This window comes from Hippopotamus amphibius, chromosome 6 (assembly GCF_030028045.1).
Source record: "Hippopotamus amphibius kiboko isolate mHipAmp2 chromosome 6, mHipAmp2.hap2, whole genome shotgun sequence".
NCBI lineage: Eukaryota > Metazoa > Chordata > Mammalia > Artiodactyla > Hippopotamidae > Hippopotamus > Hippopotamus amphibius.
In genome coordinates this window covers 11104587-11248765 of record NC_080191.1, presented here as the reverse complement: position 1 = coordinate 11248765, position 144179 = coordinate 11104587, and the positions used below count along the sequence as shown (strand labels likewise).

Below are 144179 nucleotides of genomic sequence, written 5' to 3'. Positions count from 1 at the left end.
TTTGGTAATTAAAAAGAAGCCCCCCAAACCTGCAGAAAATAAAGATGAAGACAGCTAGGCAGGATGAGCACAATACTGCTAGAGCGGTGCTGGGCTAGTTGAGTCCCCAGGTGTGAGTCTGCACCCAGAGCACGTTACTCACACGCTGATACTAAATGTTACATTGACAGCGTCTGAAAGGCGTCCTACGATGGCTGAGCCTGTGCAGCCTGGACGTCCCACATCCTCCAGCCCCCACAGGTCACCCTCTCCTGAGTAACCCATGACAGAAAGTCCCGCCATGTCCCCAACCCCCCTCTCTCCTGCTGGGGACTCCCTAGGAGTATGTCCTTGTCCCCAAAGTCATCCTGGTTATTTCTTACTGTCTCTCACTCCTGCTCCTCCTGGTCAGCGCCAGCTGCCTCTGTTTCCCTCAAGGACCCTCCTTGTTTCTCCAAAGCACAGTGGAAACAGCAACAGTGTAACAGGATCTATTGAGGACACGAGCCTAACATGAGGAAATTACAGAGCAGAAAGAGACACTTCAAGGAGATATCAGCTGCCCCACATGCCGCTGGCCTGCCTCATCACCACTACCTTTCCCCAGCCCCCTCTCACTAAAGCACTGCTCCCACACACGTGACCAGCATAGATCATCTCTCCTGCAAGGCTGTCCCATAACATCTAGCCTTACACCGGATGACTTCAAAAGAAAACCCTCATCAAAGTGTTTCTTCCAGAACAAAAGGACAAATTGACTCCAAGAGCTAATTTCCTTCTTCCCTAGAGTGAAAAAAATCAGTCACAAATCCAAAATGGAAATTTCTTGGTTTCAACCATGTCAGGATCTAGACTCAACCTTCAGTAACAGGACAAAACTGTCAAATTTGAAAACAAAATTTTTGGCCCCTGCCATATGGGAATAAAGTGCAAGAAAGCATTCGTGTCAAATCTGTAGAGAGCCAAGCATGGGAAGGACACCCTCTGTTCTGATGGACACAACAAGGATCTTAACAGATCATCATGAACCAAGTCAAAGAGGACACACTATGTCTCCAGGCTGAAGAGATCAATGGCTCAAGTAGAGACTGGGAGAGACTGGCTTAACTTCAGTTTGGAAGGGAACAAAGAACCATGGGGTGTAGCTGATCACAGGGTTGGTATATGCCGACTGTGTGATCTATTACTAATAAGTGACACTAGTAGAAGGCTGATGTTGTAGCAGAGGGAACAGGTGTGGTCAGATCAGACCACATCTGAGGGGGCACTGGTCCTTGTCCAAAGGAGGGTGCTCAACAGATGAGAGTACATAGCTCCCGTCACACAAGACCTCAGGGTACTTAACCTGGAGCAGAGAACTTGAGTTGCGGGGTAGAGATGACACATGGGAGTTGTCTTCAAATATTTAAAGGACTTAAAACTTGCTCTGTGTTGGTCCAGTTGAGTGGAATGAGGAGCAGCTGGTGAAAGTTACAGGGATGCAGGTTTTCGCTCAAGAGCTCAGTATCAGGAACTTACTTACACTTAGAGGGGCTGCTTGGATCCCATGCCTAGAGGCAGAGACTGTGTGATCCCACCTGGGGGATGCCTTCGTGGGATTCCTGCCTGCATAGGAGGGGGCACAGATGACTTCAAAGTCCCTTCCTACCCCAGAAGAATCAGCCTTAGAGGAGGAAAGAAGGTGTGCCCCAGGCCCTTGCAGGTCACACACAGGAGGCACAGGGCTAGGGCAGAGATACTTGTGGGGGCCTAGGAGACTTTACATTTTTTTCCCACATTCAAAAAAATGAAATTTTTAGGGACCACAGAAATCAATTAAATTTTGTCTAAGAAGAAACAATATTGAAGTATTTAAAGTTCTATTTAAACTACTTCAGTATTGATGTTCTTATGATGGGGGGGCTCACGAAGGCCTCAGCGCCCAGGGCCCTTGGGGGTCAGGACGTGGCCTGGGCCCCTGTGTGAGGCCCCGGCTCCCGCCCCAGGGGTCGCCTTGCTGCACAGGCCCCCGCAGCTGCACGTGAGTGTTTACAGCCCAACGGCTGAGCCATCCCCCGTGCTGTGGGTCTGGGAGGATCTTTGCCCTTTAAACAAAGAAGGACATTCTCCGTATCAGAGGCGACCCCTTGATCCCAGCAAACGAAAAGAAAACGGAAGATGGGCTTAACCGCACGCATCTTGCCTTCTTCTCGTCCTCTGAAACACGGAACAACAACCAGCCGGCAAACGCAGCGTTGCCTAGCTGTAAACGCAGAGCTGTGTTCAGGCCTCCGACGCAGGCTGCACCCCGGGGCCTCCCACCCCGTCTCCCCAGCCCACCTCTACCATCTGGCAGGAGGCAGTCGGGGGCTTAGCCCTGGACAAATGGACGCGTTTCCCCCACAGAGGGGACCCCACAATATCACACTTCTGAGGCACACATATGTTCTCATTTCGCTGCACTGAGAATATTGCTGGAAAGGATGGTCCCAGGCTGCAGGACTGGGCTGCAAATAAAATGACGTTTAGATACTCTGTGGAGAACGAGCAAGGATAACTTAGCAAAGAATCTCCAAAGGGAAAAAGGATGTTGTGCACTTATCTACCCTTCCCCCCCGTATCATTTTCCTCCATCCAGATGTATGTTTGTCCCCGTGCTCCATAACTGTGGTTTTTAAAAACTGCAATAAAATACACATAATATTTATCGCCTAACCATTTGTAAGTATACAATTCAGTGGTATTATAAATATTCATAATGTTGTGTAACCACCATGCTATCTACATCCAAACTTTTTCATCATCCTCAACAAAAACTCTGTACCCACTGAATAATAACTCCATCTTCCCCCTCCTCCTAGCCCTTGGTAACCATCATTCTATTTTCTGTCCCTATGAGTTTGCCTATGCCAGGTATCTTGTATAAGTGGCATCATACAATATTTATCCTTCTGTGTCTGACATTTCACTAAACAAAATGTTTTCAGGGTTCATCCATGTGTAGCATGAGTCAGAACTTCGTTCCTTTTCATGGCTGAATAATATTCCATTGCACCATATCTCTTTATCCATTCATCTGTTCATGGACACTTGTGTTCTTTCCACCTTTTGGCTATTGTGAATAATGGTGCTGTGAATGTGGGTGTGCAAGTATCTGTTCAAGTCCCTGCTTTCAATTCTGTTGGATATATACCAGGAGGAGAACTGCTGGGCCATATGGTAGTTCCATGTCTAACCTTTTAAGAAACTGCCAGTTTGTAATTGTATTCTGATGGGAATGCTCAAAGGTAGGTAGCTTCCTTGGGTAGAGATGGTTGGGACATTTGAGCTGGAGTAGAGATGAATAATTGCTTTGACATCAGGACAGAGGACCCGAGAAAAGCCTGGCTATACCTCAGGCACTCACCAGGCTGCAGTGCTGACAGGCCACCCCAGACACGTTCCTTGTCAGGGTGGTTGTCACATGGATAGAAACCAGAAAACCATTTGACAAACTGAATTATTCACCATGGTCCCATGATCAGGCAAGCACAATACTGCTGGCCATCACCCAGGACAGGGAAAGAGCTTCCTTAGAATTCTTGCATAAGGGCATTTATTTACATACATTTTTTAATCACAAAATATATCATAAGAACAAAAAGAGTACATAAGTAATGTATAGATTAAATCATAATAAAATTAATGCTATCACACCTACCACTCAGCCTAAGAAACAGAACATTATGAACCCATCTGAAGCTCTATATTTATCTGTTCCTGAGCACATTGTCACTTTCACCTCACAGGTGAACACCATCCTGAATTTAATCTATCATTCTATCTTTTTTTCTCTATAGCTTACCCCCCACACACATAAGACTACATTATAATAGAGTGTCCAATTTTGCATGTTTCTGAACTTCCCCTAAGTAAAAACATTGGGATGTATTTTTTGTGACTTGCTTTTTCACGCATTCGCGCCTCATCCACACTGAGATGTGTAGCTGCAGCGCATCCATTTTCACTGCTGTGCTGTGGGTTCCATTTTATGCCCATCCTTACTGCGTTTATCTCTTCAACTCAAGATGGGCCGTTTTGGTTATTTCCTAAGAGCTCATTCTAATCAGGGTTTTTATCCTCACAGTAAGTAGCTCTAAATGACTTTATTGTCTGTTTTTCTACATGTGTAGGTTTTTCTCCAGACTGTGAGTATGAAGGGAACAGGTACTGTGGCCCTTTTCTTTTCTTGGATTAATAAACGTTGAATGGTCCTACCCATCACCCACACATTTTCCAAACACTGGCTCTCTCTGACCCAGCAGTTGTATTTATATCTATGATCCCACCCTCCCATCAGAGCTGATTGGGCCAGAGGTGGATACTTCCCTCAAGCTGGGCCAATCAAATGCTCTTTCTTGAGAATTTTAAACTAGTACCGGGCTTCCCTGGTGGCACAGTGGTTAAGAATCTGCCTGCCAATGCAGGGAACATGGGTTTGATCCCTGGGCCAGCAAGATCCCACATGCCACGGAGCAACTAAGTCCATGTGCCACAACTACTGAGCCTGTGCTCTAGAGCCTGGGAGCCACAACTACTGAACATGCCACAACTACTGAAGCCCGTGCACTTAGAGCCCGTGCTCTGCAACAAGAGAAGCCATAGCAATGAGAAGCCCACGCACCACAACGAAGAGCAGCCCCCCACTCACCGCAACTAGAGAAAGCCCGTGCATAGAAATGAAGACCCAACGCAGCCAATAAATAAATTAATTAATTTAAAAAAATAAACAAGTACCAAAAGAGCGTTGTCTTCGGGGACTTCCCTGGCAGTCCAGTGGTTAAGTCTCCGTGCTTCCAATGCAGAGGGTGTGGTATGATCCCTGGTCAGAGAACTAAGATCCCACATGCTGTGGGGCCAAAAAAAGAAGTGGTCTTCATTTCTTTGCTGGTTGGCCCTGTGAAAGTGGAAATTTGGGAACCTGGGTCAGCTCTGCTTTCTTTACCCTGTGTATGGAGGGGAAGAGGGAAGGTTAAGGTATAAATGAGAGGACTGAAGAAGATGGATGGTTTATTTTTAATGGGGGGGTGGTGAGAGCTGGACCAAGAGCCCTAAAGCCTTTCAGGCCTCAGCATCAGCCCTTTGCAGGGGCCTGCCCTTGGGTCCCGTGAGATCCCCTGCTGAAGTATAATAAATTGACCTTTTTGGCTTAAATTAGTTTCAGTTGTTTTCTATTATGTGTAATCAAAGACCCTAACTTATCTATTCAATTTGCTTCTTCCCAGCCATTCAAAAGAACTGCAGGGCTGTCAGGGACCCCTATTAACGCGAGAATGAGTTCAATTCTTTCCCCACCTAACAAGAGATAGGAAATTCTCCACTTCCAGAGTCAGTCGACTTCAGAGAGCTAAACAATGGCGTGGATATTTAGTTGCTTGCTAGTTTTATGTCAAGAAGGTATAACGTAGCTACGCTAGTTTTATCTCGAGTTATTTTGACCAGCTCTTAGAAATGACTGAAGAATTTTGCTCTTAACTTCCTAAAAACAGGTGCTTGATAAAGATACCTCACCCACCCCCATTATCCTCAGGTGATCGGGAGGGTAACCTCGAATAAGTGAATTTTACAGATAATCGCCAAGCCTTATCTAAACTCTTATCTTGGCCAATAGCTTCCCCTTCTGCCTTTTAGCAGAGCTGTTGACAAGAAGCAAAAGGACTGTGACAAGCTGGAGTTTTTATCTCCTTTTATTTCCCTCGCACACCTCCAGTGGAAATGCTGAGGAACAATGACAAGGATGAAAAGACAGGTGGCAGGAGGGCAAAGAGGAGAAACAAAGTCTGGATGGTTTGAGCACTGGCAAGACCGCTCCCGGGAGCTGGGGGCTCCGGGAACATAGATCATCGAGCATGGGGAAGAGAAGCGGCAGGAAGGAGAGCACAGTCACGTGGGGTGCGGGGGGCGTCCTCGCCCCACGTTTCACAAAACACCTTTCCCAAGTTGGCACTGTTGCATTTACAAGACAACACACTCCTTGCAGGCGTCTGAGATTCTGAAGATGCGGCCCTCACTAAATGGAAGGGAAGCCCACTCGTCTCCTAAGTTTGGTTTTGCTTAAAATCTATCTGTCGGTACAGCCCCTAAAAAGGCATCGGGGTTTTTACTCGAGCCTCTGCCAAGTGGTGAAGCCAGGGCGCACCCCGTCTCACTCTAGAGGTAGCCATTCGGCTTTGATGTGTAATTTGAGGCAAGCTATCTTCTGCCGCCCCTTTCTTTTTTCACTGAAAACCACTGTATAGCCACAAAGCTCACGTTCAGAGGGGAGGATGGCTCCCCAGCAGCGCCATCTTAGAACAGGGGAAAAAGACTCTGTCGCTTAAACCTCAGCCCACTGAATCAGATCATCCTTTGCTGTGATGTTTCAACTGTAATGTTTCAAACTTGCTCTCAGAAGCTGTTAGGTAGTCCTTGCCGAGACCTTGCATTTGGAGGGCACCACCAGCACATAAGATCGCCAGCAGAGGAGGACAATGATGTTCCATTATTCATGGAAACATGCTGCTCATGTGCTTCGGTTTGAGCTTTTGATGAACAGAAAATGTGCTCTGAACTTATTTTCCTTTTTGTGAAATCCTGACACAGCATTTCTGGTTTCAAAGGAAGCTGTATAAAAAAGACCAACAGAAAACCCCACAAAATGAGACCACCTTAAAATCAAGTCTACTGGCTAAATGGGATTAAGCTAGAGTTGTGTTTTAAAAAGAATAAACCAGAAAAAAACAAATCTTTGCTGCATGGTGCCCACTTCTATCTAAACAGCTCTGAAGTCCAGATGCACGCTGTCATTGGAGCATCTCTGGAGAGAGCGTGGGAAGTTAAAAGTCAGTGTTTTTGATTAATTAATAATCATCTTCAGCTGTGCTGGCAAATGATAAAAACAAATTGTCTGCCTTTAAAGTAAGGGTGGAAGATGTGTGCTTACCCAGAACCGAGGGGGAAGGAGGAAGCGCCGTGCAGGCCTAGTCGGCCCTTGGCTGGTCTGGCGGTGGCTGAACAAAAAACGACGTTGTGTGTCTCTTACCCTGTATAGTCATGATGACCACCACAGCTCAGGCAGATAGGGGGTGGGTGGAGGAAGCCAGCATCTAAGGAGTGGCCCAAAGGCCTACCCAGTGGTCTTCTAGAACATCCCAACCGAGCACTTGCAGGAATCACTGTTTCTCCATGTTTCTCACCATGAGGCATGTGTCAGCAAGCTCCAGCTGAGTGTGTGTATGCGTGTGTGTGTGCATGCGTGCATGCGTGTGTGTGTGTGTGTGTGTGTGTGTGTGTGTGTACCAGGATGGGGTGAAGTCTCATTGGTAGTTTAGAGGAGAGATGCAAAGGCCCCTCTCCTTTTAAATTTGCCACCAAGTTAAACAGTGACTCTGCATCATTCTTTCTTGAAGACTCTGTGGCTGCAGCTGGAAGCCAGCTCCCTCCCTCCTGAGCCTGTAGTTCTTGAGCCACGCTTCTCTTACAAGACTTACCATTCGTCTCTTGGTAACACAGTCAGTCCTACTTCCTCAAATGTAGTGATGTGTGCTTTTGGGGCAGCACCTGGGACAGATTACTGGGTAGAGGAGACACACAACACACCTTAAACAGTGGAATGAGGGGAGGAAGGTGGGACTGATGGATGGACCTGTGCTGGATGTTATGTTCATTCCATGGCTCCGTTAGTGGAATTTCAATCCTCCCCAGTGACTGGGACATTCTCTCCTTCCTTCTGTCCCTGCTGCCAGGGCCATGATGCAGGCTCTAACTAACGTTTGCCTCTTCTCCTCTCATGGTCTGCAAATAATCCCCATCTCCTACCTGCCTCTACTTTAATCCATCCTACATACTCAGTCCGCCTTGATTCTATCCCTCCCCAGCCTTCAAACTTTCCATGGCCCCTGATTCCTCACCAAATCACCCACACTACTCCCAGTGATTCAAGAGCCTTCACACACTGTGGACCCAGAATACTGTTTCCATCCTAACTCACACCACCCCTGACGTGTCAAGTGTCCAACACACTATTTCTCTAAAAATTCACTCCATTTCCTATTTCCATCCCTAAAGTAAAACACTACTCAGCCTTCAGGGCTCAGGTCCAACGTCACTTCCTCTAAGAAGTTTTTGATTTCACATACTGGATGTGATTTCTCTGGCCTTTGAGCTTCTTTGTATTAGACTCTTTACGTGATTGTCCAGTTACTAGATTTGAAGCCCCCGCGGGCAGGAAGGCCAAGTTCATCTTTGCCTCGGAGCTGGCAGCAGAGTGCTGAGAATCAAGCATCCCCCTTGTGGCTGAGTTATATTCGGAGGGAACCAGGTGGCCAGGCTCTCCCGCTGGGGATCTAAGGCTGACAGTCAACACAAGTGTGTCTGCAGCCACTGACCTGAGACGCTGGTGCCAGGGTAAAGGTGGAGAAACCGCAACTCCAACACAAGTAAATATGCACCTATATTAGCTTTCTACGGCTCCACAGCAAAGTACCAGCAATTTACCAGCTGAAAACAATACCCATTAATTAGTTCACAGTTAAACTGTATAAATCAGAAGGCTCGCACAGCACGGCTGGGCGTCTGCGCAGGGTAACACGATGCCGAAATCAAGGTGCTGGCTCAGCTGAGCTCTTGTCCGGAGGCTCTGGGGAAATAGCGCCTTTTTAGTACTTTCTTTTCGGTGGTAGAGTTCAGTTCCTTGCGGTCATGGGCTTGAGGTCCCTGTCATGATTAGGTCAGGGCCCCTGGGATAATCTCCCTCAAGGTCCACTGTGCCATAAACATAACCTAATCTCGCGGGCAAAATCCACCACCTTCACAGGGCGTGCGCACAAGAGGGGAGACAGGAAGTCGGGTCACTTTAGAGTTCTGCCTGTCACGTCACCTTGCGTGTAAATCTGAGATACTGGTGGGATAGCGAAGGCCAGATCACATCTGGGGGCAAATGGCGGCTGGAGAGACCACCATGTTTCTGCAGGGAGCACAGGAAGACACTGCAGAGAAGGGAAAACAGGAGTTCTTGAAGAGTTGGGAGGGGCATAGGATTCCTGCAAAAGGCTTGATGGTACAGGAAGCAGAGGGCTTTCCAGGCAGAGAAGGAGATGAGGAAGAGGATGCAGGGAGGGGCTGAGGGAACCAGAGAGACCAGTGCGGGCAGCAGAAGCAGCTGAGGGAAGGAAACAAGCCCGAGGAGATGCACCTCCAAGTCTGGTGTAGATCAGATGGCAAATGTTGTTCAGGAGACTCGCTTTAAGCTATATTATCATCTCCTGTTAGATTCGTTTCTAGAGGAACTCTCATTCTAGAGATCCCAGGGCAGAGAATTCTGTATGTCTCATTTAAATCACCATTCACTTTCAAACCGTGTCGTTCACTTTGTCAGGTGAAGCCCAAATGTCACTGTTGAAAACTCTGTTGAACTGTGAGGCTACCGAAAAGTCTTTGAAACAAGAGCCAAGCATTAGCCTCCATCCTCTATACCCCACAGATGTACTTGGGGTGGTAGGAGAGGCAGTAGGAAACCTCTGTGGGCAGAAGTCCATTCCTATGATGGGCCCAGATCAAGTCTTAAGACACTCAAGACAATAGCAGGCAGTCATTGACATGTGCTAGAATTTTCCAGCCCTAAAAAAGTGCTTTGAAAGAGCTGGGCTGCCTTTCCAAGGACTTTGAGGAGCAGATAGCAATTTGAACTGAAGAGACACCCAAAGGGAAAGGGTTTGTCCACAGCTGCCACTTCCCAGGAGAACCCAGGACAAACCATGGCAGAGAAGCAAGGCTGCTAGGACTGCCTGACGACACACCCGCTGCAGAGAGTGGGCAAACCCGCTGGGTTGGGGAGGGGGGAGGCCCCAGTCAGGCCAAAAGTTGGGCAGTAGGGTCCCAACATGAGACGGCTCGCTGTGGGCCCACCTGCCCTGGGCCCACCCCACCCACCCTCCACTCCCAGGACAGACCTAGGGCCTGCGGGCTATCCTAGGAAGGGTTGGTTGGCCTGGATCAGGTCTACAAAGCCCAAAGTCTCCTGTAGAGTCTTGAGGAATCTCTGGTGACAACCAGAGCTTATGTTAGTAATGATCCTCCTCTGACCTTTCTGCCCAACCTGGACGTCTCCTCCAGGCTTTATCTAGAATTGAGCAATGTCTGGCTGTATCTTCAATTCCAAGTGGGCTTGTCTGCAATAATTCTTGGTGCCTGCTTTTGTTTCTGAAGACACTCCTTTAACACCTCGAACTCCGTCCTGCTCCTGCTCTGTGAGTGGCAGGAATTAAGCCCTTTAAGAAAAGTCCTTCTGCAGCTTGGAGCTCTGGTTTATCGACTTGCTTGACTCAAGGATTGGTTTACAGGAAAGAATATTCCCAGTGACTCCACCACTAGGGGCTGAGGAACTTTGGAGAAGTCACTGTGCAGCTCTGGGCCTCAATTTCCTCATCTAGACAACAGGGAAACTAGACTAGATCAGTGCTAAGGTGCAAGGGCCCTAACGCGCCGTCGTCTGTGATCTTACCATCTTAGGATTCTCTGGGGAGCTTCAGTTATTCAACTCCTGTTCATTAAGCAACTATCATGTGATAACTTCCATGCTAGATCCTATTTTTTTGTGGGGGCTGTTTCAGACGGGAGGGTAAATTTGGTCTCTATTATTCCATATTGGTCAGAAGCAACAGTCCCAGCAAGCATTTTTGATCATACAAGCCAGTCCTCCCACCCCCAAAGTTAGAACCTGTATCCCCATCAGATTTATGTCTATTTGTAGATGTTAGACACATATACTTGAGAATATGTATAGCAAATGTTAGACATATTATTATTACTAGTAGTAATAGTAAAGCTTAATTCCTTTTTTTATTTTTACATTAAAACACAGATGTAAACAGAAGTTAAAATATTTTCCTTTTGCACCTCAGTGGATCATCTTTGTACTCCACAGGTCTACAGTAGCTCTCAGAAGTTCAGATCGAAGTTTCAAGATCGATTGAAAAAGACATCCAGGATACTTGGTATGGGTAACATTATAAATTTAGTTCTAAAATAAGACAGAAATAGGAGACTGGCACACTTTGGCTGATACCAACTACACCTAAGGTTCTATAAAAATAGTTCTTTAAAAATAGAGTTATATGATCCAGCAATCCTACTCCCGGGCATATGTCCAGAGAAAACCATAATTTGAAAAGACACATGCACCCCAATGTTCATAGCAGCATTATTTACAACAGCCAAGACAAGGAAGGAGCCTAAATGTCCATCGACAGGTGAATGGATAAAGAAGATGTGGTATGTGTATGATGGAATATTACTCAGCCATAAAAAAGAATGAAATTTTGCCATTTGCAGCAACATGGATATAACTAGAGGTTATTATACTAAGGGAAGTCAGAAAGAGAAAGACAAATACCATATGATATCACTTATTTGTGCAATCTAAAATGTGACGAACTTATTTATGAAGCAGAAACAGAGTCACAGACATAGAAAACAAACTTATGGTTACCAAACAGGAAAGGGGGTGGAGGAGAGATGAATTAGGAGTTTGGGATTAGCAGATACAAATTATTATATATAAAACAGATAAACAACAAGGTCCTATTGTATAGCACAGGAAACTACATTCCATATTCTATAATAAACCATCATGGAAGAGAAAATAATAATAAAACAGGGTTTAAAAAATTGCATCCTTTGGTCCTGTGTGGCAAAATTCCTATTACCTTTTCCCTTTATCTTGGTCAGGCCTTATTTCAATGTTGAAAGGGCCCATAAATATTAAATGCATTCTCAGCCCCATACCAGGTAATATGGGTGAATGTAAATGATCTTTGAATACAAACGCCCATCTTGAGTTTAGGTGTATGTGCTTTCCTGCCTGTGCCACAGGTGAGATGCACCAGGATTCCATCTGCATTGCCTTTCTGGGACTGAAGACCTGGCTCACTCCTTTCTTCAACCAGCCCGTTGAGCCCGGCTTTGGACCTTGGCTCACACAGCAGCAGCAGAAAGGAAGCAAGGGGAGGTCAGGCTGGAGAAAGGTGCTGCACAGGCCGAGGCGGCTGTGGAGCTGGGGGTGTTATCACTTTCACTCGGGCGCTGCTTCTCCGGCTGCTGCAGGCACCCCCCATGCTGCCGGCAGAGGGTCCACGCAGCAAACCAGCAGGAAGTAGAATGGTCAGCAGAGAGCGTAAGAAAGAAACCTATCCTTTCTCAGACAGGAGCTTTTATTTCCACCCTGGTCCACAGCTTCAAAGGGCAGCTACCTCACAGGGAGAGTGTCTGACCAAATTCGGTTTGCATGTTTGAAATAAGGAGACCGTTTCTTGATCTCTGAAACCGCGTCCTAGAAGGCCCCGTTCCCAGCAGCCTCGCCGTCCCCCTCTCCACCCCCACCCCCCCACGGTCCAGCTTGCTCCAGCTGTGCTGGCTGACCCTCCAGGCAGGGAGGTGTAGCCAAGAAACTACAGACTTGTCCTCCACTTGGACAATGTTGCAAACCTTTGTATAAGGACAGAATGCACAAGGCGGCATGGGTGAGGTGAGGGAAGAAAAGGGAAGAGCATTTCTGCTTATGAAGGGGACCCTGTTATTCACTGGCCTGGGTGTTTCAGCTGAGCTTTGTGGATTAGGAGGCCAAGTCATGTCAGCACTAGAAACCTCCCGGGTCTCAGTCATATGTGCTACCCCACCTCTTCCCCGCAGCCCAGGCCATTCCTTTCAGAGAACCCTCCCTGTTTCACGCTTTCACAGAGCGAAGCTGTTCTGAGTCTTGGGGTCACACCCAGCTCACACGTCCCAACAGAAGCTGAGGAGAGGTCTGGGGTCCTTCTCTGCGGCCTCCATCTTCAGCCCGGCCCCTGCTTCCGGAGGTGGGCAGGAAGCAGGGCCCACGGTGAGAGCTGGCGCTGGCGCCTGGCCGCGGCAGACCGTCCGTCCTGCCGGGTTGGCCCAGGGCAGGGATGCTGGGCATGTGGGAGCCGGGGCGGCTGTGTGACGTGGGAGACGGTGAGGGCCATGTTCCCATCGTCTAAGTCATGATGACACTGTTAAAAAGGGCTGGTGGGCGGGGGAAAGTGAAAGAAAAAGAACAGGGGGAACAGAAACCAAAGTGGGGCACACAGAAGGATCGAGCAAGAGTAACGGCCAAAGCACGAGCAGAGGCCGGGGCAGGAGACAGGCCTGGAAGAGAACCAGGGAAAGGCAGGATGAGACTGTGGGTAGCAGGAGAGAGATTAGATCAAGGAAAACACAAGGAGACACGAAGGGAAGACATGATCATTTGTTGGAGGAAATGGCATGTAATCTGCCAACACATACACCAACAGAGGGTGTTGGAGGCCTCGTCCACGGACGAGGGTGTATCACCTTCAAAGCCCCAAACACAGGACAGATCGGCCCTGACAAAGAAATGTACGTCTCTGCTTGCTCAAGGCCCCGTGAGACACTTAGGAGGAAAGAAAGAGGCTGTAAGCAGAGGGAAAGGACCAGGGAGATCCACAGATGCCATCACAGCCCTTCCATGAGTTAATCCCCAGGCTGACCTGCCCACGGTCTTGCAGGTGATGCAAAGAAACAGAAGCAATGGCTTTCGGCCTCAAGAAATTCACAATCTGAGAGGAGGGACAAGATGGACATATGCAAAGCAATAAACACGAGCAGTATTACGGGGACTGCTCAGATGAAGACAGTAAAGGATATTGTTTGAAAGAAACAAAGAATGAATAAGATACAGAAATGAACTACAGAAGGGCTTTCCTGACAATGTTTCCATGTGGAAAGTTTTTTGCATGCAGGAATTAAGTGACATGATGTTGGCTGAACTGGATGAAACATTTTAAACTGGGCCAAGAAGGTGACCTGGGCTTGATTACAGCAAAGCACAGGCTCTGAATCAAAAACAAAGAACAGGAGGCATAACTGCCCAATCCGGTCTCCCAGGTGAGTTGGATCTACCTGACATGATATTCAATTCAATATTCAACCTTTAAAAAAACATTGGTGCCCTAGGAGTCACGTTTAGCTTTAAAAGGCAACAAGAAAAGACTGGTGAGATGTCCCTAGAGGAGGCCAGCTTTCTAGCATGGAAGCAAGACGTGCCCTAGTCTGAGACACAAATTGAGATCAAGATCAAATGAAGAGCTGAGGCTGAGGGGAGACCCAGCAGGTGGTTCTATATGCATGTCAAGGAGGCAAGGGCATTTAACTTACGACTGAGAAAAAAGGACAGTGAAGGGAATGACAATTACAACAAACACTGATGAGTGCCTTCCAGGCATCAGTTTACATGATCCGCACTGCCACCCGTGAGGGATTTTATTATTATTATCAGTTATTTTCATTTTACACGTGAGGAAACTCAGACACAGAGATGAAGCAGTGACACAGCAGAGGTTAGCCCAGGACTCGAATTAAATTCCCCGACTCTCTCTGAAGCCATGGAAAATCCAATGTCTCTGTTTCTTCATCTGTAAACATTTGTTACCTAACCTGCTTATAGAGACCTTGTAGCTGATAAAGCCTCTGGGAGGAGACTCGCCGTGGTATCATTATGAGAGTATTAGCATTAATAGGAAGGCCACGCTTTTTCCAGGAATGCTAAATATATGCTCACTTTCTCGTGTTAATACCACAAGGCCTTGCAGAAGTTTACAGAGACTCCTCAAATAAAAACCCCTCCTCTGTGTTCAGGATAGACAATAAGGCCAAGAGAGCCTTCTCTCAAGAGGCGAAAGGTCTCTTTCAGACACCCCCTTACAATTCGTATAATGTTTGGGGGCTGGGACTCTTGTTTCTTATGAAAAGGTTCCCCACTGAGAAGAATGGCCAGGTTTTTGTCTTCGCAAGAGCCTCTCCCACAAGGCCCAATCAGAGGACCACGCCATCTTAGAAATCGGGTTTTGAGTCTCAGAGGCAGCAGATAGAGAAACAGATAGCAAATACATCTGTTTTTACAAGAGCCTGTTGTTCTCTGTACTAACTGCTATAAAAATGACATGAAACTAGCCACACATTAGTTTTGGTTCTCGTGACTAAATCAAGGAATGGCATGATGGTGCTGTGTCATTAGAAATGAAACCAGTTCTTAAACAAGAGAATAGGGCCGACATTTTAATAACCTGAACGATTTCATAGAAAAATCAAAGCTGAAACTTCAACACCCCATCCCTGAACACCTGCTGCTGAAGTTTGGTTCTGAACCAGTGAAACTTCTCTCGCGCGATGAAGACACGAGATGGGCCCTGACTTGTCCAACGCTTGGCGGCCAGGGAAGCCTTCCTTCCACCTGCTGTCCTGCTAGGCTGAAACGTGGGCTCAGTCTTGGCTTCTACAGGACTGACGGTATTTGGCACTTTGAGAAAATACAAGTACCTCATATTTTATTTTTATTTTTTAAAATATGTAACCTTATGTATTTTGAGATATATATATATGACATATTTAGATACATGAATTTTACCCTCCCTGAGGTATTTTCATTCACAACTTTTCAGATGAAGAAACTGAGACCTGAAAGAGGTTAAGTCACTCACCTAGAAGCAGGCAGAACTGGGGTTCTGAACAAAGGTTTCCTTATCTATATCTGCATTGTCTCCAATTTGGCCTTTATCACAACAATAATAATGATGATGTAGTAAACTTACACAGGTTGCCTCCCTAGTGTCCCTCTCCCCCCTTGTCCTGCCGCAGCACCCACACTTTGCCGTGAGGGAAGCACCCCCCTCACAGTCTCCCCTTTCTCTAACAGCGGGATACATCCAGCCCCCAGGGGTAGCCCCGATGCGCTTACGCGGGAGCATCCATCCCCTGGCCGTGGTGATTGGCTCCGGGGTGGGCATACAGCCAGATTCTGGCCAATGGGCTTTGAGGAAATGTTTCCTGGGGCTTCTGGGAAAACGCTTCCTCAGCCCTCTGTGGGTTTACCAGAGGGGACAATCCCCCTTCTCCTGGATGGCGTAGTGAAGAATATACGGTTCAAAACTCCCTCAGCCATCTGTGCCACCAAGAGAAGTGCCAGCCTGAGGACGAACCTGACACACAGCAGAGGCAGTGCTATAAACAAAATGGACACGGAGCTGCACGTCCTGGACTGTGTGCTGGAGTTTTCAGGCCACAAGCGAACGCAATCCCTTTGTTTGCTTAAGCAAGTTTGAGTTTGTTATTCTGTCATGTGAAAAGTCTGAGCCAATGCACACACCACTGGCATCGCTCCCAGTAACATCTGACGGTTGCTTTGGTTTCTCAGTCAAGAGCATGAAACCCATTTGACCAAAAGGACCAACCCTTCAAAATTAATCGGAATTTCTGGAGCACGCCTGTCTCTGGTGCCCGACTTTCCAGAGAGGACTCACATTTTTCTGTTCCTGGGGTTTGGCTCCTTCCTCTTCTGCTCCATGCTGGCTCAGTCTAGGCCCGTCCTGGTCCTCTTTCTGGTCCCTCCACAGGAACAGGAGGTGGCTGCCCTCTGCTGAGGAAGCCGGCAGCCAAGCGGGCAGCCAGCTGCAGACCTCATGCATCAGCGCTGTCAAGAAAACGAGTGTCAAGAAAGGACTTTGCCAAATATATTTTAATATAACATAAAGTCAGGGAGGAGCAGGGTCTTTGGCACATAGTTATATACACGATAACCGCCCCCCACCCCAACTCCCGTTCAGAATGTTAAAACCCAGTGAATTTTGGCTCCCTTCTGAGGATCTTTATTTGCTAGTGATTGGTGCTCACGGGGTTTCAGAGATCTGGCATCCAAGGTGATGAAGTCCCGTGGGTCTGAAAATCTGTGATAAGAACTGGTGTTTGTGATTCTCCTCAATCTCGGTTTCTCTTGAAAAATTCTGTTCTTTCCACTTTTGACCACTATGACTAAGCAGAGGTAGAAACACAGTCTAAACAGTTAAAGAATCCCGTAACTACCTGATACAGTCCAACAGCAGGGAAAGAAGCATACGTGTGCATGGGCGGGGTGTGATGTACAACGGAGGGCTCTCACTGTCCCCACCCACGCCCCCCAGACCCACTCTAGCAGCAAGACTTGCCATCTTCCAAACATGTCTTGACTCAACCATTTCTCTCCATCTTTACGACAAGCATGCAATTTATTCATTCAACACATACACGTTGAAGGTCTGCTGTGTTCCAGGCATTGTTCTAGCGGCTGGGAGGACGAGACTGAAAATGGAACGTGAGCACCTGTCCTTGTGATTCTTCCTGCATGGGCCTCTCTCTGCACGCCCCTTCTCACTGACTGGCCTCGGCTTCCTCGTTTGCCCTCTCCCTCCATTCTCCACACAGGAGCCGGAAAGATCTTCTTTAATATCAACACTTCCCTGTTTGAAACCCTCCAATGACTTCCCATTGCTCCTCGGCCCTGGCCCTGTTCGTGGGCTGCACACCTCCTTACATTTTCAGCCTCTTCTCACATTCTAGGTTCATTCCCTACAGACACCCTGGCCTCCTTTCTGACCCTCAAGTATGTTATGGGTTTTTCATTTTTCAGAGCTTTCAATCTGCCTTTATTTCCTTCTAAAACAGTGACTTTCAAACTTTTATTTTTTTGACAGTAATTCCCAGTAGGAAATATTTTATATCATGAACCAGTAAATACATCAACCTATACACATAAAGGCAACATTAGTTTTACATGATAATACTACTGGCATGTTCTATTCCTTTTTTAAAAAGCTGGTCATGACCCACTAACCTGCAGTCTAAAAACACTCCTCCCTCTGCTCTTTGAATGGCTGAATTGTTCTCATCCTTTGACCTTCTATCTAAATGTTAGCTACTCATGGGGGCCGTCTCCGGCCATCTGATTTAACCCAGGTCCCTGACTTAGGTTATTTTTCATCTGAGGGCCTTGTCCCTTGGCTTTGAAGCATGTATCAAAGTTATAATTATATATTTATCCTTTGAGACTTGCTCTTTGTCTGTCTCGCAGGCCACATCTCCAGCTTTTGAAGGTAGGCACTTGTGTGCTCTGTTCTCCACTGTATATCCCACGTCTGGTTCAATGGTTGACTGAGCGGGTGGGTAAGTGATGCTGAAATCTGGATTGAAAAACAGGCCGAACAGATTCCCCAATAAAAGGAACCAGGGATCCCTGGAGAAATGGCTGATTCTAGGGCTGGGGCAGGAAATGTACAGCAGTGCCAGAAAGCAAAGAAATACTCAAAAACAAAAGGATGGGGCATGTCAAAGGGACACAGGAGCCAAGAACTCCCAACAGCCAGAATGGGAACAATTTGAGCAGCAAAATAAATAGCCTAATATCAGATTATAACCCAAGTCTTTAAATAAATATGCATGAGAGTCTATACTGATATAAGTGATTGACTAAATAAATAAATGGAGGGGGACAGATCCATCTTTCTTACAGAAGAATTTGAATGATTTATATACATACTACTCTCCAGGAGGTGGAGCTGAATTCTCCCCACCCCCATCCCTTTGAAGGGAGGAAGTACTGTACTTAGTGACTTGCTTCCAAACAACAGAGCAGGTAAAAGGGAAACGGTCACTTTCAGTGGGGAAACCTGGCAAACAGTACCTTGGCCAGGTGTTCAAGATCGATTTCACCATCCCGTCGTGTGGATGGCGTGTACCCCCACTATGATGTGAGAAGGGCACTTCACCTCTGCTGGCTTCCTCATATAGTCCACAACCCCAGTGTAACCATGAAAAAAGCATCCGAGAAACCCAACTCGAGGGGCCTTCTACAAAGAACTTTCAACTCTGTCAAAACTTCATGAGAAACAAGACTCAAAACTATCACAGACCGGAGGGATCAAGGAGACTGGACAACCACTTGTGGTGTGGCATCCTACATGAGACCCTGGACCAGAAAAAGGAAATCAGTGGAAAAGCTGAGGAAATCTGAATAAGATATGGACTTTAGTTAATAATAATGTATCAATATTGGTTCATTAATTGTGACAAATATACCACTGTAATGTCAGATGCTAACGACAGGAAGAGCTGGCTGAGGGGTATATGGGAACTCTGTACATGATCTTTGCAACTACTCTGTGAATAAAAAACTGTTCTCAAATTAAAAACTTACTTTAAAAAAAAAGTTCAGCCTTAATGTGAAGAGCCAGGCCTTCATTCAGTTGCTTTTATGGAAGTGCCCACAAAGTACTTCCAACTCTGCTGGGCACAAAGAAGACACTTAGACACATGGGAGATGAACAGATGCATATACACAAGGCAAGGCATCCAGGGTGGTGAAGCACGCAGGTCTGCAGGTTGACTAAAGAGGGGAGGGTGTGTGTGTGTGTTGGGGGGGGGAGTGGGGGGGTGGGGGGAGGCTGGTAATGAGAGAAAGCAATGGCCAGAATGAGGAAGGAAGGAAGGACGGGCTGGCTTCGGTGAGGTGGAGCCAGCCATTCCCCAGTGGAATGTAAGCTTCCTGAAGGCAGGAACCTTGTCTGTCTTCTCATACCTCTAGGAGCAGAACTGTGCCTGGAACACAGTGAATGTTCAAAAATGTGTATTGAATAGAGGAGAGACTAGACAAACAAAGTCCTGCTGGAACTCCACTTGAACTCCAGAACCACTACTGCCACGAGTCTCCCAAATGCCCACTGGATTTGCATTTTTGTACGTGGTGATGCTTGTGTTTGCATCATCAAAGGTCTTCTGGAAAGCATGCAGATGTTACTAGCATTGGTTCTAATTAATTAGCAACGGCTCTATTGTTCACCCACAGGCATGGAAGTGCCTTGGAGCATTTCTTGATGGTATTAACTGGTAGGTCTGCTGATACCCAGGAGTGAATGGCATCTCCTCTTTGCTCTGTTCTAGCATCCTGTTAAACCCAGCAGGGGCTCCTAAAATTCTAAGAATGGAGAGTTAGCAGGGGCTTCAAGCTTTGATACGGTCTCTACAAATATAAGGAAATAGATTAGGGGAATGCTGAATTTCCCTGTAGGCATCTACTGACATTCCTCCTTAATGGTCCTAAATGCTCAATATATTCACTTGCATATTACTTTCTGAAGAAAAATTCAAATTTGGGGAAAATTATGGAAAAATCATGCCTAATTATGTAGCTATTAAGAATAGGGCAGACTATATGTATTAACGTGAACTAGTCTCCAGAACACACAAAGTAAAGCTGCTCTCTCAAGTAGACACCAGACACCGGGTAACAGAGGGCAGTTCTGTGAGACGGCACGGGAGGGCGGAGACTTTCACTGTACACTCTTGGAACCTTTTGAATTTAGCACGCGTGCAAAGCATCACAAATGGAAAAAACTTTAAAAAATGATTCCAGAGGAAGAACATTTTGAATTCTGCCTGCAAGTTATGATAATCTCCTTTTCCGATCTATGCTTGATCATCTTTGAGTCTCTGCTTTCTGCAGGATCTGACCCCTCTCAGGTGACAGGCAGGCTACTGCACCTGTCTAGTCCTGGCTTTTAACAACATCTCGAATAAGCTTTTACGTGAAGTGACAGAAGTACGCTGATGGGATTGAAAGAGGAAGACATGCATCCTAGTTTACGCATTCAAAACTAGGAATTAATTTTTAAAAAATAAGTCCTATGGTCTTCTTGTAAACAGCATGCTGACATTATATTGCAGTTTTCTGCTAAAAGCATTACTTTGGCTTTTTGGCTCTCGGAACAGCACCACGGTGGTCGCCAAGAACAAGCATCTTATGAATAAGTGGCAAAAAGGGAGCTAAGAAGAAAGTGGCTGACTCATCTTCTAAGAAAGATTGGTATTATGTGAAAGCACTAGCTATGTGTCAATATAAGAAATATTGGGAAAACACTAGTCACAAGAACTCAAGGAACCAAAATCACACCTGATGACCTTACAGCTTTGTGTTTCTGAAGTGAGCCTTGCTGATCTGCAGAATGAGGAGGTTGCATTTGGAAAATGCACGCTAATTACTGAAGGTGTTCAGGGCAAAAACTTCCTGACTAATTTCCATGGCATGGATCTTACCTGTGAGAAAATGTGCTCCATGGTCAGAAAATGGCAAACCATGGTTGAAGCTCACATGGGTGTCAAGACTACTCATGGTTATTTGCTTTGTCTATTCTGTGTGAGTTTTACTAAAAAAATGTAACAATCAGATTCAAAAAACCTCTTATGCTCAGCAAAAAACAAGTCTGCCAAATCCAGAAGAAGATGATGGAAACCATAACCCAAGAGGTGAAGACAAATGACTTGAAAGAAGTGGTCAATAAATTGATTCCAGACAGCATGGGAAAAGGCTTGCCAGTCTACTTATCTGCTCTATGATGTCTTTGCTAGAAAAGTAAAAATGCTTGAAGAAGCCCAAGTTTGAACTGGGGGAGTTCATGGAGCGTCATGGAGAACGAAGTTCTGGAAAAGCTGCAGGGGATGAGACAGGTGCGGAAGTCGAATGGGCTGATGGATACGAGCCAGCAGTCCAAGAATCTGTTTAAAATTTAGACTATTAATGATGACAAACAAAAGCTCTTATTCGTGAAAAAAGGCATTACTTTGTTAAATGTAAACATTTAGAAAAGCATCTCTAGACCATTAATAATGAATCACACTAATACCCTAACAACATTTGTAGAAAAGACCTGAGATGTCCCTTTGAATCGACAAACAATAGATCCCTCAAGAAGATAACTGATCAATAATTGACTTACATCACTTTCATCAAGATCACATTCTCCTTTTAAGCAATTTTCTGTTTTCTCACATTCCAAAACAACATGGTTTCAAATTCTGAAGACAACTCTTTTCTTAGTACTGAGAAAATTAATGTTTGAGATACACATGAGCATTTTGAGTTCTTTAAAATTAGAACACATTTGTGATAAGATGTATTTCAATCTTATTTTAGCTAACTTCAGAAGAAAGGGTGTTCAGTATTTCTTGCATAAATTTCATTACAAGGTTAAGCCAATGTAAAATATTTACATTCAGCTACCACTACAAAAAAAAAAAGCTTCCTGGAAGCAAAGATGGAAGGTCTAAGACAGCAGCAGCCGCACCCCTGGGGTGTGTGTTGGAAATGCAGACCCTCAGGCCCTATCCCACCTCCTCTTCATAATCCGCATTCAAACAGGCAGTGATTCCCACGCTAGTTGCAGTTTGAGAAGCTGCTGGGCTAAGAAATTTTAATTATCTTCAAACTCAGGCTATACTCTTTTTTTTTTTATAAATTTTATTTTATTTATTTTTATTGGCTGTGTTGGGTCTTCGTTGCTGCACGTGGGCTTTCTCTAGTTGCGGCAAGCAGGGGCTACTCTTTGTTGTGGTGCACGGGCTCCTCATTGCCATGGCTTCTCTTGTTGCGGAGCATGGGCTTTGGGCTTCAGTAGTTGCGGCACATGGGCTCAATAATTGTGGCACATGGGCTTAGTTGCTCCACGGCATGTGGGATCTTCCTGGAGCAGGGATCAAACCTGTGTCCCCTGCATTGGCAGGCGGATTCTTAACCACTGTGCCACCTAGGAAGCCCTCAGGTTATACTCTTTAGTGAACACTGGATATAACTTTTAGTAATAAGGACAATGTGACTTTTTTATTTTTATTTTTTAGACCAGAGAGTCACACTTATCAGAAATGACTGCAATTAATAATCACTGTTCCCACCCTCCTCCTCTTACTTGTGAAACATCCTTCCTCTTTTCTGAGTTCATCCCCTCCACCTGCTCCAAGACCATCTATCATTCCTTCCTCCAGGATGACTACCCTCTTTTCCCACTGATTCCCACCCTTTCACCTATGAACACACTGATGTCTCCTTTATGCATCACACACACACACACACACACACACACATTCTCTCTTTCTCTCCACCATGCTAACAGCTCAGCTACAATCTTTTCTTCCCCATCACTAAATTTCTCAAGAGTCGCCTGCATGCAACGTGACAGCCATCAGACCCGAATTAGCTCTGTTGAAGGTCCCAAGTATTTAACTGCCAAATCCCAAGGCCTGGTGCCTGTTACTTCCTTAGACCTCTCTGTCATTTTTATTAATTCTTTCTCTGGCACTATTGTCTCTGGCATCTGCCCTTCTTCCTCTTTTTGCCACTCAAGCATGGGCATTCCCCTCAGCTTAGCCCAAGGTCTTCTCTTCTCTTCCCACTCTATACCTCTGCTGTGTTCTTCCCTCCCTTCACCTGCTTCTGCTCCAAAAGTCACCTCTACACAGAAAACTTCCCTGATGGTATCTTCAGCCCTGGCCTCTCTCTAGAACTCCAATAGCCTCCTCTTATTTTCATTCATTTAATATTTATTGAGAGCCTATGATATGCTACTGCACTGTGCTAGGCACTGGTGAACAAAAAAGATTCATCCCTGCCCTCGTGGCACTTATAGCCTATCAGGTGCCACAGATGTGGGGCAATGAATACAAGTGAGATAAATACTAAGGAAAAGTAAAGAGTGAGCTAGGGGAGAGAATAACTAAACCCAGTTGGGAAGCAGGGTTTCCAGTTAAAATACAAGATGTCCAGTTACAGTTGAATTTCAGATAACTAAATTTTTTTTTCAATATAAGTAAGCCCCAAATATTGCAAGGGACATACTTATACTAAAAAATTGTTTATTTTAATAAACAAGGTGCCTTGTATTTAAAACATCTTGTATTTTAATCTGCTACATCTAGCAACCCTACCAGGAAGGGACTGCGCAGTTGAAGGAAGTCCTGAGGAACTGAGAGAAAGGATACATAGGAATTAGCACACTAAAGGGAGGACATCCCAGGGATAAGGAATAGTCGAGGCAAGAGTTTGTAATAATAGAAAGCTTCATGATTTTGAGAATCTGAAAGAGGTAGAGCATGGTTGGATCATGAAGAAGAGGAAGAGTATTGGGGAAGAAATTGAGCGGGGAGAAGCCCGGTCTTGCAAAGCCTGGGTGCGGTAAGAATTCTGGAGCCCCCTAAAGACAACAGGAAGCCATTTCAAGATTTCAAGCGGAAGAGAAAACGAACCTAAAATGGTTCTGTACCAATGTCAACATTGCGGGGGGGGGGGGGGGGGGGGGGCGGGGGATGGGGGTGTTCCCCGCACCACCCATAAGCAATTTTCTGGATACCAGCAGAGTATAATTCAACTCAATTCTAACACCATCTGCCCAGAAACAGCATCCCTTTCCACAGCTTAAGGGTTAGGTCCCACAAGATTGCCTCCCTCCCCCTGCCACACTTCAGACACCAGCTGCAAGCCCAGGTTGCCGCCTGGCTTCTGACCGACCCGCTGTAGATCAGGGGTTCTCACGACTCTTCTTTTCATGTAATTCGCTAGAACAGCTCACAAAACTCAGAGTGACATTTTGTTTTCTAGATTACCAGTTTATTGTAAAAGGATATAACCAGGGAACAGCCAGATAAGAAAAATGCATAGGGCAAGGTACGTGGGAAGCGGTGCCGTTCTCTCCGAATGTCCATGAATTCACCCACCAGGAAGCTCTCAGAAGCTTTCGGGTTTTTACGGCGGCATCATTGACCAATGGTGATTGAGTCCATCTCCAGCCTCTCTTCTCCTCCCTGGAGGTCAAGGTGGAGTAGGACTGAAAGTTCCAAACCTCTAATCACATGACTGGTTCTCCCAGCAACCAGCCCCACCCTTAGATGTGGTTCAACAGTCATCAATAAGAGAACAAAGAAAGACATCTTGCTTGTTCTCATCACTAGGAAATTCCCAGTTTTAGGAGCTCTAGGCTGGAAAGGGGAAAAAGATACATATATATTTCTTAGTATAAATCACAATGTCACAGGACCTGAGCTGAAGCTTTAAATGATCTTTCTGGCTGCCAGATGGAGAAAGGAATTGAAGGGCCAGGAGTGGATACAGGAACTCCATTTCTGAGGTTACTCTGATAGTCAAGAGGTGTTAGTGACTTGATCTTGGCAGCCTTTCTCTCATTGGTCTCCCAGATTCAACCTGTAGTGAACCTCTCTACAGGATGCTACCAGAACTCGAGGATGGAAGATGCCTTAGAGGACTGGGGCGGGGAGGGTGGGGGGGGACTCGAGGCGGGGGGAGTCAAGGAAGGGAGGGAATACGGGGATATGTGTATAAAAACAGATGATTGAACTTGGTGTACCCCCCAAAAAATAATAAATAAATAAATAAAATTAAAAAAAAAAAGATTAGGCAATGGTGTGATAGACTTGGTTTGTGAGAGCAACTGTTAAATTTTCAGAAATTTTGCAGCTACTTGTTAAGCAGCCATTATTAAAAATTAAACTACATAAATTTATAATTGAATGAATTACAACAAAGGTAATAAATACTCAAAAAAAAAAAAAAAGATGCTACCAGAGTCATCATCTCAAAAGGTTGCTCTAAACATATGGTCTAACTACTAAAAATATTCAGTGGCTCTTGTTGCAAAGAAAATCTCATTTCCTTAGCCTGGTACTCAAGGCTTTCTATAGTCTTGTCAAAATAGATCTTTCCTGTCTTATCTTTTGTTCTCTCCTGCAAGTGACTCAGCCCAACTGGACAGTCTTTTCTCTAAGCTTTTATTCATACGGCTCTATCTGGCTGTTGCTCACTCTCCTTCCCTCTTTCCTCACTTTCTTGAAGAAAGAATTTCTCTTTCTTCAAGCTCCGTCTCAAAAGCCTTCTTCAAGAAGGCTTTTCCTAACCTACTCAGATAGAAGTTGTAGAAACTTACACGATCAACAAATATTTAATGAGGCCCTGTGATGTGTCAAGCATCATCAGACGTGTGGGGATGAAGAGAAGAATGTCCCTGCCCCCTCGGAGTTTACATTCTGTGTGAGACCAAAAGTAAGCTAAGGCAACCGCAGGAAGTGGGTGAGGGAGTGGACTCAGCCCGTTTTGCCTGGGTTTAAACCCTAGATCTATTACCCACCTCGCGATGCTGGTATAGTAACTTAATTGTCCTGTGCCTCAGTTTCCCCAAGGGGATAAAACCAGTAACTATCTCATAAAGCTCTGAAACTAAATGAGTTAATACTGGAAAAGCATTTACAACAGTGCCTGGGACATTGTAGTACACACTAAATAACTGTTAGCCATGCATCGTGCGGAGTCCCTGGAGGGAGAACCATCTTGGCATATTTAAAGGACAAGATGCAGAAGGAGGTGTGTAGACATGATAAAGTAGTGGAGGCAGAGACTGATGAGGTCTATTTTGGTGGGCTGGAAAGACACTGGAACGTTTTGATCAAAGAACTGCCATGATGTCACATATTTTAAGGAAAGACCAGATGAGAGGCTACTAAGTAGTCCAGGTAAGACAATGGTTGCGTAGACTTAGATGGAAACAGTGGAAGTGGTAAAAAATATATTCAGGGTATATTTTAAGGTAGACTCACTAGGACTTGTTGATGGACTAGACATGGATGTGAAGAGAGAAATTAAAGATGACTAGGTTAGGAATAAAAGATACTAGGCTTTGGGGCTGGTTTGCATTTATTAAGATGGGAGAGAGCTACAGGTATGAGCAGAAAATCAAGAGTTCTGCTTTGACTCAATAAAATTTGAATTATTAGACATCTAAGATGGTTGTCAAGTAAGAGGTTGGGTAGAAGCCTGGAACTCAGGAGAAGTTAATATTGTAGAAAACATACGGTATTAAAAGTCGTAAGATGAGTTCACACACTGAGGGTAGCTAGAGAAGAGGACCAAAGCCTGAGCCCTAGAGCACTGCAACATTTAGGAGTGAAGAAACGAAAGAATCATCAAAGATGTCCTGTGCCTCAAAACCGAGAAAGGCGCTGAGGCAGGAGGAAAACCAGGAGGGTGTGGTGTCCAGTGAAGAAAGTGTTTCAAGAATGAAGCTGTGATCAACTGTCAAATGCTTCTGAGAGGTCAAGCAAGATACCATCTAGTTCGCTCAAAGTAAATCATTCTCTCAGCTCCATTTTCTCATAGTGGTTTATTTGTACTGTCTCATTGCAATATCCAACTATTATGTGGTAATTACTTTTGTCTTCTCTCCCCTTACAGAGGTCCCTTAAGGTCTGAAACTATGTCTTCTTTCTCTCAAAACATCCACTACCCTATTTGCTCAACAAATGTTTGAATAGATGAATCATGTAGAATTCTATACGATCTGGGAGAATATGCCAAACACAGAATTAGCAATTAGAGTTGGTTTTTACTAAGATAGCCTAAATGCTCTAAGACTAATGCCCGGTCTTTGTTCTGCCTAAAATGAAAGACGTCCACCATGCATCTGAATTTGAGTTGAACTATATAGCTAATCACAACTTATCTGGCATTTCTACTTTTTTTTATTTGTATGTTTCATACATGGTAAAACCCCAAAGTAACTTTTAACGTTTACCTGATTTGTTCATATACATACATTCCTCCCCAACTCCTGCCTCAACCTGGCTAGCCCTCATCGAAAGTTGGCTCCAGTTGATACCTTCACACATCAGCAGTATCATCAGTAACTTTCTCTGTCACACATGAATGTTAGCATCATTATGGTACATCAGAGACATGAGGATAAGCTGACATTTCATATTACATGATAATTAATTTCAAAACCATGACGAAAGGAACTATTGAAATACGGGCACTAGGAATGACCAAATTCTCAAGGGAGGCATGGTTGAGATGGCCTACCTAGAAAACGGCATGAAATTTTCCCCTAGGCCTGCACACAATAGATCAGATATAGGTAACAGGTCACCGAGTTACCGTTTCTGTAAAAGAAAGCTAAAACCCAATATATCAACATCCAAGTTATGGATTTAAGCTTTCAGCAACATAACCTATTTGGAAAATGTGCACTAGACAACACAAAGATACAGCCACCACTTCCCAAACAAGTACAGTATCCCCCTCGAGATCAGCAATGCCTGCCACATGTGCCAATGTCACAGAAACTCTCCCATCTATGAAGCCAGCCTCTCTGCACGGCCTCCCCACCTGGTGCTCTAGTATTATTTTCTGAAACGCCACACTTCGGCTCCATGGCTCTTCCGCCTGCCTTTATGGTGGCTCCCTGAGAGCAATTATTCATCCCTGATTCCTGTTTAATTTCATACCTAAGGACTGACCACTTGCCTAGTTTTTATACTTGGATGGAAATTTTGTAAAGAGATCTTGTTGTTCCCAGCCCTTTTACTAAATCTTACTCTGAATGTGCTGTCACATTACAGCACTGCTGTGCAGCCAGACTCGCCACCATCACCATGACAAATTCTAACCTTTTGTATTTCTTGCACATAGCTTGGCATATATTACTCATTATATACAGGGTGAATGAATTTCAAGAATGATACTAACAAAAATGGAACATATCTAGAGGATGGCATCAACAGGCTCGAGATTTTTTTTTTTTTTTGGAGTCGGAAGCTTAAGAGCTACTTTCAAATAGAGCTGTCAGAAAAGCAGCGATAAGCCTTGCTCTCTAAACTCTAGGTCATTAGGATATAACAATTTAATGTAGCATTTTCCAAACTAGAGTTCAGTATGATGTGGTACTAGGGGGAAAAAAATCCAATAATTAAGAAAATTTGAGAAATGCTGGATCAAATAGGTCTCTTAACCTTAGAACTTCCCAAAGTCTTTACTATATCAATATGCTTTGGACTCTAAAATGGAGGTATACTACATAGCCTTTCCCCACCTTTACTCAACAAGTATGTAGTATAGTCCACTGTGTTGTGGGCACAGTGCTAGGTCCTGGAAATACAATCCTACACCAGACAGACCTGGTCCCTGCTCCTGTGCAGTTGATGCTCAGTGTGAGAAACAAATGCCATGCAAATGTTTATTATAAACCACAGGAAACATTAGGAAGGAAAAGTTCACCAGTGTTCTCTAAGTAATATGTGAAGCAAATACCTCTTCCACTCAATATAAAAGACTGAAAGCCAAATATTTCTCTCAAAGCTTTTCAGAAACATGGCTCTAAGAGTCTACCTCAGTTTGAAGAACCCTGCTCACTGGGCTAACACGTTTCCCTTGCTAAAAATGTATTACATTTTCAGAAGTAAGGTCTAGAGGCAAAAGCAAGACACTAACCACTCATTTATGAAAAGGCCAGAATTAATAAATACCTCCAGATGCTTGATGAGAATAGCTCCAACTTTAGGGGCTGCTTAAATTAGAGTGATGTTGAAACAGAAGATCCGTGCTGTGGTCTACGCTACAACTAAAATGAATGTGGACTGACGCAAGGATCTGATCCACAGTGGTTCCTACTGAAAGTAGCCAATTTGAGTAAGCACATCTTCACCAGTCCTGCAAACCTGCACCCACTGCACTTTGTATATTGATTTCTAAACAACAAGGTCCTTCCTATTTTTAAAGCTGGTATTTTTACCAGGAAAATTTAACACTGATTTTAAAGTGTCATTAAATAATCCTGTTAATTTTCTTCTTTTTTATACATAGTTGCAAAGCACCAACTATGTGCAAGACACTCTACTAAGAACCGAGGAAAACAAAGAGGAAAAAGCCTGGTTGTGCTTTATTTATCCTTGTGATGTAGGGGTGGGGAAGCTATGGAGGGAAAGCCAAATTTCTCAGTTTCAGAAGAACTGACTGGTATGTTGAAACACGTTGATGTTTCTAAACCTTCAGATTGGTCTTCACCTCACTGGTGATCGTTCCAACATACTGTCAGTTGACAAGAGTAGTTAAATATTTAAAAACTTAAATACTTAAGGAACCACTTAAAGGATCTAAAAATAGGGTCCTATGGTTCCTATATTGTGACTACGAGATTCCCCAGCAGTATTACCTGTGCCAGTAAGTGTGGAGAATCAAATCTGTGATTCATGTTTGAGAGACTTTAAAGGATTCTTTCGCCAAATAAATCTATGTAGTAAATCAATTTTTATTACAAAGTATCATTTAATCTCAAAAATCACTTGAAAAGAGGCATGACTCCCTTCTCTCCAACACCCATGTCAGTAATTTTTAATACTTTCAGACCAAGAGATGATTATATTTAGAAAACACTTAACTGGATGACAGAACTAAAGAGTCAGGTAAGTGTCTTGCCTGATTCCACACCAGTGATTGAGCATGAATGGAATGGACTAGAAATACTGTCATACTTGATTTCTTCCTATTGTACCTCAAGATCCTACACTTCTATTTCAATGGTGTTGTCACATCTAAAAGGAAACCCAACTTACCTCAGATCTAAATATCGACAGTATGATAAATAAAACATGAGGCTGTCATTCTTTGGTATGACCCACGTAAAACAAATTTCTGAAAATTGAAAGAAAAGATATTACCTCACATAATCTACAAAATTTAAACATATCCTAGGAAGATAACCATTAAAAGTAAATGTCACTCAGTAACAGATCTTGTATATTGTTTTCTTAGCAAGCCATCAATCCCCACCTGGCTTCCAGTGAAGGAGGGGTATGAGCCTAACAGGAGTGGCCCACCCTGGCTTCACATCAGACTGACTGTAACATGTTCTAAACATCCCCATGCTTTAAAGACTAGGAGGTCAACTTAAACTATGAGCAAGCTACTTTGGGTCTCTAGATACAAAAAGTCCTTATCAGTTCACTTTATCCATGAACTTAAGTCATCCAAGTAAAAAACATTAAGAAGGACAAGCAATGATTTACTTTATTTAGCTGAATTTATTCCTTCCTAGTTAAACAACGCCAATAACTGAAGAGCATATTTCCACTTTCTTAGGATGCTCACTACTGAGGATGAGCTACACAAGCACACTGAGGTCTGTGGCCCGCTCCAGTCTCCTTTCACATGTTCTCCTTTATCCCTCCTATCTTTTATCTCTTTGAGAAACTTTTATGACAGGTATAAGAATGAGGAAATTTTTAATGATTTCCCCAATAGGTAACTTGATTTATAACAAATTTCATTTCCAACTTCCAGAAATAAAGACAGACACAAAATAAATTTAATTTTTTAATAAACCATAAAATTTAAATATTCAAATAAAAAGAAACAAAAATAGATATTTAGGCCAGCACTAATTTCTGTTTTTATTCTTTCTCTGGGTGTCAGAGGCTTGACTTACCTGGGACAAGAATAGAGTAATACAGTTATGATGCTGGTGTAATAATGAACAAGTAAGTAAAAATGGGAAATGGCTTGATAAAATTTACTTTGAAATCTGGGAGTAATGGTCAGTAGCTCGCTTGAGCCCACTGCAGAGACCTGACGTGGGTCTTACCTGTGGAGAACAACTATGGCTTACTGTTCTTACCACACGTGCCTTCTTCACAGCTTAGCACGCCTGGCATTTTGATCCTTTCGCTCACTGACGCTCACATCAGTCTGTCAAAACATCAAGGGGGAAAATCCCCGAACTGAACAGATGAATAAACACTTTTAATGTGAACAATCATATTCAGATCAACCTCTTTTGAAAAAATACAAGTCAGTGGGTTTTTTAATCCTTAAGTAACTCAAATATTACTATTTTTCTGCCTTATTAAAATGGCACTTTTCATTTTATTGACATTAGCCAAGTATTTGCTACTTGCTTCTGTGTTTTTCTGATCACATTGGTACCCTATGTTTTCCTTTTGACTGAGGCTTATACTTTCCATTCCAGAATAGCTGATCATTGCCTAACTTTATCTCATTCTGTGAATAAGTCTGCTACTGATTAGTGAAAATCACAAAAGCAAAAAGGAAGCTGTGAGCACTAGCAGGATCTCACTTCAACATTCGTACAATTTTTTTAATGAGAAAAACATTCATCTTTATTTTGGAATCTAAAACCACTATTGTTTGATACTGTCTTTTAGCATACTCAAACGGGTCGACATTCAATATGAACAGCAAGCTAGCTCACAAGAAACAAAGTGTGATGCACAAGTACGTCCAGCTGGTAGAATCCCAGCAGCAAGGTAATAAAGTGCAGCAAAAATTTCCTTATTTGAATAAGAACTCCAGTAACCTCTGAATATTTTTGGTAAAGTTAAGGAAAAGCTACTGCAGTCTGGAGATCGGTAATCTTTAGACTTCAAAGACTGGCTACCAGGGACCACAGTGAAACATTAGACCTGAGGTCAATGAAAAACACTAGCTTAAGAAGGAATGGGTTTTTCAAAAAAAAACAAAAAACAAACCCAAAAAAGCAACATTATACAGATGCTTGATACTACGATTTGACAGATTTACAGTGATAAAACAGCAACAATAAATGATAACATTATTTATACTTTTAGTGTATAACACTAAATAACACAGATTTAAAAATTGGCAGCAAGAAATTCTATGACAGCTCCTGAGACAAGGTATCCTATGCCCTACAGCCATTCCATGCCAACGATGACCAGTCTGAAGGGTAACACAGAGTAAAAACAGTCATCTACTGTATGTGAATCAGAAAGTACTGGAAAAGTGACAAAATTGTATGTTATTAAATGACAAAACATATTTAGAGGCTTTATTTAAAAATCTCTCACTGTTCATTATCAAAGTTACAAGATTGCATACCAATAGACAGACTGTAAACATAGGAAATTTTCATTAAGGAAAGATGGGTTTACTGTAATTTGATCTTTTACAAAAAATTACTGAAAGTTATTGATAACAGAATTTCTCTTTTACTTTCTTAAGTCTAATTCTCTTGAAAATTAAACCAATGTTTCCACTCCCTCGAGCTAAAGTTCAACCATGGTCACCTTAGGAAATACCCCTGTTTATTTGTTAATCAGAAATACAAATTGAGTGGCACATATTTCCATTTTCTTCTTAGGCCAAAGGTTTCGGCTTCATTATATTTTACAAGAAAACAGAAGACCTGCAGTGGTCCTGTAAAGTCTTTCATGTTGCAGCTGAGGTTTAATGACGGCAGTGGAGGAAAGCAGTGGTGATGCAAAGTAAGACCAGCCCGAGTGCCCTTATCTGACATGGAATCTTTTTCCTGTTTGGCTTGCAGCAGTGTTTCTGGTCAGGCTGCCTCCACCAAACCTGACTGAAGCAGAAGGGTGACATGCTCTGGTAAATCCTGTTTAAGGATGATTCCACGCAAGCAAATGATTGCTCCTTCAATCTGCTGGTTGCGGGATGACACTAATATGAAGAAAATTATCCGGATAGCTCAGATGTTCACTCAGCCACTGCAAAGGTGTTTCCAACATTGGCTCAATTCCATGAATCATCACTTGATTCTTTTTTTCCCCATCTATTCCAAGAAAGAAATCCGACAACAATCGGTAAGAGTCAAAACAGTTGAAGAGAAAATAATCTGCTGCCTTTGAGAATCCTCAGTGAATTAAATGGATTTTACTGCTTTAACAGGTTAAACCTGGTCTGTTTCCTGAGCAGGAAATGTGGACATGGAGAAAGTTCAAATGTTGCAATATGTATCACCCAAAACAGAAACCTGAGGGTTACAATGAATTCTGATAAAAATTCTGTTGCTATATGTGAAAGTATTCATTCTTTCTTAATTACTGTGCTTACCTAGATTGACGTTAATGAAACCATAGTGGAGAAAACAGCCCATTGCACCCACTGACCAAAATTTATTTTAGCTACACATTAAAAACTGTACTATACGGCTATTAAAAAATGACAGGTGTATGATGTAGGTCAATACATATTTAAAACATACAAAACAGAAATGTGTCTAGAAGTCAACAAGAATAAGATCAGTGTTTAGGAAGATGTTTAATAAAAGAGATGGGAGCTGTAAGTTAATTTTCAATAAAACTGTTCAAATATGTATGAGAAAATTTTAGAGACACTATTAGAGGAAGAATTGGTTTTAATGAGAAGGAACTAGGAGTCTGACTCAGGGATTTCTGTTTCAGAATTCTGAAACCTGACTGATTTGTGTTAATGCCCATTTGCTAATCAAAAGGTTGTTGCAATTCACGCTTTTCTTAAGTTCAAATTTTATTACAAATTAAACTTAAGATTAGTTTTGTGTCTTTTATGATTTTGGTATGATACACTGACAATCTTTAAAGAAAATGGAAGCATGCTTGGTTGCTGCAGAAAAGCAAAGAAAGTAAAACCAAACTCTTTTTTTCAAAAAACAAAAAACAAAATAAAACAAACATTGAACCTTCAAGAAACTTTGTATCACTCCTTAAGCACAATTCTTGGTTTGTCTCTTTCAATCTGCAACATCTAAATCTCTCAGCTTCCTGGACACAGAAGACAACAAGGAAACAGGGAATTCCTGGAACTGTATGAGAGGGAAATACCCTATTTTTCCCTTTCTGCTCTGTTTGAAATGACTTTTGCATCCCTAGTGCTCTAATGTCGAGGCAAAATGGGCTGATGATGTATGGTGATAATGGTTTGGCTGGCACCTGAAACAAGAGACCCTTTTAAAGAAATACTGAAACTTCCTAATAGAGGCAGCACAGTCCCGGGAGGTGACAGTCAACAGACTGGCAATGAGAGGACACAAAAACACTAGAGAATTGCTAAAAGAATGCCCAAAATAAAGACCTAACAAACATACTATCAACCCCAAAGATAGCCAAATAAATGTCTCCAAAAAAACCTGAATCAGTGTCATAGCTTAAAACAATTTTGGAAAAAGATATCACCTTTTAATACTAACTTAAAAAAATTCTCATTGTTTTGATTTGTCCACCAATCTCTGTTGCATCTATACATACTTTTTACACAGTTGTGATCACAGTATTAATATAATGACTGGTCTTCATAATGATGTAAATCATTTATAACTAAAAGGTTAAGCTATATACAGAATACTATAGAAAGCACAGTATTAGTACTTTGAGAAATTTTAAAATGTTGATATTCAAATAGATAAACCCTCAGCTATCTGGAATGATTCATTCTTTCTAAGTTCTAGATTGCCAAGGTTTTACTGTATTAAATCGTTCTTAGAATATTTAAAAACATTTCCGGTGTAGTTCTCTTTATATTCTTATTATATATTTCTTTGAAATATCTTAATATTCTCAGAATCTTCCTCCTACTTAGCACTGAGTCAAAAAAATGAAAGAGCAGTGGTGTAAGAGTAAAAGTTCTTTATCTGTAAAGTTCTTCCTTAAGCAGCGTCACCTTTGGACACTATGAAATAGGGCTGAATATTCAAAATATTCTGCCTGAAGCAGTATGTAAATGTGGGAGTGAATACAACGTGGCACAGTGATGCAGAGGGTGTCTGAAAGGCAAAAGACTAACCCTGTTACAGTAGAGGACAGTTGAAGAACAGTACAGCAGAAGCTGGAGAACATAAGCACAATTCAAACACTCTGTAAAACAAACCCAACAAATCACATTATCAGACACTTGAATAGGCAGCACTGATTCTCTGGTTTAAATTGGGGCCACTTTTAATCGGGAACATAAAAGTGTCCCTAAACATAGACAACTAATGAGGTGATCTACGACTGTCATATCCCTCAACACAACAGTTTAAGATGTTAAATATGTAATTTTGTCACTGCCAACATTTGTCCAAATATTTCACCTGTGTGTATTTAGCTTTTTGGTTTTCTGACTTTCTCTGATAATATAACTCTCCCCAGAAGGATTCTTAGAATGGGACAGCAGTTTCCTTGGAACTATTACCTAAAGCTTCTCTCTTATTTATCACTGTATCCTCAGTGCCTAGCATGGTGCCTGACAATAAATGTTTTCAGAGCTTGGATCATTTTGCTGGTGGTAAAACACACCATCAAAATTAACATGTTGAAAAGAAGAGCTCTGCTGATAAAGGCTGTTTTGGTTATTAACAACAAAAAGTCAAAATGTTTCCAAATAAGCCAAGAAGTATATATACGCCATCACCAAAATTCATGCTACTGTAAATAACAACAAAGCATGACTGGACATTTTGGCAATATCAGAACTAACAAAATGAAATAGTGAAAAATTAGCAGATTTTTTTCCCCTTAACAGAAAGGAAATATTTCATGATACTGCTACTAAAGTAAATCATGTTTTTGGTAAATATATCTTTATGTTTCAAAATGGGAATCTAGAATTTAATACTTGGGAATAAGAAATATGTCACTACAAAGTAAATGACTCAGGAGAAAAATGTTACTCCACATCCCACCCACTCAGATTTTTAAAAACGTTAGTCTGATGCTTTAAAGTAGGCAAACGTTTGAGACAGTAAGCAAGTGAACTTTTTCTATATGAAATTCTCTCACACAGGGCACTTTTGGGGGTAACTTTTGATTTGGATATAATTTCAAACTTAGAGAAAAGTTGCAAGAATAGCACAAGGAATTCCTCTTCACCCAGAGTCATCAACTGTTTACATAATTGCCTCATTTGCTTTATCATTCTGTGTACATATATAACTAATTTCTGAATCATTTGACAGTAAATTAGAAAGTCCTTTACCTTTAAATATTTCAGTATATACTTTCTAATAAAAATATTCTTTTATATAACCACAGTACAGTTATCAAAATAAAAACAAAAACATTGATATTATACTACTGTGTAATCATTTCAAATGTTATTAACTATCCTAATTATTTTTTTCTCCAGTCTAAGATCCAGTCCAGGAATCACACATGGCATTTAATGTTTAAGTCTCTATACTCTCCTTTACCTTGGACAGTTTTAAGCCTTTCTTTGCATTTCTTCCTTTTCTTTTTAAAAATATTTATTTTTTTATTTTTTTATTTACTTGGTTGCACTGGGTCTTTAGTTGTGGCTCACTGGCTCCTTAGTTGTAGCACATGGGCTCCTCAGTTGTGGCATGTGAATTCTTAGTTGTGGCATGCATGTGGGATATAGTTCCCTGACCAGAGTTTGAACTCGGGCCCCCTGCATTGGGAACATGGAGTCTTAACCCCTGTGCCACCAGGGAAGTCCCTCTTTGCATTTCTTAACCTTGACAATTTTGAAGAACATATGTCATTATTTTGTACAATGTCCACACAGCAATTAAAAAAACAACTCTTTTAATTCATCTTGTAAATATAAGGAGAGCCGTTCATAAATACTTTGAGTTTGTGAATTAAGGAAAAGGACAGCAACAAATGTCAGAGACAAGCATTTTCTCTAGGGATACAGAGAACATCACAATAAAATTTCATTTCTTATATTCATCTTACTTACAAGCCCAAGTACTATGAAAGAAGATAAAAATGTAAATGTATCATATAATGTTTTATTGTCACCAACAGCCTAATAAAAACAAACTTAATGCTAGCATCTATTCTAAAGTGAGCATTTCAGAGCTGTGTGACATTTTAAGAAAAATATATTTGGACAGATTTTGGTTGTATGATTAAAACTGTAAGAATTATATATAGAAACAAAAAGAAAAGAAAGAAAATCCACATTTGCTATCAAGTCATTCATGAAAATTATGAACTTAAAAAAAAAAGACATGAATTGGGAAGTAGGCAACTTGAATTCCAATTCTGGTAATGAAGGACTCTGGGCAGACTGTGTATCTCTTTTAGAGTGTTTCCTTGTATATAAAATGAAGGTGTCTGTCTAGATCTATGATTTGCAAATCTGGCTGACCATCAGAATCGTTTGGAAGATTTTTAAAATATATAACCTCTCCAGACCTGAATCAGTCTCTGAGCTAAAGTCTTTTTTAAAATGTTTCCTTAAATAAATTGTATAATAATATGGGTATAGAATTTTTCTTCAAACAAAATCTTATGCAGAAATACAATGTATAACACGGGTGAATGTGGGAGCAGCTTTGGTTGATGTGGGATTGAGCCTATCACCCAAGTTCTGCTGCTTGCTCACTAATAACCCATGGTAGTTTCTGATTCAACTCCATGGCTCAGTTTATAAAGTACTGGTCTAAAACAGAGGACTGGTTTACATGTCTCCCAGTTCTAGTACATGAGTCTTTCATGCCTAAAAAGCAAAATATGTCTTTTTGAATTTAAACCAGCATAATACACTAGTTTTTAATTCTTAGGCAAATCACCTAACCTTTTGAGTCCCAGTTTCCTCCTCCTACAGTGTATATAAAGAATTCTAACCTCCAGGGTTGCACAGAGGATCAAATGGGATATCCAAATAAAGCACTCAGCACAGAGCCCAGCACAGGGCTTGGACATACTAGGTATTCAGTAAAGTGAATGATATACCAAAAGGTATATAAAAACTGTGGGATTTAATTAAGTGACTGGCATGCAAAGGGCTGTGAGAATTTGGCCTCATGTTAATATACACTCTGCATTACTCAGTCCCATTATTATGCAGTGTGGCACACTGATTTTATGAATGTTAAGGAAAAAAAAAAGAGAGCGTGATGACAAAACAAAAACCCAAAGACTCAGTCATTATGCAGACAACAAAATGAACGACATTTTAAAAAATTCCTTAAGCACTGTAAACCCTCTGGATTAAACTAGTACTGCTCTCAATATATATTTTCACAGAGGGCATCCTGGATAAGTCAAATGAGCCCTATCATACTATGGTGATGTTACTTAATAAACTTTAGATATGGTTCTTATTTTATTTTAAAGATGAAAAATTCAAGTGGGGGGGAAAAAGCTTTCCAAAATCTTTGTTACACATTTTAAAGTATATCATTATTTGAGAACTTAAGAGTATGTGATGAACCTGTCTTTTAGAGATTTCTATTAGCAATGGTTCACAGCCTTCCCCATCCCAATCTGCATTTTAGCCATTATTTTTAAGCCAATTATCAACAAGGAATATGGCCTAAAAGTCTTTAAAAACAGGTTACTTGAGATTCTAGAGCGATGCATGAGTTTCATTCTTACTATTAATACGTGTAACTAAATCTGTGAAACTTCGAATTTAAAGGAAGCTAGAGAAATGGATGATATGTCTTTAAGGGAAAGTGCTTTTAATCAGAAAATTTCAGATTAGTAACTTGCTTTTTAGTTCACACTTGTGAATATGGACTAATAGAAATCTAAAGCCAAAGGTTGTAACCATTGTGTTTAGATTCGTGGCTTCACATTTACATTTTATAGTTCAGCAGAAAATGCCTTGACTTGCTATCTTGGAATGTGTGGTGCTGAAGGCAAAACTTCTGAAAAATATTTGATACTTCTGAAAAACAAAGAGATGAGCTTTTTTACTGCCACTATTCTGAACAATTTTGTTCTGTCTGACAAATTCTTTAACCTCTTGATATGTTCATTAGTAAAACGCCAACTAATTGAATCCATCGACATGAAAAACCACAGGCTGAAATCTAAAGTGCATACATCATGCTGAAGGATTTTGACTCAGCCTCAGCGATAATAGTCAGTGAGGTCAGGTCAAAGAGGGTTAAACCAAGCCAGGATATAGCCAAAGGAATACATCAAACGCTGATTTTAAAAGGGCAATTAATCTTAGACAGAAATGCTTCCTGGGGAATGAGATCTCAATCTTAAGAGCACACTACATGATGTAGCAGTAAAAATGAACATATACAAGCTTACAGAGCTTTTATCCTATGATCACAAACAGAAGGAGAGTGCTGTTTATCAGAGAAATACAAACCCATTTAAAAATACTTACATTAACTTCTTCCGGATCTATACTCACTCAGTAGTATAGGTTTTAATGAACACAGAATATCACAGTTAATATATACCACATATCTTTTTCTATGCATAAATTTTATATTTATGTATTTTTTATTATTTCTGTCCAAATATTACCAGAGCCTTGACTCTTAACATTTTGTATAAGATTTTTCAAAACATGTCTATGTTAATTCTTTCATTGACTTGCTTATAACCTCTATATTTCTTAATATAGAGGTAATAAACCAAAATTTAAACTTAACCCCCCTAAATTAGCTATAATTTTAAAAAGAACATTGTTTAAATGATTGAGAACATTTACATAAGCTGATTAAATGCCTCCTGATAAATGTGGTCCAAGTTAGAAATTCAAACGTGTTCAAGAAAACCCCCTAAAAACAAAATAAAACTTTGAAAATATAGGTTCAAATGTTTTTGATCTGTTTCATAAAATGACCCAGTAATTCTAGTTCAGTGTAATAGGGCCCATTAATATTTGTCGAATATGAATTACATAATAGTTCAGAACTAATTGTTTTATTTAAAACACAGCCAATAATTACACTGTTTATATATGGTCAAATTAAGGTCTCACAGGACTTGTTTTAATGAAGAGATGACTTGCTTTTAATTCCCTGCATGTGTTATTATTTTGTCAAGGGAATTCTGTTTTCTAGTGCTAAAGGTGAAATATTAATTGGGCAAGTATCTGTTCCCACTTTTGAAAAAGTCAAATTAATTCATTTAACTTCTTGGGATCTAGATAAAGGAAATCAGAGGTATCTCCTGACGGGCCCAGTAATCACATCTTCACTAATGGAGAATAATGAAAATAATCAGTTTATTATTTCCTTGATTTTAGAAAAGACATATGTCAAATGGATTAAGTCACTAACAGATTCTGTACCACCAAAATTAGTCCATGCTACCCATGTGTTGGGACAAAGCACAGAGATGGAGGGAGAATGAAATAATCAAGGCAGAAAGTTTGATTCAGTTTAGAATCTGATGGCATAATGATAAATTTAAGAAAAATATAATTACTAAGTTTAAAATAAGCCTCATCAGTTGCTTCTGTCCGAACTTGAGTATAGCAGATCTTTGTTAACGAGGGCTACATTTGGAGAACTCCTTGTATTCCACTGTGGACGACACTGTATCATTTCTTTTATATCCAGGGAGAGAAAACAAGGAAGAGTGGAGAGTGCTAGGATGAGACTGCAGTCCAGGGACCTCGGCCCACGTGGCAGGCTCATGGTACCTCAGTGAGCTTACAAATGGGCCTTCCAGGGTTACTTGTGAATAGCTGAAACTTCAAATAAATACATGACTCCTTGCTTGTAGTCTTCAATGAAAAACTTTCACTAGCAGCAAGACTTCCGGACCTCTTAAGATTTTTCCTTTTAATCTATTTTAACAAGTATATGATAATCCAGCTGGCTGCAGTGACAGTGGAGATAAGCTTACTTATGTCTTACCAGAGCATTCCTAATCACATCCAGAAGGTAATTTCTAAAGTTAGAAACTCACTAGCATGGAACTCTTGCCATAACCTGAGGTATAAGCAATTCCAACATCAGTTTACACTTAGAGCTCATCCTACATCGATATCTTCTGTGCAGAGGCTGAGTATCAACACGTACTTGTCTCTGCAGAGTGAGATTATCAACAAATGACAACAAGAAAAAACAAAACTGTTTCTTGCTAACTCTACTTGGTAAATCTCTTATGAGTACAGTTATCTGTGAAAAAGTACTAACAAAACCATAAAAAAATGAAAAAAATGTTAATTGTAAAACCGTGAAAAATATGACATTACGAAATCTCACTGAAACAAATCTTTTGTTCATTTAAACTCTCCAACCATCCTATCAGGTGGGTAGCAGGTAACATCCTTATTTTATAGAGTAAGAATCATTAAAAAAAAAAAAAGCAACTACTAAATGATCTAAATCAAACAACATGAAGGTACAAAAGGGTACTAGAATGAAAATAAATTTTAAATGAGTGAAAAAAGAATTACTGAAACTGTAAAACGAGTATTATTCTTACTCCTAAACCCTAATTCTGATGAAGTTTGGGGTTTGAAGGCTTTGTTTCTGTGGCGTGAACTGGCAAATTGAAAAGCCACCTCTTTTGGGGTCAGTGTCATCACGCTGACAAAAGTACCAATTTGAAGTTCAAACTTCAAATTGAATGGGCCTCGGATGAATAATGTGAAATTTAGATGTTTCTTTTCTCTAATTGCTTTATGTCTGAAAAAAAGTTGTTACAACAAACAGTTTGTTCACTTTATAAAACAATCTAGTCATATGCTATAGAGCTAAGGAGAAAAAGATGTGAATACATCATCTTTCCTTACTTTTTGTAGAAACTATTCTGTGGTTTCTCATAAAGCATGTCAAAAATAAAGCAGTATAATTTTCAAGTGAGACTACCTAAATGGGATATTATGAGTCCCTAGCCTCAGTTGTTAAAATTATATTCTAAAGTAACTAACCAAGCAAATAAAAGATCAATCTTAGTCACTTAGTTCCTCAATGCTTTTCCCCACATCTCTGACCTCACTGAAAATCATCTGCACATTTATGGGAGAAAAGCAAAAAAAATAAGGCTAGTCTTTCAGCAGAGTAGGAACATTTTAGATCAGCATTTCAGACCAGACATTACCCTTCAGCAACCAGCTCCTGGGTAGCTAGTGAAGGATTCTACTACAGTGGTTGTGTGGTGTGTGTGACCTGGTCCCTCCTTTGCAACTAACTTCTGCTCATCTTTTAAGACTTAGCTCAGTCTTTATTACCTACTCGGGAATGGATAAGACAATAATTCTTCCTAATATCCTTTGCATATCTCCATTCCTACACATATCACATCTGTGCATCTTTCTGTCCACTCCCATTGGACTAAAGTTTCTTAAAAGCTGATAATGTATCTTACATATCTTAGTAACCCCAGTGTCAGAAGACAGTATGATGTGAAGAAACTGACGAATAATGAAATCTACAACATCAAATGGAACCTGAGAGTTAAATGGTAGTTGGGAGATGGCTTCAAAGAGTAACTAAAATGGAAATGGAAATGGAAATGGACAAGGGGAAGCAGCAAGAAAACTGTACTTGCTGGTAAGAGTGATGCAGGGAACCCTGACTAACTTGCCACTGAGTGTAAGCCTTTCCCTATATACACACTCCATTTGTACAATATCAAATATAAATTCAGCATTACAACAGCCCAACTATTACAGTGGACTGATCAACCAGAACTTCGAATTAAACTTACAGAAGTGAGAATGGAAATTGTTATTTTTATAATCCTAACTTACTAGGTTTTTATACATTATATTAGAAAACTGGGCAATGAAATACGATTGGGCAAAAACTTGTAAGTTTCTTGTATTCTCCAAAGTAAAAGAATAAAAGCTATGATTTTTAGTTTTAGACTTTTAAAAAATTTTGTATGTTGTTTCTAATGGACAAAAGAAAGAAATTTCACTTCAAGCCTGCTACAGAAGCTTAGCTCTCTGAGTCATTTTAACTATTGCTGACACCACAGAAAAAATTTACCTGAGTTCACCTTTGGTTACTTCCTGTTACCTTGGCTAACTTCTCTAGCCACTTACAAAACAACAAAAAAAGAAACACATAAAGCAGCTCATCATTAGTTACAAGAATAATGACCCAAAGCACGTCTTCATGAATAGTAGTATATTCTACCGTCATATGATGAAACAGGGCAAAATTCCTTCATGCATGAATCACTTGTTGTAAGGACTAGCAGACAATGGTGCCACATAACTTTTATGAAGCACTTTCTCTTTTAATCATGTGATGACAGCCAGTTCTGATCCATACACACCCAATCTTAGTCTTTCGCTTTCAACTTAAGTTGGGTGCAGGTGTTTCAAAATGCTTCAGGACTGACAATATCACAGGTGTGCTGAACCAGAAAGTAAAGTTTTTTACTGAAAGAGTGACTTGATGTTTTGAATACTCCCCACAGTTCCTGAAATGACAGTTATTTTCCAATGAGGTGACAAAAGGAAGAGGCAAATAAAAGTTTTTCCAGAGATAAGATGATGGTGTTAGAAATGTGGCCTCTTCCTGGTGTGAAAGGTACCAACAAGAGCACCTCAAAAGTACAGGTACTATTTGTATCATTTCAATGAAGTGTATGTATGGTATGTGTATGTTCCCTGATCCATACAAGCATGTGACAGTTTGGATGGGAAGAAGTGTGTCACACAAAGATATCCGCCTAAGAGGCAGGTCTGTGGGTTGAAGTTGTGAGTGGCTTACCTCACTGCCCTCTCTTTAAAACAAAAACAAAAACAACAAAGGGAGTCACCTTGTGTATTCTTTAGGAATGGATGGGCAGGTAGGGCAGGTTAAAAATTTAGGAGAGAATAGAGAGTCTTTAAAATAGAAAAGCCGCATGAATTTGTGTGCCATTCTTGTGCAGGACCATAGTAACCTTGTATGTACTGTGATCTGGGTATAGGAAAGGCAAAAAAGCACAAAGGTGTGTTCTGACATAATGTGTCAGCTCAAACCATGTAACTGCTTTTCATTTACACGCCAGAATGTCACAGACAGCATTTTCATAAATTCAGGAAGAAGAGTAGCCAGAATTATACCCAGGAACACTACCACTAAGTTTTCTCTCATCATTCTGTGAATTTGTTGCTATCTGTGCTGCTGGTCGGGGGGCTAGCGCCTTAAGTAGAACAGTTTTATTAAGGTTTTGAGACTCTTTGTGATGTTCTCACTCAACAGTTAAGAATCTTATAAAGAAGTACATTTTAGATGACAATGTTTTGGGGAGCAGATGGTCAAAAAACATCTAAGAAAAGTGCAATAAGGTAGCCATTTCAATATTAAGTTTTAGCTTAAATTTCAATTTACTCTTAATTGATCACAGTATTTTTTGATGCTCTTTAAAACTGTACAATGTGCTCAAAAAGAGAGAAAAATACAGTGCAGAGAAATGAATAACTGAAGGCCAATGCCTGCAGTGGGGGCAGCCTATGGGTCCCATCTCTGTCAGCAATAAAAATGATTAATCTCCTAATTACACTTCAAGTGGAAAAACCAGTTTATATTCCCAAATCTTTAAGAATGTAGCAAAACAGACATTAAATAGATTTAAAAACACACACAAAACCCTTACAGCATGGAGGAAATGAACTGGAACAATAAGTTTCTTCCTAAAGTTACTGGGAATATCTAAATCCAAATTTCTATAACTTGAGTTCAAAAATAAAAAGTTTACCTTAACTATCTCTGTGAGGATTTACAGGAAAATGGCAACATTGGTCGTCTCTGGAGAGGAGAACTGAGTCAGGATTTTATGTACAGGAATTGAGATAGAGACTTTTCACTAAATTCCTTTATATACTTTTGGATTTTAGAACGATACAAATATACTGTCTACTAGAAAAAAAATTTGATTATTTAACTGAACACAATATATAAAAAACCCTGATAAACAGGACTTCATCAAAATAAAATATTTTTTACTCTTCAAAAGAAAATGAAAAGATAAGTTCCAGACTAGAAGAAAATAATTACAAATCATGTCTGGTAAAGGACTTGTGTGTAGAATTTATCAATGACTCTCAAAACGCAGTAATAAGACACATAATCCATGAAAGAAATGAGAAAAGGATTTACTTAAGACATTTCATCAAATGTATCCATGAATAACACTAAGTACATGAAAACACTCAGCATCATTAGTCATTAAGGAAATTAAAAAAAAAAAACCAACATGCGATACCACTAAACAACACTAAGATGGCTATGATAAGACAAAAATGTATACATTGGTTAAAACGTAGAAATGTAAAATGATGCAGCCACTCTGGAAAAGTTTAGCAGTTTCTTAAAAAAATTAAATATAAACTTACCATACAACCCAGCTATTCCACTCCTAGGAATCTACCCAAGAAAAATGAAAACATATGTCCTGTATGTGGATGTTCAGAGCAGAATTATTCATAAAAGTGAAAAGATGGAAACAACCCAAATGCCCATCAATTGGTGAACAAACAAAATGTGACACAGGTCATGGGATACCATTTGGTAATAAAAAGGAACAAACTACTAAATTATACTACAGTATGAATGAAACCCAAAAACATTATGCTAAGTGAAAAAAATCAGCTGCAATTTTGTATAATTCCCTTTATGTGAAATATCCAAAAGAGGTAAATTACAGAGACAGAAAGCAGACCGGTAGTTTTCTATAATTGGCAGCAGGAGCAGAAATTAGCTGCAAACAAGCACATGGGAACTTCTGAGGTGATGGAAATATTCCAAAACCAGATTGTGGTGATGGCTGCACAACTCTATAAATTTAATAAAAATAAAAATCAATGAATGGCAAAAAAATTAATGCAAATTCTTACTGAAAATGAAAACTACGTAGCAATAAAGATAGATTAGGATTCTAAGAGAGTATTATCCTAGCCTTAGAGATATGAGGATGTGTGTGACAGCATCAAAAACCTTGCCTAGTATAGTACAGTGGTGACAAATGACACAGTAAGAGCTTATAAACTATATTTATAACCTCTTAAACCAATGAAACTTGTGCAATTTTCAAAATTTTGAGTAATGGTCAATGATCTTTTTCATCAATCCCTTCTGGAACTGGTTCTGATGGTATTTTAGATGCCCCTCTTCACTCCTCCTTTTGAGCCTTTATGTATTTTCAAAGTGCTAGATACACATAGGAATGCCAGGAAAAGCAAGCATATATGACTGAATAAAATAATTACATTCATAGACCAAATGGCACACATTTTGAGCTCCATATTCTTTGTTTTAGTCTTTTAGGCTGGAATATCAACATTTCTCTCAACCCTACTATTTCTAATTCTACTTAACAGGCAAACCATTTCCATAGATACTAAATGCTTGAACTGTGTGATACAGATACAAGTCATGTAAATAATACTGCCATCACCCCAGCTTAGGATATGTTAATAAGAAACACAGCATTATCTACTGAAGTATTCTCTTTGTATTTAGCTTTACCTCTTCCTATAAAGGATTTAAACTGGCAAGTTTTAAATGTTTTTCTCTATAATAAGCACAAGTCTAGGCAATATATTAACAAACACAGCAATACGCCACTGACATTTCCCCTACAGCTTAGTAAACAATAATAAGACAAGTCATTCAGTAATAGGGTGATGATCAAATTATGGTACATGGATAGAAAGGACCCTAGCGTTGGTATTTTAAAAATTAGTTTTAAAGAATTTTTAATGACTATGATGTTATGTTAGGTGAAAAAAGCATCAGGACATATAATTTTATACACACACACCCCTCTCAAATATTCACGTGTGTATCTGCATGTGTTTGTGTCAATGGTGGCCTCTGTGAGTTAGGGGTCTATAGCATTTTTCTGCTAGTTTTCTGCATCTTCCTAGTGTTTCCTATGTTGCAATTAAGAAAAGAGAATTAAGTGATTTTTTAAAATATTTGTCCTCTGCTTACAGGAAAACAATTTTAACCTAAGCTACTAAATGAGGACTATGAAACAGGACAAGCTCTTGACTGGACTTGTGAAACGTTAAAGCCTCAGAGAACAATGTTGAGTAAAACATTAAAGAGCAGCAAAAAAATTCAAATAAAACACGCATCCATTATTCAACATTCTCAACTTTAAAATCGTCAACAAAAGGCAAGACCTTTTTTTTTTTAAATTATCTCTTATTCCTTTAGAATGAAGAAACACAATGCATGATTAAAAATACTGTTTACCAGAACTGAATTCACAAATGAAAGACACACGGCCCCAGAAACATAAGAGAGTAATTTTAAAAGTATATTCTAGTTTGCTAAAGAGAGTAAATTCCTTATTCTTTTCGTGTAAATAATTTCTAAAATAATAAGTTAAAATTAAGGGCTTCTGTTTCAAAAGATTTTTCCTTACAAGATAATGAAAATATCTTCCTGAAGTAACTAATAAATGTTATTTATAAATACAGAATGCTTATGTTACTGCAGTAATGAAGAGAAGTGAAAGAAATATTTTAATGTTGCTGATTATATTACCTTCAGGAGTGACAGCAGAAGGACAGACTTCTTTGAGGAGATCTCCTAGTGTATGCAATTGTCCATCTGTAGCCACAGGACGAAAAAGCTTCTGAATGAAAGGCCGTTCAGTTGTTGTCTATTTGAAAAATGCAAAAAGATTTCAAACAATTAAGTCTCTGTTGCTGTGAATTATGAATTCATAGATCAGAAGTTTAAAGCTGGCATCAGATGCCTTCTGATATAGTGTAATCAGAAGCATATAACATCACAAATGTGTTATTACGGCCAAAAATGCTTACCACAAACTCAAGTAAATCTAATCACAGGAAGCAATAAGACAAATTCAGAATGTGCAGCATTCTAAACACAGCTGGCCTGGACACTTCAAAAAAGTCAAAGGCATTAAAAAAATAAATAAAAACAATACAAAAAGATTAAAAGAGATTGACAAGATACAACAACTAAATACAAAACAAACTCTGAATACTGGATTGGAGAAAGAAATTTAAAAGATCAGTTATAAAAGACATTTTTGGAATAACTGGCAAAATATGAAATGAACATTAGATAATATTATTAAATTAATGTCAAATTTCTTAGGTGTGATAATGTTTATAAGGACAATATCCTTATTGTTAAGAAATGCAGGCATTTAGGAATAAGGTACCATAATGTCTGAAACTTACAGTCAAATGGTTGGGGGAGGGGAGAGAGTGTGTGTATAGAAAAAGAGACGACAAATGTGAAAAAACGTTAATTACTTGTGAATCCAGATGAAGCGTATTATATGGTCTTGGTCGTTTTATTATTGTAACTTTTCTACAGGTTCAAAAAATTTCAAAATAGTAGATGCATTTCCTCTGACAATTGTTATTAGCACTATGTCATAATTTATTGCTAAAAATTTCAATGTTTTACCCATTCAAAAAATTAGGTTTAATTTTCTCAAACTCCCTCTCTAGACGCACGACAACGATGATGGGAGCCTCCCTGAGACAGAGCGCAGAAGCTCTGGGGTCAGCCAATCTATGAATAACAGCACTGCCGTCTATGAGTTCTATGATCTCGTACCCAGTTTCTTTGGAAATTTGGGACATCCCATATCTCTTGAGTTTGTTCTGGGAATAACTGGAGAACTGTGCCAAGCACAGAATAATAATAAGTAAATGATAAAGAGAATAACACCCACCACAACTCTTAACTGTTGTTTCCTTTTAAGATGCTAAGTTTTTGTTTTAAGCCTCCTGGGATGAAAAATCATAAAAACCTACAGGAACAGAGTAACACCTTAAATTTTATAAGAAAATGATTTCAAATACCTAGCCATTAAAGACAAGTTTTCTGTCTGTTTATTTTTAAATCACAGAGTATACCTCAACTTCTTCAAGATAACTTTTACCAGATTTGGTAAAAAATCATCTGATTTTAAGTGCAGAGGTAAACTAAAATGCAAGCAAAGCTAGATGTGGTGCAAGCATGTGAGTACCTCTCCTGGCTTTATACTGTGTTCAGTGAATACATCATCAATGTTAAAAATGGTACTACAATAATACAGTTGAGCATATATGGAAAGCATCAAAGAAACTAAAATTTTAATAAGTATGCATTGAATATAATGCAATTCACTTCACTAACTGAACTTCATTTTTTAAAAGTACAATTGAACAGGGAACTCTACTCAATACTGTATAATGGCCTATATGGGAAAAGAATCTAAAAAAAGAGTGGGTATATGTATTTGTGTAACAGATTCACTTTGCTGTACACCTGAAACTAACACAACACTGTAAATCAATTATACTTCAATAAAATTTCTTTAAAAAAAAGTGTGACTGATATCCTTCAATTTAGGAAGCGCATACTTTTTCCACAGGTGAAACTGAGAACAATATCATGCACAATCAAGGATTAACTACATGAAGATAATAAAGGTTAGAGCAGTTCAGAGAAGAAAGAAATGGAACAGGGGACTGCAGTAATAATTTAAAATAGCCACCACCCACTTAGGGCTTTCTATCTTCCAGGTAATGAAGAGGCTTTTAAGACTTTTTAAGCAAAGGAAGTGACGTGATGAAAGAGGCTTTTTCGGATGGCTAATGGAAAGCAGCTCTGTGTACAATGACTTGGTGAAGAGGTAACATCAGGATGGCCAGTGAGAGGCTGTCTGAATAATGCAAGCCTATGTGATGACAACTGGGACCCGGTCAGTAGAAAAGGAGGGGCAGGACTATACCCTCAATTTTAAAAAAGTTAAAATGTATCATCCATACTCTGATCTGAAAATACTAAGGTTTTCAGCAAAGTCAAATAACTCTTTTCAAGATTCATTCTCACCCTACTTAGTGACAGAATTATGAGGTGGCTTAGCTACAATAATATATACAATAATTTGAAAAAAATATGCTAAACAGGAAAGGCCAAGTAGTCTTAACTCTCACCCAAAGTGGAGCAGTTATAATAAAGGTATAACTTCAACAACCTTTATAATGTTATTTGCTTGGGGGGAAGGGGAAAGCCCCAGTACTATTAACACATATTCGAAGTAAATTCTGTAGAATGGTAACCAAGAAAACTCTCATCAAAGTAACATATAAAAGTTATGTTATTTTATGTTAAGATGTTATGTTAACATCAAAGTTTCTCATATAACGAAAACCTTTATTAAAAGACAAAGACCCAAAACACCCCAATCAAAAAATCTAATAAACAGTTTCTGTTTAACATTTACTCAAGAGTCTTTAAAAACTTATATTCTCATTCTTAAAAATGTAGTACATTAGAAAAGAGCCACTGGGACTTTCCTGGTGGCTCAGTGGTTAAGAATCTGCCTGCCAATGCAGGGGACATGGGTTTGATCCCTGGTCCGGAAAGATCCCACATGCCACGGAGCAACTGAGCCCATGTGCCACAACTATTGAGCCTGCGCTCTAGAGCCTACGAGCCGCAACTATTGAGCCTGCGTGCTGTAATTATGGAAGCCTGTGTGCCTAAAGCCCGTGCTCCACAACAAAAGAAGCCACCATACTGAGATACCGTGCACCACAATGAAGAGTAGCCCCCGCTCACCACTAGAGAAAGCTCGCGTGCAGCAACAAAGACCCAACACAGCCAATTAATTAATTAAAAAAAAGAGCCTATGTTACACCAAAGATTATGAAAAACACTCAATTTTGAGAGTTACTTATCCTTAAAACAAAAGCCCTCCACAGAAAGATCATGAATTCAAGTATTGTACAGAGGTTCTGAAGGGCAATGGGAATGGAGGATAAATTCACGCAAATTTCTTAACAGATCTCATTAAATCTAAGTTGGAGTTTAGCAGAGAAAACTAAATTATGCTAGGAAGTATTTAAAAGCTATCTTCCTTTCGAATATAGCAAGAATTTAAAAAATACAAAAACTCCACAAACATGAATTCTTTAGTATAAATGAAACCAGATAACCCTAACAATATCCATGGTAATCTGAATCTTAGCCTGATAGATAAGAAAGGCACTATAATATAACCACCACAACACTTAATCTAGCCATATATTTGTAAATATGCAAATTATTTCAGGGACTTTCAAGAAATAGGATTACTTTCTCATGAGAAATAATATGACTTGGTAAAGTCATATTTGAAATTGCCCTTGTTAGTTTTTAAACTACGTTAGTCATTTCTTAAACACATCAAATGTAATACAAAATTGGGGTGCTACTGGCTGGCTGTGCCCCATCCTTTCTCTACTCAGGCACCCTCATCACTGTAATAATAACTTTTTCCTAGATGAAAAAGTTATGCTGTTGATTTACCTTGGAGATATACTGAACAAAAGCAGAGGAACCAAATTCATAAAAATTTTAAGTTAAATTTGTAAAATTTTAGTGAACCAAGTTTGTGCACATATGCATGAATATAAATAGATGTAATATCTACACTGCAGAGTTTCTGGGATAATAAAATACATACACAATACAATCATGGTACATACAACCACCTAAATACATGCTAAAACACACTACCACCACACCACCACCACCAGCACCATGATCAACAGTTTTAGAGTACTGTAACGAATATTTTAACTTAATACTACCCCAATTTAGCAGATTTAAATTTTATTTCTTTTTAGTTTTAATCTACTTTCTCTAAGTTTACTTGTCTAGATGCTAAAATGTCCAGAATTATGAAATTCAGCTTACGCTGTTGTTTTTATGTGGCAGGGTAAAAAAAAGCAAAGTCACTTTAGGGCTAATTTCAAAACTAGTCTAGAACTTAATACCAAAAGCAAGATCCATAAAGGGAAATATTGAAAAACTGGACTCTCATGAAAATAAAAAAAACTTTTGCTCTGGAAAAAGATTCTGTGAAGAAGATGAAAAGACAAGACCAAAGGAGAATATCTGCAAGACTACATACCCAACAAAGGTCTTGTATCCAGAATATACAAAGAACTCTAAAAATCCAACAGTAAAAAACACAAAGAATTCAACTAGAAAATAAGCAAAGGCACCAACAGACATTTCACCAAAGAGGATATACAGATGGCAAACAAGCACATGAAAAGATATTTGACATGTTATTAGCCATTAAAGAAATGCAAATTCAAACCACAATACAACACCGCTACACACGTACCAGAATGCCTAAAATAAAAAATAGTAATAATACCAAATGCTGGTGAGCATGTGGAGAAACTAGATCTTTCACACCATTGCTAGAACAAATGTAAAATGGTTCAGCTCTTCTGGAAAAGGGTAAGGTAGTTTCTTAACAAAGCTAAACATACATTTACCATATGACCCAGCAATTGTACTTGAGTGCTCCCAGAGAAATGCAAACTTATGTTCTCAAAAAAACTGTACACAAATGTTCATAGCAAAAAAAATTCCAATGTCTTTCAACAGGTGAATGGTTAAATTATCTGTGGTATATCTATACCACAGAACACAACTTAGTAATAATAATGTAAAAGCCTATTAATATATGCAACAAACTGTATGGAGCTCAAGGGAATTACATTACATGAAAAAAAATCCAATCTCAAAAGGTTATGGGGACTTCCCTGGTGGTGCAGTGGCTAAGAATCTGCCTGCCAACGCAGGCGACATGGGTTCAATCCCTGGGCTGGGAAGATCCCACATGCCACAGAGCAACTAAGCGTGTGCTCCACAACTACTGAGGCCTCAAGCTGCAACTACTGAGCCCTCAAGCTGCAACTACTGAAGCCTGCATGCCTATAGCCTGTATACCACAACAAAGAGTAGCCCCTGCTCGCCACAAGTAGAAAAAGCCAGAAGACCCAACACAGAAAAAAAAAAACAAACCCCAAACAAAGAAAACACTTGTATTTGTATATATTAACCAACATCTGGAGACTGAAATTAAAAACACAATAAAAAATTCATCACATTGTATACCTTAAACTGACACAATGTTATATGTCAATAATATCTCAATAAAGCTGGAAAAAAAAACAAGAAAATAAAGATTCAGAGAGTCTCTGATAAAGTTATTTATAATTACCAGCCTGAGGTTATATAAAAGCAAACAAAATGCCTCACAGCATTGTTTCCTAAATAAGTAGACTCTGGAGACTATTAGTTCCATCGTGTTCTTGGAAGAAATAGAAAAGAGGGGTGGAGCAGTAAGGAATTTCATGGCCAAATAAGTTTGAGACATGCCTTTACTCCAAGTATTCCCAAAGTCTTCAATAAAAAAAATTTTTTTTAAAGTTATGTACTGTATGATTTCACTTACATAACATTAGTAAAATGATAAAATTTTAGAAATGGAGAACATCTAGTAGTTGCCAGAGGTAAGGGAAAGGAGAAAGTGCGGTAGGAGGCTGAGCTATAAAAGGGTAGCCTTTGTGTTGGAACAAAACTAATTAAATACGAATATGGTTTGTGGATTGTATCAATGTCACTTTTCCTGGTTATGATACTGTACTATAGTTATACAAGATGTCACCAATGGGGGGAACTGGGTGAAGAGTATAGAGATCTTTCTGTATTATTTATTAAAACTTCATATTTATTACAATGTGACAATTATACATGTTACTTCATGTAGAAGAATGCCTAGTGCATAGTAATTGCTCAATAAGTGCTGTTACTGATCTTATTAAACATGACTTCACAGTCAACAGAAATTTATTGAACACTAATATGTATTTTATATTGAGTTGTAGTATAAAATATGGATGATAATAAGAAGATATACTAATCTTGTTATCACCCTGTTACTACACAGCATTAGGGCTGATTTTGTTGCTTTGGTACTATATACTGCATCAATACAATATGAGTTAGAAATGCTGGTTTGTTAAAAATGACAAATTACAGCTGGAAGGATACACATCTGGTTCACTGACCATGGAGTCGGTGACCTTAAAAAGGAGGAAGAACCATATCCAATAGTAAAAGGAGATTCTATTCACTGAAACAAAGCGATTAAAAGTTATGAAAAAGAAAAAACATAAAAAAAAGGATACAACCTAAAAGATGGCCAGTAGATGCATGATGATTCACTTGTTTGCAAGACTTATAAATGCCCTTAATTAAAAGGCTGGGGGTGGGTGGGTATCCTACTGATATATCAGGTAGTACCTGACGATGACAAGGGACCCTGTTTGTTAAAACTGCTTGGACAGAATCATCCCAGTAGTAGTACCCAGGTTCAGGATCTCTGATCTGACTTGCCGTAAACTGAATCCATAATATTTGGTCCAGTGAGCCTTAGACTGGCATTCTATTCTCCTTGGTTGGGCTGAAGAAACAAATATTACATTGATACTTTATATATGTTATATTTCTCCAGGTACAGCAACAAGTTTTGCTATCATCAGCTACTTTGTGTGTATGCTTTGCTTTTAAGTCCTATGAAAAAGTCAGGATAATTGGTTTACTATATTTGTAAATAAAATTTGATTTACAAGAGTTGCTTAACTATATCAAAGGAGTTCACTTGTTAGGTTTTTGGATTTTTTTTTTTAATCAGCTATACTGAACTATAACTGGAATTAGCAATGCCAACTTATTAATAGAGAATAATTAAATCTGGAAAAGGGATAAATTATAAAAATATCAAGAAGTGAAAAAAATTGCTCTCATTTTTATGGAAACCTACTATATTTATAACTAGCATAAACTGAACTGAAAGGCATTAGAAACACTAGATTTTATAAGACAGAACTCCAATAAAACACAAATAACTGTAAAGTTACTTCCAATATTAAAAACTCCACCAACTAGGCCCATCAAAATCAGTGTAGTTTTTACTTGACACAATTTGAAAGTAACTAAATTTACCATATTTTAAAAGCTTTACATAATGAGCGGTGAAGCCTTCATTATCACCAAAATGGTGACACGATGAACACCGATAAAACTTTCCTCATATCCTTAGTAAAAAACCCGCTATGTAATACTTTACTTTTGAGAATCATGTGGCCACTGATATTCCATTAATCTTTGTAATATGACAGGCATTGCAAGGATATAAAGATAAATGAATTGCAATGAAGAATATTACATTTATTTCCTACCTATGTTTAAAAAAAAGATTTGAGATTGCTTATAGCAAAAGCATGCATATAATAACAAGAGAAACTATTAACGCATCTGTGTCTTGGCTAGAATGACCCCATCTCTTATACGTGGAGTCCAAAAAATAAAAAGTAAAAACAAACAAACCAAGCTCACTGATACAGAGAACAGACCAGTGGTTGCCAGAGGCGGGACGTATGGGGGAGGGAGAAATGGGTGAACTGTTTTTGATTTTAGTTTACATCAATTGAATGGGGGAAAAAGGACTATCCTGCTATGCTCTGCAATATAAATTAAAATAGGAAGAGACTGGAGAATTGGGGAGTCCCTTTGGATTGCTTGAGAAACAATGAGGATATGAACTCGCATGGTGGCAAAGAAAATGGAGGGAGTGGATATAAGGGATGTGGATAAACTGCATGATCTGAAAATAGATTTGTTTCATTAATTCATCCGTTTGTTTATTCTTACTTTAATTCACCTCTTTTACAGTATCAGGCAGTTGTTAAATGTATTCAGCAGAAAATGAGCAGAGCTTCTGCCTTCACAAAGCTCTCTGATGAGCTGTGAGGAGCTCCTTTAGTCCAGTAACGCAAACATTAGTCCCATATCCGGAGAGTGCTCACAGCCTCCATCCAGAACCATCTCTCCCACATCCCTTCAAATTCTGCTTCCTAGCCTGTTCCCACATCTCTCAGTTTCTGATCACATCTTCTTTTCCTGACTAGGATTCCCCTTGACCCCCACTGGCAGCTCTCATCTCTGGCTTCACTTCTTAGATTCACTTCCTACTTCCTACTTTGAGAGTTAGGTTGACTTCGTGTGCTTTGGGTAAATTCTTGCCTAGTCCAGCCAAGCCCTGTGCTCTTGGCAACTGGACACAGTCCTCATGGCTGCCTATCCCCCCCCCTCACCCCAAACAGCCCAGACCCAGACGGTCAAGAGTCCAGCCACAACAAAACAAAACAAAACACAAATTATCCCAATAGTAGTACCCAGGTCCAGGATCTCTAACAACCAGAGGACAGGGGTAAATATATCAGAAATCTTCATTCATTAAACATTTATTGAGCACTTAGGAATGTATCACTTGTGCTGGTAGATACCAAGATGAACAATGCACACATAAACAAATAACCGTAACACAGTGTTAAGTGATAACAGAAATTTTAAAAGCCCAAGCATAAACTTTAACTTTGGACTTTCTGGCAGCTAGAGCAAAACAAAAGTAAAAATAAATAAATAAATATATAAACAAACAAACAAACAAACTGGTTATGTAATTTCATTTTATAAGTTTGGAAGATATACCAGTAGGTATGAAGTATGATAGAATGCTAAGTGTGGTAGAATGTAACATATTAAAATAAAATTGTAGGGAGTTTCCAAAGAAAATGAAAGCAAAGGAGAGAATAAAGGTCTTCAAGCTTCCAACTTGAAATGCAGAATATATTTTTTTAAAACAGAGAAAGAGAAAGACCATTTCAAGCAGAGTACAGCACCAATCCTTCCCTTTTATATGCCTCTCCCCACTAAGATATTCAGAGGCAAATGGAATATAACAGTACCTGTGAGAAATTAGTGGATAGGGGGAGAAAAGTGGCCTACAAATTTAGCATATAAAGTGTGGAATGTCAAATGCAGTGAATCAGCAAGGGCTTGGCTGGAATCCCAACTCACAACACAACTGACTGGGTACCTATGGCAACTTACATCAATCTTTGGGAGTCTGTTTCTAAATCTGAAAATGGGAAAAATATATATTTTTGAATGACAGTAACAAATAAGATAAGATACACAAAACACCTAGGTTTGCCACAGGTGTTTAACAATGATTACTTCCTTTCTTTCCTCCCTTTAAAACCACGGTTAAATGATTAAATGTGAACCAAAGAAAGGTAACACTATTTAGTCTTTACAGAACCAAAAACAGAGAGAATAAAAAATAACTGGTATTCAACCATCAGTTGTTCCTTTTGAAGTCTTGTTAATTAGAATAAATATGTGGCACAAAGAAAAAGAAAATAGGGGTTTACACAGGATATGCTGCCAGGCTTTACCAACAATGACACATGATACGTGCTTCAAACTGTCACATGCATATCTGGCCTAAGATATATTCATGCATGTCAAATTTTGCATCACATGCTTTTCAAAAGAAGTCGCATGTTAAAATTAGCTTAAGAATATACACAATTACAATACCTCATTAAGTAAAAAGAACAGGCCATTTTCAAATGAATGCTTTTAGACCTTTACAGTAAACAGTCCTTTTGGTGGTGGGAAGTAGGGGGACAGGGAGGACAGCGGGAGGGGGGAGTCTGTGCCACTGAAGCAGACTCCTTTTATCCTTTATGTAAGGAAACAGGAGACTTGTAAATAAGCACTTTCTGTAGTTATGCCATCAGAGTCTGAAGTCCACTTTTAATATTCCCGACAACTCTAAAAAATAATAATTAACATTTGAAAAGCTGTCATTATTATAGTCAGGGACACTTAATCCTCAAAGCAGCAGTGTCTTAATCGAGACTATGATTAAATGAAAGCATCCATCAGAATTATATCCACACATCTGGTCTGAAGTTTATGTTTTTGTCTGATTTAAATTGTTACATTTATTATAATTCTGTCTAGACAATGCCAAATATATTCTGCCGCATAAATAATTAAGGTAAATTTTCTTCTAATACAGGCAACAGTTTGTGTCTTCCTCACATCCTTTCACTGAATAAAAATGTGTTACAGGGAAGTACTAAACCCTCTTACTCAAGATTGAGATTGATTTGATGCTGTTTGTGAGCTAATTTATAAAACAAGTTATATTGCTTTAAAGTTTTTTTATTTGAAATTATTAGTAGAGTGGCCAAATGAGAAGCTTCCCATAAAAGCATTAGAATTGATGTGTTTGGTAATAATTATCTTATTTCTTCTAAGGTTTCTCTGGAAAGATTTCAAAACCATACCTAGGGAATCATAGCTTAAATTTCATTATCCATAAGAGTTTTAAAATATCTTTTCTAATTTTATCTAAAAGCCATACTAAAAAGGTAGGCTACTCCAAGAGTAATGTAAGTAATAAAACTGGTTTTGACTGAAGAATCAAAGGACACTTTTATATACAGATTATTTCTATCTTTATGGTATAATTACATAAAATAACTACGCAGCACTTTTAATTTGTACAAATATAGAAATTGAAGTAACAAGAAGAAACATCTGGGTAAAAGAGGTTGTGCTGACCTCAGAACTGAAATTCTGTTCTCTTGATGTCCAGTCAAGTGTCTTATCCACTAGAAAAGTGTTTCTAAACTTGGGCCAGGAGCTAGTGAAGCTCTACAAGGTCCTCAGCCCATTGAGCAAGGTCTGTAGGTTTCACAGTGAATGCTAAACAAAGTTTATAACATGGGAATGTTGATATTTTCATTTCTGATACAAATAATTTAAAAAAATCCCACTGAAGTATCATCAAAAGCAGATTTCATAAATCCTTGTGAATTTTTTAGACGTAGCAAATAAAAATTAGTGATAAATATTTTACAGATCTCACTGTTGAAGTAATCTGCTGATTAAGAAATTCAAAAAACATAGCCCTTGACTACTCTAAAAAACATACGAAGAAAAACAATGTAGTAAAACTATGAAACTCTTAGAAGAAAACAGAAGGAAATCTTTATGGCCTCAGATCTGGCAAGACAACCTGAAAGCACAAGCAACCAAAGAAAAAATAAGCTGAATTTAATCAAAATTAAAAATCTCTGTATTTCAAAGGACACTATTAAGAAAATGAAAATAAAACCTACAGTATGGGAGAAAATATAGGCAAATCATATATCTGACAAGGAATCAGCGTCCAGAAGATAAAAAGAGCTCTTATAACTCAATAATAAAAAGACAACTCAACTAAAAAAGAACAAAGGCTTTGAAGATACTTCACCTAGGATGATACACAAATGGCCAGTAAACATGAAAAGATGTTCAACATCATTAGTAATCAGGGAAGTGCAAAATGAAACCAAATGATATACCCCTTCATACCCACTAAGATGGCTATAATTACAATGATAGAAATTAACAAGTGTTGGCAAGGATGTAGACAAGCTGGAATTCTCATACTCAGCTAGTGAAATGTAAAATGGTGCATGTGCTTTGGAAAACAGTCTGGCAGTTCCTCAAAAAATTAAAGACAGAATTACCACATAACCCAGCAATTCCACTCCTAAGTATCTACCCAATAGAAGTAAAAGTGTACGTCCACACAAAAACTTGTACATCACTGTCCAAATCAGCATTTATCCATAATAGCCAAAAGGTAGAAACAATCCAAATAACCATCAATTGGTTATTTCAACGATAAACAAAGTGTGATAGCTCCAAATGGTGGAACATAACTTGGCCATAAAAAGGAATGTAATGAAACATGCTACAACATTGATGAACCATGAAAATATAATGAAAGTGAGAGAAGCCAGACACAAAAGGCCATATGCTTTAAGATTTCACTTACACAAAATGTTCAGATTAGGTAAATCCATAGAGAGACAGAGAGAGAAAGCAGATGAGCGGTTGCCAAGAACTGAAGGGGAGGGGGGATTTGTCATGGGCTGGAAGGAAGGAGGAGTCAGGAGCGACTGCTAATCGGGTATGAGGTCTTTTGGGGGTGATAAGAATGTTCTGAAATTACATAATAGTGATGGTTGCACCAACTTTGTGAATATTCTTAAAAAATCAATGAATAGTACACTTTAACTTAGGACTAAAGTGAACTTTAGGACTTCCCTGGCAGTCCAGTGGTTAAGACTGCACTTCCACTGCAGGGGGCACAGATTTGAGCCCTGGTTGGGGAACTAAGATCCCACATGTCATGTGGTGCAGCCCCGAAGAAAAAAAGCCAACTTTATGATATCAAAGTTATACTTCAATAAAGCTGTTATTAAAAAAGAAAACAATGTTAAAAAGTCCTCAAATGGGTGGGCAGTGCGGGGAGTCCGTCTGGGGTGACAGCTCAGATTCATCACAGTTTGATTGATAACTACTCATCATACCACGTTTGTCTCAAGAGTTCTTAAAAAACAATAATTAAATTGCCCCACAAATTTAAAAAATCTTAAAGCAAGTCAAGAGCTTCCAAACAATAAAAATCAAAGAAATATCCCTGTCCTCATCAATTCAGAAGAATTACAGATTTTTCTTTAATAAGTTGTATAGCATCATGCCAATTTTAAAGTTGTCTGTGGGAATTTAAATAACTTTGCCTTAGTTTGTTTAACTCATTTAAAATTCATGTTCTGATACTTAAAATGAAGCCCAAAAGTTTTGAAATTATAAAACCTAGTTTAAAGTGGGGGTGGGGGGCTTACTAAAATGAATTCAGAATGAATAATAAGGGGTTATATAAAATAGAATTAATCTACGTTACCAAATACAGTGTTTGGATCACAAAAAACATCCTTATTGATCAACTGTTGCCCAGCTTGTAGATTCATTATGTCTATTATTTCTGAGCTTTCCCAGAACCCTCTCCACCAACCAAGGCAGCAGAAGAACTCCTCATCTACCTACTTCCTTCCTACTAGCTTGGAACCTCTGATTCCAAACCACACTACTGAGACCTGAATGGAGTGGAGGGACTCTGCAATAAGAAGGACTCCTCTCGCAGATTCCTGACTTAAGAGTCTAGAATGATAAAGGAACGATACTCTAAATGCAAGTTAGAGTTTACAGTACTAATATCATTATTCAATTTCATTACTAATTACGTGGCCTATCCTAGGAATTTTTTTTTTAATTTATAATACAAGTCCTATCTCCTTTACAGATTCAAATTTTTGGAACAGAATATATGTAGAGATCACTGTCTATAGAATCCAAAGTAGGCTAATATATCCCAGCAGAATTTTAGTTCAAGATAATTTTCCAATTCCACCAATTCAACAAGTCAAAAATAGCATAAACATTTTATTATTTAGTACACTTAAGTGGTGATTCTTAAAATAAGGTTCTAAAAGGACCACAGACAGCAAAGATCAATTCTTGTGTAACTTAAGTGACAGTTTATCCATCTGAGAAATGGAAGACTCTGGTGAGGCAAAAGAGGATACACTGTGGCTAAAAGCTATTATCACTACACTTTTTAATAGTTATCAGCTGAACTATGAAATGAGCGAAAGAGTTTGTATTTCAACTTAAAATATAGTTCTTTATTTAAGGAATTTTATTTATTGTTCCAAAAGCAGATCATTATCCCCCAGAATTAATTACAATTAAAGGAAGCTTTCTTTACACAGAACATAAATTATAATAATATTTAATGTAGACATTGTTAAAGCATTCCAAAGCAATAAAACTATTCAATTATATGTGATATGGCTTAGGAAGGCATGGAAGTAAAGAGTTTTTAAAATGATAACGTGTTAGAGGGAAGAGCAAATTTGTTAGTTCTGCTCCATTAAGGATTCCTTAAGCAACGTAAATACCAGAGTTCAAGTTACACTTTGATGTGTAGATCCTTTTGAAAGCTACTCCACCCTGTTTTATATGAAGCATCTGTAGCTAAAATGAACACCTAGTGAAGAGTACGAATGCTGCATTACATAAGAGGACGTCACAACTGTCCCAAGCTGATTCTGAGTTACTTTAAACATGTATGCAGAGTCAGAAATTAGCTATGGCTTACTTCTTAGAAGTAACAGATAATTACCCTCATCATGATGAAAAGGATTTTAAATGTAAGCTAACAGAGGTATTTTTCCTTTAGTAAAGCTCTGCTTTTAAAAGTAAACTTCAAAACTTTAATTAAAATAGGAAACGTTTTATTACACAGTAAAAACTTTTCAGATTAGTGAGGCAGAGAAAAAGAAGGGCTCTGTAAAAGAAGAAGGTGGGACAAAAAGATGAAGAAAAAGAAAAATGAAAGAGGAAAAGAAAAAAGAGAAAGGAAGGAAAGACTAAAAGGACAGACGTGCCTACTGAAATACATTATTTCTTCCAAATCTGAAACTAGCAGGAGAAATTCTTTCCTTTCATACACATGAAATAACCAATATTTCTCTTATGTATGCTTTCAAAACTCTAGACAAAATGTTAAGAATACAACTACCTTGGATTTCTGAGTCTTTAGTTTTGAAGATGTTATTTTCTAGCATGTTAATCTTCTACATTTTAAAATGTAATATCCATTTACAAGAATGTTTTGAAGACAGATTTAATATGGTGTAAAACATGGTTAATGAAGTACAATAATAAGTAACATATTAGTTTGACTTCTCAAAGTTTCATGCACATTAACTCAGCCACACATCTAACACATAAATCACTCATCAGTGAATTCAATAATCGTTTGAAATCCTCACCTTACTATTCACACAATTTCAAAATTGTATGAATTTTACAATTCATAGTTTTAATTAATTTATATCATGTACTAAACTGTGTCACAACATAGCAGATAGGTGACTTCCATGAAAAGATCACACTCAAGGTAGACATATGGTTTCCAAATGCAGATCCAATTCTGTTGAACTTAATTGTGATCAAGACTCATCATTCTATTGTTAGAAAGCTCTCCCTATCCACTACCCACTCTAAGCAAAAAACTCAAACTTTGGCTCTTTGAACCAGCACTGACATTCCTTTACATTTATAGGGTTTTTTGAAACAGACCTTTGAGAGATACATCCTGTTTGAGACAAGATATATTCTGTAAAATGCTCCCAAAGCATCAACAGATAACACAACTGACTGTTCAGTATAATTTAGACTATATGTCTTAACTGAGAACTAACATTTTAATATATCACAATCAATCTGCAAAAGAAGCAACTTGCCTAGCTAACAATTTAGAAGTTTCAAATATGTATCTATCAAGATCTGCATCTATATGTAATAGCAATACAACTGATGCACACATCAATATATCTACACATGTATCTCTGTATTTTTATTATCTCTTTAGTACTTATTATTATAAACAACCTGCATGGATAATAAAGCAAAAATATATAAACCCCAACAAAACTTTGAAAATTGAAAACAAATTTTTTTTTAAAAAAATGGGTATGACCCAACAACTAAGACACAAACTTCATCAAACAGTAAGAAACCAGGATATAAAATGCCAAACAAAATTCTCCAGGCGTAGGCCAGAAATAAAGAATATTATTAAATAAAGATATTAGCCTTTGTATTTTTAAACTCTTTTCTTCTAATATTCCTAAATAATCACACATACATTACTTACTTATTAGAAATTACTAGTAAGTAGTTATTTTAAAAGTATGAGTAATTAGACCAAAAGCAATTCTCATATTTACCCAAAAGAAGGAACCACTACTAAGAATCAAAGCCTAGTAATTCTGTTCTTAACAGACAGGTGTTGTGTGTTCTGGCCTGTTATATGAAAATCATTTATGAGAAGAACAGAAAAAAAAAAATCAGAAGGTAGTTTTCACTATTGGAATAGATAAGTGATTAAGCAAATTTTCTTACACCATGAAATTGTCAATAGATTAAATGCTCACCCTATAGGGCATCATTTCTGGATGTTGGCATTCTCTGAGATGGAAAGGGACTGAAAGAAAAATGTGATAATGACACAAACACACAGATGATATGGGTCTTTGAAATCTTTTTGAATAGTAAGGCTGAAGGAATAAACATTCTTCAGACAGGGAATGAGCTTATTATTAGCACCTGCCAAGACCTCAGGCCAGCAATAAGTCAGGAAACTAAAACCCATGTCAGTTAGAAAAAGATGGGAAGGCTGTAAATCAACCCATTAAAGCAGCAGCTGATCACCCTAAGGTGTAGGTTACCCATGGCATACAGCTGACAATTCCTCCAAGAAATTCAAATATTAACTGTAATCTGAGGTGCCTTAATAAATGAATAATAATAATAAACGAAGGACTAAATTTGAAAATATTTTCTTAAAAGAGTTATACACTAAGATCTTATTTTGTGATACAAATACTATTAAATACTTAGGTATGAAACAGCTCTTTCATTTTAGCCAAATTATAATTTTTTATGTCATCTCACAGTTAACCTAAGCTTTTTTCAAATTTCAAACTAACTGGAGTTCACCTTATTTTTACCATATCTACTCATATTCTCAAAGTGTGTTTAAGGAGAGCTGAAATTATCAAAAGGAGAGAGTGAGAAAGAAAATACACACCAATAACTAACAGTAAGGTTAACTTTCACATATACTAGAACACCATAATAAAATATAAGCATGTTACTACAACTAAGAATTTTTTTTTTGTGGAGGGATTTAAAATATTTTTAGTGAAATAATTAGGACCATCTTATCACAATTTGTCTTTTTAAAATGAGGTATTTAATATTTCAGTTCTTAAAATTACCCTATTGTACTACATGCTTAAGCAGGGGAGCAAAGTTCCTTCTATTCCCAAATTTAAGAGTTCATGCTTTAATGTGATCACTAAAAATTGCTTAATTGGTAATTGGAAAAAGAACATTCTGTAAATAAAAGAGAAAGAAAACCGCACAGCTTTAGCTATCTGTTTCAATCTCTTCACACTAAAGGGAGGATGTCATGTTTTTACTTTCTGTCCACGCATTTTCTCTATAAGAAGAAAAAAAAAAAAAAAACGGACTGAAGGCAGGAAGCAACAGAAAGGGTGGAGTAATAAGAAGCCTGAGTGAGGTGTGTAAAAACTGGAAAACAGTATCAATGGAAAGTCGTGATAGAAAGGAATAAGAAAATAAAAGTAATGAACTTAACAATGTATCAAAGGAATAGTGATTAAGAGTGAGAGCTCTGGAGCCAGACTGCCTGGGTTCAAATCCCAGCTCTTCCACTTACTGAGTGACCCTAGGCAATTTTCAATAACCAATCAGTTACTTCGTCCATACAATGGGGACAGTATTAGCATATGTCCCAGAGGACTCTAGTGAGGAGTAAATGAATTAATACACGTAAAATAGTATTTCAAATAGTACCTGGCACACAAAGTACTCAATAAATGTTAGCTATTATTGTTATTTGTCTATAGCTTACTTTAATTACCATTAATGTTTTTTATTCTTGAAAATATTAAATGAAACAATGACCTTGCTTAGTGTAACAAATTAGTGATACGAAAACGTTGACTTCATTTAATAATAACTTTAGTAGTTCGGGGTAATGCTATTAATTTGCATGTTTTAACTTCTCTAACAATAAATTAGGAACAATATTTGCCATTATATTTACCTGTGTTGTTATTTTGTAATTAATAAACAAAGCAAATTTTTAAGAAGTTCTAATATATGTGATCTGCGCTCATCCAATGTCTTAAAAACAAAACAAATATCATCTGCATCAAAAAGTTCCCATTCTTATACAAGACAATTTTTAAAAAATATATCCACCAAATAAGCTTATAATTTATAGTTGCTTTCATTTTTCAAAAATCCACATAGGCAGCAATTTAAGTCTAAAACAATCTAAGAGAGTAGTAGCTAGCTTATTTGGCAAAGGCAATCAAAACCTGCTGTGTTGGGCTGCCCCCTACAGGCCTCAATTTACCAATTCCTTTTTAAAGGTGTCCAAGGGAATATCATTAGAATCTTACATTAAGAATATTAATTAATTCTAAAGCAAAGTATTATTCATTCATTCATTCTAGCAGGAAATAGTCTCTGAGAAACATCTATAAAGATACAGAGAGAAATGAGACAATTCCTTGACCTCCAGTAATTCATAGGTTACTTACAGAGAAATTACATAGACTGCAACAGATCCATGGTGAAATACTGCAAAACAGCTTAAAAAATGTCTATACTACAATGCTGCATGTAGAAAAAGAGCCAGGCTGGAAATCCAAAACTCAACTTCTACACCCTGTCTCTGCCATTAAGTATTCAGTTGAACATTTGGGCAAGAGTTTTGTGCAAGCTGTCATATTTCTAAAACTTCGGGGGCAAATAGATGATTACTAAGGTTTTCTCCTAATGTATAATTACATTTGCCATAATAAAAGGCAGAAGGGAATGTTTTAGTTTAAACAAAATTCAGAAAAAGAAGAAATAATTTCTACATGGTATGAAGAATTGGGGCACATACGGAGAAATCAAGAAAGACTTCCTGGGGGAAGTGACATTTGAGGTGCGTTAAGAAGCATTCTGGGAATAGGGGCTATTCCTAGGAGGAGTGAACAAGGTAAGAAAATAAAAATATCAAGCATGTTTTAGGGAACAAAATGATGTTATCTGGTAGGAGTCTAGCTTTGTTTCATGAAAATCAAATTAACAGCAACTGAAATGAGTGCAGAAAGCAAGAAAGTGATAAATGCAAACAGTTCTGGTACTGTACAATTCTAAGAAACTAATCAAAAGAGATTCCAAGGTATTTGGTCTAGAAAATTGAAAGAAAGTGGTAAAGAAATAGGGAACTGAAACAGAGCGAGTAGGTTATGTGAGTATTTGGCAGTAATGAGTAATAGATTTTGGGGACCAGACACAGCCTCACAGAGAAGACTATACTAAGACCAGAAATGTATAGATAAATGGAGTGAACTATTTGTCACATATGTTACAGTAGTCATAAAGTAAAAAAAATATAGGGAAAATAAAAGAATATAGGGAGTATGGCAATCTACCATCATCACTGATAATTCACAGTACAAATGTAATGATTTAAGTCAATAAAATCTAATAATAATTACAGCAAATAATTTGCAAATTATTTCCTATGTGCCAGGCATAATATCAAAAGTATTACATTTAATTTTCACAACAACCCTATGAAATACTATTATCCCTATCCTACAAATGATAAAATTGAGGTCCAGAGATGTGAGATGAATGCCCCCACATCACAGCTAATTGGAATATAATCGCCTAAATGAAACTTCTCCATTTTAACCACTTGCTATATTAATGAATGTTACAGATTCAATTCTTACAAATTTTTCAAAGTTCTTTATTAGAGAACCTACGTAGGAAAAAAATTCCAAAATAATCAAGGATACACAACTTTTAGAAAAAGTAATCATCTATCATTTATACCAATATTCATGTTCTCAAGCAATATACTATGTTAAAATTTTTATATTTAGAAATAGACAGAACACATTAAAAAAAAAAACCTTCGAAAACTCCTCAGTCTTCACTCTCTTCCCCAAATTTCTACAAAATCCACCTATCTAAATTTGGAGGTTAAGAATCATTAGAAGTGGTGATGTCATCAGTGATGGTGGAGTAAGGACTTCAAATATCCCATCTTCCATAAAAGCAATGAGAACACTGGCAAAAACTGCAAGAGAATGAATTAGTAATTTTTAAAACTTCCCACAAGGAAATATCTACAACCAGATGGCTTCCCAGCTGAATTCTACCAATTATTTCAAGATTTAACACTAATCCTTCACAAACTCTTCCAAAAACTAGAAGAGGAAACACTACCCAACTCATTCTATGAGGCCAGTATTACCCTAATATCAAAACCAGACAAAGACATCACCAGGTACAAATACTAGTGACCAACAATCCTTATGAATACAGACACAAAATTCTCAACAAGAAACCAGCAAACCAAACCCAGCTACATATGTTATATACTCTGACTGACTGATATCTATTTCAGGAATATGAGGCTGGTACTGACAAGCTAACCCTAGAATTCACATGGAAATGCAAAAGATCCAGAATAGCCAAAATAATCTTGAAAAAATGAACAAAGATGGAGGACTCATACCTCTTTATTTCAAAACTTACTACACAAAGCTACAGAGTTCAAGAATAGACACATAATCAGTGGAACAGAATTGAGACTAGATATAAATCCACACATTGTGGACAACTGATTTTCAACAAGAGTGCTAAGATAATCCAATGGGAGAAAGAGAAATCTTTTCAACAAATCATGCTGGGAGAACTGGAATATCCACATACAAAAGAATGAAGTTGGATCCCCTTACCTTGCACCATATACAAAAAATTATCTCAAAATGGACCAAAGACCTAAATGAAAGAACCAAAACTATAAAAGTTTAGGAGAAAACACAGGAAGAACTCTTCATCACTTTGTATTAGGCAAGGTTTTCTTAGATATGACAACATAAAAGCATAAGCAACAACAACAAAAAGAACTGGGCTTTGCCAGAACTAAAAACTTTTGTGTTTCAAAAGACATGACCAAGAAAAGTAAAAAGACAGCCCACAAGATGGAAGTAACTATTTATAAAGCAAATATCCAATAAAGGTCTAGTATCCAGAATAAAGAACTTTTACAACTCAACAATGAAAAGACAACCCAACTTAAAAATAAGCAAAGAAGAGACATTTTTCCTAAGAAGATGTACAAATGGTCAGTAAGCACATAAAAAGATGCTCAGCATCATTAGTCACTAGGGAAATGCAAATCAAAATCATAATGAAATACCCCTTCATATCCACGTAGGATGACTAATCAAAAAAACGTACAATAACGAGTGTTGGCAGGAACATGGAGAAACTGAAACCCTCATTCATTACTGGTGGGAATGTAAAATGGTGCAACCAATTTGGAAAACAGTATGGCAGTTCCTCAAAAGGCTCAATACGCAGTTATCATTACCCACCAATTCCACTCATAGGTATACACTCAGAAAAACTAAAAACATATGCCCACCCCCAAATTTGTACATGAATGTTCACAGGAGCATTATTCATAACAGCCCTAAAGTGGAAACCACCCAAATATTCATCAACCAATGAATGGATAAACAAAACGTGGTGTATCCATACAATGGAATGTCACTTAGTCATAAAAAAGAATGAGGTACTACGTGCTACAATACAGATGAACCTTGAAAATATTATGCCACATGAAAGAAGGCAAACACAAAAAGACACATATGATATGATTCCATTTATAGGTCCATATAGCACATCCATAGAAACAGAAAGTAAATTAGTAGTTGCCAGGGGCCAGGGGGAGGAGGGAAGAGAAGTGACTGCTAATGAGTATGGGGTTTCTTTTTGAAGTGAAGAAAATGCTTTGAAATTAGATAGTGGTGATGGCGGCACAACTGTGAAATATTAAAACTGTACACTTCAAAGGGGTGAATTTTTATGGCATGTGAATCATATCTCAAAAAAATAACCCATTAGCATACTTGATCCTAAAATTTTGTGATATGAAACCACAACAGACCCTGCATACTCAAAGCAATCTTAAGAAGAACAAAGCTGGAGGCATCACACTCTCTGACTTCAAACTGTATTACAAAGGTATGGTAATCAAAACAATATGGTACTGGCAAAAAAAGACACATAGAAGAATGGAACAGAATAGAGAGCCCAGAAATAGACCCAAAGATATGTATATGGTCAATTAATTTATGACAAAGGTGTCAATAATATACAATGGGAAAAGGACAGTCTCTTCAATAAATGGTGCTGGGAAATCTGAATAATCACATGCAAAAGAATGAAATTGGACCACGATCTTATACCACTCACAAAAGTTAACTCAAATGGATTAAAGACTTGAATGTAAGACCTGCAACCATAAAACTTTCAGAAGAAAACAGTAAGCCTGTAGAGAGCAGTGAACAGTAAGAAAAGTGGTAAGCTCCTTGACATGGTCTTGCAAATAATTTTTTGGATCTGACTCTAAAAGCAAAGGCAACAAATGCAAAAAGAAAAGGATATTGGACTCTCTTTCTTTAATCCTTTAAAACTCAAATTGATGCTCCAAATTAATTCTTCATGAATTGAACCAATCTACGCCTGTAAAACATTAATCTCATATCCAACTGCTGAAGTTTCAATAAACATTCATCTTCTTGCAAAAAAGATATTCTTTTACAATATGTGCACATGTATATACTACATAGAGAGAGATTTGCACTGTAGTTCCTGCTCCACTGCTTTGTGTCCTTTGTCTGGTCATTAACTACCACCTTAAAAAAGACAATAATATTTGTTCTGTCCACACAGAAGTGTTATGAAGATCAAATGCAGTAGCATGAAGGTATTTTACAAAATATAAAGTGCTACACAAATAGGAATTTTTATTATTACATATCTTATATAACTCTGTTCTACTTTAGAGCAATAGTAGAGAATGATAGTTTACTCAACAGAAAATCCAGCCCAGAATTCTACAGTAAAAATATATGGTATGAATGTTACAGTCTAATTCATTATGAGACCAGAATGACCACCACTTTCATAGATAATGAGAACTTCCTCAGTCTGTTATATAGTTTGTGTATTTAATGAGCACCTATTATGTGCATGGCATTGTGAGGAGCACAAAGATATAAGCACAGTACTCATCTTCTTCCCTGTGTTTACTAAAGAAGGAAAGAAGGAATTCTCTTTAGCTGTTTAATAAATGTTTAAAATACTCTGGAAAGAAATTAACTTCATAAGCTGACCTTAAATTAATATCTATACAGAAAGGTGAACATGAATGATATGCCTTCAACTTGCAAGTTATTTACCATTTTATAACTGCTGTCTTCACTTGGAACAGAAGCAAAGTTATTTTGAGAACTGAACATCCATTCTATATTTTCTTATCTTTACATATGAGATACAAATCCTATTTTTAAGCACAGATGTCTCAATATTCATTGTAGCATGCTACCACATGCTAAGTTGTGACTTAAGTATTAGACACCTTGCCCCCAGGATTACTGCTATATAATTCTTTACATGAAAAAACTGCATAATAATAGCTATACATGGAGAGGATTCTGAGATCATGAAAGCTTAATGCTTCCCCCTTTCCCCTCTACTCTCAAATCTATCTCCTACCCAACACAGTGGCTCTCCTGAGCTAAAGCATCTACTGGTGTCAGTAGGCAAGCAGGACCTACATGGAGGAGCTACAAACCTCGGCAATATTCTCCCCTCTGGGTGGACATGAGCCTAAGGCCCAATGAGACTATGGATCCCTAAAGGCTAAGGAAAAAGCTGGAAAAAAAGGCTGAATCCTGGTAGTAACATTTATTATTCAATACTGTCTTGGCAATGCAATACAAGCAATGCGATAAAGCAAGAACAAGAGATGGTTGATAAAAATGATGGCAAGATGTGTTTTTGTTTTTTTGGTTGATGCCATAAATAATCTAGAAATGGAAATGAAATAAAGAAAAACAAAATCTGAAAAACACCTAGAAATAAATTAAAAAGAAAGGCACAGGGCCTGTTTGAGAACATAAAATCTGAATAAGAAAGATGTACCATATTCTTATGTGGAAAGATTTAATGATATAAAAAGGCTCTACCTTTGAATTCTACCAAAATTAAAACGGAAATGTATTTCCACTTAACCATGAAAAGACTGAAAAAAAAAGGTAAGGGGTGAATCGCTCCAGCACATATCAGAAGACTAAAATCAAATAAAAATAATACTGCTATAAGAATAAACAAATAGGGCCTCCCTGGTAGCAAAGTGATTAAGAATCCGCCTGCCAATGCAGGGGACACAGGTTCAAGCCCTGGTCCAGGAAGATCCCACGTGCCGCAGAGCAACTAAGCCCGTGTGCCACAACTACTGAGCCTGTACTCTACAGCCCACGAGCCACAACTAATGAGCCCATGCCCTGCAACTACTGAAGCCTGCGTGCCTAGAGCCCATGCTCTGCAATAAGAGAAGCCACTGCAATGAGAAGTCTGCGCACCTCAATGAACAGTAGCCCCAGCTCTCCACAACTACAGAAAGCCCGTGAGTAGCAACGAAGACCCAACGCAGCCAATAAATAAAAATAATTTATTTTAAAAAAAAGAATAAACAAATAAACCAATGGACTACAATGGAAATTCAAAAACAGAATCTAGTAGTCAAACTATTTTAACGTAAAGCAGAAGTGGTATTTTAATCCAATAGGAAAAGGACAGTTTATATCAGGAGTCAATAAACTATGGCCTGCAAACCAAACTGTGCCTTCTTTCCTGACACTGGAGATAAGAGTTTTATTGGAACACAGCCATGCTCATCAACTGCAGATTGTCTATGGCTGCTTCCAACCTGCAGAGCTGTACACTGCAACAGAGACCATCTGCCCTGCAAAGCTGAAAATATTTACTATCTGGCTCTTTAAAGAAAAAAGTTTGCCACCCCTTAGTTTGTATAACAGATAATCCCACTACAACTAGCTCTCACCTGGAAGAAAATAAATCTGTATGCCTGTCTCTGATACAGTTCATACAAATAAATTCCAGGTGAATCAAAGACATTAAAAACCAATCTTATAAGAAAAGCTAGGTAAGAAAACTACATATAACCTTGCAGATGGTGTATGGGGAGGCGCCTTCTTAACAAAGAAATACATATATGACTAAGAAAAAGATATAGAGTTAAAAACATTTTTTTACAGAAAGATACCATAAAAAATCAAGACAAATTTTATAGTTGTGATTATTTTTTATAAAGTATTTGATAGAAAAATGGTTAATACATATAAAAATAATCTTTTGTAAAATAAGACAAATAACCCAAAAGAAAAATAAGCAAAATATTTACTTCGCTCCCAATTCTGTGCTCAAGACCAGCAGGCTGTCCTCATACTTACAATGTCCCCTCTGCCTTCAAAGGTCCTCTCATCGCTCTTCGCCTACCTTAATTCCATCATTTGTCAGACCTCAAAAGACATGACACTTCATCAAAGAAGCTTTCTCTGCCCTACTAAACGAGATCAAATTCCCTTTAGAGGAATTAGGCTTTATTGCACTATATACCTCTCCTTCACAGCACCAATCACAGCTGTGATTTAAAATTTGTTTGTATAGTTATTTGATTAATTTCTTTCCACCTCTAGATTATAAACTCCTAAAGGATGATGTACCATATTAATCACTACTTGTATCGCCTATGCATAGTACAAGGCATGGCATGCACATATTTGTGAACAAATGAACTTGTTGAATGAACGAATGAATGAGAAACCCTTTTCTTACATGTAGCATATTGGCAGGATAACACTTAGGAATCCATTGCTTCTTGAAAAACAGAAATTAGGTGCCTAATTTTCACTCTACAACCGAAAATACCAATGCCTGATGACTTCACAGTCGCTTTACAAGTCTTTTTAACAGATATCCTCATTAATCACATCTGTTTACATGTGCTATTCTAAATAACATTTTAGTTACATTTTTGAAGCACTTCCTGCCATTAACCTCATCTCTAGAATACTGGCTAATATGAAGCACCTGGATTTCAGGAACACTGACCCGAAACACACATACCAAACTAAACTGTTATGTAAATGACAGAAATGACACATTTTGGTCTGTAATGGATCTCTAAACTACTTTTGGACTTATTTTACTTTTACCACTAAAATTCTGTCATTGGATTATAGTCATTTTGAGCCCATGGTAATCAAATTACAGATGAAAAAGAACTATAAAGTTTTCCAACAATCTGTACAAAAGTCAACCGTTAATGAATATATCACCAGTTGGAGATTTTCTAGGTATGGTCAAAGTGGACTTCACTTTATGTGATATTTATGCCTTGAAAATTCTGTAAGCTTAATTTTTATAAATAAAATTATATTTTGTTTGTAAGTCTCACCTACATCTGGATTCTAGGTCTTCCATTTTTCACATGTGTGCCCCTGAGCAAGTGATTTAAAATTCCTCAGCTTCAGTTTCCTCACGTGTAAAATCAGATAATGATCCCTACATTCTAAGCTGGTTTTGAGGCTTCCAAAGATAAAATGGGCCTCACTCAAGCATGCTCACTGTCCTTTCCTTTTTACCCCCTGCTATACAGGAATTCTATTAGAATTCTGCAAAGAAAAAGTTTAGCAAAATTATGCCCTTTGTCTTATTAATAAAGCTGGATTTTCATTTAAATTTACTTACTAATTTAAGGTCTCAAATAGTACATAGATCTGTATCTGGTATATTAAAGAAATGAAAGGTGCAGAGTAATCAAAATGCCACATAAATAAAAGCTACACTTCATCAATGGACTATCCCAACCATAACAAACTAATCAGCTGTAAAGGAGTCAACAGCAGAAACCTGGTATTATCTTTAGATCATATAATTAAGGAAAACAGAAAGCAGAGTCCATCTTCCTTTGGTCAAGGGATGAATGAATATTCAAAAATACAAAAGAGGGAAATGGAAAAAGCCAGCAAATGGGAAAACTAAGACAATGGGCAAAAACTAAGACTTCTAAATTCTTATATTCACTTATGCATCTCACATCTAAAATTTTAATCAAGTTCAAGTAAGAACCAAACCAGACGGGGCTAAAGCCAACAAGCAAAGTCAATAGAGAGAACCAACAAAACCCTGAGGCTCTGTCTCCCCCTGTTTGAGGAAAAACTGCCAGTCCTGACTGAGGAAAGATCAGGGAGCAAGCTCTGCCCTAAGAGTCCCCACCTGGCAGCCTGGTTTTGTCAAGCAAATTTTGAGAATTCTCTAGCTTCCCACTTTCTATCTAATTATAGAACTTCATGAAAACCATTCTCTCTCACACATACACATTCTCTTTCTCTTTCCCTCTCTCACACATTCTCTCTCTCTAAATCCTTTTCTGTTATGATACGGCAGTAAGAGGTATGGATACATCTGACAATTTTTCCCCAGAAAAGAATGGTAAATACTGCCATAGAAGGAAGAATTGTGCTTACTGTAAAAATAACAGATCTGCTCTGAAATCAGGAGTATAAAATGTTTTAAAAAGAATATCACTGATATAATTAGATAAACCTGTAATATGGCTTCTTTAAAGAACAATTCCAACCAGATGTGTAAGTTTACTCACATGCCCTTTTCATTGTGTGGATAAGGAAAGGAAGGCCCAGCGAGTAAGCGCCTGTGGGCACACAGCTAGTCAGTGTCACGCCTCCCACAGGTCCTTAGAGGCTTCCCTTCTAGTGCAGTGATCGTTGTAGGAAACCTAACTTTTTTTCAAGGAAACTGCTTTGGACTTTATGTCTCAAATATCTGACAACTCTGTGAGCTCAGAGAGGTTAACCTGAAGTCACAAATTCTCAGACTAGGTGAATAAGGCAAAATTGTGAATTTGATCTACCAGGCACTGTTTTTTTCCTGCAATCCTTCCAACAGCTCTTTTCCTCTTGCTCCTACTATCCTCCCACCATTTGAATTAATTTTAAAAGTGTTTTTTCTTCAACTATTACAGCAGCACTATCCTTGTTAAAGCCGGCTAGCTCTTTCAGTTCTGGATTATTTGAAATATAAAGTCTTTCCAGTTTCAAATTATGTGACCGTTGGTGCTTTTAATATTCTAAGTACTTGTGAAGCTATTACAGTGTACCTAACACTGTGCTAAATCCTACTTCACAGATTAAAAAAAACAAAAACAAAAACACCAAAACTAACCTTGCCTTCACAGATGTCACTAGCATGTTGAGTGTAGTAGTGCATCCAGAGTGCCCACCAGATCAATAATTATCTAACTTGGGCAAATCACTGAAACTTTCCCGGCCTCGATAAAGAGGAGGTTTTCAAACTGAGCTTCAGAATTTCCATAAATGTTATACTATAACCACTGGCCCCAGGAGGACAGTCAAGCCACCTGAATCAATGTCACTTGTCCCCATCCACCCACCCCTTCAAAGTTCAACCCCAAAGTGGGCTGCCGAAAGGAAGGAAGGAAGGAAGGAAGGAAGGAAGGAAGGAAGGAAGGAAGGAAGGAAGGAAGAAAGAAAGAAAGAAAGAAAGAAAGAAAGAAAGAAAGAAAGAAAGAAAGAAAGAAAGAAAGAAAGAAAGATAGATAGATCTCAGAAAACTTAAGGATCACTCTAAAATTCTGTAATAACCTGTTACTGTTTTTAATCACCAATATCTATGTGAGTGATGGTGAAGATGTAGCCTCTCCCTATGAGATTTAGAGACCACATAAAGCATCCTACCCACTATAAGCACTATACTTAGTCCATAAAATCTGACTCAATTTTGGCTTTTCTCTGTGCAATAACTAAAGCATATCACTCACTACTGAATCTAGTTCTATAAAATCACTCCTGAAGTTTCTCTTAGGGAATACCTAGGCGGTCAGTACCGATTCATGTCATGTGAGACACTTCTTCTCTCAATACAAACAACTAGGCTTCCTGCTGCCTTTCTCACATTATTTTATGCAAATATAGGAACTGTCCTATTTGCCCACTGTTGATCGGTCTACCCCTCTTCTGCATGTGCTGAGAAGACTGAGACTCTCTTATGTGCGCAGCAACAACGTTTCCCCTCCTTTTCCTTAACAGCTCTCTGCACACCTCTCCTCTGCTGGGCTAACCTTTAGTGGTTAATTCCAATCCTCAATTGCCTTGCTCCATTAATTACTTACCTTCTTATTTGATAAACACATTCTTTCATAAAATAACCTAATATTTTCTTCTGTCTTAGCCTTCCTTCCATTACTTCACTAACTCTTTATCACACTGTGCATGATCCATGGCTTATGATACACACTGACTTTAGCTATCACTGAGCGACACTGCAGGAAGCAACTTTACTGAAACTATTATTATATTTTTAGTACAGGTAAGATATAAAGGATATTGCCCTGTCCCCCCTAAATGAGGCCATGTGAGAAATTTCTTTCCTATGTGGTACCTGAGAAAAATTAGCTATCCTGATGACCCAGTAAGTTTTCATCATATATAAAATGGAAAAATAATTATATCTCATCACATTTCTTTCTCCCTTGCTCTGGCTACAAGGAAGCTTGGGGTCAAATTTATAGGTCAACTTTAATAAATGTGAGGATCTCACTCATTCACAGCAATAGGTAATTTCATACTGGGTTTCCATTTTATATCTTCAGTGGCTCTTATTTTAAATTTTAAACTTTTTCTATTTTGTGACCATACAAAATATATTCCTGTAAATTGCCTCAGATTCTTCTTGAGACAAGACAAAGTACAGATGAAGTATAAACACACTATGGCATTTCCAAACCCAGTGTGTCATATTTGTGCTTAACAAAGACTTGTGGAATTAAAAGTTTATTTTCCTGGAAAAAAGAAGCAGTGGAGTGTGGCTAATTACATCATCTGGTCTTATTCCATCAGACATTTTTCTCATTTTATTTCTATTGTACATATTATGAATCCATGATCTCAACATAGTCTATTTGCCATTATGTTAATGAAATAAATGAGAAGCAACCTTATTTAAGTCATAAAAACTTTTCATTTTTTGAGTATATTCAGATTTTTGGTTTTTACTTGTTTTCAACTGGACAGTTTGTTTTCTTCTTTGAACACACATTTATCTGATGGTGCTATAAAAGATTAAAAAATGACTGTAGAAGTTACTATGAGTAAAGTCTGTGAGATAGTAAAAATGGCTACAAAGGGAAGTTATGACACAATATCTCCGAGTTTGAATGGACATCCTGCTAGATGAGAGTCCATGTCTGTGATACTGTGTTTCTAATTCCTATTCTTAACTGCTTTTTCTACGATAGCAGGCAACTAGCTTTCTGGATACCACTTATTCAATAAAAATTTACTCAGTATTGCTATATAGAAAACACATGGTAGTTTTAAAGTACTCTACAGAAATATGGAGTTTCTTAACCCCATGAAAGTGTACGGTAATGAGAAGCTACTATTTATTTTGTTGTACAACACTAACGTTCCACCATCTAAAACAGTCGATTCTCCTCATCTGTGGTACTTATGTTCTGTAAAGTTACTGAAAACACTGAATTAACAAATACTGAACCATTGCTCTTAAGGGAAATACAAGGGTTACTGCAAGTCTTTGGTCACATGTTCTTCAACTCATCAACACATAACCTTATTTTACGTATATTTCTGTATAAAGACAGCACTTCAGCACTACGCTTGGGAGTCATTTTTAACATCAAAATTATCAACAAAAAGCACAAAAATGTGAAGAATGTGGCATTAAACAGATTGGGAAAAGTCATTTGTTTATAGTATGAGAGCAGAAACAAGGCATAATAGCATCACTGAAAATGTGCACATGGGCAAGTCAAATTTTCATTACTTTGCACATGTCCAGGGTAGTACTGTTGAGTCCTGACTTTGAGGTTGCAAATAAATTTTAGCAAGCAGGCTAATCTGCAAATACAGAATCTGCAAATATAGAGGATCAACTAAACGAGTCACATATTTCACAATGCAGTCTCTGATTTGACTGCCACCAAAAGAGATCTGGAAAGCCCTAATAAATATTATTCAGTTACTATGCAAACTTAAAAGTCTTTGGACTAGAGTGCTTCAAGAAGTAAGATGTCCAAGGCTTTCATAAGTTGGTATTGTTAAAAATGTTACTTCCTACCTGGTATATTCTAAAAGGGATGTAACGAAATCCATTTTCTTCTGCAGGATATTCCATGAGTTTCCGATTGATGGCCCAAAACTGGTCAAATCTGTCTGTAATGATAAATTATTTATTAAAAATGAACATTATAATTTAATACCTCATAAGAAGAGATGAAAGTTGTTAAACATCCATTCTCATAGAAGTTTCTGAAAGGGCATTATTTATACACATTTTTTTTTAAACTTACCTTTCCATAACTAAACATAAAGCAAAATATAAAACTAATTTTTCTACATTATTGTTGCTTCCTCTTCCTAGATATTTCCATAGATATTTTTTCTCATAAGAGAAACCCTAAACAGATTATGACTACTTGTGTTATCACAGCAAAAAACATCAGGTATAGATGAACGTCTCAATTCCCCTGGTCCATTTCTGTCTACACTATAAAGGCACAGCTTCAAGTGACCTAAAGTTTAACCAGAAATTGCTTAAAGAAACAAAGTAAAAATACCAAACACAGTACACACTGAACAGAAAAAAAGACAAAATTATAGGACAGGCTTTGAAAGAGATGTGAAACTGACACTTAAGAAATAACAGTCAGTTGCAGTTTAATCTCTGATTAAACAACTGCTTTTTAAAAATGTCAGTCTTGATATAAAAAAAAAAACCACTTTACTGATACACTCTTTTGAAGCGTTAACTGAGTAGTTTTTAGCATATTCAGAGCTGCCAATATCTAATGTCAGGACACTTTCATCCCGAAAAGAAACCTGTACCCTTAATAATCATCCCCGCCCCCACCCCCTGGAAACCACTAATCCCTATTCTATTCCAGACATTTCATATAAATGGAATCATATAATATATAGTCTTTTGCATCTGTTTTTTTTTTAATTCTTACTTTGTTTTCAAGGTTCATTCATGTTGTAGCATGTATCAGAACTTCATTTGTTTTTACGACCAAATAATATTTCATTGTATGGAGATACCACATTTTGTTTACCCATTCACCAGTTTGTAGACATTTGCGTTGTTCCCACTTTTTGGCTATTATGATTAACGCTACCATGAACGTTCATGTACAAGTTTTTGTATGGATGCATATTTTCAGTTTTCTTGGGCATATTACCTAAAATGGAACTGCTAAGTTGTAACTGTTTAACTGCCATATGGTAACTGTCTTTTGAGGAACTGCCAAACTGTTTTCCAAAGAGGCTGCACCATTCTACATTCCCACAATGTATGAGTGTTCTGATTGGTCCACATCCTTGCCAACACGTTACTGTCCATCTTGTCCATCTTCTTTACTACAGTCATTCTAGTGGGTGTGAAGTGGTATCCCGTTATGGGTTTTTTTTTAAGATTTCTTCCTTCCTTCCTTCCTTCCTTCCTTCCTTCCTTCCTCCCTCCCTTCCTTCCTTCCTTCCTTTCTCTCTCTCTCTCTCTCTCCTCTCTCTCCCCCCCCCCCTCCCTCCCTCTCTCTCTCTTTCTTTCTTTCTTTATTTATGGCTGCATTGGGTCTTTGCTGCTATGCATGGGCTTTCTCTAGTTGCAGCAAATGAGGGCTACTCTTTGTTACGGTGTGCAGGTTTCTCATTGCAGTGGTTTCTCTTGTTGCAGAGCAAGGGCTCTAGGCATGCGGGCTTCAATAGTTGTGGCGTGTGGGCTCAGCAGTTGTGGCTCATGGGCTCTAGAGTGCAGACTCAGTAGTTGTGGCTCTTGGGCTCTAGAGCACAGGCTCATGTGTGGGCTCAACAGTTGTGGCTCATGGGCTCTAGAGTGCAGCCTCAGTAGTTGCGGCGCACAGGCTCAGTTAGTTGCTCTGTGGCATGTGGGATCCTCCCTACTCAGGGACTGAACTCGTGTCCCCTTGGCAGGTGGATTCTCAACCACTGCTTCACCAGGGAAGCCCTCCCCTTATGGTTTTGATTTCCCTAAAGACTAATTATGCTGAGTATCTTTTCATTTGTTTACTAGCCATTTATATATTTTCTTTTGGAGAAATATCTATCAAATCATTTGTCCTCTTTTTAACTGGGTTGTTTATCTTTCTGTTGTTGAGTAATGAAAGAGCTCTCTATATATTCTGGATACAAGCCCCTTAATCTGATAAATAATGCACAACCTTTTTCCCCCATTCTGTGTGTTGTTTTTTAATGGCTTTAACTCACCCAGAATTCTACCTTAAAATATTTTTTATACTTAGAAATTTACCTCAGAATCAAATCTATGTAAAGCACAAGAATACTCCAGAATCTCAGATCAGCCTGGTATATACTCTACTACTAGACTCATCTCAACCCAATTTACTGGCAATCTATTCATACTGCTTAAGCCATTGTAATTATAAATAAAAAACAAAGTTTAGTTGTTTCTTCTTATACCCCTGTCCTAAATGACTATGACAGGCTCTAGGCCTTCTCTATTCTCATTTTAAGCTCCAATCCGGGGAAAGACTCATACTACAATAGAACTGACAGGACAGGCAATTTAGAACCAGTCAGTCCAGGGCAATTTCACAGATGACAACTAAGATCCAGCTTGTTTATGAGTTTAGTTAAGAACCAAGACCAGGCTCTTGGTCTTCTGATTCAAAGCCCACAATTGTTTCATCAGTTGCAACCATAAAACTGCATCTTAGTGCTAAGAGTAGCTCTTTTAACCACAGTCCTCTCATATATGATCAATTATTCATTCAATGCTTTTTAAAAAGCATCTTTCTACTATCAAGTATCAAGCAAGAAAGTGACAGCTCAATAGAGATTCTTCATGCACTGCTAAAACTGTACTCACTGTCACACCATTAAATCTCTAGCACCTACCACAGTGCATGCATAACATATGCTCTTGAATCAAAGAACAAGTAACAGAATACTATATAATTAACTTTTCATTAACAAATTTTGGATTCTAATCCTAGGTCTGCAACTAAATACCTAGACGACTGGAAACAAATCAACTGAAAATGTTGCCCTAATTCACTTACAGATAAAGTAAAAGGAGTTAAATAGTTCTAATACCTCTTCTAAAAATAAAATTCTGAGGAAAAAACATGGGCTAAAGCCCATGTGGTCCTTAACCAGGGAAGGTTTTGCTCCCCTGTGGGTCTGGGGACATTTTTGGATGTCACCAATATATGTGTGTATTACTAGCATCTAGTGGGTAAAGGACAGGGATACTGCTAAACATACCACAATGTGTAGGACTGCTCCCCAGAACCAAGAAGGATCTGACTCAAAATGTCAACAGGGCTAAAGGAAAGGAAGCAAACACAAACAACAGAAAGCACAGAAAGGTAATTAGTAGAAAGTTTTCACATACCTATACTGCAAAAAAGTAAACTAGAAAAAGAAACACTACTGTGCACAGTATCAATTTACTGACTCTCAGCTCCAAATTCACCCTTCAACATATACTCTGGCACAATGGACACAATTTCTAAAAGCATCTCTAGCGTGACAGTCACATTAAGCTTTTTCAGTAGAGTACTGAAAGGACACTGCAGGAGAAAGGGGCTCCTGCCTACACATGCACACTGAAGGCCCCTTGCCCGAATCAGCACCCTGCTTTCCCCTGCAGGCCCATCTGGGTGGCTGGCCTACAGTTTTCCACAGAGATGCCAGTCCCTCTGCATGCCTGTGCCACTTGCTGCTGGTGGCCCACACTCCAGATTTTCCTGACTTCCCAACAACTGCAGACCTGCCCCAATCTGGACAAAATAGTGAATTTCTCTACTAATCCAATGGGCTAGAATACACATTCTTCAGTGAGTTCTAAACCCAGGCCTGGGAAGGGGCTCCTTGAAAGTGTGACCTTCCTCTTTAGCCCTATGGTACCAGATACGATTTTCTTATATCTTCAGTTACTCTTTTACCAGAGTTTAATCATTCAGTATATAATACTTAACCTATTTAACCCTTTGTATGGTTTTGATCTCCTGACTGGATCTAGCCTGATACAACTATGTTTAAAAGGAATAAAGACATAATAAAAGATTTGTATTAACTACTATTAGCTTTATCTTCTTATAAAAATGTTATGTTCTTATATAAAACAGGCATTTCCTCAACAATACCAAAAACATTCCAACTAAGAATAATCTAACTTTTAGAAGTTGAAGTTATTAATAAGAAAGACACAAATGGAAGAAATTAAAAGAAAATCAGGCTGAGTTTGAGTTTACAACCAAATGTCTTTCATATTCAGGTTTTTTTTAACAGCAGAAACTCTTCTATTCCTTAGTTAATAATTAAATAAAATTGGAGTAAGGATGTATTGCTAACTTCCTACATGTTATTGAATCAAGTACATATTAACCTGTTACCAAGCAACACTGTGAATACTGGAACTATGTTATGTGTTATTATAATCAGTTGTAAATTTAGTTATTTGTGTTATTGGCTATGAAAACAGTACCTACAAGTAAAAGAAGCTCAGTGGTCTTTAGCTGATCATTTTTTAATCTGTAAAGTTAGGTAAATGTACATCTATTTCAACAGCTTTCAAATTAATTCAGTTATAATTCTAAAACAAAACAAACAACTAAGTAGAAGAAAATTAAAACTAGCACTCAGCTTATACAAAGAATGGGAGAAAAGAAGGTGTTACACACTTCTTGCCAGAGCTATTAAGAACATGATTGATAAGTTGGCTTCTGTTTTCTATAGCTGCGCTATATAGAAAGTCAATCTATTTTTTTAAAGATATTAAAAACAGAATTCCTCAAAATCCTGGTCACCAATTTTTTTTTTTTCTCACTCTCATTAAGCTTTTATACTAGTCTTGGAAATTTTTTTAAAAATCCAGAAAAAAAAATGTTTTAAACAAAAGAGCTTTCTAAGAAGCATGAAAAATAAACTGATCTCCTCACATGGAAAAAGCTGCAGGAAAAAGTGGCAATTTTAAAGGATGTATCTGTCCTCCCACTTAAGCTTTATTAAGAACTCAAGGCAAAATAATTTTTTAATATTCAAATGCCACAAATAATGTATTTGTCTACAAGATCCCACAGGAGACGTGGGGGACATCTAAGGGACTGAGACCCAGCCTCAACTCAGTAATGTGGTATTGCTGTCTGGGATATAACCAACCACAGGAAAGAGATAAAATGGCCTCCTCGTGCACACCATCCACTTCCTGCTCTTTAAGTCTGTGATGTCAAAAAGAACACATTTAAAGCACCCTAAATAAGTGTCAGATCATGATGGCCCATAAAACACAGGCTTTAAGCTTATCTTTGAAGAGAAAAACAAATGGTTGAAAATCAGTACTAAGGGAACCCACTCCTCACAAAACTTTGCATTTATCAACAGTATTGTTCAAATCAGTACTACAAGTGGCCATGTAATATACATGGTATTTTGACCAGAAGCTTTCAAAATCTGTAACAGAAAACATATCCAAATATAGACCTATTTGAATTAATTTCTTTACACGTAATATAGTAAACATCTTTGTGAAGCAAAATAGGAGGGTAAAAAAAACAGTAAACACTGGTAAGGTACCAAACACAGGTGTGTTAAATAAGTGACCTGTAGCTTCAAACTCCGTTGTCCTCTGAGTCATATGTTAACAGGACAGTTAGGCTGACCCGGGAAGGAAGCAGTCTCTGTATAGCAGCACGTGCACTGATGCTTGACTGCTGCTCAACAGAACTACACCCACATATTTCTAAGAGCCCTTCTGGCTGAGGTTTAAAGTTACTGATGAGGTATATATCTGGTGGGGAGGCCCTAACCAAAGCAAGGAAGCCTTGAAAATGCTTCAAGGACCCCTGAAAATTCATCATGAAGACAAAAGTAGGCAAGACCAGCAGGCTGGCCTCTGTATTAAGGCTGAGAGGACAACCAAATCAGGAGAAGCCCAATCCTTAATCCTGTTCATAAACACTCATCTCGGCAATAGGATTGTACCCTGGGGAATTTGCTGTTTGCGTGACTCAAAAGAGCAATAAAACCTGGATCCCAGGAAACTTCTGACCTGGAGTATCACTGTCTCAGAATAAATGGAGAGAAGACATTTACAGTTGTCTCCTCTTAACCATGGGGGATACATTCCAAGACCTCCAGTGGATGCCTGAAACGGCGGATAGTACCAAATTCTGTACATGCTATGCTTGTTCCTGTACCTACATACATGTGATAAAGTAAGAGACTCCCCCAACGACCAGCATCACTAACGCCTTAAGGCCATTATTAAGTAAAACAAGGGTTCCCTGAACACAAGCACCACAGTACCACAACAGTTGATGTGATAACTGAGACAGCTACTACGTGATTAACAGGAGGGTAGCACATCCAGGTGGATACGCTGGCAGCATCCCTCATACTTCACATGCTGAGGTGAGACGGAGTGAGAGCGCATCATGCTACTCAGAACAGCGCACGATTTAAAACTTATGAATTGTTGATTTCTGGAATTTTTCATTTAATATTTTCAGACCACATATGCCCACAGGAAACTGAAAGCATGGAAAATGAAATCATGAATAAGGAAGAACTGCCATACTCCTCTGCCCTAAAAAAAAAAAAGTGCTGTCTATTAAAATAAAGTCAATTACTGGTATTGACTCGTGGAATACATTAAAGATGCTGTAACTCACAGTCTAGAAAACTGGCATCAAGGAAAGGAAGGAATCAATATCTATTTTTACAGTGCAATTCTCTCTGTATTCACTACAACTTTCATCTAAAACACTACCCTCTCTCTCCTGAACCACTGTGACAGCCTCCTAATTGGTCTCTGCCCTTCCATTTGTATCCCCAATACACAGCATCCAGATGCTCTTTTAAAACATAAATGGAGTCATACCATTAATGAATAAATTTCCAAACATTTTTCTAAAGAGTCATAGGAATCATGCTTTATAATGTACTTTAACAATATGTTTATTTGAAGTTAAGTCCTAGAATCATCATTAAAAAGAAAAAATCCATTGCATCTCCTTACTGGCTACAAATGGGGCAGACGGCTCTGCACTCAAACTCTGCATGCAAGCAAGCATGATGCTGGTGATGAAATACCACCCTCCCAGGGAGCTGGTCCCTTTCAGCCCCTCCCACCCCTTAGGAAGGCAACAGCTCCTGCATCCCTCTGAGATCTCGATGCCTACCAATCTGCTTACTTACTAAAGCTGCAAATCACCCCATGTTATTTTTCTGTCCCTAGAAAACATCAAGCTTACTCCTATATCACAGTTACAGGCTGGGAATCCCCACTTCTCTGATCTTCACGCAGCTGCTTCTCTGTCATCATTCAAGTCTCAACAGAACTGTCACCTCCTCAGGGAAGATTTTCCTCATAATTCTAGCTAAAGTATTATTCTATTTTCTTCTAAGCACTTACCGTTCCTTGAAATTACCCTATTTACATGTTTAATTAGTACTGTCTCTCTCCCCACAACTAAAATAAAAGTTCCATGAGGGCAAGGCCTTTGTCTTCAGCCCTAGAGAGTTCTTGGCACGAAGTACATGCTCAGTGAATGTTTGTTAAATGACTAAATAACTAAATAAGTGACTGACAGGCAAATGTGGAGCAACAAAAAGAAAGGACCTCAAATGCAGCACGGCAGAGTGGAAGAAGCAGACACTCTGGAGCCACACTGCCTGGCTGTGCTTCCTAGCTCTGCCATTGAATAGCTGGGGAGCTGAGCGAGATACTTTAAAACCTGTGCCTCAGTTTTCTCATTTGTAAAATGAAGATATTAGTAGTATTCATAAAGTCACTGGAAGAAATAAATGAGTTAACATATACAAAATACAGCAGTACTTGGCACAAAGTCAGTGCTCCGTAAGCGTTTTGTCTTTTAGGCTGCCTCCGATTCAACAAGAGAAGACACCAAACCTCTAGATTCAGTAACAAGGGAAGGGAATGGTCAAATCCAGTATGAGAAAGTGCTTCTGCCAAAACCTCATCATCACAAGACTGCTGGAGCGTTCGGCCTGGCTCACTACCTGGGCGTCTGCACCATTCACGTGAAATTCCTGTGAGTGCTGCCTCCTGAAGTTATGTAACTGAGTGGCCTCCGCTAGCCACGGTGGGGAGAATAAGGGCCAAAGCACGGTCCAGCCGTAACGCTGTACCACACCAAATTCCCTCTGTGTCCCCTTTTGCTTCCGCCGACCCTTTCAACTACCCTGTAGGGCCCCATCTTCTCACTCTGTGAGAACAATTTTATTGCCACTTACCTTCCCTCAGCTTCCCACGCACTGATCTCCAGCCATTATCATGAAACAGTGGTAGGAGCAGGAACAGTGGTCCAAGAACATCTGAGCACTCCCCCAGTCTTGGCAGGCTAGTGTGAATTCCACCTCTCCTAACTTTAAGATCTAATAACTATGCCTTCCCTAGCCCTCTCTCTCCTAACATGTCTTAAAATATTAGGGGAGAGGGGATAAGCATGGTGGAAAAAAAAAATTTGAGGTTTCTTGTTAACTTAGGTAGATGAGAGGTTCACAGTTACCATATCTTTAAAATACAGGTCTACGAATGGATCTAGTGCAAACTAGTTACTTTACAAATGGTTTAAAAAATACTGCCGGAAACTTAAATAAAACTAATTTTACTAAGTATTGAAAAAGCAGACTGTAAATTTTAATTTCAACATCACCAGTCAATAAACCATAACTGCAATTACATCTTTAATATACTTCACGAGTCAATCCCAATAATTGACTTTATTTTAATAGACAGAATTCAATTACTGCATTCCAACCAATTAAGAAACATTTACTTCAAACTGATTTTCAAATTGGGCCAGTAACAACATAAAAGGGAGTCAAAATTTTAAAAATTCATAATGTAAAAAAAACCCAACTTATTCTATGTGCTCATGTTAAAAATTAAAAAAAAGGAAGAATGACCTTCAATTATATTCAAGTCTTCAATGATTCTTACGGACAATTTTTAAAGTAGCTTGTTTGCCAAAAAGAGATGTACAGAGCTATAGCACAGGGGTAGGCCAAGACTAATTAACTAATAAATGTATTCCTGTACAAATCACCTATAGATTTTTAACCAGATTACCTGACTTGTTGCCTTTCAAAACTACTGTAAATTGAGAAAATATTTTCCCTCTTAGGTTAAGGTACAATTTATCACTTTCCTAAATTCAGAGGGCCAGAAACAAATTTAACATGTAATCAAGCCCATTTCACTTCACTTAGAGCGCTCCAAGTCATAAGACAAAAACAAAAATCTATTTTAACTTTTGAAAGACCAACAGAGAAAAAGAGACTTCATTATATTCACTATATCTTTGCCTTGTTTACTAATCAGGATATTCCATCTTTATTCTAATACAAATTCCTCATGCTTCTGATAAGAAACTGTGAAATGAGAAAATTTTATTAATAATTACTCATAGACAAATAACAAAAGCTTACAAAGGTGGGGGGGCCCCCCCACTGGTCCCTGGAGATGCAATATACAATGCAACATTTCTCCGCTTTGGCTGCCCACCTGGATCACCTGAGGAACTTTTAAAAAAAAATACGAATGTCAGGGGCCCACACCAGACCAGTTACTTCAGATTCCCTGCAGCTATATTTTTCGGAAACTCCCAGGTGATTCTAACGTGTAGCCAGAGTTAACACTGACTTTAGAATCAGAAATCTAGGATCAAATCCTGGCCCCATCTCTTACGAGCTCTGAAAGCTCATTTCCTCATTTTTCAGGTTGATAATGTTTATCTAATTCTTAAGAAGAATCACGAAGAATGCATATCCAGACCTGGGACATCACAGGAATTGAGTAAATGTAATATAATTCCAGGTAAATTCTGTTCTATTTCAAATCCATCTCATCTGTCCAAGGTGGCTACATGAAAAAATATCTCTTTAAAAGAAATTTGCAGATAGTTCATATTATGAATCTCCAGTTTAATTCTAGTCAAGGAAGAGAAAAGAAAAAGTAAAACAACTGATAGAAGTAACAGTGTACTCAAGTTTTTACTTTGTAGGATCTGTATAGAGTTAACTCTATCAAAGTGTTTACTCCTATTATGTACCTAACTGAGTACTGGGAGCTGTAGAGAATTAAAAAACAAAAAAATAAAATAAGTACACAGACTCTTTCCTTTACTTAATATGTAGTTGGGGAAATCAACATACAGAAAGTTATCACAATTTCTAATAGGTCTGATTGGTTCTTTATTGTATATTAGCAGTGCTTGATAGTCCAAGCCCTCCCTGCCCCCTTCTCTTCTAATGCAGGTAATCAAGTGACAGATGCTTAAGTAAAAAGCATGTTAAAAGTTAGGCTGGTGGGGCTTACCTAGTGGCGCAGTGGTTAGGAATCCGCCTGCCAGTGCAGGGGACACGGGTTCCAGCCCTGGTCTGGGAAGATCCCACATACCACAGAGCAAGTAAGCCTGTGCCACAACTGCTCAGCCTGCACTCTAGAGCCTGCAAGCCACAACTACTGAGCCCACGTGCCGCAACTACTGAAGCACGCATGCCTAGAGCCCAAGCTCCACAACAAGAGAAGCCACCACACTGAGAAGCCTGCGCACCACAACGAAGAGTAGCCCTGCTCTCCACAACTAGAGAAAGCCTGTGTTGTGAGACTCAACACAGCCAATAAATAAATAAATATATATATTTAAAAAACAACAAAAAAAGTTAGGCTGATATTAAATAGAAGTGGTGTTAAAATAACTTAAGAGATACTAGAGTGAAATCATGGATTCTGACCTGGGTAGAAGCTCAGAGATCAATTTTATTAATAATATACCTGAATTTAACTGTTGTTTTTTTTAAACCCTAAGTAAATTTTATGTTGTTTGATTTTCAAAGCAAGTTTCTGAGGGTACTGTGGTTCAAAGCAGGTAAATGATTTGCTTGAGGTCACCAGGCCAGTAGATACTCAGGGATGTTACCATTTCACAGAAAACTTTCAGTTACATTTCTATAAATAAAAACACTGCTTTGCTTGTTAAAACTCCAAGTTGAGTCAATAACTGACATATGATGAACAGGAATCTGAGAAACTATTAATGAATAGAATAGTTAATATTATCAAAAATTCCATAGTCCTATACTTCAAAATTAATGGTAGTGTTAGGTATAATAGTTCACCAGATCTCACGTCCTTTGGCAGTTACAGATCACAAACTGAACAGTCAGCAGTAGCTGCTGCAGAAATAAATACTTAATAAATATTTAAGTAAACAAAAATTTACTTCAACATGTACATTAAGGCATTTTTCAATGAGAACAAGGCAAAATGCAATGTGATAATTGTAATTTTTAGTAATAAGTGATATACATAATGTACCCTGAAAGTTAACCAGGATTTCTAAGAATTTCAGCAGAAATAAGAATAAAGTTATTAAAAGTTGAAATTATTCTACCAGTATTTTTCAACTTATTCATTTACAACTCAAATATCTGAATCCCACACAGTATTATTCTGAGTGTAATAACACCTTAAAATAAATGACGATAAAAATATTGGGGGGAAATTTCTGTATGTAAAAGCCTTTCTCTTTCACTCAGCAAGCCTACGCAATTGCTCCCTTCTCTTCCTCCTTCCCAGATATCAGATCTCCACTAACTGCCTTTTCTCCTCTGCTCCTCCTTCCTTATATTCTGAGTGAACAAACAGCAATACATTTTTTTTCTTGCAAAAATGTTTTTATAGGGTTTTAAAACCCACATAAAAATAATTTCACCTTAAAATAAGTGAAAAGTAAGTGCAGGTTAATATATCTGAGGAAAAATAAATCTGAGTTTATTAACAAAAGCATGAAGCTAGTTTAAGAAAGAGAGGCATATATCTTGAAGTTTAGTTCTGAGTGTAGCTTATGGTAATGTGAAATAAAGTGAAATCTCAATCTGGTTAAATCTTTCACGGAAATTTACTCTAATTAAAAACACCATTTGGGATATTTTATCGATATTCCTCTACTGAGAAAGACAGAAATAAGCTAGATATAGAAAAGCCCAGGAATCAGAGATAGTCTGGATCCTAAAGGCACCCTCTGGGAAGAAATGCTTCGTAAGCAGAAAGCCATTTGGAAGGTAATAATGAGAGCTTGACTGAACACCCTGCATCTCAGAGACACAAATCTGTTTCTTTTGCACTCATTTTTTATGGGCTGCTTCTTTTCTAGTTTTCTAGCATTTGGGTCAAAATCCTGCAACTCTCTGAATGCTAATTAAAACATTGGAACAGTTAAGTATTTAAATGTAATTTTCACATAAAAGGATTTCTGAATCTTCTCTAAAGCAATAAAAAAGACATGCAATGAATAATAAGAAATTAGCACTGCTATAGAACTGCAGTTACTTCTTTGATTCAGAAAAAAATATCATTAATAGAGAGAACTGTGACATCTAGAACTCCACCACAGCCACTAGTCAGGACTGCTCTGCATAGGCAGAGATGGAGTGAACAGAATGTTGCAGGGATAGGATTGGGAGAGTGGAGGGGGAGAGGCTTGAAATTCTAAAATTCTCAGTAAAGTAATTTCTAGGTCTTTGTTAAAAAGTGCATGAAACAGGTACCTGGGAATAGGTTAACACACTGGCCAGCATTAATTACAGGCTGTTGAGCTAATTTATTTGGCCATCCAGACCCTAGAAAGATAATAAAAGAACTAGTCAGAGAGCAGGTCAAAGTTTAAATGAGAGGTAAGAGAGGGAAAGAAGTGTTATCAGCATATTCAGAACTAGATCAAGCGCCATACAGAAAGCTGGAGAGGAAAAGGAAAGGCAGCAAAAGAAGGAAGAGGAAAAATACAGAAGACACATGTTACTTCAAAAAATGTGAACCGTCTTACTGAAATGATACTATACTATTGATTCCTTTGTCATTTAACAGTCACCTCAACAAAAATAAAATAATCCTCATCCAGAAACAATTATATCTAAGTTTACAATAGGAAGTTCACATGGTTATGTTTACATACAAGAAGAGTTAACTGGTTAAAATAACTTTTTAATTTGTTTATATGTCAAAGTCCTTTTGTTTAAAGAATATAGTTCCAAATATAGCCTAAATAAGTCACTGTAACAACTGAACATACTAGTTCTCAAAGGCTAAGTTGGTGGAACAGATGAGAAACTTCATAAATAAACTGGCCCAGGCTTTGGACTTTCAAACATATCTTAGAAGGCTGTTGTGGTGACAGCGATAATTCATGTAAAGTACCCAGGACAGGATTTGGGGAGTCAATAAATGGCCACTGCTACTTTAATGGAGAAGCAGTTTTATCCATTACTTCTACATCACCTCTCTCAGAGCGTGGTATTCAAATGGGATGATTTCGCCACTGAGGGGATATCTGGCGATGTCTGGAGACATTTTTTAATGTCATGATTGAGAATGGGGAGCAGTGTGCTCCTGGCATCTAGCGAGTGGGCAGAGGCCAGGAACGTGCCAAACATCCTATAATGCACAGGACAGCCCCCCCCCCCCCCAACATCAAAGAATTATCCAGTCCAAAATATCCAACAGTGCCAATGCTGAGAAATCCTACTCCAGAGTAGTGGTTCTCACACTTCAGGGCATCACAATCACCTGGAGGGGTGCTGGACCACAAGTTACTGGGCGCTACCCCAGAGTTTCTGATTCATGTGGTTCAGGATACATTTCTAATCAGCTCCTAGGTAATACTGATGCTTCTGTCCCCTTGTCTACACTCTGAGAAACACAGCTCTAGAGAAACGTGATCAAGAGCTAACTGACAGAACAAAAAAGTACTATGAAGAGTAAGTACACTTGGGGTTTTCTGTTCTCTTAAGGAGAATGATGATATTAAGTTTCGAAACAAAAGATTCATTTAAAAACAAAACAAGTTAAACTACGTAAGCACATATACATTAACATAGGTCTTGGCAATTTTTTTTCAATCTGACATCAAAAGCGAAAGCAACAAAAGCAGAAATAAGCAAGTGGAACTACATCAAACTAAAAAGCTTCTGCACAGCAAAAGACATCATCAACAAAATGAAAAGACAACCTACTGAATGGGAGAAAATATTTGCAAATCATATATCTGATAAGTGGTTAATATCCAAAATATATAAAGAACTCATACAAGTCAACAGCAAAAAACCCCAAACAATCCAATTTAAAAATGGGCAGACGATCTGAATACACATTTTCAAAGACATACAGACAGCCAACAGGGAGATGAAAAGTGCTCAACATCACTAATAATTAGGAAAACGCAAATCAAAACCCCAATAAGATATCACCTCACACCTGTCAGAATGGCTCCAGTCAAAAAGACAAGAGAGAACACGTGTTGGCAAGGACGTGGAGAAAAGGAAACCTGGTGCGCTGCTGGTGGGAGTGTAAACCGGTGCAGCCAGTATTTTAGTTATTTTTAGCTATTTTACAACTGGTAAGGTACAGCATGGCGACTACAGTTCATAATACTGTACGGCATATTCGAAACTTGCTAAGAGAGTAGATCTTAAAAGTTCTCATGACAAAAAATTTTTATAACTATGTAAAATGACAGATGTTAACCAGACTTGTTGTGGTGATCACTTTGCTATATATACAAATGCTGAGTCATTATGCTGTATACTTAAAACTAATAATGCTACATGTCAATTATATCTGAATTTAAAAAATTAAAAATGAAAATAAAAACATAAAAACAAAATAAGTTAAACTATGTACGCATATATACCTGTGTATATGTGTGTTGTGTTTGTGTGTACACAGTGGTGGTGTTTTTTTTTTTTAAGAAAGAGGAATCATACTATAAATTCAAATAATAATTATAGGTCATGATTCCAAGAGTGAAAATCATTGACCCAACACATGTTTGTCTGCCTTTCCTTTATATAGGGTACCAACATTCATCAGAAAAAGCTTCTTGAACTTTCCCAAACTTAGCTTACAAAAAAGTGACCGCAGGTTTGAAGGCATACATTTTTTTTTTTAAAGTTTTTTAACTGGACCAAAGATAAATAAAAGATATCTTCTTACTGTAGATAATTTGAAATTTTATTTAAAATGACATTACAAACTAAACCTTTGTATTCCTGCAACACTAAGAGTTCACTAAAAATATTTTCAAGTACTGATCAGACTTTAGACTGAAGTACAAATCTAGTCTTGTAGATTTGTACATTTATCAACTAAATCTCATACACAAAAATGTATTCTCTCTACCACTGGCTAACTCTGGAACATATGACTACTCACTTTTATTAATGGGCTCTTCTCAATAAACTTATGTTAGTATAATTTGTAGTGTATTATGAAATAGCTGTCCAAATGTTTTCACCAAGTTTTATTATCCATGATGTTCACTGCCAAGTATACCCAAAGCAGTATAAGAGGCTATGATCCAAATTATTACTAAATTTACTTATTCATTCAAATCACGTAATTCCCAAGAGCAATCTTTCTCCAGAAGCCAAGCAAAGTATCTTTATGGTTTTATATTAAAACAAAAATAAACTTTTTAGATTTCCATCATTATTTCTAATTACAGAAAGAAGAATACCAAAAGGTTGATTTAAAACATGTAATATAATATAGTAAAATGTTCCTTGTTCCATAGTAAAACTTAAATGAATGCTCGAGCAGGTTACAAATTTTCTCTAAGCAAATTTCTCACAAAGTCATAGATTCTTGAAGGCACACACACAGCTTCAAACTTATTCACCTTCCTGTATTACGGACAAAACAATAAGGGAAATGACTACCTCAGCTGTATGCAGGAAAAAAGCAAACCACGGTTAGTGGATACAAAGAATTGTCAGACATCCAGGAATATGTGGGATTGCTCCATATTCGTTGCCTTGTATCACTGGGACATTAACTGCCATATCCTTTAAGATGCAATAATAAACAGGACACATTGTTAAAGTGAATAACTGAAATTAGAAGCTGCAGTATTCAATTCAAATCTGTTAAGCCTTCTTCATCTCCTGACACACACTCACGATACTTAATTCTATCAACATCTAACTCAGTACATCTGCACGTGAATGTCTCAGAGACATTTCAAACTTTTGCCTTCAAGGCTGACCTCAGTTTGGCTTTGTCCCCCATCCCAAAGCTATTCCTTATCTAGTTATTTCGTATCATGGTATAAAGCACCACTATCCATTTAGTAGCCCAAGTCAGAACTCAGGAATGATTCTTTCTTTCAACCTAACCTTAAAACCGTATACAAGCCCCTGTGTCCCTGTCCTTTGAAGTAAAAGGCTTTTGCTTTAGTCTCCCAGGCCTCCCTTGAGCCTCAAAAGGCTGACTCAAAAGTTAATGATTAGGAAACGTGAAGATGTAGAAATAAAGAATAGCTGTTGGGCTGGGAAACTAGTAATAATTTAGACTATAAATCCACCACAAAGCACAATCACCCAACTCACAGTTCCCTGAAAGATATGAAGGACGGACACATATTCCTAAGCTGTTTTTACAGGAAGCAGACCCCCACCAGATGAAAACTGTTGACCACAAGAACACAGATCCTAGACTGGCTGAAACCAGAGAGTTGATGATGCTTGAAATTTCACCTTGATGCCAACCAGTCCAAGAATTGTGCAACAACTGACTACGCCCCCTGCAGCCCCTCCCTCACATGCCTTTAAAACCCCTGTCCTGAGAGCCATTGGGGAGTTTGGGTATTTTGAGTACGAACTGCCGATTTTCCTTGTTTGGTGCCTTGCAGTAAACACTGTACTTTCCTTCACCACAGCCCGGTGTTAGTAGATTGGCTTTACTGTGCACAGATGAGCAGACCCAAGTTTGGTTTGGTAACAACCTTACATCCCATCTAACAATAGATTCTGTTAATTCTACCTGCAAAATAAACCCCAGATTTATTGACTTTTCTCCATCTCTACCATTGTCACCCTAAAGGCTACCATCATCTTATACCTGGACCTACTGCTACAGACTCCCACTTCCACTCTTGGCTCCCTCTATTCCACCCTGCACTCAGCAGCTACACTGTTCTTCCATCATATTCTGCATCTCTTCACTCTTCTATTTAAAAATCCTTCAATGGCTTCCCACTGTACTTAATATAAAAATTTTTTCCCTTGACTTGAAAGGCCCTATATCATCTAGCTCTTTCCCATCTCTCTAACCTCATCTCATACCACTTTTCCTTCTTAGTCACTGGCCAAGACACACTGGGTTTCTTCTTTCTATTTTTTAAAACGTACCCAAATCCTTTTTGCCTCATGTTCTTGAAACATGCCATTGCCTAATGTGACTAGTTCCTTCTCATCCTTAAGATTTCAGCTTAAATATCATCTTCTCAAACAGGTCTTCTGTAAGTACCTTAATAAAAACAGGCCCAATCCCTAATGATCTCTATTCTCAGCACTTTATTGCTTTCAAAATAGTGTTAAGATCCACTGCCAAAAGGATGCTTCCTGTCACAGAAAACTTATGGAAAGAACTAGATAAAAGAAAAGTGATACTTTTGATACACAGAATTTTTTCTTTTTTTAAATAAGACTATACTATAGATTGGTCTCACAGGCAGAGGGGAATATGACAAGCACATTAGAGGAGAACCCAGTATCCTAGGGGGAAAAAACTTACGTTCTCTCTCACTTTTGGTGAAAGCTACTAATAGGATTAAGTTCTTCTGAAAGTACCTAGCATTTCTCCCCACCTCAGGGTCTTTGCCCCTGCTGTTTCCTCTGCCTAGGAAGGTATTATTAACCCCAGATAACAGCATGGTCCTACTTTAGGTCTTCATTTAATGTCATCCAATAGGTGAGGCCTTCTGTGACCACCTGACTAAAAATAGCAATGCCCTCTCCCAACACAGTCCTTTCTCATTTTCCCCTGCTTTTTCTCCCACAGCACTCCTCATCATCATAAGGCACATGATGTATTTTACTTTTATATATACTTGTCTGTCTCCCCCACTATAATTTAAGCTGCATAAGGGCAGGAAATTCAGTCTATTTTCTTCACTACTTCATCTCCAGTATGGATTCAATAATCATCTGTTCAATGAATTAACATTAAAATGACACCCATAAGAGATGAACCAAGCTATAGAAGGAATGTGATGGTTAATTTCATGTCAATTTGACTGGCCATGGATGCCCAGATTAAACATTATTTCTGGGTGTGCCTGTGAGGGTGTTTTGGGATGACATTAGCATATAAATATATGGCATTTCAGTAGAATGCTCACCCCAATGTGAGTGGACATCATCTAATCAGTTGAGAATCTGAATAGAACAAAAGGAAAAGCAAAGGAAACAGGAATCTGCCCCCTTTTTCCTGCCCTGTTGCTTGAGCTGAGACATCTCATCTTTTCCTACCACTGGACTGGGATTTATACCAGCAGCATCCTTGGTTCTCAGGCCTTGGAACTCAGAGTGAACGACACCACTGACTTTCTTGAGTCTTCAGCTTGCAGAGGGTAGACTGTGGGACTTGTAAGCCTCCAAAATCACGAGGCAATTCCCCATAAGAAGTGTGTGTGTGTGTGTGTGTGTGTGTGTGTGTGTGTGTGTGTGTATTCACCCTATTTCCCTGGAGAATCCTAATAAAAGGAGTATGTAAGAAGAGTGGCAGGAAGGTCAACACCAAACACAACATGAGGTCTATTAAAAAAAAAAAAAAGAGGAAAAACAAAACAAGCTTTATAAACCATGTTTCACAAAGAAAGAATGAACGCATGGAGAACATTATTGGGAAAGATGGTTATCATATTAACAGATGACAGAAAGTTCAACTATCCAACTTCTGTTTAGTTTAGTTTCCATTTTCTTCAACAGAATGATTTTCGAAGAAGAAAGTGTGAAAACATACCTAAAATAAAAATGATGCTTCAAAAGACTCAGACATAACAGTAGGTACTTTGCTTTAAATTAATGCAAGTCTTGAGATAAAGGAAAATTACTTCAGAGGACACTAAAAGAACTTAAAAACAGGATTACAAAACCAATGCCAATAATCTTATGAAACAATGGAAAATGAGAGAGATGCCTGAGGTCAGCAAACAGGCAAATGTTTCAACCTAAAAATATGAGTGGATTTTATCAACTGGTAAGCCTGACGTCAGTCTTTAGCAAGGTTTTAGAAGGTTTTTGAGCATTCAGAAAGTAAAACAGTAATTAGTAGAAATCAGCATAAATTTTAAAATACGTATAGCATCAAAGTGACCTATGTTTCTTTCTATGATAGTTTTAAAGGACTGGGTATCAAAAACATGATTTATCTTAACGTGACAATAAAGATATCCTTCTGGGTGTGTGTAAGATGGAAGGGTGTAGTCAGGCACACTCAACAGTTCCTGAAATGTCTGGGAACCAACTGTGACAATTCTTATTCTGTTACCCACCACATTCAACCAAATACTAAGTCCTAGCAAGTCTACATCTCAAATATGTCTCAAAACTGTCCACTTCTCTCTACCTTCAAGACTGCCCGTAGTCTGAAAACTTCATCTGCCACCTAATCACTGGAATGGACTCCTACTTGGTTTTTTAATTCCATATTTGTTCCCTTCTAATTCATTATCCATACTGTAGTCAGAGATAACTGAAAAAAGAAAATCTGATTCCTTTATATCCCTGCTTATAACCTTTCAGTGGTCCCCTATCTACCCCACCTCACTCCCTGGAGATTAAATTCAATATCACTAAAATGTCCTATCAGACCCCGAATAGACAGGGTCCTCTGTCCAACTTGGAGTGTTATCTACTTGCCACTCTCAATCTTGATCACCATGCTCTAGTCAGAAGAGCCTTCTTTGAGCTCCCAGAATTTATTAAGCTCTTTTCTGCTTCTCAGCCTAACCCAGATCATTCCCTGTGCCTGGAACACTTTCATTACAACCACACTGCTCTCTATCCCTTCCTCTACAGCTCGAGTTACAAATGTAATCATTATTTAAAGACTATCCGTTCAATGTCTGCCTCGCCCACCCTCTGTAAACTCGGAGGGGAGGCATCACGGCTGTCATACTCACCCCAGCGTCCCCAATGCCTAGCACAATGCCTGGCACATGGCAGATTCTTGTAATTGGCTAATTCAAACTACCAGGATCTGGGCATAACTCTCCTATAATGATTGTTCTTCCCAAGACTTGATTAAATATCAGAGTATAAAGTCTGCAAAGAATATTAATCTGTGAGTAATATTCGTAGCACTAGATTAAAGAATGAAAATTTCTATAAACTCAAAGTGGAGGAGGGGTCAGAACAGATGAAACAAGACTGACTGTATACTGACAAGTGCCGAGGCTGGTGACAGATACGTGGACACCCATTACACTACTTTCTTTGCTCTTATTTATACAATGTGATCCCAGTGTTCTCAAGGCTGATACAAACCTGACTTTTTCTAAAGAAAGGAAGCTTACCAAATAGTGGCCTTTCACTTAGACAAAAGGTTCAAGAAGAGTACTTATGCTTCCTATTGACAGTTCTACTTAGGACTCTTCTTCCACACCACCTACATGGTAGAACAGAACTGACACTGTGAGAACAGCACAGAAATGGAAGCTTCAAGATACACAGTTAAGTTCAAAAATCTCTTGTCTTTCTGTTTCAGTAGTCTTTCTATGATACCACATTTATTTCTATAAAGTTACCTATTGCCTTTTACCTAAGTCTTGTTTAAAAGGGCCAAGGAGGAAGAGAGAGAAAGAGGGAAAGATAAAGAGAGAAAGAGGAAGAGAGAGAAATAAACAATACTTATTCTTTCAGGAACCCCTCTGGAATGATTAAGAATATCTAATCACCAGAATTCAGTGAGTGATTACCACTGGACAGTCTCTGAATTTGAGTCTCATGAGGTATCACTGCCTTGACATTTATAAGGAAACTTCATCTTAGAGAGAAGAGTGATGTACCATGGCCACACAACCAATAGAAGATAAGCAAAGAAAGATCAGGTCCAATGCTCCTCCCAACAGATTCTCAGTTCAATACTTACTTATAAACTATATGCAACTGATGAAAACAAAGCAATGCAATCAGAACCCAACAGTCTCTATCATATAAGCCTGCTAGAAGCATTGCATTTCTTTTGAATCACCTACCCAACAAAAGTATTTTCAAAATGCTAGGACTTGGCATAAAATTCACCTTTAGCTAATCACTATTTCCTCTTAAAAAACAGTTTTAAGTTAAAATGGTACACTACCAAATAACTGATTTCTCTAAAAAATTACTTAGCTCAAAAGGATTAACCATACTTTATAAACAATGAAAATTTTCAATATTCAGCAGTCAAAACTTGCATTTATTTGAAGGGCTATAGAATTTACTTAATGCCATGTTTTCTTTTTTAGTATATTAAAAAACCCAAAGCTGAAAACTAAGTCATATATTATGTTAAAAATATTTTTTAGAGATTTCCTCAAATTTCCAGCTTATAAGAAAAACCTCCTGCCATTTAACAGAAAATAGCCTGCAAATATAGTGACAAGTGCCTCATAAATAATAAAAATGCTACTTTCTTTTCTTTTTTTGTGGTCATTACCTTTGTTTCACAGGGAGGGTAAATACTTTTATATCTAAAATGAAAACCCATAAAAAACACTGAAAGGCACAGTATGTCTTAAATGAGTTTTCTTGGTTTCAAAAGCTTTTCTTATTTCTCTTTCACAGAGATCTGAAAAATTAAAATTAGCATTTGAAAGTATTCAAAAATTGTTTAAATCATATAGTTGTTATGTTGCACAGGTGCAGTTCTGAATGAAATAAATTTACCATCTGCTTTGTCTCAATTCTGACCAATTTATTTTAGAATTACACTAACCAACAGGTGAAATATCTTTGTCCTAACAAATTTATAAGACTTTCCTTTGAATGGAAAAAATTTTAAACATAAAAATCCACTTCTATAATTAAAACTCTTAAAGGTATTTCCTCTACTTTATATTAATATTAATCTATTTCTAAAAATCTGTTAACATTATTTCCTTGTTGTACCAGATATGATTAATATAAAGGAGTCATTCAGTCAGTATTTATTTTGTCCATTCTATGCCTAAGAGTATGCTAGGTGCTGGGGAGACAGAAAGTGCATGATACTCCCTAACCAAGAGAAATTTATATGCTAGCAGAACACATAAACCATAACTATACCAGAGTGTGAAACATGAGAGCAAAAATGCATATGAATGGACAAGGAGCCATGGCAGCATGAAAACAGAAACAGTTCTGCCTCCACTTGGCTGTAAGCTTCACCGAGACAGGATCCATGTCTGTTCCATCACTGCTGGATGATCACTAGCTCCTAGCATAGTGTCAGCCACACGTGAGATATTCAGTAAATATTTTGTTGGCTAAAAAAAAAAGTAATGAAAGAGGGAAGGTTTCACTTAGAGGGTGACAAGAGAAATGAGCATGAAAACATTAAGAATTAAATAGACAAAAAGGGAAGGAAAGGTTATTCTAGGCAGAAGGAACAGAATGAACTACTATACCCATCTTTCACCAATTTACCTTAATGTAGGTAACATTCAACATTTTACCCCAAAATACATTTTCTACAATCTTTATCCAGCTGAAGATTTCCTAAATGTATATTTTAATTTTAAAAAGTAGATAATAAACTATCAAGGTCTCCACAGGATACCACATGTAGGATTTTGAGTGTATAAACTTAATCATTACCAGTACCAATAAAACCAAACATAATAGCTACAAAAATAACTTATAGCTTAAAAAAAGGAATAAAGTTTATTTCAACCACATACCATTTTAAGTTGGATTTAATGAAACAATTTGAAAAGTAATTTAATAAAAGTTAAATTAATAAAAATAACTTTAAAATAGTCATATACCCAAGAAAGAATATGACAAAAATGGGAAAAAAAGAATTTCATGCCAAAAAATAGCAATGAAGGCAATTATTAGACTAAGTCTGATACATTAAGTTATACCAAGTTCTGATAGTGTGACACTGTGAGTCATGCTTTAGATCAATGCTAAATACAAGCTGTCAGTTTAGTCAACCTTGCACAGGCTAGCCAATGTTTTCTAAGAGGGTTAGAGAGGAAATATTTTAAGCTGTGGGCCACATGGTCTCTTTCACAACTATTTAACTCAGCTGTTGTAGCATGAAAGTAGCCACACATCATACATAAATGAATTGTGTGGCAGGGTTCTAACAAACTTTATTTACAAAAAAAAGGTGGCTGGCTCATGATCATAGTTTGCCAACCCCTGTTCTAGAGTCTCAAAGTGACTTCTCAATAATTCTTATCCAGACAGCTTTACTTCTTTTCAAATACTTTCACATAAACTGTATTAGTGTTTCATTAAAGCTTCTAAAGACATTTATAAGAAAACAGCAGATATTCTCTTGTTTTACAAAAAAAGAAACTGAAGCTAAAAGGGATTGAATGACTTGCCCAAAGGAGCTACCAGAAGAGCTGAGACTAAAAACCGCGCCTTTGTTATTTTTACAACTCTTACACATCACCCTCCATACCCAATCCCCAACTGAAACAGTTCAATCATTTTTAGAATCCTCTGCTGAATCCCTGCGTTCACTATAGCTGATTCACCACGCTCAAGACAGATTTCAAGACCATCTACTTAAAAGTCCATCTAAATTATTTACTTAAACTCTAAAGCCAAGTTACTCTCAGATCCCTTCTCTCTTTAGAACATTCCTGTCTTCTTCCATTTAAGCAATCTTCTTATTCACAAGCTTCCTAAAATGTCACTTCATCTACAAATAGCCAGCCAGGAAAAGGGAAAAGAACACCTTCTTAAGGGGCTGTAAACTCTTCTGATCACTTGTACTCAGTAACATAAATAAGGTGAAAAGCCTGGTGCCTTACTTTGGCAAAGCTTACAACCTAATTGAGAAATATCAGAGATACAAACATGAAACTAAGGAGCAACTCCATGTAACTTGGGTCAAATCTAAGAAACTTAAAAGAAATGAGAAAATGTATAGGACACCTTGTCAAAAAATATGTACCTTTTGCACTCATGAAGTCATAGATAATGCCCTGTATTCCGCATGATGAAAGTTTAATAAATAGTAAGTAACTACAGACACCTCTTTGACAGGGTAACGACACAGTCCAAAAGATAAAACTGTATCACTTTTTTTAAATTATTTTTTTAAGGGGGAAAGAGGAGTCTTCTCTTATTCAAGTTGTTTCCATGAAAGAGCAGCTTATATTGTACCAACTCCTTGTCCAAAAACAACTATCAAAGATGGACAAAATATAGACAGTCCTTGCTTTGCATAGCAGTGCAGGACTGGAAAAGTGATCATGCAAGATGAAACCATGAAAGTGATCTTAATAGTTAATGGAGAAATTTATGACTGTTCTGTGATCTTTTAGAAAATTGTTAAAACATTAAAAACTGATGACTATAAATGTACAGGAAAATGAAAAAAGTAAATAAAACTAATATTTAGTACTGTGTTTAACACATCAGAAATGTGTTTAAATGTTTAAACATATTAGAATTAAAACAAATTCTAATTAAATTAAAACATTAATTCTAATTAAAACATTAGAAACATGGAGAATTAAAGTGCTTTATTTGTAAAAATCTTAGGCATAGTTTGAACAGTGCTTGCTTTCTTGACATGTAACTTACAAGCATCTTTCCTAAACCTTTGTGAATTGTCATACTCCTAAGTCTGCATCAGCTTCAAACATGATACTTGCACTTTTAACGTCATGAAATATCCCTGCTCCTTTAATGTAATATTTTTGCCAGCATCGTTCCCTCTGGGATAACTTCATCCTTTTCATCACAACCACTCCCCTTATATCTGTGGGTGAGTTTGCCTTCACTAAGCTGCTGTGGCCACATATCTGAAACCTCTCAAATGGTGGTAGTGTCAACAGTCCCAGTGAGCTATGTCTTCTACAATTTCACTTCCAGCATTATCACTTTTTGTTTCTTTGCCACACTTTTATCTTTCTTGGCTAATTCCCTCTTTCAATCATCCAGTTTTACAAAATGTTACGTGGGCTTATATGGATACAAGGAGGCAACACAACCGCATGCTTTGCTGTCTGTGAGTGAACTACATAACAGCAGCATCCTGCAGGTTCATTGACAGACACGGAGAGGGGTGACGTGACTGGTCACAGATCATGATCAGTCTGCATCTGCTGCTACATAACGACTGGGCCAAAGAGCCAACTCTTACGTAAGTGTCCTTCACATGATTATTCCCAGTTAATATACCACGGCAAATGAAACTCGAGCCACACTGTTGGGGAACTGGCATTATTTAACTAAAGCCTGTTAACTGATATGCATGCATATCTGACTCGTGCAAAGTGAGAACTGCCTGTATACAGAGCTGTGTGCAGGCACTGGAGGGCAATCAATGCAGGCAAGGTTAAGAAGCTGTGATCTCTAAGAGACGGAGAATACAGCAGTAAGCTGCAGAATCCCCTCAGCCTTTCCCCTGAGTGTATTCTCTAAACGGAGCCAGGAGAGAAAGCGAATCTGAGCACAAAGCAAGGCACACTGTTCTGAGAAAGCAGAGACTAGAGTTTGTGCCCTACCCAGGTAGAAGTATTTTGGTACATACACGGGGTATTCAGTTGCAATTCCAGAAGGATCATGACTAGGGGTAAGGGCACTTTTCCAGAAGCTAAACACAGGAAGTTTATACTGTCTCATATTACGGGCAAAGCAATCTGTCTAACGCTCGGGAATCAGGGAAGAGAGGGATGCCAGAAGTACACTGTAAGTAATGGATGACCAAAGGTGGCTTCTTTGTGAAATTTTGTGCACAGAGGCTGAAACCTCAACTTGTACCACCAACTCTAAGATGTACCAATTACTCACAGGATTATAGTTACTTCATACTTCATAAAGTGGTATTATGAAATGAAACACTGTTATATTTACCATTTTGTAAACCCATCCAGAGTTGCTTGTGATCTTTTTTCTGCATTTCATTGATCACTTGACTTTTGTGCTTTAAAGCATCTGCTTCTTTCACACAAGACATAAAATGAGCTTCAATTACATCCTTAGATGGACAGTGCAGAAGGTCCTTTTCTGGAAAACTCTATCAAAGGAAGAAAAATACACATATAAAACAAGTACACACATTATAAAATTAGCTCCTCAAAGAACTGTCATCTCCCACAATTTTCTTATATTTTAAGCAAACCATCTCTTACCTTTACAATAAAGAGATTTTAGTATAACTCCAAATACTTTTAAAAATTAACTTAAAAATCTTTAGCTATCTGCCATATTCTGCACTTCTTCCAAATAATCTTTATGTAATATGGTATGCATTTATACAACATGAAAAAAAATATGAAAGAGCAATAATTTTAAAAACAGCTTTTTGACTGACCATATCTATTGGCAAGAATGTGGATGGAAATGTAAAATGGTACAATCACTTTGGAAACACTTTGGTAGTTTCTTTTAAAAAAGCAAACAAACACCTACCACCTGATCCTGTCATTCTACAACTAGGTATTTACTTAAGAGAAATAAAAGCATATGTCCACACAAAGACTTGTACATAAATGTTCACAGCAGATCTGTATCAGTAAAACACAGGAAGCAACCTAAATGTCAACAGATAAACAAATATATAAACTGCGGTATAAACTTATCAAAGCATATACTTTTAACATGCATAGTTTGCTTTAGGTCAATTAGAGCTTAACAAAGCTGTTAAAACGTAAGGTCAAAAAGCTAAGTTTACATTCTTTACCTACACTGCATCTTTTAGGCAGTTGAGGCAATGATCATCGGACAAACAAGCAGTTATGTAAATGAGATGATTAACGTACTTTTCACCAAGATATTAACAATAATAGCTAACTCTAATTGAACACTTAGTATGTGACAAACATTGTACTAAGACTTTAATATGGATTATATCATTTAATTTTCATAACAACTCAAGGTAAACACTATTGTTATTGCTATTTTACAGATAAAGAATATATATAAATAAAGCTCTGGGAGTGGATAGAATTGTACAGCTTGCAAGTGATGGCCCTAGGATTAGTCTGACTCAACAGTCCCAGCTCTTAAACCACTATGCAATACCACTTCCTCCCTAAGACCTAAATATGTACTTCATGATTATATTCGAACATTATCTTACCAAAAAAGACATTGCTTTGTAAGCCCTTTAATAAAAACTGAGTCAAATAATAATGGTAGAAAATAGCATTTAGTTATAGCCTACTCATTTTATTGTATTAATAGACAACATTCAATTATCCAAGTCATGGAAAGCTCCTGAATGACTAGGAAATTTACCACAGATGCCCTCCTACCAAAGGAAAAGGCACTTGACTACCTACAGCTATCTCCTAAAGTATATTTTTTTAATGCAAACAGTCACACCTCCTTCTGTTCTCAAAGAGTCCAGTCTCACAATTTCTGCTGAGTAAAAGGTAAGCCACTATATTAACTACCCGCTGGTCACAGGTGCCTAGAGCAGAAGGAAACAGCTGAGATAATCAAACTGTCTCTCCAGGTACGAATGGATTCCAGGTTCATGGTGCTCTTGAACTAGAAGTCCATAAAGAATTAAGATGAATGCTTTCAGACACAGGTACACAAAGGCAAAGAATAGGAGAAAATACAAAATTTCATAAAAATGAAAAGGCAAAAGGAGAATATGAGGGACAGACAAAACGTAAACATGAGAGAGGATATGGGCAGCAGAGAGAGTGGCCCTGCCTTCATCAACCTTACAATCAGCTGTACTTGCTCTGAATCAGCTAGACTGAAGAGATTTGCCCTGGCTTCCTGCCCACAGCAAGGAATTAAGTGTACATCATATCAACTCTACTACAGTCAAATGGATTAGCATTATGTTATTTCTATTTAAGAAAATTTCAATTTTGTTATACTTCATCTGTAAAATTAGAAGGGCTTTTTCAGACTAATGCTTTCTTTATTTTTCACTTTAGGCCACGTAGCATGTGGGATCTTTGTTCCCCGACCAGGGATCAAACCTGCACCCCCTGCAGTGGAAGGACAGAGTCTTAACCACTGGACCACCAGGGAAGTCCAGAAAGGCTTTTTCAGATATTGTACAGTTCACTACACTGCTAATTATCCACTTTGGTTATGAATGAGTGGTAGAAAATATAAAAGTTCATATTCCAAAGAAAATATTGTTTTCATGAAGTTTGATTTAAGACCTATTTAAGCTTAAATACTGTTAGATTTTCTTAAAATTGTATACAAGCTGATTATGAAAAAAAGGAGTTAGGATCTCTCCTACCACTGGTTTGAGAAATCAGGGGGAAAATATCCCATCATTTTTTCGTTTTGCATCAGTGTAGGCTGCTAATTCCTTCAATGGCTCTTGTAACCAGAGAAGGTACTGAGATTTTGCTTTTCCCAGACTTCCACTGCTTTGCAGGTTTCTAAACTTAACCAATGCTGATACCTGTAATTGATAGCTGACAACTGCAAAGGACTAGTCTTTATAGCAAAAGAGGGGTTCTATCAAGAGAGTGCATATTTGGTGCTTGCTTCGGCAGCACATATACTAAAATTGGAACGATACAGAGAAGATTAGCATGGCCCCTGCGCAAGGATGACAAGCAAATTTGTGAAGCGTTCCATATTTCTGTTGTATAACAAAGGGAGTTCAACTCGAGATTGGAAGATGCCTTAGAGGACTGGGACGGGGAGGGTGGGGGGGACTCGTGGGAGGGTGGGGGGGGGAGTGAAGAGAGGGAGGGAATACGGGATATGTGTATAAAAACAGATGATTGAACTTGGTGTACCCCCCCCCAAATAATAAATAAATAAATAAAATTAAAAAAAAAAAAAAAGAGAGAGAGTGCATATTTGTACACCTACCTTCAACAGAGAATGCCCTAACTCCATCTAGGAGAGAGGTGAACTCTTTAATGAAATGAACTCAGGGAAGCATGAGAGCAGTAACAGAGAAACGGAGATACCTGCTGAGGCAGCCACAGCAGTATTTCAACTGCTATCAATCATAATTAATTCAAACTATGGCAATGAAAACAGTGTCAGATGTCTCAGCCAAAGACTCCCCAGCTCCTACTCATGAAATGCTCTTCTTTCCATGATTAGCTTAGGCTGGGGTGGGAAATCTTTTTTTTGAAAGCTTCACAATAAAATTACAAGCAGAATCTTGATTTGTTACATTACATTTCTAAATCTCTTCCTTACATACATCAGCAGTTGTATTTAAAGTGCGTATCTTTTCAGTCCAAACAAATCCTTGCAAATAAAGATAGTGACTTTAACACCATATTTACTTGCTTTCATTAATCTTCCAAGTCAGAATCCTGATAAACTAGATCTAATTTCACTTTTTTCCTGAAAGGTTCCATTTACTTATATATTATTACCTGTGTCCTTTAGTTAAAATATTAATCCAGGCCGTCTGGAATATATCCAGACACATTAGAGATAACCAAGTAACACTAAACGAAACATTAACCTACTTACAAAGTAAGAGGGGAGAAAAAGCCTTTTCAGTCTATTAATAACAATATTACAAGCTCTATTATGACAACAGAGCAAAACAAAAAACCATTTTCCATTTCCCGTTTCTCCTTCTCCCTGTCTCCCACATCCAATCAAGTTCTGTTGAATCTGCATCCTAAACAGATCTGAAGCCATTCACTCTCAACAGTCCCAATGCCACTTTCCCAGAACAAATTAACAGCTATGTGAAATTTCTGAAAAATCTCGTGACTGGATCCCATGCCCCAAATCTTACCCTCTTTAATTCATTTTTCACATTTGATGCCATGGTGATGTTTCTAAAATGCAAATCTGAGCTTCTTGCTCAGCTTCTCCGCTCTACTTTTAGGATAAAATCAAACTTCTAACGCGTTCAACATTCTGAATGATTTCTCTCCCTGCTAACCTCTGCAGCATAATCTCTTACTCCCATTTCACATACTCCATTCTCTTTCCCTTCTCTCCCACATACATGCTCTGCTCCATCGATCCTGAATATGTCATCTGCCCAAACATTCTTTCAGCCATACTCTCTCTTTTCTGTTCCTTTACACAAACTATTTCTTCTGCCTGGCACACTCTCCTTGCCTAACTTTCAACCACCAACATGCCTACCCCCAAAAAAGCCCTTCTCAAAATTCAGGTTCAGTTTTGATATCACTTCCTCCAGGAAATTTCCCTTACTCCCAAAGTCTAGGTCATGTTCACAAAATCCTTATATGTGACTCTATAATATTATTTACATTCTTATGCCACCATACTCTTAAAGCTCCACAAGACAGAGACCAAGACTGTTCTCATGTCTATGTCATCTCAATAAACTTTTAAAAATAAGTCAACTTTATTGAGATATGATTCACATACAGCCAAATGCAGAAATTTTTCTCACAGTTAGATGAATATTGACACTGCATAACTGTCAGCCCAAACAAGATATAGAATATTACCATCACCCTCCAAAAAGTTCCTTGGTGCCCTGTGCAATCAGTTCCCCCACTGGAACCTCAGCTATGGATAAAAGATCTGATTTGTATCACCAGAGATTAGGTTTGCCTATAATATAATCATATATCAACAGAATCACACAATATGCTAGAGTATTGCATACTCTAACATCTTTCACTTAGCACGTTTTTGAGATTCATTTTTGTTACTGCACATATCAGTAGTTTCTTTTTATTGCAAGTAGTATACAACTGAATGGATATACCACCATCTGTTAATCCAAAACCCTGTTAGTAGACATTAAGATTATATGCAGATTTTGGCTATTATTAAGAAAGCTGCTATGAACATTAGTGTACAAGTCTTCTGAGAACATGTTTTCATTTTTCTTGAGTATATACTTGAAACAGAAATGTTGTCATAAGGAAAGTTTATGTCCAACTTTATTTAAAAACCACCAAACTGTATTCCAAGATGAAAGTACAATTTTACACTTCCTCCAGCAATGTAAGAGAGTTCTCATTACTCTATGTCCTCAAACTTGGTACTGTCAGAATTTTTTTTTTTTTGGCCACACCGTGCAACTTGCAGGATCTTAGTTCCCTGACCAGGGATTGAACCTGGGCTACGGCAATGAAAGCACTGAGTCCTAACCACTGGACCACTAGGGAATTCCTTTTTTTCTTTTTTTTGGTACTGTCAGTATTTTAACTTTAGTCATTCTAGTGAGTATGAGGCAACATTTCATTTTGGTTTTTAATATACATCTCCCTGATGACTAATGATGGCAAAAACCTTTTCATGTGATAATTGGTTATTCCTATATGAATATACATATATATAACATTTATATGTACACATAAACTGTTCAGGTCTTTTGGATTTGTTCCAAAGTGGATGATATATTAGGGAACAATTTGAGCAATGTAAATTTCATGCTTACTTTTATAAATATTGTCTACAAGAAACAGTAGGTAAACACAAAACATACACCCAGCTAAACCAAACCACATCAGAACACACAAAACACACACACCTTAGAAATGGATCCACTACTTCAATTCAGACCATGAGCGGCACTCATTCACATCCCACACTACAATTCTGTCTGATTTCAGATAACCTTCCTTCTATCACTTCACAATAACTAACAAGCTGCAAATCTTTCCAATGTTCATTTCATCAAGTAAATTTCCAGTCTTTTTCAACATACAGGGTCATATTCATTGCAGTATTTATGTATGCCTTAACCATTTAACATATGTAAAATCATGCTTTTGTTAGGTTCCTGTCTTTTTCATTTGTCACTAATGAAGTTTTCGGGTTTCCTGTGATTTTTAACAACATGGTACTTATTAGAATATACATATCTTGCAGTAGAGCAAAACTATCTGTAGAAGTGGTGGAAGCAGACATTCTTGCCTTTTTCCTGATGTTAGGGTGAAACATTCAATACACCACCATTTAGCACGATTTCAGCTATATGCTTTTCATAGTTAGTCTTTGTCAAATTGAGACAATTCCTTTCTATTCCTAAGCTTGCTAACAGTTTTGATGAAAAATGGAAACTGAGTTTTGCTGAAAGCTTTTTTTGCATCTATTCATAAAACCATGATTTCTCTACTTTTTTCTGCTAAAGTGCTCAACTGAATTATATCGATTCATTGACAATGAGGTTGAGTCACCCTTGTATTTGTGGGACAATCTCAACATGGTCATGGTGTATTGTCCTTTTTATATGTTGCTGTATTTGATTTGCCTGTATCTTCTTGAAAGTGTCTGCATCTAAGTTCATTAGAAATACTGGTCTGCAATTTTATTTTAATATCTTTAAAAGGTTTTGGTATCAGAGTTATTCTGGCCTGTAAAACAATTGGGAAATATTTCCTCCCCTTCTATTTCTGGAAAAAGTCTAAAGATTAATATTATTTATTTCCTAAAATATCTGATAGAATTCACCAATCACAAAACTAGGCAAGGAGTTTTACTTTGTGAGAATTTTTTTTTAAATTACAAATTCAACTTCTGTATATATTTAGGGGCTATTCATATCTGCTCCTTCTTTTAATTGAATTTGTCCATTTGTCAAATTTTCTGGCATAAAGTTGTTCATAATATTTCTTACTATTCTATTAATGCTTATAGGATCTGTAGAAATATCCCATTTTTCATTCCTGATACAGAAATTGTGTTTTCCTACTATAGAAAGTATTTAATTACCTCTAAGCACTGCTTAGGGTGATTCCCACAAACTTTAATATGTTGTGTTTCCATTATTATTCAGTTTGAAATACTTTAAAATTTCCCTTGTGATTTCCTCTTTGACCCATAGCTAATTGTAGATTTAGTGGCCTCATCCTTTAGACAAGCGTGGTTACAAATTTTACTTACAGACATTATTAACTCTTCCTTAAAATTATATTATTCTTGCCTTAAACTATCAGTTCTCTTTTAAGTAGTTAGAAGAGGTAATCTTTTCTACTTATCATTTATTCACCATTTCTAGCGTTCTTCATTCCTGCCTGTAGTTTCTTTCAGTGTTTTAAGATGTCATTCCATTTTCTTTTGTTCTTCACTATCTGATGAAAAGTCAGCCATCATTTACCAACTGTTCTGTTTTATGCGTCATTTTTTTGGTAGCTACTTTCAGGATTTTCTGTTTATAACTGGTTTTCAGCAGTTTGATTATGATGTGCCTGGTGTGGGTTTCTATATATATAGTTACTTGCTTTAGATTTGCTGAGCTTTCTTAACACAGAGACTGTGTTTTCTCACCCAAATTTGGAAAATTATTGACCATTATTTCTTTTTTAAAAAATTGAGATATAGTTCATATACAATTCACTTAAAATTGACCATTTTAAAGACTAGAACTCAGCAGTTTTTAGTATGCAGTTGACCCTCCACACCTGCAGCTTCTGCATCCGTGGAGTCAACCAAGCACGGATCAAAATGCAGTTGGTTTAGCTTGTGGATATGGAGGGCTGACCGTACTACACCATCTTATATAAGGCACTTGAGCATCCAGCGGATTTTCGTATGGCGAGGCGGGTCATGGAACCAACCCCACAGATACCCACGGACAACTCTATTCACAAGCTGTACAGCCATTACTACTATCTAATTACATTATGTTTTCAACACTGAGAAACAAATCTCAAATCTATAAGCAGTCACCCCCGCATCGTGCCCTCCCTCCAGCTCTTGAAAACCACTACTCAACTTTCTGTCTCTATGGATTTGCATGTTCTAGACGTTTCATATAATGAATCAAATAATGTGCAGCCTTTTGAGTCTGCCTCCTTTTGCTCAGGCTCAGTATGATGTTCCAAGGCTCACCTGTGCTATCACATCTAACAGCACTCCATTCCTTTTCAGAGCCAAACTACATTCTATTGTATGGATACATTTTGTATATCCATTCATCAGTTGATAAGCATCTGGACTGCTTCCACTTTTTGGTTCTTATGACTAATGCTTCTATGAACATCCATGTACAAGTTGATGGGTAGACACGTTTCCAATTCCCCTAAGTATGTAACTATAAGTGGAGTTGGTAGGTCATATGGCAGGCCTATATTTAATCATTTGAGGAACTGCCAGATTGTTCTCCAAAGCAGCTGCATAAGTTTACATTCCCCACAGTAACATGGACCATATGAAAATGTACCAATTAGTCTCTTCTCTCAAACACCTGCTATGGTCCAACATTTTGATTATAGATACCTTAGTGGGCATGAAGGGGTAACACACTGAGGTATTTCTTTGCAGTTCCCTAATGACTAATTATGCTGAGAGCTTTTTGTTTTGTTTTGTTTTGTTTTTCACACCATTTTTAAAGGTTACTTCCATTTACAGTTACTACAAAATACTGGCTATATTCCCCCTGTTGTACAGTATATCCTTGAGCCTATCTAACACTCAACAGTTTGTACCTCCCACTTCCCCCAGCTCTATGTCTCCCCCCCACCCCATAATGGTAACCACTAGTTTGTTTTCTCTATCCGTGAATCTCCTTGTTTTATGGCACATTGACTAGTTTTTCCTATTTTTTTGATTCCACACATAAGTATTTATCTTTCTCTGTCTGACTTATTTCATTTAGCACAATGCCCTCCCAAGTTGATCCATGTCGCTGCAAATGGCAAAATTTCGTTCTTTTTTATGGCTGAGTAGTATTCCATTGTATTTATACACCACATCTACACCATTCATCTGTTGATGGACACTTAGGTTTTTTCCATGTCTTGGCAACTGTAAATAATTATGCTTGGTTTCTTTTCATATACTTACTGGCTATTTATATATCTTCTTTGGAGAAATGTCTACTCAAATCCTTTGTCCATTTTTAATTGGGTTATTTACCTTTTTATTACTACTAAATTCTAACAGTTCCTTATATATTCTGGGCATTAGATGATATTAGATATATAATTTTGCAAATATTTTCTCCTATTCTGTAGGTTGTCTTTTCATTTCCTTTGAAGCACAAAAAATATTTCATTTTGATGAAATCTAATTCATCTATCTCTTCTTTGGTTGCTTGTACTTTAGTTGCTGGTACCATGCAGTTGTGTTCTCTGCTGCTTTGAAACCAGGAAATATGAGTCAAATCATTATTTCTTAAAATTTTCTTTCTGACACATTCCCTCCACCCTTTCCTTCTAGGACTCCAATTATATGTATGTTAGACTGCTTGATATTATCCTAGAGGTCATTGGGACTCAGTCCTCACCTCCCTCCAATTTTCTTCTCTCAGTTCTTTACATTGGATAATTTCTATGGATCTGTCTTCAAGTTCACAGAAGCTTTCTTATGCCAGCTCCAATCCACTGTTAAGTCCATCCAGTGAATTTTTAATTTCAGATATTGTTCTTTTCAGTTCTGCAATTTTGCTATCTTAAGTCACTGAGGTTTTAATAGTTGCTTTAATTTATTTTTTGCTAATTCCAAATGTGCATTATCTCAGGGTCAATTTCTATTGACAGCATTCTTCCCTTTGACATGGTTCAAATTTCCCTGCTTTTGCATGTCTAGTAATAGTTGATTGTATGCCAGACCTTGTACATATGGTATAAGGATTCTAGGTTATACTGTCTTTCTTGTTGAGTTTGTTCTGCCTGGTACCTCTTCTTGATCTTAAAAAGGCTTAGTTTTAGGCTTTATTAAGGCAGATCCTGAGCAACCCTTACTCTGTAATAGGAGTTAAACTTTTTACGTAAAGAACAAGACAGTAAATGTATGATAGATTTGTGGGCCATACAATGTCTACAGCAAGCACTCAACTCTGCTGCTGTAGCCTAAAAGTAGTATGTGAATGAATTTATATGGCTGGCTGCATCCATCTATTACTTATGGTCACTAGAATTTATATTCCACATAATTTTCACGTCACAAAATACTATTCTTTTAATTTCTTTTTCAGCCACTAACAAATATAAAAACCATCCTTAGATCACCGGCCATATAAAAGCAGTCAGTGGGCCAGATTTGGCAGATAGGCCATAATTTGCCAAACCTGTCCAAAAGCACAGCCAATTAACACCCACTATGTTAACTAGATCTTTCTACACTCTGATGGGCTGAAATGCAACATCTCCAGGCATTACGAGACTTCTCCCACTTTTAACCCCCTAACATGCACTTCTCTACTAGACCTAACATCACATATGTGTGTGCAGCCCAGCCCTCAACCAAGCTCTCTTGGGGAACTCATACTTCTGTGCGTACCCCTGTACAACCTGCTTAAAAAGTTCCAGCTGCTTCAGCAGCCCAGAACTCCAATATCTGCAACCTTAGCTCAGTAGAAGTTCCTTGCTCTGCTTGAGTTCCACTCCCCATGACACAGTTAGGCAATTACCCTGAAGCACAGAGATGGCCTAAGTGTAGGGTTCACCTTGTTTGTTCTCTTTCTCTCTAACATCCGGTGCCTGAAAACAGCTCTACTTCATATATTTTGCTGGCTTTATAGCTGCTTATAGCTAGAGGAAAAATCCAATTCACTTATTCTGTCATAGCTGAAAGCAGATGTTAACCCCAATAAATTATTTGATAAATAATTTAATGAGTAAAAAAACCTTATTTCATAAAGTTTTAAGTATGCATGACCCTCTGTGATCTCCACTTCCTGGTGTTCACATCTTTCTGTAACCCCTTCCCCTGGAGTGTAGGTAGGACCTGTGATGTGTATTAATCAAAACAATACAGAGGGGCTTCCCTGGTGGTGCAGTGGTTGAGAATCCGCCTTCCAATGCAGGGGACACAGGTTCGAACCCTGGTCCAGGAAGATCCCACATGCCGTGGAGCAAATAAGCCCATGTGTCACAGCTACTGAGCCTGTGCTCTAGAGCCTGAGAGCCACAACTATTAAGCCCATGTATCACAACTACTGAAGCCTGCGGGCCTAGAGCCCATGCTCCGCAACAAGAGAAGCCACCGCAATGAGAAGCCTGCACACTGCAATGAAGAATAGCCCCAGCTTGCACAACTAGAGAAATTCCATGTGCAACAACGAAGATCCAATGCAGCCATAAGTTAATTAATTAATTAATTAATTAAGAAAAACAATACAGCAGAGATTATGGGATATTACGCCTGTGATTAAGTCATGTTATATAACTCTGGTCTTGCAACAGACTAGCTCTAGAGGCTCTTTTTGTTAACTCAATGAAGTAAGCTACCATGTTGGGAAAATCCACATGACAAGGAACTTCAAGCAGCCTGTAGGTGCTGAGTGGGACCTCTAGCTAACAGTCAACAAGAAGATTTAGCCCTCAGTCCCACAGTCACAAAGAAACGAACTCTTCCAGCAACCTGAGTGAGCTTGGAAGCAGATTCTCAAGTCTCCAGTTAAGAACACAAGCCAGTCAACACCTTGACTACAGCCTTGTGAGACACTAAGCTGAGGATCCAGGTAAGCCTGACCCACAGGAACTATGAGATAATAAATGTGTGCTGTTTTAAGCCACTGAATTTCTGGTGATCTGTCCCACAGAGATAGATACCTAACACAATACACTACTGATAAAATTCTACAAGACAGCCACCAATATTTAGAGCTGGGAGGTACAGGCAGCAGAAGCATAGGAGAAACCAGGAAGTGCGCTCAAGAACAAAGAAAACTACCTCCAACCTACGTCATCAACACACAATGGAAGAAGCAGGGTCATGGTAAATTACCTTAGAGAGAGAGACAGTGGCTCCTGGCCTAGTAAGAAAACTTGTCCATCAGAAAAGGGGTGTGGTCTTAAAGAAGTATTCTTAAAGAACAGTCAGGACCAGTGGTAGTGCCTTCCCAAACACCACAGGAAAGACAGAGTGCCTTAGCCCAAAAACCTAAGTTTGTCTGGTCACAATCATTCAGCAGTGTTTTCCGCAGAAGCACTTACCTTAATGCTGACCCAATTTTGCCTAGCAAATGTGAGCTCTGACCCCTAATACTCACTGTTAAAATTCAAAATTAAAATTTCTGTCCTTTTCAAAACCTAAATAAACCAATTTAGCACCATTTCATTATGAGAAAAAGAAAAACACCAAGTTATTGTTGGTTTTGTTTACTCCATTAATTTTTTTTAGGACATGCAACAGACCCCGGCATTTTAAAGAGCTCACTAATCTTGACCTGTTACAAAGATGCTACTAAATTTCTGAATCACACTACTAACTTCCCCTTTTAAAAACTGCACACACTGTAAGCAACCTTTTGATTATAACGCAGTTTTGCAGGCAACATGCCTACAGGAATAATGAAAACGTTAAAGAAAAAAACAGACACAGAGAAATAAAGCAAAGGTAGCAAAATAACAATTGGCAAATCCAGGTGAAAGGTATGTGGGTGTTCAACTCTCAGTTTTTCTAATATAGGTTTCAATTTTTAAAAATAAAAAGCTGAGGAAAGAGAAATAAGATAATTTCCTAAGGAGGCTAATCAAATTTAGGAATCAAAAATGTCTTTGAAGCTAATTAAGAAAACCCTGAAGAAGATACCTTTTTCACTCCTGTTTTGGTAAACAGAAAAAAAAGGAAAGTAAATATCCAGATCTGCATGTTTTGAGGCAGTTAACACTTTACAATTACATAATATTTGTCTCTCAGAATTCAAAAAATAATATAAAAATTCTTACGAAAACAATTTTCTGAACCATCCTTTACAACCTTTTGCTTTTGTACACACTAACTTTTAAATCTGCAGTGTTTTCTAAGCTCTTGTTATTCAGTCCATGGTCTTGTGGAGCAACAGCACTGTGAGCTTGTTAAAAATGCAGAACCTCTGCCCTCAACCCAAACCTATGGAATCAGAATCAAAATCTGCACTTTAACAAGATACACGTAATCTATACATACATTAAATTTTGAAAAGCACTGCTCTAGACATTAAAATTCACTTACTATAAACATTATGAATCTATTCAAATGACAAGCATCAATGTCAGTTAAAAATTAGAGAAAATATGTCCCTTTGAAAAAATTTTAAAAGGTTTTCTCCTCAAGAATTCAGTCCAAACTAAGAACTGACTCAAATGTGTATGGGGAGGTGGGGGATCTCTTGGAGACTTCAGTGTTGCACAAAATCTAATTAAAATCAATTAATATTTTTGAAAGCAACTGTAAAAGAAAAATTCTAAGCAGTCTGGTTAAAGCATAGACATCATCTGACACACACAATACAAAATCATAAAAGTTAAAATAAATTCTGATGCATCAACTGACATAAAGTTGTCACTTGATAAATTTAATCTGTTCATGAGAAACTTTTCTAGAAACTTAAAGAAAACCCGCTTCCTCAATCTAAAAGCATTGCTTTTCTACCTGCAAATTTAATGCTTACTCAGTTTCATTACAATCAATCAAAAGCCATAAGGCAGTGCAGTAGGATGTGGACCAGCATCAATCCGTATAAGCTATCAATTAAATACCTGAGAACACCTTTATGGTAAACTCTGCCTTACAACCCTAAATAAAGGGAAATTAGAACAGAGAAAGAAATCTGGGCAATAATTTTCCTCCAACACAGGCCAGAGTCAGAAAGAGTAAGAGCTGCTAATAGAAACACACTGGTAGTTTGAGCAAATTTAAAACATTCTCTAAAATTCTGCTTTCTATTTAATTTCTCTAATAAACTCTCCATCTGGAAAGACAATGTATGATCAACTAAGGATCCAAAAGAGCAATTCATTTTAAAATATCAATACACATATGGGCACCTTATCTTTGACAAAGGAGGCAAAAATATACAATGGAAAAAAGCCTCTTCAATAAGTGGTGCTGGGAAAATTGGACAGCTACATGTAAAAGAATGAAATTAGAATACTTCCTAACACCATACACAAAAATAACAGTGTAAAGCAATTATATTCCAATAAGGAGCTTAAAAAAATTTTTTTAATTAAAAAAAGTAAAACCAAAACGAAAAAATAAAAACAAAAACTAACTAAATAAATAAAATATCAAGAATAAACCCATTACGTGCAGGGACTTCCCAGGTGGTGCAGTGGTTAAGAATCTGCCTGCCAACACAGGGGACACGGGTTTGATCCCTGCTGCAGGAAGATCCCACATGTTGCGAGCCCATGCGCCACAACTATTGAGCCTGTGCTCTGGAGCCTGTGAGCCACAACTAAGGAGCCCAGGTGCCACAACTACTGAAGCCCACAAGCCTAGAGCCTGTGCTCCACAACAAGAGAAGCCACCGCAATGAGGAGCCCATGCACCACAATGAAGAGTAGCCCGCACTTGTTCCAGCTAGAGAAAGCCTGTGTGCAGCAACAAAGACCCAATGCAGCCAATTAAAAAAAAAAAAAAAAAAAGAATAAACCCATTACCTGTTAACATAAAAGTTGTATTTTTGTGAAAAATAACTATATTTTCCAGAACAATAAAAACAATTTAGGGAGAAGACTGGCATGGTTGTACAGTTTTGCAAGTATCTTTATAATGTGTGGCTTAATAGAAAGTAGATGCTTTATCTTATTTGCTTCCACATTCAATATTGTGCAGTTGTTTTGGTTAAAGTATGTAATTACACAGGCTTATAAAGATAGATAGTTGGAGAAAGGAGTAGTATTTTACTAGTCTTTCCAGATTTATGGATATCCTTTTTTGATACTACATCAAATTCGATACATACAGTTTATTGCAACATTAATGTGGAATCTGAAACAACATCAATAGACATTTTGACCTCTGTTATATTAAAATTCCTGATGCCAACCATGCACTTTGAACAGATCTTTTACACATGCATAATTTCACAACATCATGCTTTGGTCATCTGGAAAGTATATGTTTACTGAGTTAAGGTAGGCCTTTCTCCAACGTTTTCACATTTCACTATATAAAATTCCTTAAAAAATCAATTTGTTAAAATGACCACCAATCTCATCGGAAAATTATTTACAAACAATAAAGCTGTCAAGCTCATGGTAACAGATACATGTTTTCCAAAATTCAAATTTTCACTTTAAAGTGCAAGGAAACAAATACTGTCAGTTGTGTTCCTTGCAATGAGAGGTCACTTTGTTTTCAAGAAATTATCTAACAAATACTCAAGTGTGAATAAACCACAGTTTCTCAGTCACTATTTCAAATAAAAAATGGTGTTTCATGAGAAAAGTGACTAATTTAGCTCGCAAAGCAAACAAGGGCACGATGCTTTTTCTTAAAACAACCATCATATTTGGCACACAGCAAAAGTGCTTTATGTGTATTCCCATTTCGCCACACAGGAGACTAAAAAGACATGTACTTAAAAGTCAAGATTAATAATTAATAATTTGTACTGCTTCGGGGGGGTTGGGGTGGGATGAACTGGGAGATTGGGATTGCCATATATACATTACTAATAAGAAAAAAAATATCAAGCTGTATCCTTTAAATATATTCAGTTTACTGTATGTCAATTATATCTCAATAAAAGTTCTTAAAAAAATAATAATAATTTGTATTGCTTCACCCAGAACAGTCCTAGTGTGTGGCGGTGAAGAATACAATACCACTAGTACATTCTGGTACACTGCCTTGCTTTGTGCTAAGGAGCCAACAGTTTTGCCCACCATTGCTTTTGCAGATCGGTACAAATTTAAATACAGTGGAAAGGGCAAATAGCATCTTAATAGTATTATGGAACTAGGAACCTTCATGGATCCGGGTCCATTGAACACTCTGAGAACCATAACACTATACCAATCATAAGAATTCTAAGCCTCTCCTATCATTATTACAATCCATCACCTAATTCTATCAGTAATTACAGAGAGCCTAGCATGCAATGCCAGCCAGGTACCATAAAATTTGTTTGAGTATCTTTTGTATCATTCACTCATATATCCCAGGTTCCTAGAACAGTGCCTGGCTGGCAGAGAACAGGCTCTCAATATTTGTTGAAGGAATAAATAAATGGGTAGCTATGATATATTTTAACCTAAATTTCAGTCTTTTGGAGTGCATTACACACACACACACACACACACACACACACACACACACACATACACACACAATCTAATTACTGGAATTACTTTTCAACGTAATGGGAAGACCTGTTAGGCAATATGGAGCCTCTACACTTATTATGCTTGGACTAGCTTCACCTTCATATAATTTTAAATTTAAATTATTATACATACAGGCATTCCTTGCCTTTTATGACAACTGAAACTCATGCATATCAGAACCATGTCCCCACTCTGTATGGTTCCATGGTAACTAACATCTGTGGTGACATGATGCTATGCAGAGCATGTTCGTGCAAATAACAGGGGAATAAATGTCAAAGACCCACAAATTCAATTTAGTAAAATGGGAAGGAAAACAACTTAAGAAGATTGGGTGAGCCTTTGGGCAATGACTCTGAATTAACTGTCCCTAACGGGAAAGCAAATCAAGCACCTAAATGACTTTTCAAACTCAGCATATCTCCCTCCCACTATTTAAGAATCATTGCCTAGAAGAGGTTCATCCTTCAGCAGTACTTGCTTGTTGGATGGGGGATAGAGAATGAGGGTGTTTAGGGAGAAGAGGGATGAGATTTTTGTAAAATAATGAGAGAAAATTAGGTTACAGTAAATCTATCCTGGACTCTTAAAAACTACAGGAACGAATATTTCTCAAAACAGACTTATAGCAAGTCTTTGGATTTCTGTCTCCTAACACTTCTCTTCACTGCATCAAAATAGCCCTAGAGTTACTCAGTGTTAGGTTGCCTCACTTCCCCATTCCCATGCCCACATGCACTCAGGATTTTGTTCTTTCTATTTGAGATTTTCTTTAATAAATAGAAATATTCCAAAATATTATAAATTTTAAGCACAGTGTATCCAGCTCCCACAAAGAATAGGCACTTACACGTTAAATGTTTAAATGGTTCTGCCAACAGTAAAGAAGAAACTGAAAGGCATTTTATAGATAAACACTAATGGCAGCTTAGCAAATAAAAAGTATCATGGGAAAAGCAATAAACAACTTAAAAAAAAATTCTACTCTAAGTCTACTTACTAAGTAGTACCACAAGTACGAAAAATAGGAAATGCTATTTAAACTATACCTTAAAATGTACTGTGATGTTCCAAGGAAGAGCTGAACTTGATGCAAGAAGATCAAATAGCAAACCAATTGGATAATGCCTAAAAACGAAAGAGTATATTTTAAGAAAAAGTAAATATTTAAACTAAAACTCCAAAATAAATTTCCAGCATGTTTTAACATCTAATATTAGGAGACTTAAACCACAAATCACAGGAAGGTAACATTTCACACAGTTACCTGCGCTTAGCATGGCATAGTTTTTAGGCATCAGGTGTTTGTTTTTTGTTTTCTGTTTTTTTCTGACCATTTCACTCCCCAGGGAATCCTCAATATACATAATAAAATCGTACTAAGACACCTTTTATCAGCCACGAGCACTGTTATGTCACACTACTGCAACACCTAATTATCATCCCAGTATTCAAATTGGGCAACCAGTTTTTTTTTTTTTAATTTAAAATTTTAATAGCTGAGAAGAGCACCTAAAAGAGCATGCAATCACCTATTCTGTACTTATTATTATTAACATTACAGCATATAAACTTCCAGTCTTTTCTTCATGCATACATAACTAAATATAGATTAGGCTTATCCTTTACAAACTGCTATAACCTGCTTTTTCCATACAACAATATGTCAGCATTTTCCAAAGTCACTGAATATTCTTCTGCAATCTAATTCTAAAGTTTTATTTTAAGTAATAAATTTGGGACTTCCTAAATAAGAGAACATTTTCTAATATAACCATTACTCACAGTGAAGCAAATTATTTAGTAACAAACAAGTTAATAATACAAACCTTGCAGATTTCAGTGAACAAATCTTATTTTTTACACATTCTTTTAATGAATGTAAAGTAGCTTAATTAGTGAATCAAAATTAAATAATCTTTTCAACAAAGGCAAAAAAAGGACTGCTTGGTTTTATGTACAGTCCTGTTCTTTTCTGTATAATATATTAGTGAATTACTCCTAGATTTAAAATTGGAAAACTTTAAAAGTACTTCTAATTTCCTTCAAAATGAGTGACCCAAATACACTACCTGACCAAGATTCAAATATTAGCTAATACTATTTATGTTTGCTTACATCTACATAATATAACTGTGGAAAAATCATTAGTCATTTGAGAGCATATATATTTATTTAGAATGAATCTAGGATGAATACCCTGCTATTTAAAATAAAACAGTGAGTAGCTTTAGTCATATATGTGTTGTATCTCTTAATAAAACCCTCAAACTTCTCTCTAGTCGAAAGTCAGTATCTAACAGAAATCTTTCCTAACTAGAAATGAATACGAAGAAAAATTTGGATTAACTAAATTATACAATGTTTGCTTTGGGAAACTCTGAAATCAGGAAAAACTCCAGCCTCAGCTGAAACCTGAAATAAAAATAATAATTGAAAAAACAAAAATATTACACTATAAACAAGTTAAAGATTCTATCCAATTCTGGTCCTTCTCTCTGACCGCTTAAAATTGTACAAGCTCTACATAATGCCTTGAACGTTTACAAAATAGACCATTTTTAGTCTTCATGTCCCTCTGAGTTATGTGCAACTAGGTTAAGAAGGAATGTGAGTACTTTAACAGAGCATATTGCTTTCCAAACGCTTTGTAGCACTGCAGATATAATTATAGAATCCCTTTAGCAAATTATGTGATTGACCTACTGAATAGATTCACCAGTAACCCCATAAAATGAATAGCAATTCAGTGTTGTACACATTCTTCACCATTCACAAATGCAACTATATACAAATTCTAAAGTTAAATCAAATATTATCTTAAAGCAATCTATACTATCATATAAAATCAAGTACATTTAAAAATAATAAGTATCTGAGTCAAAATACAAGTTAAACATAAGAAGACTTAATAATTATTTTTTACCCTCAATATTAAAAAAAAAAGAGATTGTAAGTGCACAGAATTTGAACAAGGTAGATACTAGATGATGAATGCATAAATCAAAGATCCACAAAATAGCTAACCCTTGGTATACCATAAAGATCCAATGGGCCCAATTTTAGGTTCTGAAATTTTCTGAGAAGCTTTATTTCAAGATTAATACTTTATAACTTTTATTCTTTTTTTTAAGATTTTTTTTTTAATGTGGACCATTTTTAAAGTCTTTATTGAATTTGTTACAATATTGATTCTGTTTTATGTTTCTGGGGTTTTGGTCACAAGGCATGTGGGATCTTAGCTCCCCAACCAGGGATTAAACCCGCACCCCCTGTGTTGGAAGGCAAAGTCTCAACCACTGGACTGCCAGGGAAATCCCCCCTTTTATTCTTTCTTAAAAGTCTTTCAAAAATCACAGAGAAAACTCACTTAAGAAGAAAAAAGAATAAAACTATTCTATCTAGTAACTGCAATATGAATTCACAGGGAAAATGAGAAAATCTTATTTTTTTCCTCTGTCTTGAAACATTTTGCTATTTCATCATTTTAGGAATTACTTCATCATTACTTGTCAATTATTCCTAACTAAAAAAAAGATTAAAATAATAAGAATTTGGAAGAATAATGTTATGCCTAGAAGGAAGATATAATAATATATCCTTCTGCTTTCTTTCTTTGTCACCTAAAACATTATACCATATTTCAATAAAGCATAAAATAAGGAGGCAGAGCCCCATCTCTGGAGTCTGCTTTTAGCTATCATTAATACAGCTGAAAATTCAAAATGCCTTATTTTCCACCCATATTGACAGAGGAAGATGTTACATAATTAGATAAATCAGAAGATTTTTGTGAAGAGACAGATAGTAGTACTTTAGACTTAAATGATATTGGTAAAATTGATTAAGTGAAATCTCAGACTATGAGTCTTTAGATGATGACATCCTCAGTGAATTTTATACAACTCAAAAACTAATGAATAAACAATGTATACCTCAGGACATATGGCATTCTTATCCACTTAGTCATTCAAAAGAAAGGATTTCTTCATACAATATTTTGTGACTAGAACCTAGACCATTCCATTTTGCTAAAAGGATGTGTGTCAGTATTCCTATCGTTAATGCCATTTGTATACTGCAATTTACTTGACAGTAAGTGGGCAAATGCTAAAGGCAGATCTGTACACAAAGATGACTGGAAGGAATTAGATGATGTAGAAATTAAAAAGAATTGAACTGGTCATTCTAGATGTTTACTCATGTAAAAAAAATTATTTTACAACAAAATCATGATCTAAGGCTTCTAAAATTTCATAAAGCATTCCTGTTAAGCGCAAGAAGAGCCAGAAGGAATGATAAGCTAGAACCTCACAGAGGTCTATTTGAATGTTTGACAACTAATGAACAGTTGCTTGCATCGAGGACATTGCCCATCTCTGGTATATATACCTTGAAAACCAGGAAAACATGGAGTGAAATTTTGAATTTCTGTATTTAAATGCTTATTAAAGTTTCTGCAATAAAGTTGTTACACACCATTCCTTTATTCTTCTCTAAATTATTTATAAAGTGACATACATATATACACACACATATATATTTTAAAGTTCATTGGTCCCAGAGAGTAAATAATGATGGGTTTTTCCTAATATACTAAGGTTAGGATGGAAATTTAAGTATGATAATTTCTAAAACTTATATTCAACTTTAAAAAATACAAAATATTATCATAAAAGCATTCTAAATAATATAATAGCTAACAATTATCTTGTAACAATTTATTTAAAAATAAAACTAAGCCAGAAAAATTTAGGAGTAAAATAACTATATTTATATCTATTGTCAAAGTATACAGATCTTATGTGGATCATCAATGCAGATGCTCATGTCAGAATGATTTCCATGCAAGTATACTAATACCAAACAAATACGCCACATGAATTAACTGGTTCCAAGACTCGTTATTTCTGATGAATCTATTAATATGCAAGAAAATTTAAAACACAGAACTGGCAAAAATTAAAATTACTGACTTTCTCTTATACTATAATCTGGTTTATGTCAAAAATTTCAAAAGTACTAATTTGCACAATTCCTCTAAACAGATACTCTACATAGTTTTGTCAGGAGGCTCCTAACCCACAACACAGAAACCACATAAGCCATAACTATGAGTAAATCATAATGTAGTCATTTGGCTGTTACATTGCTATTCCTGCCAAAAGAACCTAAATTTAAAAGAAAAGGAAGTGGTGAGGATTTGAACCTGGAATATACCCCAGAAGAGGACCCAACTAGCAAAACTTCAATCTACTGCACTATAAAAATTGACTGCACCAGAATATTTAGTGTTACATCTACTTTCACATTTTATCCGTTTTCTTTCTCTTCCTTAAATTGCTCTAGCCTTTTCTAAATTCAATTCTCAAAATGAATTAACATTTTCTTTCTTTCCTTTTTTTTTTTTCTTTTGCACAAGTTGTTTCTTCTTTGCCCTTTACTGCTAACATACACATACGTACTGGCACATGGTACGGCAGTTACAGATACTCTCTGAGGTCAGCCAAAGGGGCTCATTCTAGTCTAAATATCTGCAGTTAGGTAGCAAACCAATATTTTAAGATCAGCACTGAAAGGAATCTTCCCTGTATACCAGAGAACTACTGTCCCACTCCATTTCATTGAAATAAATGCATCTTATTCATGTTTGCTACATTAGTGATTCACTGAAAACATGATTACATTCTAATGAATAAAAAGGCTTTAACTGAAACGTAAACCAAAGTAATTTAATGATTACCATCTATTTTTGCCTTACTCTGTCTGTGGTACAAACCAAACAAATTACAGGCTAGTGCTGTGTTTCTCAACTATCTAAGCCTAGTCTTACAGATGAAAAAGTACAGAAACAACCACTAAAGGGATACAACATGTATAAAATGCTAAGTAAACCACATTTCAAAAATCGCTTACAGAATAATTCATAAAATTCTAAAAATTCACAACCTTAGAAAAGTGACTGGACATAAGAGAAGAGCGTGCACAATATTTACAGTTAAGATGTTAAAGTTATTTTGTTAAAATTTACTTTTGAAATCACATAGGTACAGTATTAAATTCTGGGTCGCTCTATATACCTACACTTAAGATGAACATCAGTATTTGCTGCCTTTTTTTTTTTTTAATTCAAAAGGTAGTTTCCACAACTTATTTTCAACAATCAGTCCTGAAAATAAGTCAATTTACACAAAATAATACCCCAGTAGAGACACTTGTTTTACAGTTGACAAAGAACCTTTTTCTAAATCGTGTACCTGGAGGCCTAGGATCTGACTAGCATTACGGTATACACACAAAGTATTCTTTACAAGAACCAAGACCTTTTCTCTTAAAATAAGCCTAATATAAAAGTAACAAATACAAATTTTGAACACAAGTTATGGTAACAAGAAACTATCCCTTAAAATGTAATGTTAGAGCACCCTCTGCTGACTAATCAACTCAAATCACTCTTAAAACAGAGATTCTTAATTTAAGACCAGCACTTTCCATTTCCCATATAATTTTCAAAAGCACTAATCAGATAAAGTCTCCTTGGCGTCTCTCTACATATTAAGTATTCATTATGTGCATACCACTGTTCTTAAATATTTTTCTACTCCAATATGGACAAATTAACATAAGTAATTAGAACATACAGAATCGGAGAAAATAACTAACAGAGAATATCAGCACATATGTTAGAAAGAACCCTCAAAATACAGTCCTACTTGCTCATTTAAGTTATTTTATTTGAGTTTCAGTTTTTTCAGCAAAATGAAAAGACTTATTTAGATTCATTTTTTTCATTCAACGAACATTTGCTTAGCACCTCTTACTAGCTACTGCTTAAGACACAAAGCACCTCCTCAACCATCTCACATAGATGATTAAATATCTGTAATAATAATTAATATGAATAGAATAGAACAGTTATAGAGAGAGAAGGAATATCAATTTATGCTTTCTTCTTTTATGAATTATCTAAACTGGTGTTTGATTTCTTTTCTCACTTGAATTTACTTAAAACTCCAAAGAATCAAGTATAAGGCAGATGTTATCACCCTACTCAAATAAATGCTCCTCTACTCTTAAGACACCTTTACGGTCTCAAAAGTCCAAGTCCTACAAAGCTCCAGTGATAGCTGCTTCCCTACAACGATTATCCTATCCTATGAAGCCCACTGCTTAAAATGACAGGTAGATATTGACAGCCTATTTCTGAAGATAACTCATCACATAGGAGAGAACGGCTATTATTGGGAGAAAAGAGAGAAAAGATCAGAACTTAGCCCAGGGGTCCTGGATTATAGTCATGCCTTGGTAAGTTATTCATTCCTCAAATATATGGAGTACCTAACAACACTAAAGGAAAAGTTGTATCAAAAGCCATTAAATTCAATAAGCACACAGTAAGACACAGCTATGAAAGTGATATCGTGCATAAAAAGTTAACACCCCAAAACTAAAATGAAGATATGTGAACACAACTGCTTTCACATAAGCTCTCTAAAAGGAAAAATAATTTCACTTTTTAATAAAAGACTTTCAGAGGGATAAATAATGACAAAGTAGGAACACGTATCTTGAAGTCAAAATGATCGCTCTGTCGGAACAGGGAGAAATGGGTCCAAATGTTGTTTACTAATATCATATACACAATACAAACCTACGGAAGACAAATCATATCAAATACAAAAACAACCATCACACAAGATTCATTAAAACAGCAGCTGAAAGATGATGACTTAACCATCATTTACTATGAAAGCTAAACTGAGGTTTCCCATCTTTTCCAGAGGTTCTCAGCTGGAGGTGGTTTTGCACGTCCTGCCCCAGGGCATTTAACAACATGTTTATTACCACAACTGAAGGGAGTGCAACTGGCAGTAGTGGGTAGAGTCCAGGGCTGCTGCTAAAACACCGTAACATGCAGAGTAGCCCTGCCACAACAAAGAATTATCTGGGTCCAAATGTCAATCGGGCCCTTGTTGAGAACCCATGCTTTACAATGATAAAATAGAAAAGCTCACTGTCAGTAGCGTGCGTTCTTACGGTAATCTATAACTGATACGCATAAGGCAATACAATTTCAACATCCAACTATAATACAGATAGAACTGTCGAGAACATTGATATATCCTATTGCTACTCACCCACTCTTTCCCCCTCCTTCCTTTCCCTCTACTCTCCTGATCCTTGCTCCTCTTATACTTCTTTTAAGCCAACTTCCCATTCCAAAACCTCCAATTCTTCTGAGAAATAAAAAGAAATAATGACTTATCGATGCTGCCGGAGGTCTAGAACTATTCAAGAGCCATAATAAGTCTGAAAATGTGATTATGAAGCTCAGTATTGTTTTGACTAAAAAATGAATGTTACACAAAAAGAAAAGAAAAAGAAAAAAAAAGGTTTGTGATATGACCCATAACTCAATACATCACCTTTGTATGTTTCTAAATCATTAAGAGAAATCTACCCACTCTTAGAAATTCATCAGCACCAAGTGAGTTCTATAAGTTCACTCCTTGTTTCTAAGTAACCCTTGGATTCAAGTCAGCTGCACTTATTACACACTTACTAGCTTCCTTTTATTTGCTTTAAGTCTCTTTTAAAACTCTTCAATTATTCCCGGAATCAGAGAGCAAGTCCATTATTAAATTATTTATATTTTTCATATTTCACTTAAAGCTTGACTCAGTCTGTATCTTTTTCATTCAACTAATCTATATGGCAGCATTTCAACACCTACATCTCAGCATATCTTGAGTCATTTTTTAATATTATACTCCCTATAATTTCTTCAATTTCATTAAATATTTTTGGAAGCACAACGACCAAAGCTCCCAGTAACAGAGGAAGTCCAAAATCACATCATCTGTACATGGATAAGCCCAGATTTAGGATTTATTTTCAATATGTTTCTGAAAAAGGATATTTATTTTAAATGTTTCTGAAAAAATGGTATTCTGATACACTACCAAAATTATTTTTCACACAAAAAGGAAATCAGCATACTTTAAATATTAAACCAAGGCTAAACAATATGTGCTTATAGTACAGTGGTCAACTATATGTGGCAGCAGTTTGAAAGATGTCCCTTTAGGAAATTATGTGTATATGAAGATCTTAAGATTTTAGAGACAGAAACAAAACTGAATAGTGTCACAGAGTGACTTACTCATAAGGGAGTTTTAAATAAATGAGGGTGAGTCAAAAATTATCCGCACTCTGGTTATATTAAAACTTCTGTTGGCCTCACTGTCTTATCAGCACTTTCCATTCAAGGCTATGGTCTCCCCAGTCACTGCTGTGCAGGTGTGAATGTGTTACACCAGTTCATTTGCAACTGCAGTGCAAGCAAAAATGGATGCCCCACTTGTGATTTGCAAGAAAGAAGAGCAGCGTGCAGTGATTCGTTTTTTGTGGCCTGAGGGTGTGCACGTCCACATATTTCTGCCCACACTGCTGACACTCTGCAAAAACTTCATTTTGAGGTGTTAAAGCATCCTCCCTATAGTCCTGATCTTGCTCCATCAGACTTTCACCTGTTTGGTCTCCTGAAAGCAGCCCTATGAGGATGAAGATTCACTTATGATGCAGAAGTGAAGACAGTGGTGCATTCATGGCTCGCAGCTCAGCCTAAAACATTTTTTAATGAGGGAATACGAAAGCTTGTTGACAGATGGACAAAGTGTCTTGAAAAGCAAGGAGATTGGGGCAAAAAATGATGTATTTATCTTTTCTAAAAGTTAATTAAAATAAATTCTACAGCCAGCATGCAGATAATTTTTGACTCACCCACGTCTTAAAAAAACTCTATAACCAAATATATTATGTCATATAAAAAAATCTATTGATGAATATATACAAATCTGTCCAGTCTCCCATGCATCCAAATAGAAGACAGAAATATTGCTAATAAAATATTTTAGCACTGGTTTAAAATTCACTGTATTATAGAGCTAGATTAGTGATTTCTTGTATGGAACTTTTAAAAAACTGCTTCAAGGCACTCTACCCTCTTAAAGCTAGCATATACTCAACGCTTAATAATGCAGAAAGATTCACTCACCATTTCAGTGGTGTGCCTTCATATTCAAACCATATCTCACTAATGTCTTCTTGTCTCATAACCTTCTGAAAGTGCTTTTTCACTTTGTCAGTTACCAACGTCAAATAACTTACTCTTGGCAAAAGCAACTGAAATGAAAATTTGTAAACCATATTTATTTACTATTTTTTCAAAAAGAAATACACGAAATAGGTTTTTTTAATATATTTTGAATATTCTGAAAAGCAGGCATGTTCTTTGCATTATTTTGAATATTCCACACAAAGTCAACTGCTTTTTATAGAAAATCAAAGGCTAAAGGCTAAGATATTTTAAAATCTCTTATGAGGTCATTACTTTATGTACAGCTTATAGGATAAATGCCTAAAATAAACCACACAAGTCTATGTGCAATAATTCTGTAATATTTTTTTCCAAATAAAAACACAATGCAATCAGATGTCATATTATCTAGGATACTTATTACAGTTAACTTAAAAATTAATATGATTCACCTGAGTTAATTTAACTTCTGAGAAAATAATCAACTCAGTCTAATGTACACCTTGACTTATCGATCGGGACTTCTCAATTGGTCCATCAGGTTTTGATAATCTACTGTGTACTGGCTTAGGTTGCAGTGAAGAACACTAAGACAAGAACATAATCTTTCTCTATGAAGCTAAAATAAAGTAGAGATTTAAAAAATCTTATTAAAAATACTTACAAAAATACTTCATGGGCAATAGAAACGCCTTTAAAGGTCACATAGAAATCTTCATTTGATAAACAACGAAGCCCACTATGATGCCATGAATAAAGAGGTGGCATGATGAGAAACAGTACCTGGGGAATATTCTAGCCATTGTATATAAAAACTGCAATAAGGAAAGAGTCTAGATAGGAAATCTGTTAAGGAAATATTACATGAGATGACAAAGGAGAAATGGAAAAGCAGGGGAGTTCTGGAAATCAGTCAGAACAGATTTTGGTGATTACTAATGAAATCTGAAGCAGACAGATAAGTCACATTTAAATTTAAATTCAAAAGTCACATTTAAATCTTTAAATGCAATACAGCACAAGCTTAGAGTATAATGCTGAGGACTTGGTGATCCTGCCATTGTCAATCAACTCCCTCAATCTGTCCTTATGGAGGCTGGACCTACTTGGACTCTGGAGAGAGAAAAGTCTGGAAAGGAACACTGAGGTTGAGAAAGCCTCAACTGGAATGGTACGAAGGCCATCAGCATTTTTCCCCCAGGGAAGGCACCCAGAAAGAAAACCTGAGAGAGCAAGGATTTATTTAAAGAATATACAAGTAGATAAAAGGAGGAAACTGGCAACAGTTCTTGTATTTTCCTCCTTTGCAGCAGACGTTCTAGCCATTTCTTGCTTTCCTAAGCTTCTGTCTTCTTTGGCTGGTAAAACTGTTTTGTTACTCTTTCAGCTGCTTTTGTGAGTGTAACTCTGCATCACTTTTCATGCTTATTCAAGGTTATGTCTTTTGACCAGTAAATCAAGCAGAATTACGTACTGGGCTGGGGAATACATACAAGGAGAAATATTCTGGTTAAAGGGACCGACACTTAACGACTGAAGATCAAGGCGACAGGCCCCAGCTGGGTAAAGGAACATGACAGCGGTCCTGGGAGCTACAGGGTACAGGAGTATGGGCGGCAGCTGGCATGCTCCAGTACGGAGTAACAGGTACCACTACTAGGAACAAGCTGTTGGATAGCAGTGTGGATTCAACAGAACATAAGTTCCTCTTTCATAAAGAAACAACTAGAATGTGATTAGGGAAGAAAAAAAAGGTAACTAATACTATGTATAAGGAAAAGCACTAGTAGTTTTACAGGAAGTATTATTATCAGCTCTATTTTACATACAGCCTGAATAACTTGCCAAAACCATATTCTATTAAATAAATGGCAAAGAAATGATTCATTAGAATCAGAAATGACAGAATCAAGTACAGAAGTATCATGGACAGTCTCTAAGAAATTAAAATAGCACAGTAAATTAGCCACTTCTAAAAAATAAATAAATAGAATCTATAGTCCAATAGTTCTATATTAGTAAGTCAAGGACTTTAAAATGTCTGTTGGGCATTACCCAGTTATCTATTCTGTAGAGAATGATATTAACCTCTGGAGATAGTAAGAAGGAAGACACATCAGGACTAAATGAGTGTGGATATCAGCTCCTGATTTTGGAAAGAGTTGTACTACACACATGAGGTTCAACCAAACGTGCTGAAAAATTCACAAATGATTTTTATGAAACAAAAATTTATTTACAATAAGGAATGAGGAACATTAGAATGTAAGCTCCATTAGGACAGAGGTTTTCATCAGTTTTGTTCACTGCTAACATTCCCGATGCCCAAAATAGTGCCTGCTTTACAGCAAGCATACAATAAATATTTGCTGAATGATTCAGAGATGCCAAAGGTTAAGTGGGGCAAAAGGTCAAAAGTGATAAATTTTAAAAGAATGCTCATTGTTAAGACAGAATCTACACGAAAAGGTAGTTAGAATCTTCTGTTCTAAATTGGCCTGTGGGAGCAATCTGTGACTAATATAATATCTATACACAGTAGCACTAAGAAATAACTAGAGTAGGTATAGATACAATTTATCTAATAAATATTTAAATAGGTAAAAATGGAAAGAAAATAACAGCAAAAAAGACATCACCCTGCCTTCTACATCCAGACCATATCACATAAGGTTCTTCTTTGGTGTATCTCATTGGTTGACTTCAAGTTCATTTTCAAAAATTGTGGTAAAATATACGTAGCATAAAATTTACGATGTTAACCATTTTAAGTTCGGTGGCATTAAATACATTCACATTCTTGTGCAACCATCACCACTATCCATCTCCAGAACTTTTCATCAACCCAAACTCAAATACTGTACCTATTAAACAGTAATTCCCCCATTCTCCTCATCCCCCCTCGCAGCCCTTTGTAATCACTTTCTCACTTTCTGTCTCTCTGAATTAGACCATTTTCGGTACCTCATCTAAATGGAATCATTTAGATTTATTTATCATTTAGACAAATATGTGTCCTTTTGTGTCTGGCTTATTTCACTTTGATTAATGTCTTCAAGGTTCTTTGAGTTCTTTTAATAAAAAAAGGATTAACCCCTCCAGGGATACTGTCTACTACATGGACTCTATCATTCCCTTATTCCTCATTTAGCACTGTCAAGTACTCAGTATGACACGAGTGATTCGTTTTGTTTTGTTTTGTTTTTTCTGTACAGCTTATAAGGAATACATGTTTTACACAGTTGTATAGATTACTTATGTTTCGGGGGGGGAAAAAGTGCCTAAAATATTATTTGTTTACACCAAATCCTATTCTGTCCAACAATTTTCAATTACAAAACTAGAGATTCACTTATCTAGAACACAAACAGAATTAAAATACACTAGAATTCTGTCCCACTTCAGTGTGTGAGGCATCACACTAGGTGATGAGGATAGAGCAGTGAATGAGACAGAAAGAGTTCTTCCTCTCAATGGAGCTTACAGGCCTGAAAGGAAGACAGACAGTAAAAACAAAATTACAAATATGATGAATGCAAAGTGGAAGTAAAGAATGTTATAGGAACAAGTAGCAAAGAAATTTAACCCAAGTAGGAGTTCAGGGAAGGCCTTGACAGGAGGTCAATTTTAAGGCAAGGGTCAAAAGAGAAACAGGAACAAACCAAACATGGGTGGGTATGGATGTCTGGATGTGAGTAGGGGTGGGAGATACTGCTGCTCATTTCAGCAGAGGGAACTGCAGAAGGCATGGCGTGAATACAAAAGGACAAAGACTGCCACATGAAGAATTATAAGTTGAATATGACAGGACTGTAGAGGTTTAGGACAGAACAGCACTGAAGAAGCAAAGGACCAGATCGTAAAGAAGCTTGTAAACTACACTAAGGTCCGAAAGACAATGAAAAGCCACTAAAGGTTTCAAGATGGCGGGTGACAATGCCAGATACGTGTTTTGAAAAGATTACTCCAACTGCAGACTGGAAAATGAAAAGAGGACAAGACTGAAACCAGGGAAATAAGTTAATACCCAATCCACTAGTTTTTAAATGGTGTCCTGAACTAGGCTGAATCAGTGGGTATGAAAGGAATCATAAAAGTGTGAAATATCTGATATGTAAAATCAGACAGACTAAGTTATGACAATGTCAGGGATACGGGAGAAGGAAGCATCGAAGGATGAGTCCCACGTTAATTACTGTAAGAGTAATTAATTAGCTGGATGACAAAACAGGTAGGGAAGATGGCAGATGACCAGGTTTTCCAGAGTAAAGATGATGAGTCCAGTTTCAAACACACTCAGTTTGAGTTCCTTCAAGAGATCTAAGTGAGGCTACCCAGCAGAAAGACGTACAGGTCTGGAGTTTGGGAGAAAAACCCTGGGGAGCTCTCAACATAAAAATGCTCAACAAAGGCATAAAAACGGAGTGAGAGCTCTAGGAGGGAAAAACAAAAAAAGTGAAGTAGGAAAAAGAAAAAGGCAAAGCCCCAAGGAATGCTAACATTGGCCAACAAGCAAAGGAGGGAGATCTGGCAAAGGGCACCACAGAAGAAAACCAGGAATGAGGCACTGCAGGGCAAGAGGACAGTGCGACAAAATGGAGAAAACAGCCAATGACATCACATAGTGCTGAAGATTAGGCGAACGAAAGTTCAAAAGCAGACTCTAGGTCTGATAAAAAAAAAAAAATTAAGAAAAAAAGGATGTCATTAGTGATGTCATTAGTGACTTTTGACAAGAACAGTTCTGTTGGAGTAGGGTAAGAATATGATCACAGTGGAGTAAGTGGTGGGAGGTGGGAAGGAGACAATGAACACGGAACATCTTTTTATTAAGTCTGGCTGTAAAGGAAAAGCAAGTGGTTGAAAGGAGGATGGTGTCAACAGAGGGTTGTTTTAAGACAGGGAGGATTTGAGACAATATAAATGCTGCAAAGAAGAAGTCAGCAGACAGAAAAAGTTGAAAGTAAAATAAACAGAGAAGCAAGAAATGGGATCCAGAACACAGATGGAAGGCTGGGCCTTGCTTAAGAAGAAAGGACACCTCTTCCATTAAAACAGGAGAGAAGAAGAAATAATGTATGTGAGTGCAGCTATGTTTTACAGACTTGGTGGCAGAAAGTTAAGGAAGGTCCTATCATATGGTTTCTATTTTCTTTGTGAAGTAGGAAGTGAGGTCATCTGTCAAGAAAGGGCTCAGAAAAATAGTCCTAGTGGAGAAGAACAGAGACAGCTGACTAAGGAAACATAAAAGGAAAGCTGGGAAATGTTTAAGGTCTATTCAGATTAATGACCACATATCTGTGTGACTGCCTCTGGTAGCAAGTCACAAAATATGAATGAAATTTAGTATGTATATTTCATACTGGATAATCTAAATGAAAAGCAACAGTTCAAATGAATATAACAGAAACAACAAAAACTGGTAAGTTGCTTGGTTTCTAACAAATTTCCTTCCTAATACTCCCTGTAAAATAAGATACAATTCTCAATGATATACATATAGGATGTTGGCTGAAAGAAGACTTACGCAGAGCCAACAAATCAAAATGCAGAAATAGAAAGGAATATACCTAACAATATGCTTTTTCAATGGAAACAAGAAATTCCAGAAGACTCTTTGAATAATAATTTGTAAATCTGGTGTGGGTGGATATTTTTAAATCTAGTTTCTAAGAAATAAGCTATACACATTAATAAAAGTAAACTACATTCCCATTCACCCATCCTTCCTGCATCTCCACATGAACACGAATGGACTCTTCAGGCCATGGTGACAACCCTGTTATGTCACCTTACCTGGACTTTGATAATGTCTGGGAAAGAGGTCTACTGGCTCTCAGGCTATGATATTTTCATCTCATTTCATCCAGAATCTTCAAAACATTATCATCATTTTAACTCAAAGCAATTAAAACTACTTTCAAGCTTAATTTATAACCAAGAGACAGGTGAACTAAAATCATATTGGCACAAAAATGCTCACCTATAATAATTCTAAGAGTAACCACTGCTAGTAGTTTTGTATATTTTCTTTCTTATACTTAAATACGTATGCATTTATTAACTTAAGTATGTATGTACGTAAAGAGCAAAATCTCGATTATGCTGCATGGTTTTAAAATCCAGTTCTTTCTTTAATATTTATTATATACCCATCACCCAATATCTGCAAAAACATAATCATGATGACTATATACAAGTTTCTTTTGGGTGGAAGAATTAGAAAGAATTAAAAAAAAAAATCAATTACTATTAGACAAAACAATCAGCTTCCTCCAACAGTTATGCACTATTATGCTTTGCCATTTTTAATTCGATCAGAAACAGATAGAAAACAACTTGCCCTCTAGTTCTCATAACAGTCTTTTCATATTTAAACTGATTCATATATAAGGAAGGAAAAATGTTATATTCTTTACTTGGATTTTTTTTTTAACTGCAGAAAGTGTGTCAAACATCACATTTTGATTTAAAAGTAAACAATCTTAAACTATACATTCCTTAGTTTTTGCCACTTTGACCAACTGGACACATATACTCCTTTGTTTAGATACCATTAGAAAGCTACCCAAAGTAAAAAGGTTTTCATTAAAATAGCAAACGCTAGTTTGGGAACAAACATAAATGATATCCTAACCCATACTACAGAGGGAGAAGAAGAAAAATACATCTAACAAATGAAATGCCTCTAAAAATAAACTATGACCATACTTCATTATAAATTATGGAAGTTTCTCTAAAGGCAGAAAATTGTTGAGGTTTCCAAAGTTAAAAGGACTCAAATTTATGTAATCAGTTACGATTACCTGAATACTAGTACAAAAGACTGCCCTATTTCTCTGAAGTTATCATTCAATAAGAAAAACCAGAGAATTTAAAACAAACCCCTAACATGGGTGTGGAGAGGTTTTCATGCACTGAGTATCCACTATTTGCATGACCTATGCCAGATTCGAGGATGCACAGAGAAAAATGGAATAGTTCCTATACGCAAAAAGTTAGTGAATGGGTCCCTGAAGGAGCTTCCTCCAGCAGCCTGACTTCCCACAGCTAGAGCAGGCTGTGGAATAGTGCTGCCTCTCCAACAGACAGGGAGAAGCCAAAAGGGCAAGCTTTACTAAAGCAAAACAAGAAACAGTCCAGCACCACAGATACACTTCCATTTCTCCAGACCCTCCTAAGTAAACAATATTATGTGTACCTGAGACAAAAAGAAAAAACTAAAATAACAATAACTGAGAATATCTTTGCCTACTAGGGACTATTCAGTTAAAAGGCAAGATACTATTATCTCTGACTAACAGATGCTTAAGTTTGGGTCATATATGCAATTAGAAAAGAAAAAAAAAGCCAACTAAAATGAAAAGATAATTGATACTCTTTTTTTCAGAAAAGAATACACTAACTCAAACCTACAAGCCTATATACAGCAATTTATGTTATTCAACAATATATTTCATATAATCTATATTAGATCATGAACATATGAAGACACACACACATTCATATGTTCACTGAGCTATCAAAAAGAATATAAATAGTCACTTCGAACCACCTAAATACAAAAGAATCAAATCAGAACCTATCATTTTCAAAATAGCTTCCTGTTAAAAAACCACACGTAACTTATGATTCATTGACCATATACTATATATGCTTAAGAAAAAGAAAGTCAAGAAGGTCCCATAACAACATGTCAACAGTGTTTTTTTCCTCTGAGTAGTAGGATTAGAGGTGATTCTTATTTCCTTCTTTTCACAGATCTGTGTCCCCTAATTTTTTCCATAATAAGCACATGTTAATTGTATATAAAATGTTGAAAACCAGCCTCCAGGTTCTTAGAGCTTTATTTACAAAAACGGACAAAGTTAGGATATTCCATTTGCCACCATCAACATACTTACATAATATGGTTCTGCCTCCCGTTCAGTTATCTCATCCTGATACAGGGTGAAGCAAGTTGGAATTCGTCCAAACCACACATCTCGAAGCACATCTTTGTCATCTGTCATTCTTCCAGTGGTTAAAGCAGTACATATAGGCTAAATTCTCTTTCAGCCAAAGCCAAACTGAAAATAAAACAAAGAGTATTAGTCAGATCCTTGCAAAACCAAATGAACCTGCTCCAAAACAAAAAAAGATTATAGGAAAAAAAGAATGCCATAAAGATTATTCACTTCAAAAAACTGTGTGATGGGCATTCTTGAGAATGAATGCAAAAATCAGTACAACAAATTCTAAATGTGGAGCAATTATTTATTTAAAGAGATCACAGAAGTAACCATTTCAGAATTACACATACAACTAACTAATGAAGCACAGCCAAAGTGAAACTATACTGGCATCATTCTCTCAAGCCCCAGAAGAACCCACCGCTTATCTAAAGTGAACTCTTCACCTATAACTTCTCTGTGCTTCAGTTTTCTCAACTGTAAATTGGGAATCACAGCACTGAGCACACAAAATAGATATGAAAATTAAATTAATACATATAGAACACTTAGAACAATGCCTATAACACAGTACTATAAGGTGTATCTACCATCATAATGATAGAACCAACCAGAGCTTGTCTCAAAAAATGTTTAAAAGTCAAAGACTTCAAGAACTTACAATAATCAAAAGCATTATCTAGTGTAAACTGGAATTATAAGAGTAAAGGAAATTAACTAAAAGTCACGCATTGAACATTGCTAACAACACTCAATATAGAGTCAATAAACACTTGATCATCGGCCATGCCCAGCTCTGTGGCAGGTGCTGAGGGCATGCATACAAGATGATGATGGTGGTGGTGGTGGTGGTAACCGCAACTTTTTTAAAATCTCAGGCATCGCCCAGAAGGTATTATTTACAAACCTGCTAAACATACCATGCACTTTCAGGTCCTTTCCTTGGCTTTGCTCATGCTGGTGGTTCCGTACCCTAAAGTAGCCTTCCCCACATCGTCTTCCAACTTAGACATCAATCAAGACCCTGCTCAAAACAGCCTTCCTTCTATGCATGAATCAGGCAGAACCTCTGTTTCCTCACTGCACCTTTACTTTTCCTCTACTACAGCAATCTCATATGCTTTCCATCATACCATACTGATTGCCAAACATCCCTTCCAACTCCAAACTGTCCATGGTTATAACTAAATGTTACTTTGTGAGAGCTTTCATACGGGAGGAGGGGAGGAAGTTAAATATTAACAGAGACTATAGTGTCTAGGGAAGAATTTTAAAAGATGTTGAACTTGAAGAACGGGTAGAACACGGACAGACGAAAAGACGACAAATATTCCATGCAAGGCAAAACAGCATCAGCAAAGGCAGGAAGTGGCAGGAGCGGTATGTGTGCCAACTTTTAAGGAAACTTTGTGTTGGGAGGAGCAGCAGATAATGAGAGCCGACACTGTGACATGCTTTACTATCATACCTGATCCTAGGTCAGTCTAAATTTCCTTACCTGTAAAAGTCACCAGGTTGTTCTAGGGAAAAAAAAAAATCTATAAAGTATTTGACATGGTACTGGACACGGTACCTACTGAAAAATAAATGCAATTATTATTCCTTTAATGTCAAATGTGTAAATATAAACTGGATCATGAAGTACATCAAACAGAAAATTGCGGGTTTTCAATTTCATCCGACAAGCCTACAGAGCTGTAAGGCTTTATAATGGTGAAATAAAAACAATTATGTGGTAGCAGTGCACAAAAGGGGATCCCGAGCCACAGAGGCCAGCCAGGAAGCAATTTCAGCAACTAAGCATATGATGAGTGCCTGACCTAGACTGGTAGCAGTGGATTGATGAGAGACAGATAGGAGGCCTTTCCGAGGAAGAATGAATAGAAGTTGGTAAAAAGACTGGCTGAGGGACAAAGAACAAGGGCAGAGAAGATTTAAATGCTTACGGCAGGCAATACAGTAAGATAGTTAAGGGGTTTTGAAATCAGACTGACATGGGTTTCAACCCTGACTTTCATATATAAGCTGTATGTCCTTGGATAACAAATCTGACATCTCTAAACCTCATATCTGAAAAACTGAAGATAATTCTAATTTCACAGGGTTGTTGGGTATTTAGCACCTTTTAACCAACCACTGGAAAAATATAAGTGTATTTAATACATGGTTTCCCTGTGCTTCCACGGCCCCTCTGCTTGAATACCCTTCACCCCTTCTGGCCAACTCTTAATCCTCTCTGAAGAGTCACCTTAATATTAACTCCTTGGGAAGGTTTCCACTAAGCAAACTACAATCTAATTACTTCTACTATTATATCTTTAGTGTTATATGGCGTAACCATGCATTGCAGCTATGTTTATCTTATCTATCTCTTGCCCCTCCCCACACAGCAGAGACTGAGTCATATACACCTTTGTATCCAGGATATTAACATAATTAGCACACAGTAGGCTCTGGAATTTTTGTTAAACAACTGGAAACTTCATAAACAAATAAAATGTATAAATCCAAAACTCATACTAGCTACTTAAGAAACTTTTCCCACCTAAACTCTTTTCTAAATCAGTACAATCACACTTTAAATTCAGCTAATTTCACTATTTTAGAAAAATATTTTTCCCTCTCATACATACACTATGGTATCAACACTATGTATCCAACTTAAAGGCAATGTTTTGGAAGAATAGAAACTCTAACCCACCACACAGTCTACTAGAAGTAAGCTTCTCTACTACTAGAAGTAGCTTCCCGAGGGCAGGGACTAACTACTTCTTGACTGCTGTATTCTCTGCACCTAATTCATGGCCTGGGAAAGATGTAGGTGCTCAACCAACAACACTTAGCAAGCAGCATAGTGAGTATGATAAAAATACTGGGTTGGCCAAAAAGTTCGTTTGAGTTTTTCCTTAAGATGTTATGGAAGCCTGAATGAACTTTTTGGCCAACCCAATACAATACACAATTAACAGTCCCTTTTACACTACAAACCAAGGAAGGCTAACCTACTACCTGAAGCTGCATTGCTGACAAAATCCCCAACTACTCAGAAATTACTTAAAATATCAAATAACTACTAGCAGTAAATCTGTACACATCTAAAAATATATATGCTGGCTGGTCTCCCTTTGTATTTATGAACACTGACCTCAAAAGTGGGCTCTGAGTACTGCCCAGCATTCTCCTACTTCCCTAGCCCATTTATTCTTCCAATGTCCTAGATCAACCCTCTCTCCTCAAATTTTCACATCTCCGTCCTCACTCTCTCTCAGCTAATGACTTGGCTTCCTATTTCCTTCTATCTGGTTACTAAGGATCACGGGTTCTAAACAGGGGTTTTAAGGAACAGCCCCACCCCAACCATAACTCTCTCCAACCTCCAAATGTTGAAGTGCCCCAGGGTCCTTGAACTCTGCCTCTGGCGATCTCTCAGGACTTTAAATATCGTTTGCACATTAACAACTCCCACATTCACATTTTCAGCCTAGACTTCTCTTCTGAACTTCAGTTTCATATATACTACTGTATGTTGACATTTCACTTGAAAATGTAGCAAGTGCAAAACTGAAAATGATTTCATATCTCCCTCCCTCCTCTCCCTATTACTCTGTGGTCTTCCCCAACTCCCCAAGTGGTAACTCCATTCTTCAGCTGCTCAGGTCATAAATCTGGGAGTCATCCCCGACCCCTCTTCACACCTGATGGCTCTGGCTTAGACACAAGGCTAGGATCTGGCCGCTTCTCACCATCTCCACTATTACCACACTGATCCAGACCTTTAACCCAGATAAATGCAATGGCCTACCCACAGCGGTCTCAACATTTCTGCCCTTGCTACAGAGACACAAATTAATCAGAAAAATCCTTTAAAATACAAGTCAGATCAGTTCACTCCTTTACTCACAACCCTACCATCTTTCTAACTGTCCTTGTGTCTCTGTATTACTTCTTGAAGTGGCAAAGTTTTATATGGGAGCATCTCATTGTTTGGAACAGGTCACATGATTTCACGATAGTTTTAAAGGAGAAAGAGATCTCCCATTAGGAATTTTATAGTGGGAGATGTGCACTATTGGCCAATAATTCTCCTATTTCAAGGCAATAATGAGATATTGCCTTGAAACAGGAGTGGGGTTTGCATGATGAAGGGTAAATAAATTTTAAAATGTCAACTAAAAAAACAAAACAAAACATAACAAAAAAACCCTACCATCTCATTCAAAGAAAAAACTTAAAGTCTCACACAGTTACCAGGCCCTATATGACCTGGCTCCACTCTGACCTGCTTATCTACTTCTCTCCCCAACTTGCTCCCCGAGTTCCAGCCAAACTAGCTGACGTGCTCCTGCTCCAGGGACTTTGTGGTTGCTCTGATGGCCCTTTCCACTACATCCACATGGCACCCTTCTTTACCATTATTAGGTCTCTGCTCAAATGTCTTCTTTTCTAAGGCCACCACTACAATTTCCTATGCACGCCACCAGCACTCCCCTTCCCCTTCATTATTTTTTCTCCATAGCACTTTTCACCGCCTGACATTTTAATTACTTTTTAAATTAATGTCTCCCCCCTCCCAAAGTGAACTTCATGATGGCAGGGATTTTTATTATCTTCTTCACTGTTTATTGTTTTGTTTACTTTTTGTTCAGTGCCTGGCACATAACAGGCATTTAGTAACTGTTCATAAAGTGAACCTACACTTCAAGTTTGTACATTATGCTAAAAACTCTTATCCATATAGTACCATTCTGTCCACTTTTTCCCAATTTCAATCACCATAACTTTGAGGATCAAAGCACCTACTTAAAACCAATATAAAATTCTAAAATTTCCCTCAACTGCTACCCTCAGCTCAACATCTTTACTTTCAAATTCAAAATTCAACCAACAACTCCCTTTATGGAAATCTCAAAGTAATTCGGTTCAGATCCAAGTACACACAGTCCCAAAGACTCTGAAATTTACCAAGTAAATTCTGGAAGGCCTTGTAAGTTCACTGCTGTTCAACAGCTTCTGGGTTCTGATTCTTGCTGAAAACATGCTGTGCCTCCCCACCCCTCAGAAAAATCCAGAACCAATCCAGTTTCCCTAGGTTCCCCAAGTTCAGGTGCAACTTGAACATAATCCAAAGTATAATTAAAGTACGTGAAAGTGCTTTGCCAACGGAAAATGGCTTTGTTGGCACTAAATATTATTACAATGAGACTTAATGAATGCCTTTGAGAAGACAAATGGGGGGGAAACCCCACCGATTTCGGATAGACTCGAACTGCCTGTAAAATAACTACGATCTACATAACTGTTCCACAGAAAACGCAGGTCCTGAACTAAACTCTGGAGCCTGCGATGAGACCCAAGCTTCCTACCTTAGCAAGGAACCGATGCATTCCCGGAGAGACCGCGCAGGCTACACCCTCCAGCCGGCGCTGGGCTCCGGGGGCGGCGCCTGGCCAACACCGCCTCCCGGGAGGAACCACCTTCACCCGCCACCGCCGCCCGGGGGAGCGCTGCTCTCGCCGCACACGCCCCTCCTTCTTACCACACCTACCTGGCACTTCCCCAACCCTCCTCCACCGGGCACCTCCTCACCCTGGGGTGACAGACACACACATACCCTACCAGAAGCGCCGGCTTCTCCTCCGGCTTCCCTCACCGGTGAGGACGCTCGGCTCCCGGGCTCCGGCTGGGCGGCGGCGGAAAGCGCCCGACACACTGTCCCGCAGACGTGCACAACCCGAAGTCCCGATGCCCCGCGCAGCCGCAGAAGGCGCCTGCGCGGAGGTCGGAGTCGAGCCCTGCTGCACTTCCGCCCTCCGGTGTCCAGCGAAGACAGCCCGCGGCGCCGCGGAGCTCTGGAAGCCCACCGCAGGTCCAGTCACCCTCGGCGCCCGGAGATGACGTCACGGGACCCCACGTGGCCCGCACTCCGCCCTCCGAGTTCGGCCCAACCCCGCGAGGAGGCTGGAGCCGCGCTTGAGCATGCGCGGACGGAGCGGAGACCCGTGAAGGTGGGGTCAAACCCCTGTCAAGCTCACAGCGTCTACCTCCTTCCGTGAGTCCTGTGCTTTCGGCATAGTCACTGGTGTTTAGGGAGGTTGACGTAACAGTTCCAAGAGAGCAGAGAGTTTTACAGATACTGAGACGCTGCCTCACTAGAGCTTCCTCGCCGC

At 37.7% G+C, this 144179-nt stretch overlaps 1 protein-coding gene, 1 non-coding gene and 1 pseudogene across 10 annotated transcripts; 2 read left to right on the top strand and 1 right to left on the bottom strand.

Annotated features, from left to right (window-relative positions):
* The first annotated feature begins 19268 nt into the window (after nucleotides 1-19268).
* LOC130854857 (40S ribosomal protein S3a-like) lies at nucleotides 19269-21377 on the top strand (annotated as a pseudogene).
* Nucleotides 21378-32257: 10880 nt separating this feature from the next.
* On the bottom strand, nucleotides 32258-143787 carry ATG5 (autophagy related 5). 9 transcript variants are annotated; one of them, XM_057739258.1, is made up of 9 exons: nucleotides 143629-143756; nucleotides 137965-138129; nucleotides 130019-130146; nucleotides 121011-121089; nucleotides 103937-104099; nucleotides 78144-78238; nucleotides 47388-47505; nucleotides 44590-44639; nucleotides 32898-33029 (listed from the first exon to the last, which is right to left on the bottom strand). In XM_057739258.1, exons 2-8 carry the CDS (start codon nucleotides 138070-138072, stop codon nucleotides 44611-44613), a joined length of 720 nt encoding a protein of 239 aa, XP_057595241.1. In that variant the 5' UTR covers nucleotides 138073-138129; nucleotides 143629-143756; the 3' UTR covers nucleotides 32898-33029; nucleotides 44590-44610. The 9 variants fall into 9 exon arrangements, 7 of the variants coding, with proteins under 7 accessions (XP_057595240.1, XP_057595237.1, XP_057595239.1 ...); XR_009054331.1 differs by lacking the exon at nucleotides 44590-44639 and adding an exon at nucleotides 63419-63468 and having other exon boundaries at nucleotides 33011-33029; XR_009054330.1 differs by lacking the exon at nucleotides 32898-33029 and adding an exon at nucleotides 63419-63468 and having other exon boundaries at nucleotides 44623-44639.
* Nucleotides 106545-106651, top strand: LOC130856275 (U6 spliceosomal RNA). The gene has a single exon (XR_009054553.1). It is a non-coding gene; the product is annotated as a U6 spliceosomal RNA (small nuclear RNA).
* Nucleotides 143788-144179: the final 392 nt, after the last annotated feature.

Coding starts and splice junctions, on each gene's coding strand:
- ATG5 (XM_057739257.1), bottom strand. CDS start 138,072: ATGACAGATGACAAAGATGTGCTTCGAGATGTGTGGTTTGGACGAATT. Junction 130,147..137,964: donor GGGAGGCAGAACCATATTAT/GTAAGTATGTTG, acceptor TTTTCATTTCAG/TTGCTTTTGCCAAGAGTAAG. Junction 121,090..130,018: donor GAAGGCACACCACTGAAATG/GTGAGTGAATCT, acceptor TTTCGTTTTTAG/GCATTATCCAATTGGTTTGC.